A 144,179-nucleotide genomic window follows, 5' to 3' on the forward strand; every position below is an offset into this window, starting at 1 on the left:
AAGTGTTGTTCTACTGTGCTCATATTTATGTGGAAGTTTGGAACAGCTTACACTTGTTCCAATGAATAAAGGGAGTTAGGAAGAGAACAAATCTTCACTGATCATTTTCTCTGTGCTGCATACTTTTCACACATTCTTGTTAATCCCTCCAGCAATCCTGGAGGTAGAAACTAATATCTCCATTTCATAGAGGAGGAAACTACAGCTCAGAAAGGCCAAAACATGTGCCAGCATCACATAGCTAATAAGCAAGAGAGCCAGGATTGGACCCAATCTATCTGCCTTCAGAACCCATGTTTGCTTCTCTACAGGATCTTGCTTTTGTCGAGGAAAGTATCTTGTGTCATAGATTGTATTACCTTAGTCATACCTATTCTGCTCATCCCATTCCACAGATCTGACAAAAGGGGAGGGAATGGCAGGCACAGGCACCAGGAGAAATTGCCTAAGGCATGCAGCCCAGTGGTGGCTAAGCTGGGGATGGCCCATGAATCTATGCTGGTGTTGACTGGATGCACATCCAGAAGCCAGGAAGGTGCTGCATTTTTTTGCACAGCCAAAGGAGAAGAAGCCCACAGAGCAGGTCAGCAAATCCACAAACCACTGGAGTCTGATAGTTAAATAAATGTATTTTTCAATTTCTGTGTTTATCCCACAAATTAAGGAATACAGGAATTTTTAAAGGGATGGTAAAACAAAGTATTATACATACACCCAAGAAGGGGAGGGTGAAAACCATAGCATGTTTTATAAAGTAGTCTAGATTATTATTAAGAACACAATCTTTTACATATTATTATGTGAAATACATACATATATAATCATAATAGATAGAATCATGGTAGAACAAATTCTTGGCTATGATATAAAGGCCTATTTAAGTAGTTTGTCCCTATCTTTCCAATATAAAACCTGCAGGAACTTTATGAAGTGTTTTGTGCGTACCACATGGGGAGGTAGGATTATATTATCAGGCTGAAGCACATCTGAATCTCACATGGAAGGCACCTAGCCATCACTGGAACACACTGTGTTTTTTTAATAATGAAGGACTAGCTTCCTTTATTCAGACTGCTCCTTCAATCATAAAAGCAACACACACACACACACACACACACACAGTCTCTGCTGGAAAACTATGCATTTTTCAAGATGCTTCTCAAGTGTCTGGAAAATCCCTTCCAGACACACGTAGGGAGAATTAATTATTTTTTCTTCTACATGCTCATAGATCTTTGTACATACTTCTGCTGTAGTTCCTACACTGTGCTGTAGTTAATGCCTCAACTGCTGGACCAAGAAATCAGCAAGAGTAAGAACCAGCTCTTAACATCTCACTATTCTCAGAAGCTGTCTCAGCGCTATACAGTAGATGCTCAATAAATGTTAAGACTACCTGAAAGGAAATGTTTACTGTACTTTATACCCTCTTGACACCACTAGAGGGCAATGTAGTCAAGATTACTGAACACCACTGCTATAGTTCCGGATGAATAGCTTGAAAAAAATGTATCCTTTTTCAGATGTTCTTTGGTTTTTGCTTTTTTGTTGTTTTGTTTTGTTTTGTTTTTGCCATACTTTTTGATAAATACTGTACCTCAGTTTAAGCAAACATTCCACAAATGTAAAAAGAACACTTGAAATAGAGGCTAAGTGCCTGAGTGCCAAGGCATCTAGGATTTAAGTCCCTGGCCTAGAGAGAAGAAACCAGTCACTACAAATGCGATTAAATGCTCCTGTTCCTCTCAGACAGGAAACAGGGATCTGAAACATTGGTGCTCCATCTTTTCATATTTAAAAATGCTTGATCCTGGGACGCCTGGGTGGCTCAGGCCAGGGCATGATCCTGGAGACCCGGGATGGAGTCCTGCATCGGGCTCCATGCATGGAGCCTGCTTCTCTCTCTCTGCCTCTCTCTCTGCCTGTGTCTCTGCCTCTCTCTCTCTCTCTCTCTCTCTCTCTCTCTGTATCTCTCATTAATAAAAAATAAATAAAATCTTAAAAAAAAAAAAAGCTTGATCCTCCACATTAATCCCAAGTGAAGTCAAGCATCACTTCACTTAAGGAAAATCTACAGGACATGGAATTACATCTGTGGGGTGTATGTTGAGGGGATAGAGCACAGTTCTCCATCTAAATAGTTTCAGTGTATCTATTTCTGAGGAACAGCAATTCCACAGCTGGTTTTCCTTCTGTTCACATTTCAGGCCCTTGACGGGGCAAGTTTCTAATGAGACATTTCCTCTGTATAATGTAATAAACTTTGGAGGAAACCACTCAGTGACCATCGTCATGGTGCCAGAGGACACCTCCATGAAGCCTTTCCAGCCCTTCCAGCCACAGGGAAGCTCTCCACCCTGTTAGCTCCCATAGTCCTTTATTTATTCCCAACAGCCCCCACAGACATTCTACCCTGTATGCATTTATGTGGGTAAGTGCCTCTTTGCTCCCCTCCTAGCCTGTTACACCTGTGGGGTCAAGGCAGGTTTCTGCATCCTCATAATCCAAAGAGTGTCTGCCGGCCGATACCTTATGTATAGTAGGTGTTCTGTAAATTTTGTTTCATGAAACCGAATGGAAATGAGTGTTTCACTGTGAATCTAAAGCCTGCTTTTTAAATTTTTCTATTTATTATTTTTTTAAAGCCTACTCTTTCTTTCAGTCTATTTCCACTTTCTTTTCACACAACTGACCGAGCAGCAGCACTTACTAGTTTTAAACTTGGATTGATTCTTGTTTAATTAGAAAATTTTCTATCATAAACATTTAGAACTGGTGCCATGGTTTAGCTAACAGTTACACACTAATTTAGCCTAATTAGTTCCCTCATCTGTATCTTTAAGGGTGGGATATGGACAAAAATAATAGTTGTTTTTTAGACAAATTAATAACTAATGTCCCTTTATTACTATCCCCTGCCCAACAAGCCTGTGTTTTGAATGATTTGACCAATCTAACTGCATTTCTACACAAGCACGTTTATTATTATCTTTCTAATGAATTAAAAATATAATTGGCAACAGTTGAATAATTGTGGTTATAATACAGACTTGATATAATTCTAACTGAAATCTTTTATCATTTATTTATTTATCATTTATTTGTCCTAGGTTCTGTTCCTAATATTGAGCATAATGGAAATAACTTCTATTTCAGTAGGGCTGAAAACAGAGAAATTTGGTGGTTACCAAGATCAAGTAAATCTGTGTGGCAGTATTTAATAATAAATGCATGACTTAATGTAGGCTTTTTCAAGTTGGAAACTGCTTGTAGTTGCACACTGTTTCCTGTGTCTAGAGACCCTCTTTGCCTAGGAAACCAGTGGCCTAAAAGCATTCTGAGGTCCCTTCTACCTTAAATATTCTGCTTATATTTTTCTTGAACATATCAGTTTTCTATTACAATGTAAAAAATTGCCACAAACTTAGCTGCTATGATAACACCCATTTATGATCTTACAGTTCTATAGGTCAGAAGTCTAGGAGGCTTGGGTGGGTTCTCTGCTTAGGGTCTCACAAGGCTGGGGTCAAACTGTTGGCCAGCTGGCTCGTGTCATGGAAGCTCTGGGAAGAATCCACTTAGAAGCTCATTCAAGCTGTTGGTAAAATCCAGTTACTTGAGTTATAAGACTGAGGTCCTGCTGCCTGGCTGGCAGTCACTGAGGCCTCTCTCTCGGCTCCTCAAGGCCGTTTACATTCCCTCTTAAGCCTCCCTCATCCTCAAAGCCATTGTGGCACATGAAGTCCCTCTCACACTTTGAATCTTTCTGATTTCCGCTGCCAGCCAGGAAAAGCACACCACTTTTCAAGACCCATGTGATTAGAGGAGATCCACCTGAATAATTGCCTTATCTTTTTTTTTTAATTTATTTATTCATGAGAGACAGAGAGAGAGAGAGAGAGAGGAGAGCAGAGACAAAGGCAGAGGGAGAAGCGGGCTCTATACAGGGAGCCCAATGTGGGACTTGATCCTGGGACTCCAGGATCACATCCTGGGCCGAAGGCAGGCGCCAAACCGCTGAGCCACCCAGGGATCCCCAATAATCACCCTATTGTAAGGTCAGCTGTGTCCCGAAACACACGAGAGAGATGTCATCACATCCATGGGAGCTGGATCGTAGGGCAGGACATCTTTGAGGATCATTTCAGAAATTCTGCTTACCATACTGACCAGCAGAATTTCTGCCTCAAGCAATCAGTCATTTGGAGACCTCTGCTGCCAAACAGGAAGATTTCACCCAAGCCACAGATAAGGTTTTTAGAATCATATAAGATTATCTTATGGGACACCTGAGTGGCTCAGTGGTTGAGCATCTGCCTTTGGCTCAGATTGTGATGCTAGTGTCCTAGGATTGAGTCTCATACCCGGCTCCCTGCATGGAGCCTGCTTCTCCCTCTGCTTGTGTCTCTGCCTCTCTCAGTGTGTCTCTCATGAATAAATAAATAAAATCTTAAAAATAAAAAGATTATCTTATTTAATTGAATGGAGGTCTTTTAAAAGTGCATGTTGCAGGGTGCCTGGGTGGCTCAAAGAGTTAAGCCTCCAACTCTTGATTTTAACTCAGGTCACGATCTCAGGGCTGTGAGATGCTCAGGTTGCGGGGCTTCACACTCATTGCAGAGTCTGAGATTCTCTCTCTGCCTCGCCACCCCCTCCCACCCTGCTCTCATGCACACACTGTCCCTTAATCAGTCAACCAACCGGTGTTTTTAAAAAAGCAGTGCATGTTGCAATTTTATAGAAAACTTTATAAGATTGTTTTGGTCTCTTTTCTTCAGAAAACATTAGGAGGTAGAAAGAAGTTCTCCTTGCCCAGCAATAAGCTCAACCAGTGAGAAACCATCATTAACCTAAACTGTCCATTTCCTCCAATGGACTTCAGTTTAAAGCAGCCGTTCCCAACTTCTTCCTTTTGTCTATAAAGATGCTCTCCTTTGATCTCCAGACTTGCTTGTTTTCCCATAGCTTGCATGTCCTGAGTTGCAATTCCTCTGCTATTTCCAAATAAACTCATCTGGTGTTTTACTTTTTTTTTTTTTTTTTAAAGAAGGCTCCACACCCAACATGGAGCGCAACATGAGGCTTGAACTCATGACCTGAGGTCAAGATCTGAGCTGAAATTAAGAGTCAAGTGATTAACCAACTGAGCCACCCAGGCACTCCTGCTGTTTAACTTTTAAGGTCAACAGTCCCTACTCTATATAACAATATTAAAAGTAAGATTCCTGAGAAGAATACATGAACCAATCCTTGGAAAGTTCTTAGCACAGACTCTAGTACCCAGTAAGTAGTCATCAAATTAGATTTATTAAAATGCATTACAATTCACGGGGTGCCTGGGTGGTTTAGTCAGTTAAATGTCTGACTTCAGCTCAGGTCATGATCTCTGGGTCCTGAGATCAAACCCCACACTGAGCCCCACATTGAGTACTGCATTGAGCCCCATGTCGTGCTCTGTGCTAAGCTGGGAGTCTGTTTCCCCCCTCTCCATCTGCCCCTCCCCTCACTTATGCTGTCTCTCTCTCTTTCTCTAAAATAAATAAATAAAAATATTTTTAAAATGCATCGCAATTCACAAAACATTTTGTATAGTTTTCTCATTTTGCTTCACAATACCCATGCAAGGATAAGGAAACGAACTCAAAGACAGAGTGATTTTGCCAACACCACATAATTAGCTAAAAATTGGAAGAACCAGAACTAAAAGCCAATGCTCTAAAACTCCTAATTTTACTCTCTCCAATACCTTGAGTTGAAACACAGAGGCATCTTTTCTAACTCTGAAGGGAAATGTTCATGCTTGTACAAAGGTTATTGGAATTTCCAAAGTATTATTCTTAAAATTAAGATGACACAGTTTACTTGATTAGGATTGTGTTTTCAGGGACACCTGGGTGGCTCAGTGCTTCAGCATCTGCCTTTGGCTCAGAGCATGATACCAGGATCCTGGGATCAAGTCTCACATCGGGCTCTCTGCAGGGAGCCTGCTTCTCCTCTGTCTATGTCTCTGCCTCTCTGTGTCTCTCAGTAATAAATAAATAATATCTTTAAGAAAAAAACAAAGTAGCAAAAGTTTGCCTAAAATACTCAGCTTACACCTCATTGGCTAGAATTGTCACTTTGCCATGTGTAGCTAGCTACAAGGAAGTCCAGAAAAGCAACCACCTTTAACTGGACATCGTGCCATCTCCATTGAATCAGGGTTCTGTTAGCAAGACAAAGCCGAAGAATGAAGAGCAACGTTTGCCATTTTGACTTGTTTTGATATCTTCAGCAACCTTAGAACATACAATTTTTTTTAATTTTTAATTTACTTTTAAAGTTTTATTTATTTAGGGGCACCTGGGTGGCTCAGTCGGTTAAGCGTCTACCTTAGGCTCAGTCATGATCCCAGAATTCCAGGATCAAGCCTCGTGTTGGGCTACCTGCTCAGCAGGAAATCTACTTCTCCCTCTCTATCTCTCTCTCACACACACTCTTTCTCTCAAGAAAATAAATAAAATATTTTTTAAAGTTTTATTTAAATAATCTCTACACCCTACATGGGGCTCAAACTCATGACTACCAAGATCAAGAGTCGCATGCTCTTCCAACTGAGCCAGCAAGGTGCCCCGACAAAGTTTCTTTTAACTTAGATTCATGAAAGTTTGAAATGAGTGCATCACGCGTGAGATGTTTTTGTTGTGCCATTGTTTTATTGTTGTTTTTGTCTCACATGAGTAGAAAACAAATATAAAATTGGGGTTAAGACTTAAAAGCAACATTTATGTACCTATATTGAGGTATCTAGGCATATACACCCATATATGTGTGTGTGTATTGATACATTGATATTTCTTTGGAAATATTTTAAAAAGACATCCAAAACCAACTTAAAACCACATAGAGACATTTTTATTTTACTGCCATTAATACTTTCTTCTACATTGCACTGGGCTAAGACAAGATGTTTGTTTCACCCATAAGTGTAAACTCCTATGAAAACAGAATAAAAAAAGAACTTAAAAAAGGAAGAAATTATTGAGGCTGTTAAGCTTGTTATCAGAACTCTTTTAGATCTGCCTTCATTATTTGGGGAAGATTTGCTTGCATATCTTTTAAAGAATGAGGTTAAGATGCAATAAAGCTCATTAATAAAGATGCCACTAATTTGGGGGTACTTCAAGAAGACTTCTGAAGAGTTGAGATGTGACTCTAGAGCACTGCTGTGCACTAAGGTCACCACTAGTTACATTGACTACTCAAAAATAACTAGGGCAGCTCAGGTGACTCAGTGGTTTAGCGCCGCCTTCAGCCTAGGGCATGACTCTGGAGACCTGGGATGGAGTCCTAATCGGGATCCCTATGAGGAGCCTGCTTCTGTCTCTGCCTCTCTCTCTCTGTCTCTCATGAATAAATAAATAAAATATTTTTTTAAATAATAAAGTAACTAAAATTAACAAATCAGTTCCTCAGTCACAATAGCCACATGTGGCTAGTGGCTATTGCATAGGACAGTACAGATATAGAACACCTTCACCATTGCAGGAAGTTTTATCAGACGGCACTGCTCTAGAAGATCAAGACTTTTAAGAAGCGATACCAGACCAAATTATCTGAATGAGTGCAGCCCATCACTCAGAGCATTTTTGTAATTCCTCTTTGGAAACTGTCTTCAGAACCTTTACAAGCCATAGTAAGAAAATATCTTATTTCATTTATTCTGAGCATATCAAGTGCCTTCTTAACAGCACACTCCAGAGAGTGTGCTGAATGTAGGGATTCAAGGAGTAATGAGACATGCCCTTTCCTCTTTATGCCATGACCTACTGGGGGAAGAAAAAGCTAAGATGTAAAGTAATAGGTGTAGATGGAAGTGTGTTAGTAGGGCACGTGATGTGATGAGCACTGGGTGTTATACACAACTGATGAATTATTGAACACTACCTCTGAAACTAATGATGTATTATATGTTGGTTAATTGAATTTGAATTAATTTTTAAATTTTTTAATTTAAAAATCAAAAAGTGTGTACAATATGCTCTTGGAGCAGAAAGAAAGAAACAATTGATTCTAATTAAGAAAATGCCTTCTTTATAACAAATTCAGGTAAAAGCTAAATAAGGGGTTTCAAAGTTTTGTCTTGAAAGATCACTGAAGTATTTTTTAAACAAAAAACTGACAAGAAGTTGTGTATTTTTGAAAAGGTTATTCTTATAGGAATTGGAGCAGGTAAAACACTGAAGGCAAGACCAAGTGGCAAGCTAAGGAAATAATTTGGGTTAGAGATGCTGAAGGCCTGAGTAGGTCAATGGCCATGAGAATCCAGAGAGAAAAAACAGATTCAATAGCGATCTGATTCAGAATTCAAAGCTTGGTAATTATTCACTCCATTCTTCAGTTTTGCCTCTACATAACGTTGTGCAATTTTTTAAAAAAAGTCATCCTGGGGGTATTCTAAAGAATAAGTTGCACAGATTCAAAACAGCATTTTAGCATCTTCTGTTTTTATAAAAACAAATCAAGAAACAGTGTGTGTGTGTGTGTGTGTGTGTGTGTGTGTAGATAGAAGATTTTGTGAAGATACAGACGAAGATCTTGGCAATTATCTGAACCTGGGTAGGATCCAGAGTTTATTTTTTTCATTTTGCTAATTTGTATTTTCTATCTTTTTCTGTAATGACAATGTATTGTTTATGTAATAAAGAAAAGCTATTTTTTTGTTTTTATTTGCATTTATTCTATGCAGAATTTACTCCCGGGCCATAAGGTTTTTTTCTTCAGTTTCTTCTGGAATATCTTTTTCTTCTGTGAAACCTCCTCTTCTGGTTTAGGAACAATCTGCTCTTTTTCAGTCAGAATCATCTCAATGTGGCAGGGAGAGTTCATATATGGGTTAATCCGGCCATGAGCTCTGTAAGTTCTATGTCGCATCTTGGGGGCTTTGTTCACATGGATGTGCTCAATGACCAGAGAATCTACATCTAAATCCTTAAGTTCAGTGTTACTCTCTGCATTTTTAAGCATGTGCAGTAAAAATTCGCACTCTTCTTGGGCCACTGACCCTGTGTCCAGCCCCACTGTTTGGCCTGCATACACCTACCAACTCCACCATTGTAGCAACGGAATGGCACACACTGCTTCTGCAAAGTGACATCTTTCAGATACTTGGTGGCTTTTCAGAAATGCATACCCTTGATGGCCTCGGCAGCTTCAAGCGTGTTCTTAAAGTGAACACAAAGATCTGAACCTCTCGATTTGCAGGATTTTGTAGGGTATTCTAGGTCCAGTGAGTAGCAAAGCATTTTCAGAGGTCACCTCAGGCCGCTCGGGGAAAGAGTGGAAAAGCTATTTTTTAAATAGTAATTTTTAAAAGCCATAGTCATTAAACCTAAGGAAGCGTTCTAACAATGTTTTTAACAATGTCAACATGGCTAAAATTGTGTCTTTTTCCAAGTTTACTACTACTTTAGGATAACAGTCAGTTGAAATGTGAAAGGACATTTTCTTTAACAAAACAAGCTTACTATTTCATAGCTATAAGTCACTCGTATATGACCTGCCAAAACTTTGCTATTATTCACTAGATTAGTATTATTCTATGTAATTATAATAGAATGTTGTCTATAATTAGACTTTCCATTACCTTGTAATTTGGTCCTTCCTTTTCTCCCATGGAAATGACCAATTCTCTGACCTATCCCCGCCCCCGCCCCCCCCCCCCCCCCCCCCCCCGCCTCAAACTCCTATTCTACATAGGTATAATTAATGAGCTTGGTTTTCCACCTGGATTCAGGAAGGTGAAATGTTTCTCCAGTTTCACTGTCAGTCTTCCAAAGGCTAATGAGTTTATACTCGGAAGCCATCACTGTTGCACTTCTGACACTTACATAGCTGAAAAGCATCTCCGCACCTTTGCACAGAACTGCTGGAGCTCTCAGCACGTCCTGCTCTACAAGCCTTGTGGGGCCTGGAGGCACATTGGTGGTGGTTGGGAATGTGCCTCTCAAGCCCATTAGTTCCCCACGGGCCATCATTCTGCAGTGTTCTAGCAGCTCCATCTGGACTCCAACCCCCACCCTGGAGTTCATGTGCATTAAAGAAGGATGGAGTGGTGCCTACAGGACAAAGTATTTAGTAGGAAGTAAAAGAAAACATCAGCAAAATATGATTTTTGGAACATAACTCACAGGTGAATTAATCAGTGGACTTGTTTAGAAATGGATTATCCATACTAATGCAGTAGCAGAAATTAAAATTTCTGACTTGCCTTGTTTTGCCAATATTTAGGCATTTTGTTCTATTGAATGTGACTACATGTACAGACACACTTTTATTTAGTCTTACACAGGAAAAGAGAAAGCATAAGGCATGTACTTTAAGTGGTTTCTCATCCAAGCATTTTTATCACAAATTACTCAATCTAGTTGAAAACAGTAAGGAGAATACTTCTGCCCCTCCCCCCACTATTTGTTCTACCAACCTAGCTTGGCAGCCCAGAATATATTGAATTATAGTTAAAATAAAGGCTTCTCTTTCTAAAACAACATTTGAGTTGTTGCCATATCAAAAGATCAGCAAGCTGACCTGCTAAAAGTAGGATGTGATTGCATGTTCCTCTCTATAGGATGAGTATTTCAGAGGTCTAAGAAGGAAAGAAAATCCTGAAAGAGAATTCAAGAAAAATAGAAGAATGTTTCAAAGTAATGTCTGTATACATCATTTCCCTCCAACGCTTTTTGGCACATAAATACTTTTTCCTGACTATATGGCACTCACTCCATATTTTTAACTAATTAATATTTAAACAGGTGACGACAGCAACTATATTAAAACTAGAAAGCCTTTCAATAAATGAGTCAGAATTTATAACTTAGAAATTAACTGAATAGGGACGCCTGGGTGGCTCAGGGGTTGAGCGTCTGTCTTTGGCTCAGGGCGTGATTGATCCTGGAGTTCTGGGATGAGTCCCACATCGGGCTCCCTGCGAGGAGCCTGCTTCTCCCTCTGCTTGAGTCTCTACCTCTCTTTCTGTCTCTCATGAATAAATAAATAAATAATCTTAAAAAAAAAGAAATTAATACTAACTGCTATATTCATTCCATTGGTTGCTTCAGATGCGCTTGCTACAAATTCTGGGTTTGAAAAACATGCAACCTCATCCAACGATGCACTTTAACTAGTACTTAGTTATGCTAATAATTCTGAATTATGTAAAACAACAGGTAATTCAAACATCATCTTTGGCTTTGTCTCAGATATACTTTTGGTTCTTTTTTTTTGGATTTTATCTATTTATTCATGAGAGAGAGAGAGAGAGAGAGAGAGAGAGAGAGAAAGGGGGGGGGCAGAGACAAAGACAGAGGGAGAAGCCGACTCTACGCAGTGAGCCCCACGTGGGACTCGATTCCGGGACTCCAGGATCACACCCCCGGCTGCAGGCGGCGCTAAACCGCTGAGCCACCTGGGCTGCCCCTAGTTCTCACATTTGGATCTGGGTATCCTCGATCTGAAATTCACTCAACCTCAAATAAAATAACAAAGCCTAAAAACCTGAAGACTTGAGTGTCGAGAAATTTCCCATTTTTAATAGGCGATACAGCGCATTCTCACTCTCCCTCCTCTTAGACCTGCAGGTGTCTCCGCGGCTCCAGTAGACAGAGAAAAGGGAAAGGAGGGGGAGACCAGAAAGGAAAGGAAATCGTCTGCGTGGCTCGGCGGGCGGGGAGGGGGGAGGTGTTAATATTATGATTAAAAAGCTTTCCTCTTCAGTTTGAAAGTTCTTCCCCATATTAATGTTCTGACATTAAGGAATAGGAGACTGAGCAGCAGCGGAATTTGAGTCTGTCCATCTGTAACTTATAAAAGGAAAGGAACAAAGCAGGGATAGGAGGCAGGAAAGAGATGCAGGGGGAGAGCGAGATGTAGGCGCGTGGGGACGGGAAGGGAGAGGCGGATTTGGCAGCCGAAGGGGGGACGAAAGGAACAGGAATGGAAAGTGTGGCCTGGCCGTCCAGCCCTGCGGTGGAGAAGGTGGAGCCCACGACGTCTCACTTCCCCCCGCCCCCAGATCTTTCTTCCGTAGGTGGAGGCTCTCAGGGCATCTGGAAAGAACCGGTGGGCTAAGAAAGGAGAGGCTGTCGCCCGAGGATGCGCAGGCTCCGGGGCGCTCACCGGGGGCGGAGGGGGGCGGGGGGGCGGGGCCAGGTCGTGACCCCAAGGCGCACGGCTCTGCGGCCGCTGGGGGGCAAGGCCGCCGGCCCACGCCCGCCCGCCCGCCCGGGGCCCCAGGCCGCGGCCGCCCCGCGCTAGCCCCGCCACCCGCGCGCTCTCGCTCCCGGCGCGACCCTCGGCGGGCCTCGCCTCGTCCCCCGTGCAGACCCCCCAGCGCACGCCCCTGCTGGCCGGGTCGGCGGCAGGCGGCGAACAGCATGGCCGCCGGCGTCGGCCGCAGGGCCTCGGGTCCCAGCCCTCGTGGGCGGCCCGGCGGGCAGCGGCGGGCGGCGGACGGCGGCGGACGGCGGCACCCGCGGTCCGCGAGCCCGGGGCGGCGGCCGCGGCGCGCGGGGGCGACGGCCGGGCGGGGCATCCGGGCTCGCGCGCGGGGCCGAGCGCGGGCGCGGGCGCGGGCGCGGGCGCGGCGCGGGGCGGCGCGGCGGCGGCGGCGGCGGCGGCGGCGGTTGGAAGCGGCGGCCCAGAGCCCTCTCGCGGCCGCGGCGGCAGCAGCGCCAGCCCCACAGCAGCCCGCCCGCCGCCGCCGCCGCCGCCGCCGCCGCCGCCGCCTCGCGCTCCCGCCGCCCGGCCCGACATGAGCGAAGCGGGTCGGGTGCCCTCGCCCGCCGCGCCGCCCGAGCTGGCGGCGGCCGCTCCGGAGGACAGGAAGGGGAAGGAGCCGGAGCGCGAGAAGCTGCCGCCCATCGTGTCGGCGGGCGCCGGAGCGGCTGCGGCGGTAGGTGCGGGCGGGGGCAGCGGGGCGCCGCGACGGCTGGCGTCGGAAGGGGGCGGGGGCGGGGGGGGCGGGGGCGCCCGGCGACCCAGGCCCGACCGCGGAGCTGCTCCCAGCGGTCCTCCGCCGGCTGGCGCGGGGTGTGCCTCGTGGACAGCCGCCAGCGCTTCTCGAGCTGCACCTTCCACGAACACTGGGAAATGCTGGGGGGGGGGGGGGTCGCGTCGGCTGCCTGTTCGCGGTTATTGCCTGGGGGGGGGGGCACTTTCTCTAGGGAAGTGACCAGCGTCCTGGACTCGACATTATCAGATCTGTTGGGTGAGGACAACGTGTCAGGCAGGGGACAGTGGGTTTTCCGCGGAGGTGCCTGCCTGCCCTGCCTGCCTGCCTGCCTTTGGGGCGCGGAGATTTTCCCCCTGGAATCTCTTCGCTTTTCTTCCCCTTCCCCCCCCCCCCCCCCCCCGATTGAACAGGCTGTGCGACGAGTTTCCACTTAATTGCGACCTTTCCGTTGCTGTCAGGATAGTGGGAGGTAGATGCCTCAGTGATGGTTTTATTTTTCATAAGGCACAGACATGTGACGTAAGGTGGGGAGGCTTTTTTAACCTTTTATTTAAACTCAAGTTATCTAAGCTTCACAGGGATGATTTCCCAGCTGGATTTTCTTAAGGATTATTTGGAGAGGGCTCTGAGGCTTCAAACTACATATTGCCAGATGATGTAATGGGACAGCTCCCCCCCCCCCCTTCCCTGTTTTTACTGGTGGTTATGACTCTCGTTACTTTGGAGCACACACACACAAATTAATCTCTGATTTTTGAGATTTTTGTTTGACTTAACATTTAAATACTTTTTGAAAGTTTGCTTTCGTACATTTAAAGGCCATGACTTGTCATGCATCTGTGCTTGACAAAATAGTAAAAGTTTAGAGAACATGATACATTTTTTTTTATTCCTACTTGCAATTCATTTCTTGAAACCTCCCTCTTAAATGACTAAGAAGTTACTAAAATAGCTCACTCTTTAAAGTGTTAGGAATAATGTTTTGATTCTGTAGGTTTTTCAAAAATGTCTAAGGACTGGAAATTGTTAGAACAAGCTCTGCTTATTAAATTAGCAAAGGGTGGACAATAATAAAAGGACATACGTATTAAAATATAGCTGCAATTGAGTGGTCTATTGGAGTTGTGCGCGGTAAAGAATCACTTAGGGAAATGCGTTACAGGAATTTGTCACCCAACTTCTGCAGACTTGGTTCCTGCATTTGTACCCTAGGCTTTCAGAGTTTATTCAGGACATTCCGAACATGCAAAAAAGGCAGTGTTTTAAAAGTTCATTTCTAAATCAGTTGTTTAAAACAATGAACGTATATGCTTATAAGAAACAGTTATATGAAATGGTTTAGGTCCTCAAGTTAGCACCCTTCCCAAAATGTATTTATCTCAGTGTAACTGAAAAATTGAAGGTTTGGAATAAAAACTTGGAGAAATTGACACAATATGGACCCAGGTCTACAGACTGTTTCCTGAAGCCCTTGGAGTTTAGAGTTTTGGAGTCCAGAGTTTTTCAGAGTTTAGAAAGGCAATTTGATGCGTATGTTATATATAACATCCACAGTGAGGTCCTGGCCAACTAATTCTTTGTAGTCAAGCATGTCAGTAGCTCTGGAGTGAAATGTATGTGTGTGTTCACACCAAGTGAGGTAAAGGCAGGCTTAAGTGTTAATAGCTTCATATCAGTTCACATCAGGTTGGATTGTCAGAGTTTAGGTCAGGTATATGTTTTGTCAACATATGAGTTATAAAAACCTTTCAGTTTTAAAAGCTTATAGGATTTCAGAAGTATGAATAAAGGTTTATGGATTTTTACTACTAGCTAAACAAGAGTAGAGTCTTAGGTTTTTAAAACCTTGAATGGAAAATATGTGTTTAGCCCTCCAGAGGGCAGGAGAGTTGGGATGATGTCTGAGTTCAGCAGCAGGTGACTTGGAAGGCCTTGGTGTGGAGGAGCAGGAAAAGACAGTTTGTGGCCTGTTTGGTTGTTTTTCAGCCTCTGGTGCGGATTAGATGAAGCTTCTGGAGGTTTGCTTAGGAACCTGATTACCATCAGTAACTTTGTCTTTGGGCCACTTTAGTGATTCTTTTTTGCCCCAGGTGAACAGTTCTATGTAGACTAAGTTTATGACTCAATTAATGGGACCCTACATTATTGGCTTTTTCCAAAAATCATTCTATTACATTTTTATGGGAGTTTGGAAATAATTTATTTATCTATTTATTTATTTATTTTGGAAATAATTTAGAGTGACAACTGCCTAGCATAAGAAGAAAGCCAGGTTACGATGACCCAAATTAAGCTTGAAGACCTGGGACTATATCCTAGAAGTATAAAGAAATGTGCAAGGGTGGGATTGAGGGTGCTGGAAAAAGCAGCCCTAAAGTGATTGATTCTAAGACCACTTTAGTGTGAGGGAAGTCCATTCTAGCCTGGAAGTGCCTAACAAAATGTTCTCAAACCTGACTGACCAGCGTTTCCCTGGTGGCACATTAAAATCCTGATTCCTGATTCGAAGGTCTCACCTCAGAGCAACTGTTTTCAGCCTTTGATGCACAGTGGAACCACCTGGGGAACTTTTAGAGCCATCATTGCTCAGTTTCTATTGCAAACCAGTTGAATGAATTTCTATGGATGGGCCTTAGACTCTTTTTAATTCTCAGATGTAGCTAAGATTGAAAATTCATGCTTTATGTGCTAAATTAAGTGCTCTATGAAATCTGTATTTTAACTACATTTCTTCAAGTCTACTTAGTTTATGGAGCAACATTTGAAATCGACTGGTGAAAGGTATGGATTAAATGAAAGGCACATCAGAAATCAAGGGGGTGGGGGAATGGAGAGAAATGGTGGTTCTAGCAGTTCTAGTTAAGAGATCCTCAAGAGGCTCAAGATAGAGACCTCAGAAAACCATCAGGGTGCATGGTTTGGCCTTGTTGCTGTGGAGAGGTCCAGAGAGTTGAGGAATTGGAAGCAGGACTTGGCTACAAAGGGATGGTGATATGAACATTGAATCTACTGAGGTTGAGAGAGCGGAGGAGAATATTGTAAATTAGTTACTGATATAATCCAAAAGTTGGGGGGGGGGGAATGGTGAATAAGGAAGAAGAAAATGGTCAAAGGAAGAGTAGAAATAATAGTGGCTGGGTGGCTCAGTCGGTTAAGTGTTCGACTCTTGGTTTTGGCGCTCGAGCCCTGCATGGGGCTCTACATTCAGTGCTGACTCTGCTTAAGATTCTCTGTCACCCTCTCTCTCCCCTGGCATGAGCGAGGGCTCGTGCTCTCTCTCTCAGATAAAATAAATAAAATCTTTTAAAAAGAAAAGAAATAATAGTGGCAAGTGAGGATGAGTTTGTCTACTTCAGCATTTAAACCAGGTGAACAAGAAGAGGGAGGAGGTTCTCCACAGGATAGGTTAGCAAGGAATGAAATGGGTTCAAGCAAGAGCCAGATTTAATTAAGTCAGGAAGGTGAAGGAAAATGGAGAAAATCAATTTAGGATTTCAAAGGGAAGTTTGCCCACAACGAAGGTCAGAAGACTTGTCAAGGAGGTGGAACAGAAGGTGAGGAGGAGGAGGTTTTGAGGGCAAGCATAAAGTTTGTGAAGAGGATTTGATAGGAAGTAGCAGGCATGAGAAGTTCATATATGTTGTGTCAGGTGTGTATACGTGGGCTTCGTGAAGCCACTAGCCAAAACATTATTGAACATCTGTTATGTTTAGCTTTGGACTGGATACTACAGAAAACACAAAAACATGGTTTAAGAGAATTCCAGCCTCAGAGGAAGCAGGGCTAACACATGGAAGCATAACAAAGGAAAGCAAGTCACAATGAGCTGTAGAAACAATTTGCACTCTAGGAGACCAGAGAAAGGAAACCATTGTGTGCAGAACTAAGAAGAAAGGCCTTCAAGTAAAGGTAATTATTTAAGCCAGCTGGCCATTGGAGGATGATAGGATTTGGATGGGCAAAAGAAAGTGGGGTAAGTGATCCAGTGGGGAAAATAACATGAACAAGGCTTAAGGAAAAGCATTAGGGAGTAATACAGTGAGCCCAATGGAAGCGTGCTGGGAACTTGTGGGAGGTAAGTAAGATTGCATGGGGGCTGGAGCCAGATCACTAGGCACAGAAGTATGGACTTTTTTTTTCCCCCCTGTGGTTAGTGGGAAGCCCCTGGAGTTGCTTAAAATAGAGGAACGACAATGAAATCCACAGTAGTGGTTAGCAGTAGTTGGCCTGGAGGGGGAGGAGGAAGGGCACAAAGGAAGGAGCTTTGAGCTTTGAAGTTGGTACCCAAGGTGACGGGTGCATCCACTCAGGTGGTGGCCATGTGATAATGGAAAGAGATGGAAGAACCCATGTGATGTGGAACCTTATTAGAGAACAGAATAGAAAAGAAGGAAGATTGATACGGAAAAAGATTCTATAGTTTCCAGACAAATTCAGAGAAAAATGTTTACATCAAAAGGCAATCCAGCCAACAGCATTCCAAGTACACATATGTGTGTGTGAACTCACATAAACACTGATCATGTAGGCATTTGGAACGATCTTATATATGAAGACTCTTGTGCCCTTTGTCCATTGTGTTTTAAATAAGAGGTGAGACGGGAAAGAGTGAAGGCTGTGATGCCGTAGGTGTTTTAGGCAATTTAATAAACCACAGATGTTATAAAAATACATCATATATGTATATGTTAAATATATATAAGTAGTATACAAGCTAGTATTTGAGTACCTACTGTATGCTAAGCATCTTCCCTGTATCTCTTGCTTAGTCAGATTGCAATCAAAAACAATCACCACAACCACTATGATGGTGTGGAAGCTATTCTCATGTCACAGAAAAGGAATCCAAGAGTCACCGAGATTACCTGTTACTTGCTGAAGGGTAAATGGCTAGTAAGGAGAAAAATTTGGTTTAAAATTGAGATGTTTCTGACTCAGAAACCCATGTTCTTTCTATATACCGTATCTATGGTCAGGGCAATGTGGTTCAAAGAGCCTGCACCTAAAGCAATATTTGTTATTTTTGAGAAGAGGATGTGGTCCAGTGACAAGTTTGTTCAAAATTTTGTTAACAGAGACAGAACTATTATGGAGGAGAAGGTGTGTTCTAGGATATCTGATAGTGTCAGTTTTAATGGTATGAATGAAAGAATTTTCTATGTAAAACAAAGCGATCTCTTTAAAGAAAAATAATCAGTTTTAAGACACAAAAAGGAGGGTGATAGCTATATTAATACATATCCAGGGTGTCTCTAATTTTGAGTGGGTTGTAAAATCTGTCAATTTTTTTTAACTGCATGGCCATTATGTAGTTGCCTGCTTATTCTCTCAACTGTAACTAATTCAGGATGTTAGGACACAAGTAATTTGACTCTATGTAACAATTGGAGAAAAGTGGTCATTGTAACTTATGAACCAGGGAACCTCCAAGAGTACCCTGTAAGATACTGAACCATAGTGAGAAGATTAAATTAATATACATAGGCATTTTTTAGGACATAGTGAGCACTCAATAAATGTTGGATGATGATTTTATTATTGCTATCTTCAAACCAACCTCTGTAGCTGGAAATCTGTTTGTAAGCCAGCCAGCCCTTTCTAATTCTGTCCTGTGGCTTTGGTACTTTCCTTCCTACTGTTCTATATCAAGCCTCCAGTCCTGTACCACCCCCATCTTCCTTTTCCACTGTGGCGCGCACACACATACACACACTGAATGAGAGGACATCATGCATTCTCTGAACTCTTTGGGGCTGGTGTATGCCTGGGGTCAGATACATTTCTTTTTGAAGAGGAAAACAAATAGCTTCAAAAGGGTAGAACTAGTGTTGCGAGAGTAGCACCTTATTTTGGCATAGAGTTTGGAAATTAACTTGCTTATTTTTTGAGTTGAGGAAGACAGAGTAGAGAAAGATCAACAAGACAAATAAGGAAGTGGGTGGAGCTGAGAAAACTCTGGAAAGCTTTGATTTCCCTACTTTTTCTCCTGTTTTTGTTTTGTTTTGTTTCTAATATAAGTTTACTCTGTGGGTGAAGGATTCCTTCTTGCATTGCAAAAAGGTTAGACTAGTAAACCTTATATGAGTAACTAGTTGTTCCTAAGTTGGTATTTGTAACTTAGTAACATTTTGGTAAGCAGTCAAAAAACATGTTTTGGGGAATGATTATAGTAAATGAATATGCCTTTTAAGCATAGAAATTACTGAAATGTTACTAATTCAACTGAATTGAAAAGTCTGTAGGAAGTCTGAGCCTAGTCATTAAAGAAAGCTCTATTTCAAAATCACTTGGTTTTGATCCACATGTTTTTATTAAAGAACAGCAGATTGGTTGAGGAATTGTGATTGCATCAAATCATACATTTTTAAAATAGTATTTTACTATATAATGATAATCTATTGCTGCAATTTTTTTCTTTTCCGAGGTTGTAAAATAAGTGAATAGACTCTCCCCCATGCCACCTTGCCTTCTTGATGAGTGAACACTGAATTTTCTGAGCTTCGGGACTAACATTTCTTTTGTATTAAGTTTTCAGTTCTTTGTAAGATTAATTGCATTGTAACTTTCTTGGTGTCGAAATTTTGTTTCAGAATCCACATCCTTATTTCCTAGTCTCCTTTGAAAGAGGTGGTTTATATCACTTAAAAAGCAATTCCACTTGGACTGGTGCTACTTAGTCTGAGAGGGAAGTTCACACCTTGCAAATAGCTAACTTTTCACATCTTAATAGAAGGCTGTCCAGCAAAGTTAGCACTTCTGATTTTATAACCCAGCACCCTAATAGGGAACTGTGAAAAAAACATACAAAAAAGAAAAAGTATCTTTACCCAGTAACAGGGCCTAAAATAGTCCCCTTTGTAAATATAGTTGAGCCCTCTCATCTGATATGACCCTACTTGGTCAGTTTCTATAAAAAGTTGGTAAAGCAGACTATCTTAAATATTTTTTATTTTAGCTTAAAACATATAAATGTACTTTTTTTTTTCACCTGTCTTTTGACACACTAGCCTTCACTCAGTATCATAGGAAGCTACTTTCTGTACTTTTTCTGTGCATTATAGGTAGTCTCTGGATTCATTGATACTGAATGATACATGCATTATGCATTATATTAGGAGTACTTAACCTGTTGCTGAAATATTTATCTTTAGATTTGAAAAATAAATTTGGTGAGGTATGCTCCAAAGTATAGATTGCTATTGTCCCTATATCCATATCAGAGATTACCAAAGCAAGAAACTCAGTTTTTATTCATTTAGAGATCTCTTATGCTTTGTCTGTGGAGTATTTTATACCATATTTAAATTCATTACCTTTCCAGCAAATCCCTTCTTCCAAAAATTATGTGGGGATATTCTGAATCAGAATAATTCTCTTCTTTTTCCTAAGTTTGTATGCTATATTGGATCTAATGTAGGAAAATATGTTTTCATCTGTCTAGATGAGCTCTGTCCAGGAGAAACACAATGCGAACCACATATGTAATTTAAAATTTTCTAATAGCTACATCAAAAAGAATGAAAAAGGAGGTAAAGTTACTTTTAATATATTTTATTTAGCCCAACATATCTGGAAATTTATCATTTCAGTATTTAATCAATATAGACACTGGTTGCTCTACTTTACCTCTTTTTTTTCATACAAAGCCTTTGAAAATTGTGTATTTTACACTTACTAAATATCTGTTTGGATTAGCACATTACAAGTGCTGCATATCCCCCTCTAGCAAATGGCATATTAGACAGTGTAGATCTAGATGATATCCTCTTGTCCTCCCAAGATATCTTTAATTCATTCGTAATTTTAATTATTGTTTATCCCTATTGTAGCAGTCCTCAAAGTGTTGTCTTCCTCATCCTTACAGAGGTCCATGAGGTCGAAACTACTTTTATGATATGAAGATGTCATTTGTCTTGTCTTATTGCTACTCATTCTCCTGGGTGTAGAGTGTAGTTTACTAAAGGATACCGTGACTTGGTATTGCAACAGATTGAACACAGAAGCAGATAGAAGGATCCAGTTGTCTTCTGTGAAGTCAGTTGTTAAAAAATTGATTTGCAAAATGTAAATGCCATTCTTTTCACTAAGATTTTTTTGTTGTTTGAGAAAATATATTTTCCATAAATGGGTTTATTGTTATCTTAAAAGGAATTAATACATGCAGTAATTTTTAAGAGTGTAAAGGGATCCTGAGACCAGAAAGTTTGAGAGCCACTACCGTAACATATGTTGAATTTTCTTTGTTTGCTTTTTATTGGGCATTATTGATGACCAGTATTCTACATAAGTGTATTTTCCAACCAACCAAGTGTTATTGAACATTTTAGAATGCCTAATCGTTATTTATTGTATGGAGCATTTTCTAAAATACTTTATCTACCTCTCAGAAGATACTAAACACAATTTAACATGTCCTGTTAACTGGATCCCTGTGACAGCTTTGCATCCAGAGCTGACCTCATCACAGAGCTCTATGCAGAGTCCACCTATCTATATATTTGTAGTGTTTGTCTCTTCAGTAAGTAAAACTTCTGCCAATTGACCTTCTAAATAGCTGGAATGTAATATTAATTTTCACTTGATATGGTTTAAAATGCAAACATTTCCCAGCTTGTTCACAAAACTAGTAATTTAAAACATGTTATGAATAATTAATTTTGTAGATATAGGAATTCAATTTAAAATATTTTAATTCAGAAACTCTAAGATAGTGAGATATTATGGTTTTAAAATGTGTTTCATGATGGAACAGAGAGCCAACGTATTCTTTTATCAGTGATTGGTTTAGAATGTGAACAGAAATGTTTTATCTTCTGCAGCAGGTTTTGGGGGATAGAGGATAAGCAAGGTAAATTTTACCAGAATCCTGAATATGATGGAACTTGGTATCCAGTACAAAAGTTATCACGGAAAACCATGAATATCTGTCTTACTAGCACCTGGTGATAAATATGATAAAGGGGCGCCTGGGAGGCTCGGCTTAGTCGAGAAGGCATCTGCCTTCCACTTGGGTCATCATCCCAGGGTCCTGGGATTGAGCCCCCATCAGGCTCCCTGCTCAGTGAGGAGTCTGCTTCTCCCTCCCCCCTCTCCCTCTGCCTTGCTTATACTCTCTCTCTCTAATAAATAAACAAACAAACAATAACAAATAAATAAATAAATAAATAAATAAATAAATAAAATACATATTTTTAAGGTTTTATTTGTTCATGAAAGACACAGAAAGGCAGAGACATAGGCAGAGGGAGAAGCTGGCTCCCTGTAGGGAGCCTGATGTGGGACTCTATCCCAGGACAGTGGGATCACGACCTGAGCCAAAGGCAGATGCTCAACCATTGAGCCACCCCAGTGCCCCAAATAAAGTCTTTTTTAAAAATATGATAAATCAGAAATATAACTCAGGTGTAGTTTGATACTTAGTAAAGGTTGGAAATAGAAGTTTGTATTAAAATTTAAAATAAGATTGGCAATATTATATATTAACAATAGCAGAACATACTCTAAGTATTTGTCTATATTTTTTGAAATTATTTATGACTATGAATAGTCAAAGAGACCACTGAGGTCCATTTTAAGTACTTGTGAAATATGATCTTTGATTAGTTACGTAATTAGTACATGAAATTTTTCTGCTATTTGTTGAACCTTTGCCTAGAGAGTCAAGTCTATTATTTATTATGCCAGGTTTAAATATTTTTGAGGGTTTTTTTTTCTTCAATGAATTCTTGATTTTTTTTTTACCCCCTGTGTTCCCTATTTGTGCTTATCCTCAATCTGTAACAGCTGGTTAGGTATTCTGCTACTCTCTATTCTTCAACACATCCAGCCCACTGCTTGTAGGCTGGCCACATTCCAGGGCTTCATCCTTAGTGTTCTTCTGCTGTAGGACTCATAGATTGCATTTCCAAAACTCCTCAGGAAACCAGATGTAATAAACTGTGGTAGATCCAATTCTTAGAAGACTCAGTAATGTTCTCTAACCTTCAATTTAGTCTGATGTTTGATGTCAGTACCCAATAGCTTCTTGAGTTCATTCTCTATTTTTTAGTTTACCATGGCCAAACAATGCTGCCCTGTTTTTCTCTTGTGAAAGTATTAGGTTATGTGTAAGATTTCTCTTCTATGAGCTAGTCTGAGGCAATGGCAGTTTTGCAAGTTTGCTTTTATTAATCATCTGTAGTGTGCTGTCAGCCTCTGAAATTGTACATGATTGTTTCATGTCATTTCAAGTATAAAGTATCGGGAACATAGCCATCTTAAAAGACTTACTAGACCAAGGATTTTTCCCCATTGTCTTGTAAGGTTTTTGTTTTTTAATACAAGGAACAGAAAGCCAGCCCATATATGCCTCCCTTAGGAAAAGGGGGGTTTATTGGAATGATACACACACATAGATCAGAACCAGAGAGCAAACTGGAACAGAGATTGGCTGCTCTCTGTACCTCTGCTGTTCTCTCACTCTTGGGCGGGCACTCGTTTCCATATTCCTTCATTTAAAATCTGGAAAGACCTCTTTCTGATTACATACTAGAAAGCATCAATGCTCTTTATGCCAGGCCACCTAACATGTGGCCACCCAGGCTACAGATGGCTGCCTTCTGGTTGAGTGCCTATCTCTGCTCCCATCTGTGGCCATTCCTGCACAAAGAATAGCAGTAATGCTGTGGGGACCATAGAAGCAAACATTGGGTTTGGCAGCCATGAAATATGCTCAGTGTTACCTTCCCTCAAACCTTTGTCCCCTTCCAGCCATTTAGCCTTTCTCCTCTTCTGTAAAACTTCTGGACAGAGCAATCCTTGCTCTTTGCCTGCATTTCCTAATTTCCCAGTCATTCACTAGTCCAGTTCATATAGTTTCTGCCACCAGCATTCTACTGAATCTGTTGTCTCCAGTGTCCCCAAGATTTCACAGTTGATCATTCTAGTAGGCACATTTTAGACCTAACCAGTCTCCATTCTTTAACATTATCTACCCATTTCTCTTGAAACTTGATCCTCCCTTCATTTGTAACACATCACCTTTTCTTGGATTGCACATCTCTTTGGCTATTGATTCTTTATCTTCTTTGTCAGCTCATATCATACATGCCTCAGAGATACTCCAAGTTCAATTCCAGACCACTGCGATAAAGCAAGTGTCACAATAAGTGAGTCAAATGAAATTTTTTTCATTTCCCAATACATATAAAATTATGTTGGTACTATACTGTAGCTTATTAAGTATATAAAAGCATAATATCTTGAGAAAAAATGTACATACCTTAATTTAAAAATGCTTTATTGCTTTAAAAAATGCTAACCATCATCGGAGCATTAAGTCATAATTTTTGTTTTGTTTTGTTTTGTTTTTTGCTAGTGGAGGGCTTTGCCTTGATGATTGCTGACTGATCAGGGTGGTGATTGGTGAAGGTTGGGGTGGCTATGGCAGTTTCTTAAAATAAGACAATGAAATTTGCTGTATCAATTGACTCTTCCTTTCACAAATGATTACTCTGTAGCATGTGATGTTGTTTGATAGCATTATATCCACAATAGTACTTCTTTCCAAATTGAAGACAGTTGTTTCAAACCCTGCCTCTGTTTTATCGACTAAGTTTATGTTGACATTTCAATAGTCTTTACCAGGACTAGATTTCATCTCAAGAAACCACTTTCTTTGCTCATCCATAAGAAGCAACTCCTCATCTGTTGAAGTTTTATCCTGAGATTGCAGCAGTTCAGGCACATCTTAGGCTCCACTTCTAAATCTGGTTTTCTTGCTATTCCTACCACATTAGCAGTAACTTCTCCACAGTAATCTTGAACCCCTTAAAAGTCATCCATGAGGGTTGGAATCCACTTCTTCCAAACACCTGTGAATATTGATATTTTGACCTCTTCCCCTGAGTCACAGATTTTCTTAATGTCATGTAGAATGGTGAATCCTTTCCAGAAGGTTTTCATTCCAGAAGGTTTTCATTTGACTTTGCTCAGATCCATCAAAGGAATTCCTATCTAGGGCAGCTACATCCTTATGAAATGTATTTTTTAAATATGACTTAGAAGTCAAAATGACTCCTTGATCCATGAGCTACAGAATGGATGTTGTGTTAGCAGTATGAAAACAGCATTCAGTTCATTGTACATCTCCATCAGCGTTCCTAGGTGACCAGGTGCATTGTCAGTAGCAGTAATATTTAGAAAGACATCTTTTTTCTGAGCAGTAGGTCTCAACAGCAGGCTTACTCAGTAAACCATGTTGTAAACAGATGTGCCGTCACCCAGGCTTTATTATTCCACTATTAAGAGTACAAGCAGAATAGATCTAGCATAATATTTAAGGGCTCTAGAGTTTTTGGAATGGCCAGTGAGCATTGGCTTCAACTTAGAATCACCATCTGCATTAGCCCCTAGTAGAAAGGGAATCAGCTTGTCTTTTGAAACCAGGTATTTATTAACTTCCCCTTTCTATGAAAGTTTTATAGTTTACGTGAATCTTCTTCCAATACGCTATTTTGTCTACACTGAAAAACTTGTTTAGTGCAGCTGGCTTCATGAATTAGCCAAATCTGGATAACTTGTTACAGCTTCTATATCAGCATTTGCTGCTTCCCTTGCACTTTTATGTTATGGAGATGGCTTCTTTCTTTACACCTCATGAAGCACCTTCTGCTGGCTTCCAACTTTTCTGTAGCTTCCGCACTTCTCGCATCCTTCATAGAATTTCAGAGAGTTAGAGTCTTGCTCTGGATTAGGTTTTGTCTTTTTTTTTTTAATTTTTATTTATTCATGATAATCACACACACACAGAGAGGCAGAGACACAGGCAGAAGCAGGCTCCATGCACCGGGAGCCCGACGTGGGACCCGATCCCGGATCTCCAGGATCGCGCCCTGAGCCAAAGACAGGCGCCAAACCGCTGCGCCAGCCACCCAGGGATCCCTGGATTAGGTTTTGTCTTAAGGGAAATGTTGTGGCTGGTTTGATCCTCTATGTGGACCACTAAAACTTTCTCTGTATTAGCAGTAAGGCTATTTTGTTTTCTTATAATTTGTGTGTTCACTGGAGTAGCACTTTTAATTTCCTTCAAGAACTTTTCCTTTGTATGCACAACTTGGCTGTTTGGAGCAAGAGGCCTAATTTTCACACATTTCATACATCATCATATCTTCTTCCCTAAGCTGAATCACTTCTAGCTTTTGATATAAAGTGAGAGTATGCAACTCTTGACTTCATTTGAATACTTTAGAGGCCATGGTAGGGTTTTTAGTTGGTCTAATTTCAATATTGTTGTGACTCAGGGAGTAGGGAAGTGGGAGAGGGAGAGAGATGGGAGAACAGCTGGTCATGAAGCAGTCAGAACACACACACTTAATCAAGTTTGCCATCTTTTATGGGTGTGATTTGTGGAAACAATTACAATAGTAACATCAAAGATCATTAATTACAGAATAATAATAATAATGAAAAAGTTTAAAATATTGCATGAATTATCAAAATGTGACACAGAGACCCAAAGTAAGTAAATGCTGCTGGAAAAGTGGTGCTGATAGATTTCTTGATCCAGGGTTTCCACAAAACTTCAATTTGTAAAAATGCAGTATCTGTGAAAAATAAAGTGTAATAAAAGGAAGTGTGTCCGTATTTCCCACAGTTCTGTCCTTATATTAGTTTTGTATAACAGTTACTATGTGACAGTGGCATGATGATAACCTTGTCAATTAGGAAAAAAATCCATTATTTTGGCACAAGAAACATGATTTTACCTAGTGTGCATTGATTCCTTTTCCGGTCACTCGCAAATCATATTCTTATAAAACCAAGTCTAGAATTTTCGAGTTTTTACATATTCTTAAGTCATACACCCTCTTGTTTATCATGAGGTGTCAAAGAGTGCCTGTTCTCTTGAACTTTGAAATAAAGCATTTTATATTATTTATTTTGTAATTGACAGAAACATTTTGTGATTCTTACTATGCTTCACATTTGGAACTGAAGTAACTGTTATATCATGCCATTTCTTTGGCCCAGCCTTTCATGACTCCTCATTCCTTATTCCTGTTGTCTTGGTTCTTCAGACTTTATGTTCTCTGATAGGCCTGGTTTAGCTTTTAGTATTACTTCCTTCTAGCCTCTTCCTTACACTGCTGACAGAATAATTTTGCTAGGTTACAGATATTATCATGTCACACCCTGCTTAGAAGTCCTCAGTGATTTTTCCCTTTTCTCCTTCTAGCACATCATTTCTACTCCATGGCTTGAGGGCTTCATGATGTGGTTTCTGCCTTTCAGTCTCATCTCACTGGGCCATTCTCCCTATCTGATTCTCTGTTTCAACTACACTGCTCCCTAAATCCTGTTGTTGCTCAGTCCTAGATAGCAGTTAACTGTTTCTGACAGTTATCAATGAAAAACAACACTGCCCTTGGTATATTAAATTATTGCAGATATTTAAAGCTAAGTCGGCAAAGCTACATAACTGAGAGGCTATATTCATTGATCTCATTTCACAAATTGGTTATTTTATTAATTACTATTTATAAATGAAATATAATTCATCAAATTTGGCTTTTGTTCCCACTAGTATTAAGATGTTCTATAGAACAAAACATACAAGTAAGCAAACATGGCCCTAGTAGTTAACAAAATTTTTAAGTATCCTCATATTTATAGTAAGGAATGATTTACTTTTTCAAATGTATAGTTTATTTTGATTTTCTTTTTCTTTTTTAAGATTTATTTATTTATGATAGACATAGAGAGAGAGAGAGAGAGAGGCAGAGACACAGGAGGAGGGAGAAGCAGGCTCCACGCTGGAAGCCTGATGCGGGACTCGATCCCGGGACTCCAGGATCGCACCCTGGGCCAAAGGCAGGCGCTAAACCGCTGAGCCACCCAGGGATCCCCCTGATTTTATTTTTCTAATCAACATACTTGTTCTGTGAATTTGAGTGTATTGCTATAATTTACCAAGAAAAATACTGGATATCACTGTCTTATTATCGCATTCCCCAGTTTTCTCTTTCCTCAGGAATCTGTTAGAGATTAGAATTGATTGTTAAATGGATTTGTTGATTGAATTAGTTATTTTTTATTATTCAGAGAATCCACAAGTGAACTAAGCAATGTTCTTTAGGAACTTCTTTTATTGAGAAGGGGTAGAAGAAGCAGGAGGAAAATAAAGTATTGAGTCTTTCCTAGATTGCTAGGACCTAATTTCCTTAAAATACACTTAAGTTTTTCTCCTTATGTTGATTTCCTCTGCTTACGTGAATTGCTTCTAAAGCTATAGAATTTTCATTCAGCATATATCTGTAAAAATCTAGAGTAGCCACAAAGTGTTGCGTAAACAGGCTGATACGTGTAACATACCTACTGTCACAGGATAAACTCTTAATAGTGATAGCTACTATATGGAGAGATTGATATATGGTTATTTAAGGGTACAGACTTCAGGGTCATTCAGAGCTTGAAATCCCACTTACCAGCTCTGTGAACTTGGGCTTGGTCCTTCAGTTTCCTTATTCGCATAGTGAGGTATAAATACATATCTCAGAGGAATGGTATATTAAGGTACTTAATATAACACCATGCCTATATAGCAAATAGTCAATAAGTGAATTATTTATTATAGGCATTTGTTGAGCCACTCATCACATTGTAGGTTTTGTACAGGACTCTAAATGATACTGTTTATGATTGTGGTACCAGATTCATATATTACATCTATTAGAAGATTATTTTAGTTGGGCAACATGTCTAATAGACTGGCTCATGTAGACTAATCCTAACACGTAAATACTAATGAGTCTTCACTGAACCTAAATCTAGTCAGTAGGCAAGCAAAGTTTATACTTGTGGTCCTATGAAAATGAATCAGATGATCCCACATTATCTATAAGAGAGTCGGGAATGTGGGAGAGTCAATCCTTGGTAATCGTGAATGTTTCTGCTACATGGTATATGAGCTAATTCTGAAAAGGCAAATGGAAATCAGTGAATTAGGAAGGAGGAGAGGAAAAGGAAACTATTCTGAAAGCAAAGAAATTACCTTTAGAGTAAAGGAGTGAATATCAGGGAAGTAGTTATGTTCTATTAAGCATCTGTAAGCTAGAAAGATCTAGAGCTAGGAATAAAACCCTGCGGTAGCTCCATAATTGAATATTGCCCTCATAATATTTTACTTATAAAGTACAGATGAATTACATGTTATGGACTATATAGTTACTGTTTTGTGGAAAGTACGCTAATGGATAGATTCTGTGCTATAGAAAGATTGTGCTGTTATATGCACCTAAGGATCCCTAAGTGCTTTGCCTTATCTTTTTTTTTTTTTTTTATCCCATCTCCTGTTTAACCCAACCCACCCCCCCATCCATCTCCCTTCTGGTAACTGTCAGTTCTCTATAGTTAAGAGTCTGTTTCTTCGTTTGCCCCCCCTTCTCTTTTTGCCCTTTGCTCAGTTATTTTGTTTCTAAAATTCCACATATGAGTGAAATCAGTGGTATTTGTCTTTTTCTAACTTGCTTCACTTAGCATAATGCTCTCCAGCTCTATCTACATTGTTGCAAATGGCAAGATTTCACTCTTTTATGGCTGAGTAATACTCCTGTGTGTGTGTATACCACATTTTCTTTATCCATTCATCAGTCGGTGGACATTCAAGCTCTTTCTATAATGGAATTAGTATTTTTGTATTCTTTGGGTAAATACCTAGTAGTGTGATTGCTGGATCATTGGGTAGTTCTGTTTAACTTTTTGAGGAACATCTATACTGCTTTTCAGAGTGGCTGCACCAATTTGCATTCCCACCAGCAGTGCAAGAGGGTTCCGCTTTTTCCACATCCTCGCCAACACCTTGTTTCTTGTTTCGTAGATTTTAGCCATTCTGACCAGGTGTAAGGGAATAGCTCCATTGTAGTTTTGATTTGCATTTCCCTCATGATAAGTGATGTTGAACATCTTTTCATGTGTCTGTTGGCCATCTGTATTCTCCCTTGGAAAAATGTCTATTCATGTCTTGTGCCCATTTTTAGTTGGATTATTCATTTTGGGGGTGTTGAGTTTTAAGAGTTCTTTATAGATAGATTTGGGTACTAACCCTTTTCAGATATGTCATTTGCAGATATCTTCTCCCATTCTATAGATTGCTTCTTAGTTTTGTTGATTGTTTCCTTGCTGCACAGAAGCTTTTAATCTTGATGAAGTTCCAGTAGTTCAGTTTTGCTTTTGTTTCCCTTGCTTCCAGAGATGTGTGTAGTGATGGGCAGCCCCGGTGGCTCAGCGTTTTAGCGCCGCCTTCAGCCGAGGGCCTGATCCTGGAGACCCGGGATTGAGTCCCACGTCAGGCTCCCTGCATGGAACCTGCTTCTCCCTCTGCCTGTGTCTCTGCCTCTCTCTCTCTCCCTCTCTGTGTCTCTCATGGATAAATAAATAAAATCTTAGAGAGAGAGAGAGAGAGAGAGAGATGTGTGTAGTGAGAAGTTCCTGCTGAGGCCAAATACGTTGCTGCCTGTGTTCTCTAGGATTTTTATGGATTCCTGCCTCACAGTTATATCTTTCATCCATTCAAATTTATTTTTGTGTATAGTGTAAGAAAGTGGTCCAGTTTCATTCATCTGTGTCTAGCTGTCCAATTCTTCTAACACTATTTGTTGAAGAGACTATCTTTTTTCCATTGGATATTCTTTCCTGCTTTGCTGAAAGTTAGTTGACTCTAGAGTTGAGAGTCCATTTCTGGGTTCTCAGTTCTGTTCCATTGATCTATATGCCTGTTTTTGTGCCAGTACCATACTGTCTTGATCATTATAGGTTTGTAATATAACTTGAAGTCCGGAATTGTGATGCCTCTAGCTTTGCTTTTCTTTTTCTCAGGATTGCTCTGGGTATTCAGGGTCTTTTGTGTTTCTGTATGAATTTTAGGATTGTTTGTTCTAGCAGTATTATTGCTATTCCATTGGTATTTTGATAGGGATTGCATTAAATATGTAGGCTGCTTTGTGTAGTATAGACATTTTAATGGTGTTTGTTGTTCCAGTCCATGAGCATAGAATATCTTTCCCTTTCTTTGTGTCATCTTCAGTTTCTTCCATCAGTTTTTTCAGAGCACAGGCTTTCATATCTTTGGTTAGGTTTGTTCCTGGGTAGCTTATTATTTTTGTTATAATTGTAAATGGGATTGATTCCTTAATTTCTCTTTCTGCTGCTTCATTATTGGTGTAGGGAAATGTAACAGATCTCTGTATATTGATCTTGTATCCTATAACTTTACTGAATTTTTCAGTTCTAGCAGTTTTTTCCTGGAGTCTTTCATGTTTTTTATGTATAGTGTCATGTCGTCTACAAAAGGTGAAAGTTTTACTTCTTCTTTGCTGAGTTGGATGCATTTTACTTCTTTTTGTGGTCTGATTGCTGTAGGTAGAACTTCCAGGACTATGTTAAATAACAGTGGTGAGAGTGGACATCGCTGTCTTGTTCTTGACTATAGAAGAAAAGCTCTCCGTTTTTTCCTCATTAGCTATGGGTTTTTCATCTATGGCCTTTATTATGTTAGCATTACCTTTTTAAATCCTGGTACACCCAAAGTATAGTCACAGTGCTTAAAAAGAAATGAACTTTAAAAAGTTTATCTTTTTACCTGAACTGTTAAAGTTGCTTCAAAAGGCAAGAAAACCTTCAATGAATCAATGAAGTATCTATCACATGTGTGTTAACTATAGAAAATAATATTTGTGGTGCTCATAAAAATACTGTTATCTAAATACAAAGTCAAAAGAGCCATTAACACGAATGGAGCATGTACGATGTATGAGGAGCTGTGCCAATGCTTTTATATGCATTATCTCAGTGAAACCTCACAGTAACCCTATAAGGAAGATACCATTAATATTTCTATTTCCAAACTTTATCAATTTGTAGCATGATACAACCATTTTCATTTTATATTTAAAATAATTTGGTCCTAGAAAAGGTAAGTCAGTGTTATATATTTTATTTATATATCATATCTATCATCAAATTAACATCTCTGTTATAAGTGTCTATGATTTCTGCGATAAAATGATTTAAATATAGCTAGTGAGAATTATGCTGCAATGTTAACTTTTCTGTTTTTAGGGTTTGGACAGAGGATCCAAAGGTCAAACTTCCACTTTTAGCAGTTTTATTTCAACTGTTAACCAGAAGAAAGAAGCTGCTGAAAACAGAAGTTCACCTACACATCTCATTTTCCCTAACATCAAGAATGGTAAAATAATAATAATTATTATTATATACACAGTCTGTATATTTTGGCTGAAAATGTATTATCAAACTATTAAAAAGTAGTTTTTTGGTAGGTGAAGTTAATATATAGTATGAAAAAGAAATAAGCTGTATAATATTTACAGAAAGAAGCAAAATTGTTATTTTTAGGTGATTGTTACCTGGGGTAAGGTATGAATGACATACAAAGCTCATGAATAACAGAATTTGGTTAGGCAGCCAGACACAATACAAATATATGAAAATTCAATAGCCTTCTTTTATTTGAGGAATAATCTATTAGAAGACTTGATGGAAAATAATGAAATACTTAGAAATAAACCTAAAAGAAGGTAAGCAAACCTGTATGAGGAAAACTGTAAGAGTTTATCAAAATACTAAAAGGTCATGAGAGGGAAAAACAAGATGTCAAGTATATCCAGTTTACTCTCTGCATTTAATACATTTTTCAACAGTTTTGTGGCGGGGGGTGTGAATCGTAAGAAAGTAATGCCCTTTGTGCTCTATAAGAATTAGTGTCCAAGAAGATGCAAGCAAAAATAATGAAGGAGCCTTTTCCTCCATAGTACGCATATTATAGAGCTATTGCAATTGCAATACTGCCACAAAGACAGCCAAATAGATAGAGATAAATGAGTAAAAAATATAGTACGTAAGTGGTATTCATTTATTCAAAAAAAATAGTTAGGATGACTGAATAATTTATTGCTAATAATAACCTGAGATTTTTTTAAAACTACAAAGTACTAGAAGAAAACACGGGGGATTATTTATATAAAATAAATAATTGGCACAATAACAATGTCAAGAGCCATAAAATAAAAAATTGACAAGTTTAGATACATAAAAAAATGTAAAACTTCCATAGGAATTCCTTAAAGTCATAAAGTATAAACATCTACAAATGTCATAGTCCTTGAAAAACATATCATTGATCATAAAGACTATTAATAAATCAGTAAAATGAACATTCCAATAAAGAAAAGGCAAGGGATCTGAACAGACAAATCAAAAGAGGAAATTTAAGCAATTACTACACATATGAAAGGATGCTCAATCCTTTTAAATACAATCTTGTATAAAGTACAAATAAGAATAAGTTAACATTTTCCTCTGTGGTTGCAGAGAATGAAAGGATTTGCATCTGTAATGTCTAGGGAGTGTGAAAATTGGCACTTTATGAATGAGTAGCTTGGAGTACTCTGCCTGGTTACAAAAAATGTGATACGTGTATAAAGTGTCTAGGAGAAATGCCCACAGTACACTGTAAAATGAAAAACACAAGTTATACATAATAGGTGTAATATGACTCCAGGTTTTTAAGAGTAAGGAAACCTTTTATACTTCTTTGAGCATATAAAGAGGTATGGAAGGATGCCCACTAATCAGTTTTATGGTTTCCTCAGGAAAGTAGAATTTAAATATGCTTTATTTCTTCATACAGCTCTGTATTGTTTTGTCTCAGGAAACATCCATTACTTGCATAATTTTAAGTTCCCCTAGCCTATAACAAAACAAATCTGCAAAGTTTTAAATGTCCCTGCATCCAAATGACACAAAACAAACCTAGAAATGTTTAAGGACATAGGTTTTGGTAAATTGCTTGTGTCCATAAGCTGCATGTGGCATAAATTACTCTCACACAGATTTTCAGGTGACACTCCATGCTAATGCTAGACTTATTCTATGCTTTTGCAAGTTCATCTTTACATTATTTCATTTATCAACCTTTGCCTTTGATAACTTCTTTCTTCCTTTATTTGTACATTCACAGTGTGCACGCACACACACACACACACTCACACACACATTCTATCACTTCAGTCTCCCTCCAAGGAGGCACTAGTGCCCTTTATTTCAGCCCCCAACCCACAACTAAACAAAACAAGCCTGTAATTGTGGTATCTTTAAAGAAATAAAGAAAATGAGCCTGTTTGATGAGGAGTTGAGAGAAATGACATGTTAACTGGAAAACAGCTATAAATTATATTTATGTATATACATTTTTTTGAGTCTCGCAACAATCATGTAAAATAGAGTAGATATTAGAATCCCTGCTGTATTAGTTTTCTATTGCTGTCTAACAAATCACCACAAACCTAATGGTTTAAAAGCAATATCCACTGCTTAGCTGATAGTTCTTTAAGTCAGAGATCTTGGTGAGTGTGGCTGGGTTTTCTACTCAGATCTCACAAAGTGTTGGCTGGGCTGTACTCTGGGAAAGAATCCTCCTCCAAGCATCTTCAGATTGCTGGCAGAACCTCTGCTGGCTATCAGGCAGGGCTGTTCTCCGCTCCTAACAAGACCACTTGGAGTCTGCCTCATCCACTCACAGAGCCTCTTGGAGTATTGTCGCTTCCTGTTTTAAGGCTGGTGGCAGGAGCCCTTGTGTTGAATCCCCTTCATGCTTCTAGTCTCCCTGACTTTGTGTTTTGCAACCAGTGGGAGAAAACTCTGCTTCTCAAGGTCTTGTGTCATTAGGTTTTGCCTTACCTGGATAATCTCCCTGTTTTAAGGTCAACCAATTAATTATTTATATCTGCACAGTCCTTTTGTCATGTAATGTAATGTAATCCTGATGGGACATGAAAAAGTTGAGACTTATGGGGGCCATCTTAGTTTCTGTTTACCACACTATTTTATAAGGAAACAAGTTCAGAGAGGGTAAATGACTTGGCTGAGGTCACTGCTAAATGTCCAATGTCCAAACCAATATTCAATCCACATTTTCTGACAAAACTTTTGTTCCTCTATCTGACAGAGGAAATTCCTGATTGACTTGTTTCTCTTGCCTGATTAATCATATCACATTAATCATACAACTCTAATTACATCATCTTCATACTCCCTAATGCTTCCAAAATTAAATAAAAAATTTTTACCTTGACACTCAAGGACATTCAAAATATGACAGCTTTTCAATGTTATCTCCCACTTTTCTCCTACATATAACTTATATTTCAGCTGTTCTCTTGGATGCCTCATACCTTACCTCAGAGATTTTGCCAGTTTATTCCCACTGCCTGGAATGCACTCTCTCCTCTTTTCTACCTGAGAGATCCTATCCTTCAATGCTACTTCTTTATTGAACCTTTGCTGATTCTCCCCAACCAGATATAGTTCTTCCCTTCTTTGACTTTCCATCTAGATTTTCCTTTGTTATTACTTCTGATCAGTCACCTAGTCTTACATATTATCATTTGAATACTATAATCTCTTAGACTGTATCCCATGAAGGAATAAATACCTTTGTAATCTTTGAAGGCCCTAAGCAGTTTTTACCTTGTCCATTTGAGGTTCTTAGCAAGTACAGTTGACCAGTTGACTCTTGAATGGCACAGATTTGAACTGCATAGGTCCACTTATATGCAGATTTTTTTTCAATAAATACAGTATAGTAAATGTATTTTCCTTGTGATTTTCCTAATGTTTTATTTTCTCTAGCTTATTATAAGAATACAGTATATAATACACATAACATACAAAATATCAACTGTTTATATTATCATTAAGGCTTCCAGTCAATAGTAAGCTATTAGTAGTTAAGTTTTGGTGTCAAAAGCTATACATGGATTATACCTCAACTGCACGAGAGGTTGGTACTCCTGACCCCCATATTGTTAAAGGGTCAACTATGTTTATTGCATAGAGTAAAAAAAAGAGAGAACTCAAGGCAGAGGAAATAGCTGTCAGAGTGTTTGTGCCAAAGCAATAAAGGCAGCAGCCACAACAGCAACTTCATGTAGTTCTTACTATGTGCCATTCGTGTTATGAGCGCTATGCATATGTGAATTCATTTAGTCCTTACAGTAGCCAAAGGTTGGAATTATTTTCTCATTTTAAAGGCAAGGAAACTTAGGCCACAGGGAGTTTTAAGTGACTTGTCCTGCAGGAACTTATATAGCTAATGAATGGCAGACAAAGAAAAAGGAAAAGTGAGCCAAAAGTAGTTTTGGATAATGCCTTCATTAAAAGACTTGGTAAAAGAAAAGAAAGTGAGTCCTTTAAGAGGGTAAAGAACCATGTTGTGCTGTGACTTGGAAATCAAGGGAAAAGCGGGGTGCCTGGGTAGCTTAGTCAGATAAGTATCTGACTCTTGTTTTTAGCTCAGGTGATGATCTCATGGGTCATGAGGTCAGGCACCATGTGGAGCCCTGCGTTAGGCTCTGCACTTGATGGGGAGTGTACTTGAAATTCTCTTCCTCTGTCCCTCCCCCAACTCATGCATCGTGCCTATACCCTTTTCTCTTCCTCTTCATTAAATAAATAAATCTTAAAAAAAAATCGAGAAAATTTACAGAAGAGGATTTTGTCTACAGTGTCATTGCTAAGTGAGAACAAGATGAGTAAGCACCGAGACAAAGCCAAGGATTTGTTGTTTAATGCGTATATTGGTGACTTTTAAGATAACAGTTTTAATAGGATGGTATGAGAAGAATTCAAGTTGTAGAAAGTTAGGGGACAGATTAGTGGCAAGGATATAGGGACAATGTAGACTGCCTTTAGCTTAGCTTGAACTGAAAGAAAAGCGGGATCTTGCAGAGTAGTGTGGTCAAGGGAAAGGATCTAATACAGAGGGAGACTAAAGTTGCAGTGGGAAAATAGAATAATAAAACAAACTAGTAGAATAGAGAAGTGGTATGAGGATAGGATCAAAGAAAAAATGCAAACCACAGTGGTTGTCAGCTCCAGCAAAGAGAGAAGAGCACTTCCTATACTATGGAATGAGAGGGAAGAGAGGAAGTAGGAAACTTACTTCTTGCCTTGAATTCACTAATCTCCTTGGAGGGTGTATTAATTTCCTCCTGTTGCTATAACATAGAACACAAACCTGATAGCTTAAAACAGCAGAATTTTATTCTCTCATGATTCTGGAGGCTAGAGGTCTGAAATCCAGACATTGGTGGAATTGGTTCCTTTTGAAGGTTCCTAGGAAGAATCTGTTCCATGCCTCTGTCCTAGCCTCTGGTGATGACCAGCAATCCTTGGTGTCTCTTGGCTTATAGATGCCTCTCAACAATTGCTATCTCTGTCTTCACGTGGCATTCTCTGTCTGTGTCCAAATTGCCCTCTTCTTGTAAGGACACCAATCATTGAATTAGGGCCCACCTGGAGGAGGGGCAAGATGGCGGAAGAGTAGGGTCCCCAAATCACCTGTCCCCACCAAATTACCTAGATAACCTTCAAATCACCCTGAAAATCTACGAATTCGGCTTGAGATTTAAAGAGAACACAGCTGAAACGCTACAGTGAGTGAAAGAGTTCGGGCTTCTATCAAGGTAGGAAGACGGGGAAAAAGAAATAAACAAAAGGCCTCCGAGGGGGAGGGGCCCCGCGAGGAGCCGGGCTGAGGCCGGGGCGAGTGTCCCCAGGACAGGAGAGCCCCGTCCCGGAGAAGCAGGAGCTGCACCAACCTTCCCGGGCGGAAAGGGGCTCACAGGGAGTGAGAGCAGGACCCAGGAGGGCGGGGATGCCCTCGGGCTCCCGGGGACACTAACAGACACCTGCGCCCCGGGAGAGTGCGCCGAGCTCCCTAAGGGCTGCAGCGCACACGGTGGGACTCGGAGGGGCTCGGGCGGCGGCTCCACGGAGGGGGCTGCGGGGCGGGAGCGCGAATCCACCAGCGCAGGCCCCGGACCACAGGGCGCCGGGACACAGCCCAGGATCCGGCCTCCCCGCGGGACAGGCAGAGGCCAGGAGGGCCCAGGAGAGCGAGGACGCTCCTGCCCCGAGCTGAGCAGATCAGCGGCCCCGCCCCGGAGCCTCCAGCCCCTGCAGACCGAGAGCTCCAGAGTTACTGCGGGGGCTGACTCCAGGGCTCCAGAGCTGGCCCCGCCACTGCGGTTGTTCCTCCTGGGGCCTCACGGGGTAAACAACCCCCACTGAGCCCTGCACCAGGCAGGGGCAGAGCAGCTCCCCCAAGTGCTAACACCTGAAAATCAGCACAGTAGGCCCCTCCCCCAGAAGACCAGCTAGACGGACCAGTTCCAGGGGAAGTCAAGGGACTTAAAGTCTACAGAATCAGAAGATACTCCCCCTTGGTTGTTTGTTTGTTTGTTTGGTTTGTTTTGTTTTTTTTGATTTCTGATTGCTTCTCCCACCCTTTTTTTCCCCTTTCTTTCTTTTTCTTTCTCTTTTTTCCTTTTTTCTTCCTTTTTTCTTTTTTCTTTTTCTCTTTCCTTCTTTTTCTCCTCTCTTTTTCTCCTTTTCCCAATACAACTTGTTTTTGGCCACTCTGCATTGAGCAAAATGACTAGAAGGAAAACCTCACCTCAAAAGAAAGAATCAGAAACAGTCCTTTCTCCCACAGAGTTACAAAATCTGGATTACAATTCAATGTCAGAAAGCCAATTCAGAAGCACTATTATACAGCTACTGGTGGCTCTAGAAAAAAGCATTAAGTACTCAAGAGACTTCATGACTGCAGAATTTAGATCCAATCAGGCAGAAATTAAAAATCAATCGAATGAGATGCAATCCAAACTAGAAGTCCTAACGACGAGGGTTAACGAGGTAGAAGAACGAGTGAGTGACATAGAAGACAAGTTGATGGCAAAGAGGGAAACTGAGGAAAAAAGAGACAATTAAAAGACCATGAAGACAGATTAAGGGAAATAAACGACAGCCTGAGGAAGAAAAACCTATGTTTAATTGGGGTTCCCGAGGGCGCCAAAAGGGACAGAGGGCCAGAATATGTATTTGAACAAATCATAGCTGAAAACTTTCCTAATCTGGGAAAGGAAACAGGCATTCAGATCCAGGAAATAGAGAGATCCCCCCCTAAAATCAATAAAAACCGTTCAACACCTCGACATCTAATAGTTAAGCTTGCGGGATCCCTGGGTGGCGCAGCGGTTTGGCGCCTGCCTTTGGCCCAGGGCGTGATCCTGGAGACCCGGGATTGAATCCCACGTCAGCCTGCTTCTCCCTCTGCCTGTGTCTCTGCCTCTCTCTCTCTCTCTCTGTGTGACTATCATAAATAATAAATAAAAAAAATTTAATAGTTAAGCTTGCAAATTCCAAAGATAAAGATCCTTAAAGCAGCAAGAGACAAGAAATCCCTGACTTTTATGGGGAGGAGTATTAGGGTAACAGCAGACCTCTCCACAGAGACCTGGCAGGCCAGAAAGGGCTGGCAGGATATATTCAGGGTCCTAAATGAGAAGAACATGCAACCAAGAATACTTTATGCACCAAGGCTCTCATTCAAAATGGAAGGAGAGATAAAGAGCTTCCAAGACAGACAGGAACTGAAAGAATATGTGACCTCCAAACCAGCTCTGCAAGAAATTTTAAGGAGGACTCTTAAAATTCCCCTTTAAGAAGAAGTTCAGTGGAACAATCCACAAAAACAAGGACTGAATAGATTTCATGATGACACTAAACTCATATCTGTCAATAGTAACTCTGAACGTGAATGGGCTTAATGACCCCATCAAAAGGCGCAAGGCTTCAGACTGGATAAAAAGCAGGACCCATCTATTTGCTGTCTACAAGAGACTCATTATAGACAGAAGGACACCAACAGCCTGAAAATAAAAGGTTGGAGAACCATTTACCATTCAAATGGTCCTCAAAAGAAAGCTGGGGTAGCCATCCTTATATCAGATAAACTAAAATTTACCCTGAAGACTAGTGAGAGAAGAAGAGGGATACTATCTCATACTTAAAGGATCTATCCAACAAGAGGACTTAACAGTCCTCAATATATATGCCCCGAATGTGGGAGCTGCCAAATATTTAAACCAATTAATAACTAAAGTTAAGAAATACTTAGATAGTAATACACTTGGTGACTTCAATCTAGCTCTTTCTACCCTCGATAGGTCTTCTAAGCACAACATCTCCAAAGAAACGAGAGCTTTAAATGATACACTGGACCAGATGGATTTCACAGATATCTACAGAACTTTACATCCAAACTCAACTGAATACACATTCTTCTCAAGTGCACATGGAACTTTCTCCAGAATAGACCACATACTGGGTCACAAATCGGGTCTGAACCGATACCAAAAGATTGGGATCATCCCCTGCATATTCTCAGACCATAATGCCTTGAAATTAGAACTAAATCACAACAAGAAGTTTGGAAGGACCTCAAGCACGTGGAGGTTAAGGACCATCCTGCTAAAAGAGGAAAGGGTCAACCAGGAAATTAAGGAAGAATTAAAAAGATTCATGGAAACTAATAAGAATGAAGATACAACCGTTCAAAATCTTTGGGATGCAGCAAAAGCAGTCCTGAGGGGGAAATACATCGCAATACAAGCATCCATTCAAAAACTGGAAAGAACTCAAATACAAAAGCTAACCTTACACATAAAGGAGCTAGAGAAAAAACAGCAGATAGATCCCACACCCAGCAGAAGAAGAGAGTTAATTAAAATTCGAGCAGAACTCAACGAAATCGAGACCAGAAGAACTGTGGAACAGATCAACAGAACCAGGAGCTGGTTCTTTGAAAGAATTAATAAGATAGATAAACCATTAGCCAGCCTTATTAAAAAGAAGAGAGAGAAGACTCAAATTAATAAAATCATGAATGAGAAAGGAGAGATCACTACCAACACCAAGGAAATACAAACGATTTTAAAAACATATTATGAACAGCTCTACGCCAATAAATTAGGCAATCTAGAAGAAATGGACACATTCCTGGAAAGCCACAAACTACCAAAACTGGAACAGGAAGGAATAGAAAACCTGAACAGGCCAATAACCAGGGAGGAAATTGAAGCAGTCATCCATAACCTCCCAAGACACAAGAGTCCAGGGCCAGATGGCTTCCCTGGGGAATTCTATCAAACGTTTAAAGAAGAAATCATACCTATTCTACTAAAGCTGTTTGGAAAGATAGAAAGAGATGGAGTACTTCCAAATTCGTTCTATGAGGCCAGTATCACCTTAATTCCAAAACCAGACAAAGACCCCACCAAAAAGAATTACAGACCAATATCCCTGATGAACATGGATGCAAAAATTCTCAACAAGATACTAGCCAATAGGATCCAACAATACATTAAGAAAATTATTCACCATGACCAAGTAGGATTTATCCCCGGGACACAAGGCTGGTTCAACACTCGTAAAACAATCAATGTGATTCATCATATCACCAAGAGAAAAACCAAGAACCATATGATCCTCTCATTAGATGCAGAGAAAGCATTTGACAAAATACAGCATCCATTTCTGATCAAAACTCTTCAGAGTGTAGGCATAGAGGGAACATTCATCGATATCTTAAAAGCCATCTACGAAAAGCCCATAGCAAATATCATTCTCAATGGGGAAGCACTGGGAGCCTTTCCCCTAAGATCAGGAACAAGACAGGGATGTCCACTCTCACCACTGCTATTCAGCGTACTGGAAGTCCTAGCCTCAGCAATCAGACAACAGAAAGACATTAAAGACATTCAAATTGGCAAAGAAGAATTCAAACTCTCCCTCTCGCCGATGACATGATACTCTACATAGAAAACCCAAAAGCCTCCACCCCAAGATTGCTAGAACTCACACAGCAGTTTGGTAGCGTGGCAGGATACAAAATCAATGCCCAGAAATCAATGGCATTTCTATACACTAACAATGACTGAAGAAAGAGAAATTAAGGAGTCAATCCCATTTACAATTGCACCCAAAAGCATAAGATACCTAGGAATAAACCTAACCAAAGAGGTAAAGGATCTATACCCTAAAAACTATAGAACACTTCTGAAAGAAATTGAGGAAGACACAAAGAGATGGAAAAATATTCCATGCTCATGGATTGGCAGAATTAATATTGTGAAAATGTCAATGTTACCCAGGGCAATTTACACGTTCAATGCAATCCCTATCAAAATACCATGGACTTTCTTCAGAGAGTTAGAACAAATTATTTTCAGATTTGTGTGGAATCAGAAAAGACCCCGAATAGCCAGGGGAACTTTAAAAAAGAAAACCATATCTGGGGGCATCACAATGCCAGATTTCAGGTACTACAAAGCTGTGGTCATCAAGACAGTGTGGTACTGGCACAAAAACAGACACATAGATCAATGGAACAGAATAGAGAACCCAGAAGTGGACCCTGAACTTTATGGTCAACTAATATTCGATAAAGGAGGAAAGCCTATCCACTGGAAGAAAGACAGTCTCTTCAATAGATGGTGCTGGGAAAATTGGACATCCACATGCAGAAGAATGAAACTAGACCACTCTCTTTCACCATACACAAAGATAAACTCAAAATGGATGAAAGATCTAAATGTGAGACAAGACTCCATCAAAATCCTAGAGGAGAACACGGGCAACACCCTTTTTGAACTCGGCCACAGTAACTTCTTGCAAGATACATCCACGAAGGCAAAAGAAACAAAAGCAAAAATGAACTATTGGAACTTCATCAAGATAAGAAGCTTTTGCACAGCAAAGGATACAGTCAACAAAACTCAAAGACAACCTACAGAATGGGAGAAGATATTTGCAAATGACATATCAGATAAAGGGCTAGTTTCCAAGATCTATAAAGAACTTATTAAACTCAACAGCAAAGAAACAAACAATCCAATCATGAAGTGGGCAAAAGATATGAAGAGAAATCTCACAGAGGAAGACATAGACATGGCCAACACGCACATGAGAAAATGCTCTGCATCACTTGCCATCAGGGAAATACAAATCAAAACCACAATGAGATACCACCTCACACCAGTGAGAATGGGGAAAATTAACAAGGCAGGAAACCACAAATGTTGGAGAGGATGCAGAGAAAAGGGAACCCTCTTACACTGTTGGTGGGAATGGGAACTGGTGCAGCCACTCTGGAAAACTGTGTGGAGGTTCCTCAAAGAATTAAAAATAGACCTGCCCTATGACCCAGCAATTGCACTGTTGGGGATTTGCCCCAAAGATTCAGATGGAATGAAACGCCGGGACACCTGCACCCCAATGTTTCTAGCAGCAATGTCCACAATAGCCAAACTGTGGAAGGAGCCTCGGTGTCCATCGAAAGATGAATGGATAAAGAAGATGTGGTTTATGTATACAATGGAATATTACTCAGCCATTAGAAATGACAAATACCCACCATTTGCTTCAACGTGGATGGAACTGGAGGGTATTATGCTGAGTGAAATTAGTCAATCGGAGAAGGACAAAGAGTGTATGTTCTCATTCATTTGGGGAATATAAATAATAGTGAAAGGGAATATAAGGGAAGGGAGAAGAAATGTGTGGGAAATATCAGAAAGGGAGACAGAACATAAAGACTCCTAACTCAAAAAAAAAAAAAAAAAAAAGAGTCCTAACTCTGGGAAATGAACTAGGGGTGGTGGAAGGGGAGGAGGGCGGGGGTGGGGGTGAATGGGTGACAGGCACTGAGGGGGGCACTTGACGGGATGAGCACTGGGTGTTATTCTGTATGTTGGTAAATTGTACACCAATAAAAAATTAATTTATTAAAAAAAAAGAATTAGGGCCCACCCTAATCCAGTATGACCTCGTCTTAATCTGTTTGCATCTACAAAGACCCTTTTTCCAAATAAGGTCACATTCACAGGTCATAGAGTTTAGGACTTCAAAATATCTTCAAACTTATTTATTTGACAGACACACAGTTCAGCGCACAACAGTGTTAAGAATCTTAAGAACATTGAAATGTCTGTTATGGATAATGGTAGTCAAAAAGAAAGTCATGAATAGCTATAACCTTCTTTGTTTGGACTGTTGTTCAAATTCATTAGCCTTTGCTTCCACTCTGATTCCTATATTCTATTCTGTCTGTACTAAAATCCTGCTGTCTGAACCAACATATTTGCCCACAATCTACCTGCCTCCTCCTTGGGTGGATGCACTAAGTCTGAATATGGTCCGTCTGTTTGAGCTCCCACCACTTGTCTGTTTCCCTCTCATCTGTGCCAGTCCTGTGGAATCTGGACTCAGCCCCAATCTGAACTTGGAGTATGTGTTTACACCACTCTCGAGGAGCAGACTCTTAGCACACTTCTTTTACTTCATTAGAACTCCTAGTGTTGACTTCTTATAGCTATTTCATCTGGATGCCACCTGGATTCAGGTGTAACTTGGAGTTCATACACTATGGAACTGTCAGGGCTGTTGCAGAAAGAATTCTTTTATTGAATGGGAAATTAGACTCAGTCTTCTAAATGTAAGCATGGTTATATCTCTTTGATCTTTTGGAAAGCCTCTTTTACTTGCCAGTTAGATTGTTTCCTCAAAGATGTACCATTTTTGGCAGTTATTATCATTTCCTCCCTCTTCTCTGGTAGCAGGACCTATGCTGTGTATTCTCTAACAGCTTGTCTCCCCATCTGATCTTCAAGTGGTATTAGAGAAGCTGCAAAAGCCCAGCGTGGGTTTACCTAACAGCTGAGGGATGCCTTTCCTCCCTGTAGATCACATGACTAGGTATGCCTGTCGAGTTGGCTGTCCTTTTGAAGATCAGAGAAGTGTAGGAGTTTTACCTACTACAACAGCTGCTAGGGATGATACATCTTCAGAAAAACAATATAAACTGGTAAGTAATGGTGGAAGGGGATTAGCATTACATTCTCTTATTCTTTTGCATCTTTCTTTCTAAACTGTTATGTATCCTGCATGGCTTAGCAGTTGGGAGCCTGCCTTCAGCTCAGGGCATGATCCTGGGATCCCGGAATCGAGTCCCACATTGGGAACCTGCTTCTCTCTCTGCCTATGTCTCTGCCTTTCTCTCTCAGTCTGTGTCTCTCATGAATAAATAAATATTTTTTTAAATGTCTTTAAATAGCACAGAATATCTCTAAAAGAGGTGAAGCAGTTTCTCCCCATATCCTTTATAATGTCTTTGCAGTCCTGATAATTCAGAAAAGAGTAGACAGGAACTCTGACGTTTACCTCAGGGACACTGTTCCTCTCCCAGCTCAGTGCATTTCATGAGTTTGCTCTAGAGGAGCCCCAATGGGACATAGTGAGCACTGCAGTTTTCTGCCTAACTCTGGAGGAATGCAGATCATGATCTTTACCATTCTGAAATAGCTCAGGGAAAAACAAAGTGGTCTTTAGCTCAAATGGCGGTTGGATCTCTGCGTGGTGGGGTCCTGCAATTCTACACAGGTGAAGTACCCGAGAGTTTTCACAGTTCCTCCAAGAGCAACTTTAGAAGCAGACAGAGAAGCAAGCTGTTAGAAGAAACTCAGCGCAGGACTTGCCATCTGGGAAGATGAAAAGGTCTTGAAATAGCTGCTTTAGGAATCTTACCCTAGAAGAAGTATCTACAAAGCCTCAAGTGACCCCATCTCCAGGTTTTTGTGGAGACAGAACTGATTTTAGACTCAATCTCCAAAATCCTTCCCCTGGGTCAGAGTAAGTACATTGGACTTGACTCTTGCTAACTATGCCTATGGGAGAAATGTATCTATCAAGAACTTAGAGTACCCTGCTGCATTTATTTGTTTACTTACATGTCTCTTTACTAGTCTTTAGACTTCTTAAACCTCTATTTTGGAGAGGGAAAGGCCTATCCTTTTTATTTTTTATATTGAAGTTAGTTTTTTGAATAGGTGACACACTTGTGTGTTTCCAAAGTCAAAACTGTTTTTAAAATATGTTTCAGATGTCTCATCTTTACATTCTTCTCTGCTGTCTTATTATTTCCTGTGTTTCTTTATGCAAATGAAAGCAAATATACATTCTCATTTCCCACCTCTTCTTAAAGAAAAGATAACTGTATATGCCTTGTCCAGCACCTTGCTGTTTTTAGTTAGTACATCTGGGTTTTTTTTCTTTATTGGTATATAAAGAGATCCCTTATTCTTTTTTATAATTTCACTGTATTAGATATACTATAACTTATTTAATAAGATCATATTAAAAGAGGGACGCCAGGGTGGCTCGGCGGTTGGGTGTCTGTCTTTGGCCCAGGACATGATCCTCGAGTCCCAGGACCGAGTCCCGTATCAGGCTCCCTACATAAAGCCTTCTTCTCTCTCTGTCTGTGTCTCTGCCTCTGTCTCTCTGTCTCTCATGAATAAATAAATAAAATCTTTTTTAAAAATCCTATTAAAAGAAATGAGTTGTGTCCATTCTTTTACTAAATGATGCCACAGTGAATGAATCTGTACATACGTCTTTTTGTGTTTCTAAGATATTCCTAAAAGTGGAATTGTTGGGTCTGAGAGTAAATGCATCTACAGTCTCCTTGAGTTTTTAATTCATCTGTGTATCTCCAGGTTCTAGCCTCTATGGTACATAGGGTCTTTACTTGGTAAATAGTTTACTAAACGAGGAAATATATCTGGGTTTCTGGTCAGTTTTCCCTGTTGGAATGTTAGACCTTTCTCTATAATAAATTCTCTAAGATACATCCAGTATAAGGCATCTTTTCCACTAGAGGTAACCTTTTGTAAAAAGGACTTTTGAATATTTTTATAACTAGATCCGTAAAGAACATTTCACCTGTTTTTATTGCAGTTTTACAAACATGAACATCATTAAACAAAGTAAAAAGTACATCTTCAAAAAACTAATGAAAATATTGCAATATATTTGGCTCTGGTGACTAAAGTCCTATGAGTCAGAGGGGTTTTTTTCTCCCTCTTTCTTCCTTTCTCTCTCCCACCTTCAATTTTATTTTTTGCCAAATGTTTAGAAAATCACCCTATAGACAATGATGTAAACACCACCTGTTATGACTAATCACTCTGGCCTCCCTGTTTTCAGTTGCCTGCCTGCCACTACTGACATAGTCAAAAGCAGTAAAAGTACTGAATTGATAGAGGGATCTTTCAGTTTGTAGCTCATTTATTACCTGTCTGATACCCAAACATTGTAAATTATGATATTATAAATAAGAACTGAGTGTTTGAGCTAATTACTACCAGTAACCGTCAGTTGTGATCTTAGACATTACACTTAGCCCTCATAAGCCTCCATTTACTCATTTATAGAATGAGGAATTGGAGTATTATGAGTTGTAAAATATCCTCTACTTCAAAGTTTTGTTACTTAAAGGGTTCATTTTCTAACATAGTGATTTTCTTTGATCCTTGTTGAGCTTTGTTTTGATATTTCATAGTTTACCAAGTCCTACTCCCATGTAAATTTAGGGTTCAGTTTTGCTACTTGTTCTTATACATGGTGGAAGATTTGGCATTATTTGATTGTGGAAAAAACATGGTGGTGTAACTTACCAGACGGGTTTGAATCCTGGCTCTGTAACTGATGATTCTGGAAAAGTTAGATCTCTGTGCTTGTTTTTCTGTCTGTAACATAGCATAACAAAGAAGCTACCTCATAAAGCTGTAAGGATAAATGGGAAAAAAAGCATTTAAAAGTATTCAGTTTCATGCCCTATGAAATTCAGTAAATGTGATAATATTATGGGCAGCTAAGTTGTAGGGAAGGGGCTGTGGTGGCAGGAGTTTTCTTTCTCTTGTTTCAGTTTTCTTTCTCTTATTTCATGAGTAATTGCACAAATGTTTAAAAATTTGAAACATCACACATATAGAAGAATGTAATCAACAGTTGTATACAGTTTTAGTAATAAAAGAAAGCACATGAACTTAGTGCTCGAATTAGGAAAAAGAACACTACAAGCTTCTGTGAACCCACCCAGGTGCATTGCCCTACCTTTTTGTCCAGGGGTAACTACTGTTCCTGTGATTTTTTAAAAAATAGTTTTGCTGTCTTTATACATTGCTATAAGCAATATACTGCTTAAATTATATATGTAATCACATACACACACTGCTTAGTTTTGAATGATAGCATAAACTTTGTGTGTTTAAGGGACAGTATTCCCATTATTAGGTGAAGAGATGATAGTCTGAACAGTCTCTTGAGTCAGATCTAGCTTCAGCTTCCATAAGAATGCATGACTCCTTTCCGGGGAAGTTAGTGAGCAAGGTCATGAGTGAGTCCGAAGGAACAAAGCATGTCTGACAGAGCTGTGATTTGTTGGACTATGTATGTATTAGATGTCAGACAGAAATACAACCCCTCCATCAGTCAGGAGTACCAGGTTAAAGTGCCCTGAGGTGACCGGAGTGCCCTCAGCTGATTCAGATAGCACAGCAAGGAAATGGAGAACAGGGATTTCATCACCCCACTGGCAAGACAAGCCAAAGTACAGATAACAGTCTGGGCTGGGCTCACCTCTTCCTTCTATCTTCAGTTTAAAAAGAAGAGTACAGAAGTAGTCAGGATCTTGGTGTTGGCAGGCATCAAAATTACTCACTCTTGGGTCATTCTGTTTAAGTGTGTGCAGGGTACAGCTCTCACCTTCCAGGTCCTTTGTATAAGGACAACAACAACAACAAAAACAAAAAAACCCTCAAGATTAAAATACATGCATACATACATAGAATGATCTTGTTGCTTTGGGGCTTTCTCTAAAATTGCACAGAGCTGTGACTTGGTGTGGGTCTAGTTTCATCCCTTGTGCAACATGTTTGGTAGGCCTTTTTCATCTAGCAGTTCATGTCCTTGGATTCCAAGAAATTTTCTAGAAACTTTTCATTGATGATTTCCTCTCATCTGTTGCTTCTCTTTTCTTGAGTAATAGGATCTTCTATTACTCAAAAGCCAGACTTTCTAATTTCCTAATTTCCGTATTTTTTTTCACTTTATTTTCCATTTCTTTATCCTTTTGCTATACATTTAAGGGCATTCCCTCAAAACCCTTCTATTAAATATTTTGTTTCTGCTAATATAATTTTAACGAATAGGAATTCTTTTTTCCCCCTCTCTAAATATTTCGTTTTTTATAGAACCCTCTTCTTTCCTGATTGTACTGTGTTTTATCCCTCTAAGTTAGTGATAGGTTTTTATTTTATGTATTTATGCATGTATTTTAGTCTCAAGGGGTTTTTTGGGGGTTTGTTGTTCTTTACATTTATCCTGCCATGAATTCATAGGGAATGGGTTCCAGCAGCGGAGGTTCCTTTCCATTGGTTCTCACAAAATGTGCTTTGCTGGGTGGAGCAGGCTGGTGCTTCAGTTGAACCCAAATGCCTTCTTCTTCAGCTTCCTACTTTCTCTGATCATTTTCCTTCATGAACTTCAAGAAGCTATCTCGGCTCTTCGAGTGCTTAATATGCTCCATATATACATTAATTCTCTTGGCAAGAATCTTGCCTTTAACTTGCTTGTTTACAGCAATACCAACAGCAAGCTGGGTAACGTTGTAGACCCTTCCAGTTTTGCCATGGTAACATCTATGGGGCATTCATTTTTTAACAGTGCCCATTCCTTTGGTGGCGACAATATTACTTTTCTTGTAGATTAGCATCTGTGTGGCCAAAGGAACAACTCCATGTTTTCTAAAAGTCTTGGAGAACACATAGCAGGTGCTTTTCCCCTTTCCCTATGAGTTGATGATTTTGGCAAATTACTAGAAGATGGTAGTTCTGGCCGAAAATCTAGTGATAGGTTTCTACATTTTTTTCCCCTCCCTGCATGATTTCTGACTCTTCAAGGTTGCTCTTGTTTATTTGTTTTGGTTTCTACAATATTGAAATCCCATGAAGTCTGTTCACTCACATGCTGGTGGTTGATACTGGCTATAGGCCTTAAACTTTAAATAGGTTCTAGCTAGAACACCTACAGCTGGCCTTTTCGTGGACTGCATGGCTTCTTCACAGCATGGTGACTGAATTCCAAGGCGGAGCACCCCAAAAAGAGGCAGCCAAGCAGAAATTTTACTACCTTTTATAACCTAGTTATATGTCTTCATATAGTTCACTCTAATAGAGAATTTTAACTTTTTTGATTGGTTTGTAAGCCCTACCCATTTTGTTCTTAAATAGTTGTAAAGATGGAAGTTAGAGATTATTAAACCAGTGGTTTTCAAACCTATTTTTATTTTTTACTTTCATAGCAAAACACTTTTGAAAAGTAAAATTTTTCTTAGAGCATCATTATATTAAACAGAGGAAAGCTGAACTGCTCTAAGTAAACATACCCGCCATTACCAGTCCCATGAGGTAGCCCTTGAAGTTCTTTGGAGTCTTGGGAACAACAGACTTAGGTCACCTCTTTCATTTTATAATGTCAAAATTGAGGTTTAAGGAATTTCAGTGACCTATCTAAGGTTATGAAGGTTAGTGACCTAGCCAACAACAGGACCAAGCCCCTTACTCCCAAGGCTGGTGCTTTTTTTGTTGTTGTTACTACTTATTTATTATTTACTTAATTATAACTTAATTCAGGATGAAACGTAGAGTATAGCATTTTGCAACAATATGTCACCAGCCGCAAACCTTTTAAAACAGTATTTCCTTTCCAGCAATAGAGGGATAAGGAACGAACACCTAACCTCCATAGAGACTCTTGTTTACCTGTGATGCTGTCATTGCCATCTGTGCTAGATGGCCAGGAACAATCTTCAGTGTCCTAATCATGTGGCCAATTTAAAATGTCAGTCTTAATTTTGGTGGCTACAGTTGTGGAAAACCACATATTACTAGTTTTCAACCAGAGTCAGCTTCTGATAGCTTCTTGAAAACAGTGAGTTGGCTGGCAAAATTTGACTGATAATCTCACACTCTTATACACAGTTGTATTATGATCTTCACGGTTTTTTTCTATATACTTTCAGCTTCTACCAGAACCCTTATTCTTCTTGCCCTGGCTTCAAGTGTTTTACTTAATGTTTCTAAGCAACCAACTAAAATTGGCAGCACTATATTAAAAGCAAGGGAAAATGATTACTGCTTATCAATTTAGCACACAGTGTTCCCAAGTATTGGCTGAATGAAACCAAAATGACAGGTTTTCGCTGATAAATATATTTTGGCTTTTTTCAGTGAATTTACGGTGTTCTATGTTGCAGAAAAAAACCTGTATGTGATGGAACAAAGAATTGCCTGTTCCATTTATAATATCAGTTTGAGATTTAATTAATCTTACATCACTACATTTATTGATTTTCTCTTTTGAATTAGATTTTAATAACCATCTGTGAGAACAGACTGAAAGCTTGTCTCTGGAAACAATGCTTTGATATTTAGGGACATGAGAGCAGCTGTGAGCTGTTGTTCTTCCTTTCTTAATAGCTGAGTGTCACATCCTGTAGTTTGGCTTTCATTCACTAATGTGAGCAAATGATCTGCCTTTCTTTCTGACTCAAATTCCATTTACATAGTACATTAGCATTCTGTATTACTTTTCAGTCCAAGTTACCTTCTGACCTAAAAATAAATCCTGTCTGGGCCTCTGGTTCTAATCCCACCCTATAATCCTTTTGGCCTTACCATTACTATTTCTCTTACGTAAGAATCTTCCCACTCTCAGGCATTGCCAAAATCTAGTTCTCTTGCTAAAATTTCACTGTTCTTCCACCTCAGCATGGTATTAATAAAAATGAGTGGGTATAAAAATGTGTATATATGCTCTTGTGAGTGAATAAGTTAATTTATATTTGAATGAGTCTGTGTGTATCTAATAGTGGGTGTTTATAGCCAGGTTGGGAAAGGTGTGTGGGAAGGGATAGGAAAGGGTAAGCCTGGTGAAGAGGAAGAGAAACTGTAGAGGAGCCTCAAGACAATAGTAACAAGACTAGTGTTGGAGAGAAGAGACTATCTGTTTCTTTGCTGCTGAGATGCGCTTTCTTTCTTAATGAAGATTTCCAAACATAATAAATCATTTGTAGAGATATCTAATCTTACTTCCTAATGAATTGAACCTCTGTCCAATATGTACCTAAAGTAAAAATTCCTAGAAATTGGGGATCCCTGGGTGGCGCAGCGGTTTGGCGCCTGCCTTTGGCCCAGGGCGCGATCCTGGAGACTCGGGATCGAATCCCACGTCGGGCTCCCAGTGCATGGAGCCTGCTTCTCCCTCTGCCTGTGTCTCTGCTTCTCTCTCTCATTCTATGTGACTATCATAAATAAATAAAAATTAAAAAAAAATTCCTAGAAATTGGATATTTCCATACTTAATAAAGGATATAAAAATCAGTTATATAGAAGTGAATGAAAGAAATTTAATGTTTTTACTGTCAGCACCATGGTTCTTTCCTGTTACCACTGAACAATGTTTATCAGTGTGACCCTCAGACTAGCAGCATCAACATCATCTGGTAACATGTTAGAAATACAAATTCTCAGGCCCCACCCCAGACCTACTGAATCACAAACTTTGGGGAAGGGCCTAGTAATCTGTGTTTTAACAAGCTCTCTATGTGATTCTGATATATTGTGAAATTTGAAAATCATTGCTTTTAATTATAAGAAATTGGCATCTCTGTAGTATCTTCTAATATGAAAGATATTTTAGTATAAAATATACCCTAACACTAATGAAATTTATCTTAGTTCATTAAAGTTAGTGATAGATCCAGGAGTAGATATTTATTGGGAGAGTGGATAAGGAAATACCTTGTAGCTGTGTTACTACTGTCATGATTGATATAGCTATGTTTGTTTAGTTCGAAAATGTATCTTGATTACATAAGAATAGAATTAAATTCTATATATGTACATTCCACTATTGTAGGATTTAGAATATGTAAAATATTCACCTATTCTATTGGTTTGAAAGTATTAATAATTAAGAAAATACAGTGACCAAAATAAAGTGCTTAGTAGATGGGCTCAGCAGCAGAATGGAGGAGACAGGAATAAATGAACTGGAATATAGAACAATGGAAATTACCCAATCTGAGCAATAGACAGAAAATAGACTAGAAAGCATGAATTATCTCAGGGACCTGCAGGACCATAACAGAAGTTACATTCTTGTCATTGGGTCTTGGAAGGACAGTAGAAAGAGGGTAAGCTGAAAAAGTACTCAGAAATGACTGAAAGCTTCCTATATTTGGCAAGAGACCTAAACCTACAGGTTTGAGAAACTGAGCAAACCACATTCAGGATAAGCCCAAAGAAATCTATGTCAAGACATATGATAGCTTAAATCTCTGAAAACTAAAGACCTTTGAAAAGCAGCCAGGGAGAAACACCCCCTTACTTACAGAATAAGGATAATTAATAATTATAAACTGAGAACTGAAGAAGAAACGTAATAGGTACAGTTTCTACACTGATAAAATGATAACACCAACAGACTATGATAAGTTATGTATATATAATATATTTAGAGCAACAGATGAATCAAAATGGAATTCTAAAAAATGTTCAAGTAATCCACAAGACAATAGGAAAAAGAAAACCAATGGAAAATAAAAAATAAAATGACAAACTTAAGCCCTAATGGATCAATATAGCCAGGTTACATTAAATGTAAGTGGTCTAAAATACATCAACTAAAAGAGATTGGCAGAGTAGATTAAAAAACATGACCTAACTATATGCCGTCTATAAGAAACTCAATTCAAATATAATAATATAGGCAGGTTGAAAGTAAAAGGATGGGAAAATATATATATAGTAATGGCTGTATTAATATCAGATAAGGTAGACTTAGCACAAAGAAATTACTGGAGAGAGAAAGGGATATTATATAGTGATAAAATCAAAATTACAAGGAAACAATTAGAAATATTTTTTAGAATTTAAAAATGAACCAGAAAGAACACAAAAGCAAACAAACACACATACCAGATAATGCCTTGAGAGAACTAGAAGATGAACGAAATGTTTAAAATTTAAAAAGAAATGAAGAAAGCTAAAAATTTGAAAGAAATTAAAATTGAAATAGCCAGAGTCTAACATCTGGATAATTGGAGCAGGGAGGAACTTGGTAAGACTCTATTCCTCAACTGGTTAATGGTTTCAGAGGTGTTTATCTTATAATAACTCATTAAGCCATAGATTCCTTCTGTGAGTTTTTTTGTATTTTCTTTTTTTTTTTTTAAAGATTTTATTTATTTATTCATGATAGACAGAGAGGGAGAGAGAGAGAGAGAGAGAGAGAGAGGCAGAGACACAGGCAGAGGGAGAAGCAGGCTCCATGCCGGGAGCCCGATGTGGGACTTGATCCCAGGACTCCAGGATCGCGCCCTGGACCAAAGGCAGGCGTCAAACCACTGAGCCACCCAGAGAGCCCCTGTATTTATTTTCTTTACAATTAAAAGATTATGAAATGCAACAAAAAGGCAAAGGGTAAACTGGCAAATATTTACCAAAAAATATATTAAAATGTCATACAAATTGATTTTTTTAAAGAGGCAAAAACTACAATAAAGAGTTACAGAGAATGTAAATAAATGGTTTGCTTATATTCAGAAAGGTAATAACACTAAAAACATTGAGTCTCACTAAAGTACTTCCTGGAAGACAACTTTTGGGAAAGGAAAAAGGGAAAGAAACTTTACATTACCTCTGGATAACTTTTAATATAAGATATGGCCTAATATCTGTTGTGGATGAAGTTGGGGTTAGGGAGGACTGATGGCAATAGAGCCTTCAGTAAGTACCCTTCCCTGTGGTAGGTTTTCTGTTATATGATCTCAAGGGGAATGCAATACCAAATAATGCATTTGCTTTCTGTTCATGTTGAGTTAGCCTGACATTTTATGATTTAGAAAAATTTTACTATTAATTACATTGAATGGGGGATCCCTGGGTGGCTCAGCGGTTTAGTGCCTGCCTTCCGCCCAAGGTGTGGTCCTGGAGTCCTGGGATCCAGTCCCACATCAGGCTCCCTGCATGGAGCCTGCTTCTCCCTCTGCCTGTGTCTCTGCCTCTCTCTCTGTGTCTCTCATGAATGAATCAATAAAAAAAATTTTAAAAATTACATTGAATGCTTTTTTTATACTTCCCAGTGAGAGACCTACCATCAATTTGCCTTGATGTTAGACAAAAACAGCGCATTTCTGTAGATCCATTATCATCTGAAATGAAGGCCCCAGTTCTTCCAGAACCTGTCCTTCCTCGCCAGCCCAAAACTATGAAAGACTTTCAGTAAGTTTCAGCTCACTGTTATGTGTAGAAATACAGTCATCTGCATGCCAGTACTTTACATAATTTAATATTTTTGTGTGAGAAATTGATTGAACCTGCGGCTCTTTATAAGGCCTTGGTCAAGAGTGAAGATACAAAAGATTGGATATCTCAAGTTGAAAGTGAAAACAAATATATAAATAACCGGTAAGGGGTAGCTAATGCTGCAGCAAAAGAAACAACACTAAATAAGAATATGAGTTAAAACAGACAAAAGGAGGTAAAGGTGGTGATAAAATAATGTTTCCTTTTTAAAAAATACAATTTCATCTACTATGTGACACATAAACTGTAAAAGCTATGTGACTACCAAAAATAATCCAAGTGGGTACTTGAAGTACTAAGTGATAATAAGAAAGTAGAGACAGAGAATGTAAACAAAATCTCTCAAGAAATTTGGCTATGAAAAGTATTAATTGTAAGGAGCATGTCAAGAATGACCTTTTTAAAGAGCAAGTGAATGGAAAGCTGAATTAATATCATGATCTATTTAAGAATTATAAATTCATAAACTATATTTACATTAACTGGAACATACTGTATTCAGCTTCAGTATTTCAGATTACATATTTGGTGACATTTATTTTTAAAGAAGTAATGCTATTTTATCTGAATAATATTTATCTGTTATAGTTAATGTATGTTTTCATTTTAGGGAAGATGTAGAAAAAGCTAAGTCAACAGGAGATTGGAAAGCAGTACATGATTTTTATCTAACAACATTTGATTCTTTCCCAGAACTAAATGCTGCATTTAAGGTAATAACACATAAAACACATTTTTCAGTTTTAGTTTTAAATTTTCCAAAGAAGATATGATAACTTAGTTCTTTTTCTACCTAATAATGACTTAAGCAGCTATTTAACAAACATGTATATATTAATTTCTGAAATTATACCCATCACAAATAAATACTACTTACGTGTTATCTCAAAGATTGTGTTTGTACTAATGAGGAAGTTTGACTCCATTCTTTTAGTTTTAAAAAACAAACTGATTAAGATAATTCTTATATATTCATTTTTATTTCTAGCTTTTTGCCTAAAAGTTCTTTTTCATCATCCTCGTAAAAAATATTAGAAATTGTGAAGGAATGGTTATGTTTCAAAATTACTAAGAACAGTCTTTAAATGTTATATACACTTAATTTATTAATTGCATTTGCAGAAAGATGCCACCGCCTCATTTAATACCATTGAAGACTCTGGGATTAATGCTAAATTTGTGAATGCTGTGTATGATGCCTTACTTAATACTGTAAGTATTATTTATGAACAGATGCAAATAGTATAGTTCTTTGTCTCTTTTGTATTTCAAAAGCAGCCACACAAATACTGTAATAATCACCTTGTAGCCTAATTATATAATTTTATAGTAAATTTAGTTGGAATTCTGAAAAGTTAGACTTTTTTGTTATTAAATGAGAATTAAGGAGAAAATACTTTTATGTCTAGTCCTTCTTTAGGAAAGCTCGCTGAAATAAAATCATGCTTCATTTAGTCAGCAAAAGGAGATAAATTATTTGATTGTATTGACATTGCACTGAATCTATAGTGGTTCTCAAATTTTAGTATGTATCAGAATACAGGAAGGGCTTCTTAAAATACAGAGTTTCAGATTCATTGGGTCTGGCATATAGCCCAAGCATTTATGTTTCTAACAAGTTCCCAGGGACCACATTTTGAGAACTACAGTGCTGTCAATGAATTTATGAGGAGTTGACATTTTTTTAATCCATGAGCATGGTATATCTCTCCAATTATACTTAGATCTTCTTTAGTTTTTCTTGGTAATGCTTTGTAATTTTTGGGTAAATACCTTATACATATCTTGTTACATTTAGTTCTAATACTTAATTTTTTATGCTATTGTAGTTTCATTTTCTAATTACTAGGATATAGAAATACTTTCATATATTTATTTTTATTTACCATGCCAAATTCACTCATTAATTCTAATAGCTCATCAGTCATTTTATTTGGATTTTCTGTATTGACAGCCTTATCATTTGTGAAAAATAAGACTTTCACCTCTTCAGTCCTTCTGTCTTGCATATATGGATGGATAGATATAAGTATTTGCCTCATTGCACTGGCTAGAATCTCTTGTACCATTTTGCATGAAAGAAGTAATAGTATCTTTGTCTTATTTCTAATCTTTGTACTTATTATTAAATACGTGAAAAGCTATGTAATAATAATTGTCATGACAGAAATGTAAATAACATTACACATCCATTCAAAATGAGTAAAAGGTTTTTTAAGTACCATGAATTGTGGGACAGCTGGAACTTTCATACCGTGATGAAGTAAGTATAAACTAGTACAACCACTTTGGAGAATTGGCGTTATTTACTAACACTAAGCATGTACATATACTGTGACCCAAAATGTTCCATTCCTAGGACATTTGTCTGACTTCTTTTGGCTTGAAATGATATCAGTGTTTTATAGACACTAAAAAATTAAAGCTACAACACAAGGGGAAAACTCTCTAAAATGGAAATAAGATTTTTCTTTTAATATTTGAATTATTAAACTATATAAGAATGTTATTTTATGCCTTTTCCAAGTCCAGTTATGAAAAAAATTGTATTTTTTATTGAACATAATTTTATTGCACTTAATAATGACTTGTGGATTTAACTGCTAATTGTAACTTGTTAATGGTAGTAATAAATTTATTTAAATATATGCAGTTGTGTTCTATTGTTAAACATGCTACTCTTTGACTTGTGTTCATGATTTTATCCTGCCAAGCCAGGGAAAGTGACATTTTTTTCAGTTATATAAAACTGATTGGCCATCAGAGGGCCACCATATACATTTTGCAGGGTTTTTTTGTGCACAGCACATCCCAGGGAGCATTCTCATTGTACTCTTATGACATTGGTGCTCTAGTGCTTAGATGTGAAAATCATACTGCCATAAGTGGTAGTCCTCAGTCATCAAGCCTTATTTTAGTTATTAAAACAACTCTATAAATACAAATAACATATAAAAGTCACCTAAGTACCTAATCCTGATTTTTTATTATTTTCTTTTGTCCACAGCCTCAAGACATTCAGAAGACAGTATTAAAGGGAATCATTAACAGCTTATTACGAGAATGGAAAGGGTAATTTTACCTAATATTTAGTTAATCAATATAGATAATTTCTATGTCCCATACAATATATATATATATGTATTATAAATAAGTATATACTTGTTGGTATATATATAAATATATACCAATTTATATATATAAATATATATTTATACTATATATATATTTTTTTTACTCTCAGATTTTAGTTGATTTAAAAACATAGATCAGAGAGAAACTATAAACCATTTATGACCAAAAAAACCCTACAAAACACTTATGAGAAAACTTTTTAACTTGAGATTTGTGACTTCTCAGAAGGCTCCATAAAGGGTGGGCTTCACAGAATCTGTGAATCCTTTAAAATTGTATATAAAATTTGTTATGTACAGATATATGTGTGGTATAAAAATGGGATGGATAGTTACATCAGTAACCTAGAATTAAATTATATGGACATTAAATTTAGCCTTGGATTTCTTAGTAGCTAGAGCAAAATTTTTCTTTCTAATATAAGGAAATGTAAGTTTGGCTACTGAAATATTTTTTTTCTGGAACTAAATCTTGAATCATTATATAAGGAATGATGAGCAATGTAATTAATATTATTTAAGTAGCGTGTAACTTAAATAATAGCTTCTACCAAAGCCAAAGAAATACCATTAAGTTATAAATCAAATGTTTATATTAAGCCCCATTTAAAAGTAATATTAAGCCCCATTTAAAAATTATTAAATGTTAAGGGGCACTTGGTGGCTCAGTCAATTGAGCATCTGAGTCTTGGTTTCAGCTCAAGTCATGATCTCATGGGTCATGGGATCTAGCCCCACATCAGGCTTCACACTCAGGTGGGGATCTACTTGAGCTTTTCTTCCTCTGCCCATCCTCACTCACATGCATGCACTTTCCCTCTCTTTCTCTCTTTCTCTCAAATAAATTTTTAAAATTATTACTAAATGTTAAATGTACCCTATTTTTTAAGAGCATTGCTCTGATTTTCAAAGAAATTCATGGTTATTACAGAAAATTTAGAGAAGGCACTACTAGTATTATTTTTTTTTAAAGTAAACATGTCAATATTTTGCCATCTTTTTTCTAGTCACCTTTTTAAAACAATTGAAACTATACTATGTAGTTTCATGTGATTTTTTTAACAGTATTTTTCCTAATTTGTCATTATTGTAATAAATTTGCATTTTCCTTAAATTGTATGGTTTTGAGATGAGCCATTTTTAATTCAAGAAGTTACTTCAGAGTATTTATGAAATAAATTCAGTAGATCCTGAGAGGGCAAGAAGAAACACTCGGCAGCTTTGAGGATAACAAAAACTCTTGGTCAAATTTGATAATGTGAAGATCCAGATTAATATGGAAAAAGATTACATATTAGTTACTTCCCAGAGGTATTCAAATACGAATTTAATTTCGAATTTAATTAGAAACATACTAGATGCATTTACAGTGTGTTTGATTTGCAGACTTTTCTATATCATTTCAGAAATAGATGTATAAACACAAGCGTATTTTCTTTCTTCAATGCATCAATATTTTTAAGCTATTAACTATCCTTTATTAAAACAAAAATATAAATATTCTAAAATTGTTGATTATTCTTCAGGCTTTCAACTCTTTCCTGAGTTAGTCTTGATATTTACCTTATAAAATGTTATAGGCCACTTAATTCATTTTTTTCTTTTAAGATTTTGTTTATTTGAGAGAAAGAGCATGTAAGAACATGAGCAGGAGGAGGGGCAGAGAGAGAGAATCTCAAGTAGACCCCATGCTGAGTGTGGAGCCCAACACAGGGCTCCATCTCACAACCCTGAGATCATGACCTGAGCTAAAATCGAGAATAAGATGCTTAACCGACTGGACCACCCAGGCGGCCCTACTTAATTCACTTTTTAGATGTCTTTAGAACCAGCCAAGAATAAGCACAGAAGAATCTATATATTCCTATGTCTCAGTAATTCTACATATTAACTTAAGTCTCATTTTTGGCTTTTACCAACTGAATTCTCACAAAAACATGTGCTGATCATTTTTAGTTAGATGCCATAAGATTAAATACTAATCTGTAAGCAATTATGCTTGTTTCTTTTACAGTCCACGAACAAAAGATGATCTTAGAGCATATTTTATACTTTTACAGGTAAGAAAGCAAGAACTAAAGTTGTCTAATTCAGATCTCAATCTATGCATGTGTTAAGGGAAATGATACCAAGTACTAGGTATTATTTTTTTGCAACATTATTGATATTTTTTAGATTATAGTGTTACTAGAGCATGAAAGTTATAGCAGATAAACAATGAGAAGCTAAATTATATTTGGGATTAAAATTTTAATGTAGTTCTTGCCTTTCTGCTGTGGTATTCAGGAATAAGCAGAATGAAAGCACCTTTTCTTCCTCTAATCACCCTCTTATAACTAGCTTTACTGGGCTCCAGAACTTTCTTTTATTTCCCAACTAGTAGGTTTCTAACTTCTCTAGGTATTTTTAGTAATTGCTTACATTACATTTCAATGGAAAAATCAAGGTGCTTGCTTATGTTTGCTGAAGGAAAGGTGATGAACTTTCTCCTCTTGAACGATACAGATTTGTAGATACAAATAAAAAGGTCCAAACAAATGAAAAGCGATTTTTAGTTTGTATTATTTTTTTGAGAAAGAAGTATGTTATTACATAACTAGCATACTGCTTTTGTATTAGTCTTTACAATTTACAAAAGGTGTTTGCATATATTATTATCTCACTTAAAGGTAAGAAAAATAAGATTCAGAGTTTAGTTAAATATTATGTCCAGTAAAAGGAAATATGCATGGTGAAAATAAAAGAAGGGGGGGAAAGGAGAAAAATAAAAGTGGAGAAAAAGGAGAAAAATAGACAAGAGGTTGTTGAGAGATATAAGAAGGAGAAATAGGAAGGACAAAGGCAACACTAAAAGGACAGACATCTATGTAGACAGTAAAAGCTAGAGAAATGACAGCTGAAGTTTGGATTTTGTGAGCGAGTCTGTGGGTCAGCGGTAAGCTCTGCCCGTGATGCCTTCTCATGAGCACCACTAGGTGAGGCTATCAGCTGGAGGCACTCTGATTTTGAATTTGTCCTTGCCACTAAGTCAGTTTTGAAAAATAGATGGTGCTTAATTCCCACAGCTTATTTTTCAGTAATACTGATTTTTTCCAGGAAATTCTGAAATACACATTGTGATGAGAGTATAGGTTTTAGAGATGTAGCTAGAGACTCCAAGCACTCCTTCAGTGTCCCTTTGACATTTGAAAGCTGCCAGAAGCTGTGATGTGGTTCTCTCCTTATTCTTTGTAAGACATGCACCAAATTCATTTCACAGTGGCAAAAGTTTCACAACCAGCTTTTATTTCATTTTTCTAGCATTCTTTTTTTTTTTTTTTAATCAAGGAAGAACTAGGTTTTTTTGTTTGTTTGCTTAATTGGATCATAGTGACTACCATGGGACAAGGTGCCTTACATACACTTTATTTTTACTACTTAAAAGAAATAAGATAGATATTATCATTCCTATTTTACAGATGAGGACATTGAGAATCAAACTTTAAGGAATATGCCTGCAGTGGTAGAATCAGCCCTTAGACCCAGATCTGTCTTAATTTCAAAGCCCATGCTCTTTCTGCTATACCACAGCCAAAATCAAAGTCTCTGTTAATTAAATAATTAAACAAATAGATTATTGTTTTTTAGGATTTCACCCAGTATTTCATAGTCTCAAATTTAGTTTCCGAATTTACCACTTAGCTCATTAAGCTTAGTGTCTTTCCTTTTACATGTTAACAAAATTTTAACACAATTATCTTTAATATCTTTTTCAGAATCCTCAATTTAATAATACATCTACGTATGTCATCTATGCTCACTTGCTACGGCAGATAGCTACCTTAGTGGAAGCTGATCATCATTTCCTAGTTCACTGGTTTAAAAAGTAAATCATTCTATCATATTAATAAGAACTCTTATAATCGTACAGTATCAAGTTTGATATTAGTTATTTTATAATAAAATATTTTTAAATGTTTTCAGGTCTTTAGAAATGATCTACTTAACCATATTCAAACCCAATTATAAACATATACCTTAGTACCACAGAGAAGATAATTAAACATCTGTTTTGAAAACAAGTAACCATTTTGCTGGTGCAGACTGTTGTTCAAGTTTCTGTCCACAGCACCTTCCTGTCAGTGGTTTTCATATGTCACAAAGGTGGTGACTGGATTTTCTCAGATACTGCTACTTCAATTTGTGTCTTCTTATTTCCTGTTCATCATTACTTCCATAGCACCTTTTCCTTACCTAATGACGGCACCATAAAATATAGGGTAGCCATCAATATCAACTTATAAAAAAAAACAGTCTGTTTTTCCATAGAAGTACACTCCCATACACAATGACTTTTCTCCAAGTTTGATAAAATGTTAGAGGGAATATTTTCAAAATTAATTTTAAAGACAGTTGGTTCTCATTATTCATATTTATGTTCTGTAAAGTCACTGTTAACACTGAATTAAATACTGAATCACTGATCCTATGGGACATAACAGGGTTAGGTTCCAATGAGCTGTTGGTCATAGCATTTCCATCAACCAATAAATACATGATCTTATTTTATCTGCATTGTACATAAAGACATCTTATTTAATAGAAGTTGTTGATTCGTTAACAATGACCTCACAACCAACAGCACTGTGACTAATGTCTGAATGAATTTTATCTAACAGAACTTTATTCTGAAAAAAAAAAAAAAGAACTTTATTCTGCATAAGCTACCTCATGTTCCTCTTGTGCTTGAAACGGTAGACAGAACTTTAGCACTACATGCTGGAGCCATTTTAAAACACCAGAATTACTAACAAAAAGCACAAAAATGTGAAAAACACGACTCTAAACAAACTGTGTAAAAGATACTCATTTACCATCTGAGAGCTAAACCCAGAAGGCAGAGTGTTTCTTTGTTCCACGTCATCTGGGAGCATGCATATCTGGCAACTTCCATTTTTGGCCATTCTGCCCATCTGCAGATGCCTATGACTGAACTCCACTGACCCTGAGTTTGGGGTTACAATTAAATTTTAGCAGGGAGGGAAATTTGCAAATACTGAGTCTAAAGAACAAGGATTGACTGAATATTAAAAGCCTTAAAAATGAAATGCTTAATGCTACCACTATAGTAATTCTGGTGTTTATTTCTTATTTAAGAAACAATACTCCAGGTAAGATTTTGCATCTTTTCAAACATTTGGCAACTTTAAATGAATAGAATTTGGGGGGGATATTCTAAAACTTTATGTGTACAGGATGCATTTTGATATCTAACAAACATATTGCCAAAATAGAAAATGTGAATTTGATTGGAATTATTTCAAAATCTTTACCAGAATATCCCAGAAGAGGTTCAAACAATTGGTAGAGAGATTGCTGCAGTTTATTTCTTTGCGCCTGTTTCCTGCAAAGCCTGAAGAATTTCCACCTATCACAAAGTGTTCCTGGTGGATCCCATCAGCATCTAAAGTGTTGGCTTTACTTAGTAGGTTTTATTATTCTATCTTCTCTTTTGTTAAGTATTAGGGACTTTTCTATAAAGATCTCAAAGTTCTGTAGAGATTCTTAAATTTTAACTTTCTTTAAAGTTAAGAGTTGTAATTTATTTCCTGTTTTGATAATGGATTTCACAATTTATAAGCATAAAAAAGCTTTATGCATTTTATTGGACAGTATTCTGTGTCCATCTGCTGCATGTGACCTGCTAAGTAGAGTCCCCTAAGAAGCAAGAACTTGCATTAATTTATGAGAACTCCTGCAGGGGAACATGCTGACAGGAAAGTGGTGTGAAGAGGTGCTCATCTGTGTACTCCCTTCTCTATACTGTTCTAATCCCCACCATAAGTTGTTTTTTTTTTTTAAGATTTTATTTATTCATGAGACACACACACACACACAGAGAGAGAGAGAGAGAGAGGCAGAGACACAGACAGAGGGAAAAGCAGGCTCCATGCAGGGAGCCTGGTGTGGGACTCGATCCCGGGACTCCAGGATCACGCCCTGGGTGAAGGCGGGTGCCAAACTGCTGAGCCACCCAGGGATCCCCACAAGTTGTTTTATAAAAGCAAGAACTTATTGGCTACATCTGAACCACATTTTTTTTTAGATTTTATTTTATTTGAGAGAGAGAGATGGTGGGGGTAGAGAGAACATGAGCAGGGAGAGAGGCAGAGGGAGAAGCAGACTCCCAGGGCTCTGTCCTAGGACCCTGAGATCATAACTTGAGCCAAAGGCAGACACTTAAGCAATTGATCCACCCAGGCATCCTCTGAATCACAATTTTAAAACTACTTTTTAAATTTGGAGCTTAAAATAGGAATTTTTAGATAAAGACTATCTGGTGAACATTAAAATGTTCTTATTAGAATGAATCATGCACGTGTTGGAAAAGATCATTGTTAGAATTTATCTTTACAGATACTGCAAACAGTTTGATTCATCCTTCCCTTATTCCTTACACTGATTTCTATAATTCTACATTGGATCACATTGATCTTATGGAAGAATACCACACCTGGCAGAGCTTTGGAAACTCTCACAGGTACAATCAGAAGCTCATTTTGATTAGTTACCTAAATGAAATACTATTCAAAATAGTGATTGGATGTTAAATTTGTATAAATAAATTTAAGTATGCACATAACTTTATATATAAACTTACAGTTTAGATATCCAGCCCTGAAATATCATTACATTTCTTAAAACATTTTCTTTTTCTTACATTTTGAATTTATGTACATGTTAATTTGATTTTGGTTTGATTAACAACATCTTTTTAAGAAGGGAAAGGTTCTATCTTAGTATGCAAGTTTCTTATATCTCCTTTTTCTATATGCTATCATCCAGTACAGGGGCACAGACTTTCTCTGTAAAGTACTAAATGGTAAATATTTTTGGAACTCTGGTGTACCATTGTAACACAAAAACAGCATTAGGCAATATGTAAATAAACAGGTGTGTCTGAGTCCCAGAAAACTTTCTGTATACAGGTGGTAGGCCGTATCCCATGGGCCCTAGTTTGCCAATGCCTGTTCTAACACAGTGATCATACACATGTGCACATATACACATACGTTTCACTCCTTTTCTCCTTTATTCTGTAGAAAAAGTGATTGTCCCTTATACATAATATAAAATAAAGAATGGGAGTTACAGCAAAAGGGCTTCACACAAATTATTTATTACAGTAGTAGAATGGGTTTTCAGAACACTTGACCAAATTCTTTAATATACTACATCAATATCCATACTCCTAGTTTGGATTAAAACAGCATGAGTATCCCAAACATAATTTATTCCCAGACCATGTTGATATCTTAGTGTGTCTATTCTAAAGAAGTCTTAAGAGATATAATAGGGATATAAGAAACCTCAAAACCCTAAATTAGTTTATAAATTGGTTCAGTCTGCCAGGGACCCTTTCTATCAGAATCAGCCATAGCCATAGACCTTCCTTCTAGACATATCTCAGTCCACATCTGAACACTCAACTAAATAGGAATTGTTTCTAAGGACCTTCCTTGTTCTGTCAAATGGATATTTTCTTGACAAAGTATATTTATTTTACAAAGACGCTTTTTTCTCCAACTTTAATATAATTGTGTTGTTGTAGACAAAACAACTCCAAGAGCTACTGTGCATATTTCAGTGCCATCTTTTAATACAGAGCTCTTCTAACCACTGTGTCACAGCACTGGTGTACTGAGAATGAGTTACAAAGGAGTTTTGATCCTATGATCCTTTCAGTGTGGGGAAAACCAGCCTGGACTTAGAGGGTTACCTGGGGCCTGAGGGCAAGTCACCTCTGGTGATGAGCAGCCACATCTGTTTATTTCAGTGTGTCACACAGAGTATCACTTTTTCTGTGTGCATAACTAGAGAAAGGCTGAGTCACACCATTTTAAGATACATGATAAGACCAATATATATCCTACTGAGTTCATTGTACTTCTTTCATTTCCAAATTTTTAGTTAGCCCTTATTGATTCAATACTATTACATATTAGTGCTGAACAACTCATTAAGTAACAATTGCATTCCGGAGAAAGCCATTTTATTTGCGATTCACACAAGGGCTCCTGTTTTTTTCCTCATCATGCCTTCTTCACATCCAGTGAAGTTGACTAACTTGGATGGATTCTAGCTGTAACTGATGAATTCATTGAAGCCACTTCTGATGGAAGTTTGGCTTCTGTAGTGTCACTGTCACCTACTAGCTCTCGAAATGTATTTCTCTCTGGGTAGTTGGTGGCTTTTTTACATAACATAGGATCAGCTCTGACCCAGAAAGGAAGTTACTTTCTTGGCCTTCAATCATAATGTTATATTTTACAGATACATACCATTTCATACTACTACACCATTAAACACAATACCAGCAACAACATACTTTTCATCCTTTTATTTTATTGATCTTAAATTTATTACTTTTCTTTTTACTACTGTACTTATTGCTAGATTTCTTCATTTCTGAAGCTTGCACATCAGAAATATCCATGTAATCATGGATATTTATAATAATTTCTGCACATGAACTTTCTCTCCTAATCCTCCTTTGTTAGTACTTCTGTCTCCAGGTTCTGGTGTTGGCCATATTTTCACAGGTAATGATCTACAGGTGACTACATAAACTGAAACTATTTGTATAAACCATCTAAATGGTTAGTACATTTCAGAATGTTAGATGTAGCTTTCTCTAGAGAATGAGCACACAGTGCATCTAGTAATGATACGAACTTCACAAGGCTGTGGGGATTAAAAGAAATGATGCACATAAAATAATTTTGTAGATGGTAAAACACAATACAAAAGTAATGTTTTATATTGTTAGGAGGGGTACCTTAGATATTCCCTTAGTATAATTTTGCTAAAAATACACCATTTTGCTTTTTCTGTTTTCACTTGTTGAGCAGGTTTTCCTTCTGTCAGTACCCATTCGTTATTTCTATAGCTGCAAAAAAAATCATTATTCAAAGAGACTCAGAACAACAGATGATAAGCATCGCAAGGGTAAGCCAGCTACAAAAACATATTTATGCTGACTATAATCAATATAGTAAATAATTTAATAAATAAATCAAATGTCTTGTGAATTGTTCTAGCATAATCAGGAAATGTTAAAAGTTAAATTCATTTCATAACTCCCTCCAAAAGTGCTTGAACCTGTGCAAGATACAGGAAAGACATACATACCGCTCATCAAATTCTCATTATATTATAAATAGCACAGGAAGATTAAATGCCTCTCACAGACCATCAAAGTACTGGGAACTTGTTGGGCATCATGTGAACACCATATTCCAGCTCCACGGTAGCCAACAGAGCACTGGTGAAGACTACCGTAAAGGCAAGGAGTGTCCCTAAGAGCAAAACACTGAAACCACTGAAATCAAATAGAAACAACAAAAAAATTAGAAGATGTACAACCTTGGGAAACTGAGAAATATATCCAAAAGAGGTGAAAGATGTTTTATGGAGTCTTAGGAAACTAAAATGCATTGAGACCATAGAGACTAGGCTAGCAGTCAAGACTGGCTGTAGGCAGACCATGTAGCAGGATGAAATTTCTCTCTGGGCCTAGCCTTACCACCCCCTACCACTTGTTTTTCGGCACAGCAGAGTAAAGTTGCGTATGTTACTAAGAGATACAGACTGAGTGAGCAGTTTTTCTTTTATTGGAGCGCTAGACTATACATTTAAATGCTCCTGTATTTTGAGTATCTGCTTTCATGACACTAAACTACTTTAAAAATTAGAGGAAAGGCTGGCTGTAGTCTTCTTAAGATAAAAAGAGATTCTCAAATTAAAAATGATTTCCATGTCTTGTCCAAGAATATAAAGACAACCCTAAAGTATAAATTATAATGCTTTAAAATGCTTTTAAAAATAAGAAATGTTTATTCTTCAGTAATTCAGTTCCCAGAAGGTGAGTATTTTTTTCTATCACAGAGCAGGACAAAAGATTTAAGTGACTGGTGACATCCCAGAGTCAGCTTACACTGACTATGAGAATATTAGAAGAAACGTTATTGCCTGTGTGTACCAAGAGAGTTCCAAAGCCACTCTACCCCCCTGAAAAGTAAATTTAAACAGGTATATTTGGCATCAGAATTATTATTTAATCTTGGGTAGATACTAGCACAAAGATTAGTCTATACAACTAGTCATTTTGGCAGTTTCTGTTAGCTGCATTTATGCAATTTCACGTGCCTTTTTAGTACGTTTTTACCTTGGGCTATGACTTTTTTATATTTGTAAAACAAAACAAAACTCAAAGAGCTAGAAGTTTACCTCAGTTTCTCTGAGCAGTTTTTTGCCATGTCACTCACACTTAAAACGTCAAATATCTTCTCTTATGGAAGTTTTCTTCTAATAAAAGGAGAGTGGCAGCTGTGGACTCTGTCACAGGCTGTCTTGCACAGAGGATGGACACAGATGAGTAGAGATTGAAGAGTTAGGTGTCATCATCTGTTCTTACGGAGATCTCCCACACCACTTTAACTTGTAAACTGCCACACCACTTGGAATTAATGACTGATGACATGAGGACAGACAGCCTTACAGGTAGTTAGTATAAAAAAGAACTTATATGGTATCTGAAATTGCAACAGAAATTCCCCAACCTAAAAATAACTTCCTCATCAGATTGGGTCTAAATTCTACTTTTGGAGATTATTTCTTTCATTTGAGGCATATTCTATTAAATATTCCAGATGAGAGGAGTGGCTTCTAAGCCTTGTCTACCATTAGCATCTTAGTATGAATTTGTTTGCTGGATATTTCCGGTGTAGTGGCTTTCCACGAGTAGACTATGAACACAACATAGGAAAGGGTAGGACAATAGGTCCATAACATAAGATACTATCCCAGGAATACAGATCCATTTGAGCATCAAAGGGGGAGCCCTGAAAAGAAAAGAAAAAAAACCCCACAATATTAAAAGCCTTTAGAATTGGAAATTGGAGAAATGAAGTGCTCTGAATTAGAGTGTTTTATTATAGCACTCTACAAAATCAAGAGCATGGCCTTCTACAGATTTTATTAAATTAAAATTTTACCTATGAAAGCACTTCTCTGCACTATTTAAAATGTCTGAAATGTTCATCTCTAGTATGTACAATAATTTTTCTTTGTTAGCAAAGAAGATGAAGTAGTCTGATAAAATTATTTAATTAGATTATATAAACTTAAATGAATTATACATGCATGTAGATTTCTTATGATCCTGTATATTTCTAACAGATATTTTAATGTGTTTTTTACATACGCATTACTATACTTTGAAAAACCATGAAAAATAGATTTTTTTTAATTACTCACATTTCCATTACCCAGACATAACAACTGTTAATATTTTAGTAAACTTTCTTTTGATATTTCTTCTCTATATTATCTTTAAAAGGCAATAGGGTTGAAACAATTTTGTATATACAGTTTTGTTCCCTGTTTTTTCATCTGTACCTTTCTTAAATATCTTCCATGTTATTTACATAATTATACCATCCATTTTAATAGTTGTATCATATTCTATTAGATGGATACATATATATTTCTAAAGTTTCACTCTTATAGGTAATGCTGTGATGAACATCTCACTGTATAAAACATTGTTTAGAATTCCCAGAAACAAAATTATTGGGGCAAAGGGTATGAACATTGCTAATGTTTCTGATAAATGTTAACAAATAACTTTCTAAAAGTAGACTAATTGTGCTTTTATGGTAAATTCAGTATCTAAAAAGCTTAAACCAAGTTTATCATCAGTAGTATATACCTCGTTTCAGATGTTCCCACTTTATATTTGTATTTATTGAACAAAACCTTGCTATTTAAGAGATGGGACATATGGAAACTGTAATGCAACATTCTTTACTATAGAAGGTGAATTTTTTTGGTCCTCCATTTTGGACTGCCTTTGGCTACCATTGTTTCAAAATGAAAAGATCTATATAATAAATAACAAAAATTTGCATAATTGAGTTTATGAAAATACAGGAGAGATAGCATAGTGAAGGATTTATGTAATTTTTACTATAGTGCTTAAATGTTTTAAATGAAATTACAGTTTAAGTAAAAGTAAAAATGCTTGCTTTCTTTTTTAATTAGCAAAGTCTGGTGGATAAAGTATCTCGAAGACAGAGACCTGATATGAACATGTTATTTCTAAATATGAAAGTAAGACGGACACATTTGGTTAGTGACTCGCTTGATGAGGTATATAGATCATTTATTCCAAAATGGCACTCATTGATTAAAACTTTAAATAAATTCTACAATATAGTGTATTATGAAAATCTGTTTTTTATTTTTGTATGCTAGTAAGTGTACTTCCTTATATTTTGGTACCATTGTTAAAATCGGTTGTGTATTCACAATTAAGCTGTATGTTCATTATTTATATGTTTATTAATAATTTGCTGTTAACTCCTCAGAAAAGGATTTTATGTAGAACACTTAAGTGAGCAATTTATGTTTCTGAATATGTAACTTAGATACTGGACCCATATTTTTTACTTGTTGGGTATGTAACAAGCCATTTTAAATTCTCTGGGCCTGAGATTATTCATCTATAAAATTAGAGTTCTGTACTCTAGGGTAGACTGAGTGTAGAGTGTACTCAGGCCCCAATGTACTTTGTGTGTATATTACTAACCTACAGTATTGCACGGTGCTTCAGCCAGATCTTCATTACAAGATAATAGCTAATGTCATTATGTGATTTTTAAAATCAAGAAGGAAATTAAATATTTTATGATATAATCTGCTAAATTGAAATCTTGGAGGCAATATGATACCAGGATACAGTAACTTTGAGCAAGATACTTGATATTTGACCTAATTCTCTTGATCTCTACAGCAAACATAATAATGCTTAATTGATACAGTAACTGACAAATTATTGAATGAATGGATGGAGTGAATTTTGTGACATTGTAAATAAAGATAAAGATTGCCTAATACATCTCCCAGAATTGAAAAAGTTAATTTCCCTTTTTACTGCCCTTTGTTCTTCTCTTCGATATAATTTCTTTAAATAGTTAACCCGGAAAAGAGCAGACTTAAAAAAGAAGTTGAAAGTTACATTTGTAGGGGAAGCTGGTTTGGACATGGGTGGCTTGACTAAAGAATGGTTCCTTCTTCTAATTCGCCAAATTTTTCATCCAGATTATGGTGAGTATTCAATTTTTATGAACAGTGTATCTTCATAATTATTAGATTAAGTAGGCACTCTCATTTGCAACCTACCATATGACTTTATGGATTTTTTTGTCCACCATAAATGTTGAATAATTTAAGGATTGTTATTTACCTCTTTAAAAGTGCCCAAATTGATGATCAAAATGTTCATTATCTTACTGTAAATCCTACACTATAAAGACTGAAAGTATATATTTGCAAGGTAGCATCCCCATCTTTCCTGAACAAACCAAATGCAAGAAAATTTGTCATTGAAATAAAGAACATTCAGAATTTAAAAACAAGACTGTAGCTTGCTCCGCACTAATATTTGAAGCCTCTTTCATTAGATTTTGAGCCATTTTGGTAAATAAGAATTTGTTAATTTTTAAGACACGAGTAAACTTTTGAATTTTGTTTTACCTTATTTAGAGAAAACACTTATATAATCCTTAGTATCTGTAAAAGATCTTTCTTCAAAGAGAGTTTTAAGTGTTTTTCTTACTCTTTGTTTTGTATACCTGTATGTATGACCGCTTTCTGGGAATGGAGAATAGCGATGACATAGATAAATTAAAATCTTTAGATAATTCTCAAACTTAATTTTGATCATGTTATAAAACTTATCATTTTTATAAAAGAAAATCAACTCATTGAGTTTTCTATCTTTTTAGCCCATTTATACCATTGGTTCAGGATACCAGTAAAGAGTAAAATGCTCTTACACATCAGTGTGCTTATATTTTATATATTTTAACATGAAAAATGGTTTATAACAACTACTGCTGAAATGTTTTGCTAACAGATGAGATACTATGTACATTTTTAATACTTTAATTTTTTTTAATCAGTCATGTTAATGTTTCTTTTTTTCAGGCATGTTTACATATCACAAGGATTCACACTGCCATTGGTTTAGCAGTTTTAAATGTGATAACTATTCTGAATTCCGATTGGTTGGAATTGTATCCTTTAAACTTTCCACTAGGAGGTGCTAGTACATTAGAGATTTTAAATTTTATCTTAATTTTTGGAAAACTGTTCTCATTAAGCCTTTTATTCAGATTTAACATTCTTGTCAAATTTACTAATAGATTTTCAATTATTTGCAATATCACAGCTATATAATGTCACCAGAGTTAATTAATTAAAAGGAATTGTGAGTTTTCTCTATTTTTCTCTGAAAATGTGATCTCAAAATAAAAATAACTATTGCCTATTTCATATATTATCTGAATTATCAGAAAATTAAGACATTTTTAAAATTAAATTATCTTTTCCCTTCATAAGGAACTATTTTTCTGTTCTTTTACTTTGTGCTTATTTTGCTTAATATAATAAATTGAAATTGTGGAAATTAAATGTAGGTCGTTAATATGTCCCTAAATCTGGAGATATCCGTAAAAATTAAAAATTGAATGGAATGGGAATATTTAAAGTATATATTATTTTATAGTATATTTTAAATTATATAAATCCTTGTGCTATCCTCTGATCCCTATCAGCTGTAGTGGAGAGGACATTCCTGCACTGGGTAGGAGATTGGAAAAGATAACTTCCACAGTATTTTTTTTTAATTCTAAGAGATATAATTGTCTATGGAAGAAAGAAGGGAAGAGTAAATAAATGAGCACACACTGGAGATCCGTAGAGTAAAAGAGGGGGAAATATCCAGCCTTATGAAGGTTATGGTCTAGATCGGCAGAGGACTACCAGTTCAAGGTCATCAGTTCTCAGACTCATGATTTTGTGACATTAAGTACTAAGGAGTTCTGAGATAGAAGAGGATAGGTGTATTCCTCCCAGAGAAGGGAGAGGCTTATAAATGGAACCATTCTAAATGATTAGCACAGGGTTGGAGGTAGTAAGATACAGCCTGGGAGAATGGCTGGAAAGCAGGCTACATTGTCCTACGCCCCTTGGGTGAAGCAGAGGGCCCCCCCGGGAGTCACGGAGGATACCTTAAACAAAGGGATCAGGAGTGATCCTGGAGAGGGCTTGGAATGCTCAGTTGCATTTGATGGAATAAATCCTGAGGAATGTATATTAAACTTGATGGGAAAAAAGTTAGCAGGGAGAAAACTGCACGTTAAGATGGTAAACCTTATTCGAAATGTTATATATGTCATCATGTCCAAAGATCTAAACACCAAGTTCCACAATATGGAGTCCTGTCAGTTCTTAGATGTCTGGTTTTATTGTGTTCTCTACAGTGATCATTTGTTGAATGTTTCCATTTCATTGAAGGCCTGAGTCACCAGTACTTTCACTACATTACGAGCTATTTGAATTCCCTGACATATATGTTTGTCATACTTTACATTCTTAGCACAGTTTAGATTTGTGTGATATTTTGACTTTCAAATATTTATAATGCAGTATTAGATTTTACTTTAGCTATCACATTTTTAGAATGGTGTTATACGTAAAATCATAAGTTCACTAATCGGCTGCTTTTGCAGTGGGCATTGGTTTCTATTCCAATCATTACCCAAAAGAGCAAGGTCATTAAGCATACTTACATATGCTGCATATTTCAAGTTAGTTAATTAAAGCTAAAATTAAATTATTAAGGCCACTGCTATCTCATTATTATGTGTATTTATCTCACATGCACACTCACAAAGAAACTGTAGGACATGAAATAGGTGCCCAAAAAGCACGATTAATATATAGGAAAAATATGAGATGATAATGGATTATGATCATGTAAGTAGGTGATAGATCTATCACCGGTGAGGAGAAGTAAAAATTGAGAACACACATTCTATATTGAGAAAATATCATTGGTTCTGTACATATTTTTACTTTCTAAATTTTAGGACCAAAGATTTCTCGTGCGAGTAGTTCTGACAGCATTGCATTCCTAATACCTCAATTTTAAATAGAATAAGGCTTTGGAGTTTACAAGAAATGTTATAGTAAAACCTGTAATAATTATAAAATGTTTTGAAGATTGCATGAAGAGCTGTAAATATAACAGTTTTGTAAAAACTATAATCACAAAAAATAAAAATAAAAAATAATAAAAATAATAAAACTATAATTACTTTTACCAAATGGGGCATTTGAAACAGGGTTTTCAAACTCTGGTTGTACCACGTGATGCTTCAGTGGCCCAGCAGAATTCCCCCGTCCTCTTCTCGTCCCTGCTTCAGCCAGCATGGATTGACTTAGTATGACATGAAACACTGTAGTCTGCATATGAAAATGCCCTGAGGCAAATCTTATGGGCCTACTCCTCAACTGCTCAAAACCTGCCTTTAGGGTTATAATTTTTTTTTAAATAAAAAAATACGTAGAACTTGGCACTGTGGTGGATGATTATAAGTGGTAACCATCTTAGTATTATGGCCACTATCATTGTTGCTATCATCACAGTATATATATAAGGTATATTAGACCTTATTTTCAATATCTGTCCCTTGAATATACTGCTCAGTCCCTGTTGATATGGTTACCTATAAAGTAATATATCTATTCCTTAAATTACTATTAACTCTCATTCTGCCTTGACAAATTGAAATACTGGTTGTCTTCTAATTTTTAAAAATTATTTTCAGTAATTTATCCAGCCCATATATTTAGGTTTCCTTTGAACCAATAAAATTGATAACTTCTTTAATAACTTTGACAGCTGAAATATGACATTTAAAACCCCTCACAGCAAATGGATAAGTTACATATTACCGTATAAGTAATAAATAAAATATAATTGGGCAAGGTTTATATGTATAATATCTGTAGCTTTTAACTTCAACACTTTGTGTACACTTCAAGTAATAAAGGCCTTTCAGGTATTTCTGTAGGAGAGTAATTGTCTTGTTAGCCTATCAGTAGTATGTGTGTACATCTGTGTGTGTTCCCGTGTCCATATGTTTATTCAGTTCAGCTCTCTTTACATAGTCTGTATTTAGCTTTAAAATAGTTAAAATGATCACCAAAATTAGTAGTGTGTTCTGTGTGGAGTTCTGAATAAATTGCTGCTGCTACCTATAAAGTCACCAACACCTTTTAAATTTAGAAAATGTTTTTATTTTGTGTCAAATAATTTATGAGATGTCTGAAATTGCTGTTATGATCTTAGATAAAATTTTCTAGGGAAATCATCAAATACTATCAACTGACCCCTCCCTTTCACATAACTTTTGGTAATTAAGGAATTACATTATGTAAAATAAAGGGAAAATAAAGAAAAGGAAGTATGTGGGATTAATTAAAGTCAGTGTTAGGTCTGACAGTATGCAAGAAGTAGACTGATGCATAATTCAAAACTCATTTTTTGTCATGGATTTTATGTTAATGCTTAACATTCAGTATGCATAGCTTATGGGACTAGCTGTGTATAACAGCATCACCTTGGATATTCGTTTCCCTCCCTGCTGTTACAAGAAATTATTGAGCCCTCCCATCATTCCTAGTGATCAAAATATACCAGTAGGCATCTGCAGTGTGACCACTGACGACTTATGTCAAATTATGCCTGTAAGTATAAAGTTATTAGCATCTTATTCCTTAATGCTGAATCATCGGTCTTCTACCTGAAAGATTTCTCCTCCTAATGCTCTTCTTATTTTTAAATATAATTTCTGTCTACCTATGTAACCCATCTCCTTTTTTGTCTAGCTTTCTCCTTCCTCATAGAGACTTAGCACCCACTTTGCTGCACTCTTGGGCCTTTACAGCATAGCAGAACAGGCTTTGAAGTGAGAGAGACAGAGATTAGAATTCAAGCTCTGCCACTTACTGGTTCTATAAACTTGGATAAGTTTTTTTAACCTTTCTGACCTCTAGTTTCCTTATGTGATCAGTGGGACAGCAAAACTTATATACTGGGGGGTTAGATGAGATAATAAAGCTCTCCTGTGGATTCTAATTAAGATGATACTGTGCCATATTGGTTAATAGTGTCTGCAAAAACATCTCTAAAATAAATACAACAAATGAATTTCATGGTACTTTTATAACATTCCTCCATTCAGAAATTAGATTTCTCATCATCAAATGTAATCAAAGATTAAAATTTAGCAGAAGAGTGGATACTATACATATACTTCTGACTATCCTCTATAGTATTTTTTACAGCTGAGTTTTGATAACTGTTGGTTAGCAGAAAATTCTTGGTAATATCTTTAGCAAATAGCCTAGATGTGAAGAATCTCTTTTACTAAATATTCCTATCTAAATAGCCCTGTGTTTTAATAATCTAATGAGTTTGATACAAGTTTGGTACCTTCCTGTGAAAGTTGAGACTTAATAGTATTAGAAGACTTAATAGTTAGTGGGGTGCCTGGGTGGCTCAATTGGTTGGGCATCAGACCCTTGATTTTGGCTCCGGACATGGGGGCTCTGTGCTGGGTGTGGAATCATCTTAATATTCTCTCCCTCTGCCTCCATCCCCCTACTCCCCCCGCAACATGTGCATTCTCTCTCAAAAAAAAAAAAAAAGACTTAATAGGAAAATAGTGTGACATGAGAGTGCACAAGTTAATAGAGCAGGTCCTGATTAAGAAACTGAAAGGTCTCCTTTCTGTAATCTTCTCTCTGAAACATACTAGCTTTGACTCTCGATTATTCACTTAATTTCCTTACTGTAAAATGTAGGAAATAAACTAATCTCTGAGTTAACCATCTCATTTTAGATTTTTGTGATTTTTAAAAATTACACATATTCCATTTCTGTCAAATTTTTTACCAACTTTATAATTTTATTATTGGTTTTTGCCAATAAATTGCCTAATTTTATGAGTAAAGCTATTCAATATTGGCTTATTTAGAGCTAGATTTTTTAAAATTTTTATTTATTTATAATAGGCACACAGTGAGAGAGAGAGAGAGAGAGGCAGAGACACAGGCAGAGGGAAAAGCAGGCTCCATGCACCAGGAGCCAGACGTGGGATTCAATCCCAGGTCTCCAGGATCGCGCCCTAGGCCAAAGGCAGGTGCTAAACCGCTGCACCACCCAGGGATCCCCTAGAGCTAGCTTTTTTTTAAGTTAATGGATATTTTATGAACGACTACACTGAAATGTTGTTTTATATTATGGAGCTGAAGATTTCACTGTGCTAATTTCATATTCTTATGTTGGCCCTTTAATAATGAATCAAGATTCCTGCAGTGTGGTGCCAATAAATACAGTAATATTCCACTGTTTCCTTAGAGCACTGGGATTGTCCAGCGGGAACAATAAGAAACCTTCCCAACCACAGCCTTGTAAGATTTTACTCGAGGGTTTTAGATGAGAATAGAGACTCTAGCATATCCTGAAATCAGCAACTTATAATATTTCTTCTGCTTAAATCACTCCCAAATATGTTGTATTAAATAAGATTAAGCAAAAAAATAAAATAAGATTAAGCAGGGTATTCAAATGGTGTGTAAAAGCAGTATTCAGTGTCTTCAGTGTGACACTGAATACTGCCCAGTGGTTAATTAATCATATTTCAGAAATAGCATATTATAGTTAAGAGTCTAAGATTGACAGTGTAGGTAAACAAAAAAAAAATTCTCAACAAAAATAGGGGTTTGAAAATACAAAGTCTGGAAATAAAGTGCCTAATAGTCCTAAATAAAACAGATTTGAATACATAACTTCATAACCTATTGACTTTGTATTTTGTCATTAAAAATTTCATCTCTAAAAGATTATGACGGTAAGTCCTTTTCCATGGGTTCACCTGGTAGTCTGTGGAGTTCTTAAAAAAATGGAAACTCAGGGCAGTCCAGGTGGCTCAGTGGTTGTTTTTTTTTTTTTAAGATTTTATTTTTTTTATTTATTTATAGAGACACGGAGAGGGAATGAGAGGCAGAGACACAGGCAGAGGGAGAAGCAGGCTCCATGCAGAGAACCTGACGTGGGACTCGATCCAGAGTCTCCAGGATCACGCCCCCAGGCTGCAGGCGGCGCCAAACCGCTGCGCCACCGGGGCTACCCTGGCCCAGCGGTTTAGCGCCGCCTTCACCCTGGGCGTGATCCTGAAGACCTGGGATTGAGTCCCACGTCGGGCTCCTTGCATGGAGCCTACTTCTCCCTCTGCCTGTATCTCTGCCTCTGTGTGTGTGTGTGTGTGTGTGTCTCTCATGAATAAATAAAGTCTTAAAAAAAATGGAAACTCAATTTTCAGTGTTCATGATTTTTATTAATAATCGAAGCAAATGATGACAGTCATACCAAATCTATGCCAGCCTAGATTTGTATAAAAATTTCTGATTTTAAGAGATTGGAAAATTTATTACGTGTATAAATATGTAAGATCATTCTAACTATACTGCTTACCTTTTTCCTCTAATAATTTAAAATAAAACTTTAATTTTTTTTCATAAAACCTGAAAAATATCTTTAAATATTGGGTCAGGGGATCCCTGGGTGGCACAGTGGTTTGGCGCCTGCCTTTGGCCCAGGGTGCGATCCTGGAGACCCGGGATCGAATCCCACGTCGGGCTCCCGGTGCATGGAGCCTGCTTCTCCCTCTGCCTGTGTCTCTGCCTCTCTCTCTGTGTGTGCGACTATCATAAATAAATAAAAATTAAAAAAAATAAAAATAAATATTGGGTCAGTTTTTGTTTGTAAATCTTTGTTCATGGATAACATGAATTATAGGAATATATTTCTTCCACTGTTCCCAACTTTTTGGGGGGAGAGAAGAGCACTGTAACTGAAATGTAGAAACTACTTAACATGTATGAACTGTGTTTTTATGCTTAAAAGATCAACCCTAAAACAAGATTTTTAAAGATTATATATGGAGAAATACTACAAATTCATAAATAGTAATGTTGCAGATGGCAGTAAATTATGGTGGAAAGCTGTGTTCTTAGCTTGCTGCATAAGAATAGGTCCTAGAATTATGCCTCTATCATTTGAACTGGATGTTTTCCTCTTACATGACTTTTCCCAGTGAGTTTTTCCAAGCCTTTTATGTGGTAGAAATCATTAACAAACATTGTGTGCCCTGGAAAAATATATCTGAAATACTATCTTTAGTTCAAAATCTGAAAGAGTCTATCTACTCTATCTCACATGTGAGTTCACTCTAAGATCTGCTTAACTAGTTTCAGGTAATATTTTTTTATTAAAAACATAGGTAACAGATTTCTTTTTACAGGAGTTGGCCCATGGGTTAAGTGAACTCCTGTCGTATGAAGGCAATGTTGAAGAAGATTTCTATTCAACATTCCAGGTACTGTTAAGGGCAAATGGCTTTCTGTTAACCATGTATTTCATATATGAAAATTGCCATTTGTTATTCAACACCTATTACTAGAAAAGATGACCAAGAATTGATCAACACACACCATACCATCCCTTATCATAAAGGGTCTTAACCTGATAAAGTAGAGACAGTGCAGCAGATACTTGGAGATGAACAGTCAAGGAAAGTGCCTAAAAAATTCCCCAAGGGTGAAGGCACCCTGCTAGGCACCTAGCATATTCCCTTGCTTCAGTTACTTTCTCAGAGCTCTTCAGCTTCTAAAAATAAGCCTCTCCTATAGCTTAAATACAAGAAGTTAGGAGCAGAAACTAATGGATCAGACCAAAACAGTCTCATTTCCTTTCCCTTAACAGTAATTGGGAAATGGAAGTCAGAGTAATCCACATAGCTGCAAAGACCTGAGTATTATCTCAATGGCTACACAAGTTGATAAACAGCAGTAAGGTATTTAACTGTATTCAACAGAGCGGGCTCAGTCCCTGTAGTTTGTATGTTGACAAGTGGGAGGAAACCCATGCTTAAATTTTACAAACTTGTTCATTGAAGTCTATTATTTTTAACCATACCAGTAAATATCTTGTGTTGGAATCTTCCATTAGGTTTTTCAAGAAGAATTTGGAATAATTAAGTCCTACAATTTAAAGCCAGGTGGTGATAAAATTCCAGTTACCAATCAAAATAGGAAAGGTAAGTAAACACCATTTCTTAATTAAAATGCATTAATGTTTACCATTTACTTTTACTATTTAATGGATATAAAATTGCTTTCCAGAATATGTACAGCTTTATATTGACTTTCTTCTCAACAAATCCATCTATAAGCAGTTTGCTGCATTTTATTATGGATTTCATAGTGTGTGTGCTTCAAATGCCCTGATGGTGAGTTTAAAACTAAATTATGCTTTCAATTAGGTTTTGTAATACTATAATATTGACAAGTCCTTAAATAGATAAGCTTCTAAAGCAGAAAATACGTTTTACTTTTTAAAAGTAGAGCTAGAAATAAAAATAGTTTTCTCGTTTTAGCCTTAATTCTCTAATGGAAAAAAAGACCAGTCAACTCGATTTTTCTTTCCTTGGACTGTGTCTTATTCTGTATCTTTTGGGGCTTACGAATTTTCCTTAAGAGTAGATGAAGAGATCCCATAGGCTCAATGTCTTAATCCTGGGGGACAAAGCACAGAAAACAGAGTTAACACGTAAGCTCCAGGGCCAAAGCCATAAATTCTGATTAAGGAATATATTTATAACTGCTTCCTGAGTCACTTTTTACCCATCGGAAGTAGTATGTCTTCAGAGTCATGATAAACTGTTTGGTTTGACTTGCCTTAGTCATGTGAATACCGTGTCAGAATTACCCTTACCCTAAGGTAAAATTCTTCTAAAGAAGTACTACTCTCCGGCCCAGCTACACAAGGGGCATTCCATCATGCCACTTGTATCTCCCCTCAGTTTTACTATGAGGGTATGGAGTAAGGTCTTCCCTTTGATTTACTATTATAGGAGAGAGCTTGTTTTAAGGTAACTTTTGTCACGTATTTGTTATTAGAAGCACCTTTGAAAAAGGAGCACTTTATTGGGCTCTAACTGGGTTTTTGTCTGTGAAGCACTGGTAGTTGTGGGGGTGGACGAAAAGAAAATAAGTAAATGGCATAGCATGGTCTCTATTCTTAAGTTTTAATCTCTTTAGGTGAGAGACAACTTATGTAGGTGAAAAACCAGTGAATGACATGAGGCAGAGTATAACCAAGTATCCAAACTCTGTAGTGCACCTAAGAGGCGTGTGGGATATTGGAAGGAGGCTGAAATAGCTAGGAGAGTTTCAAGCAGGCTTTGTGGGAAGAGTTGTAATTTGGATTCATGCTTAGTCATCTGCTTGTTTTTCTGGCAAACTGCTAATTACTATTTGCAAAAGGGAGAGCCTAATAGTTTGACAAGATTTATAAATTTTTAGAGGCAAAAATACCTTAGCCTCAGTAGAAAAATAAAAATGGAGATTTTTTCCCCAGTAAAAATGGCTTGATTTACTATAAGAGAAGTCATGTGTTTTATAATTTGATTCAGTGAAGATAGTTCCAATTTCATTTTTTTAATCATCTCTTTTTTATTTTATCATTTTTGGAAAATGATTATTGGCAGCTGCTTCGTCCAGAAGAGGTTGAAATTCTGGTATGTGGAAGCCCTGAACTGGATATGTATGCTCTACAGAGAAGTACTCAGTATGATGGCTATGCCAAAACAGACTTAACTATAAGGTTAGCTCATTCTGCTTCTGAAAGGGAGATTGCCAGACAGGGAATGAAAGAGAATGTGACTTACGTGTATAATTTAGTCTTTAAATCAAGTTAGCTGAAATATTGTAGAGTCCTACCTTGCTTTATCTTTAGAAAGTAATGTGAGAATATTAAATATGAAATCATTTAGCAGTCCCCTTGGGAGAAAGTGATATAAATAAGTTTCTATGAAAGTATAAAAAGTTTTTGTTTTTTATTAGAGTGTGGGGTGGGTAGGGCAGAGAGAGAGAGAGAGAGAGAGAGAGAGAGAATCTTGAGCAGACTCCACATCCAGCACAGAGCCCAACACGGGACTCAATCTCATGATCCTGAGATCATGACCTGAGCCAAAATCAGAGTCAGATGCTTATCCTACTGAGCCACCCACGTACTCCAAGATTTTTTTTTTTAAATGGCCTTGAAAAAAAAAATGGTTTTGGTTCTAGAATTTCAGGGATGCTATACTTATAAATAGCATTTTTAAAATACTGTGCTGAAAAAAAATAAGCCTTGTGAATTATATAGGAGATAAGTGACTTTTGTACTATCCACTGTTGGATTGCTTATGTAATTCTATAAAGTAACATGTTACTTTTGAGATGCTTTGGTGGCTCAGTTCACTAAGTGTCTGACTCTTGATTTCAGCTCAGGTCTTGATCTTAGGGTCTTGAGTTCAGGTCCCATGTTGGGCTCCATGCAAGGCATGGGGTCTACTTTAAAAAAAAAAAGTTACTTTTATAATAATGTTAGTCAAAAATCCAATTCATATGTAGAATCTTATGGTTCCTTAACTTCACATTAAGGGCTATTGTGTATGTTTAAGGGAATTTTTTTTCCTTAAGAGTTTACTTTATGTTACCTTAATCTGTAGGATTTTTAACAAGACATTTTTATATAAATTTCCTTTGGTGTTTTTTAGATATTTTTGGGATGTTGTGCTTGGATTTCCTCTTGATCTTCAAAAGAAGTTGCTACATTTTACTACAGGAAGTGACAGAGTACCTGTAGGAGGAATGGCTGACTTGAACTTTAAAATCTCAAAGAATGAAACTTCTACTAACTGGTAAACTTCCAGATTGTAATTTTATTTTTAATCTGTAAATTTTGCTAATAATAATGTGTTTGGAGGGGATCCCTGGGTGGCTCAACAGTTAAGCGCCTGTCTTCAACCCAGGGTGTGATCCTGGAGACCCTGGATTGAGTCCCACGTCGGGCTCCCTGCAGGGAGCCTGCTTCTCCCTCTGCCTGTCTCTCTGCCTCCTCTCTCTCTCTGTGTCTCTCATGAATAAATAAAATCCTTAAAAAAAAAAATGTGTTTGGAATTAGAGGATTCTTTCAATCAGAAGTCATTTTTGTAGGAGAAATCTTGGGAATAAATAAAGCCTTGAAATGAGACAAAATATGCGTTCAAATTCTCTACTAATTTTGAACACTTATCAATGCCAACTATTAATTCCTTTCTATCAGCTTTTTACTTTGCTAAGTCAACTGTTTCATAGTCTCTTTTAGAATCTAGCTGGCTTTTTGTAGTACACTGTATAATGTTCTTTTTTATTTAAAGGTGTTTTTTATTAAAAATATTAAGGTGAGGTTTTTTGGCTACTGCAGTTAATACAAGTCCTCTAGTAGTAGTTCTCTCTCTCTCTCTCTCTCTCTCTCTCTCTCTAAATCTAGTATGCTTTGCATATGAAAGTAACAATGATGGCTTTATTTTCTAATAGTATTGATGGGTTTAATGCTTATCTACTTGTTTTCTCAAACACCTTATAATTTCCAAAGCTGATTTGAGTAGTCACTATTTTTATCAGAATCATTTTTTTTCTCCCACTCAATATGTTCCCTGAGTTTTGTCAGCTTTTCCTTTCATTTTAGAACTAGACTCTGTTCTTTCCTTTCCTACTGCCACCACCCTGGTGTAGTTACTTTTTGCCTCATTCCTAGCTTATTGAAATGGCCTTCTTCCTGGTCTAGTTGCTCAGATTCTTCCCTTTTTAGTTACTTTATCTTACTAAATTCATTGTCCTTAACACTGCTTTGTTCATGGTTATTTCCTTAGGCCATAATAACTTTACTGCTCTCCTTCAGTTTAAGTTCTAGACTCTGGAGCCTGTCAGATAAATTATGCTCTACAGTCTTCTCCCCAAGATTACATATCAATTTTCCTTTCTTGTCTTGCTTTAGTCAGCAGGCTATTTTGCTATTCCTTAGATACAAAGACACATTTTGTCCTTTCCTTTTTTCATATGTTTAAGTAATCCTCTTAAAACATGGTATTCACTTCCTATCTCTCTACTCATGAAAGTTCTACCCCTCCTTAAAGATCCAGTTTCACATCAACTTCCTTTAATGTGCACCTCAATTATTTTATAGAAGTCTTAACGTCACTTAGCATTTTGCACCTTTATCCTAGTCATTTAGCCCCTCAAGACAGAGGCCATGCCTTATACATCTTTGTAATTTTCAAGTAGCCACACACATATTAGGTGCCCAATAAGTGTTTCTTGAAAGAATATTTAAGTCAACATCATTATATTAAAATACAAAATAAATATTCATACATATGTATATATAATGAAAAAATGTCTAAATAAGATTTACAACTAAAGAGCTAAAATGAAAAAAATTCAAAAGAAGCTTTTTTAAGGTTATATAGGCTTTTTTACTTAACAGAAATTAATTTTTTAGAATATTAACAAAACTATTGTCAATTTAAAAAGAGTAATCTAAAAAAATAAATAATAAATAAATAAAAAGAGTAATCTGAGGGGTTCCTGGGTGGCTCAGTTGCTTAAACACCCAACTCTTGATTTTGGCTTAGGTCTTGATCTCCATGTCGTGAGTTCAGTCCCGCATTGGGTTCCATGCCCAATGTGGAGCCAACTTTCAAAATAAGGAAGGAGGTGAATGAATGAATGAATGAATGAATAAGTAATAAAGGATAATGTGAGTAATGGAATTTAAAACAAAAAGTGACATTACAACCAAACTTTTCTGTTATCATTTCAGGGATTATTTTGTCGGCACACATGGTTTAGGCATAAATCTTTCACAACTCTAGTATTTGCAGTAGGACATTCACATAGATTAAATATAGTTGACTATCAAAGATGGTCATCACCATTGTAGATCCATTAGATTTTTGTTCAATAAGAGTGTTCAATTTTTACATGGCAACAGTACTGGTGTAAGGTCAAACAAATCAGGGTTTGATTATTGGGTCTACAGCTTTACCAGCTCTATAACGTCAGACAGATTGCTTAACCTGTATGTTCCAAAGTTTATTTTTTCTCATCAGTAAAAGTAGGATAACAAAAACCACTTTTTAGGTTGCTTTGAGGCTTAAACACTGCATATAAAAGCACTTAGCACAATACTTGTTGTAGACCAACCACTCAATAAATGCAAACTGATTATAACAATTTTAAGTCTCTTTATACCAAGGGCTGTCGAAGTTTAGTTTCTAATCATACAAACTTCTTTAAAAATGTTCTCCTTTTCTCTGGTACCTTCCCTATTTTTGTTCACTGCCTTCTCTGACTGACAGCTGTTCTGATGCTGCGAAATCCATAAAGTGTGAAGAAAAGGCATAAGAAATCAGTAGCAATCTAAAGTGAAGATGAACAGTATCAGCAGGGAAAGGGACTGGGGGCTGGTCCAGAAGATTCAGAGGATGAATGCTGCACGTGCCCTGAGGGCATCAAATATCCAGGAATGTTCTTTCAATTATTTTTGTATAGTCAAGACTGAAATAATAGTAACAGCTCTATTATCTACTATTCTGCTGGGTGTTTTATACACATAGCTCTTGAAATCTTTTAAACAACCTACTTAGATAGGTTTACCCTGTCATGGTAACAAAGACACTGACATGTGGAGACCTGAAGCCACAGCCAGTAAGTTGGGGAGACAGCATTCAAATTCAGTTCTGACTCCAACAATAATGCCGCCAGGATGCAAGTTTCACAAGAGCATAGGGACATTGACTGGTCTGTAAACCCAGCCCTAGTGTCTAGAACAACAGTGTGCATACATAGGAGGTACCCTGTAAGTATCTGTTCCATGAAGAAATTAATGAGTCACCTCTTGGTACAGCAGAAGAGATCTGAATTGGCCATATTTGACAGTAGCTTAGCTCTTAGCCTATATGTATTTTGAGACTTAGTGTCTTTAACAAAAATTTTTTTTTCCCTAGGTTGCCTGTGGCCCACACCTGCTTCAATCAACTCTGCCTTCCCCCCTACAAGAGCAAAAAGGACCTAAAACAGAAATTGATCATTGGAATTTCAAATTCAGAAGGTTTTGGACTTGAGTAACCTAGAAGACTTGAAATATATTTTATATGTAGCATTCACTTCCCTCTTATTGTGCCTTTAACCTTTTCATGTCTCTGTCTCACAGTACCTTGATAAAGCTCACCAACTTTAAAATACTGATTTTTTAAAAATCAAATATGAAATATGTTCACTGGAGGAGGCATAATTTTCTAAAAACACAGAAATTACTTGAGTGAGGAAAAGACCAGATGGCAGAGACAGGTGTGGGTCCAGCCCCTCTTTTTTATAGCACTTTATGATTCTCCATAAGTAGTTTCTCACAGGTGTTCCACTGGGAAAGCAAAGCACAGTGAAGAATGCATTGACCACACAGTGGAGCCCAGTGGCAGATTGTGTGCTGCTAGCACACGGTAGCAACACACATAGCTACATTCTCATTAATGTAAGGCATGTAGCCATATTTTCATATAGAGGTGAACAAACAATAGTATAAAATGCAGTTTACAGGGTTTTTTTTGATATACTGGCTTTGGTCCTATAAGATTCTTTTCAACTGTTGCTGAAAAGCATGTAAATAACTACATAATAGCCTGAGATTAATGGGATTTTGATAGTGCCATTTATTGCTAAAAGATTTATTTTTACAAAGTAAATTCAGGGTTTTAGATGTGTATACAGCTTTTACAAATCAATAAAGATGATTGTACAAGAGTGTTAACTATTTTCAGACTAATTGGATTTGAGGTTCTGTTCTTTTAAGTAATGTTAGTCTGCATGCACATTGGCAGTAAACTGGTTACTTTGAGTATTCTGTAATATTTGTATAATGATCATTTCTTCTTAAGGGTCAGGACATTAGAAGGGAAATCAGATCTAACTAATTGTTGATAAATTAAGTCAATTACAAGCACAAAAGAACTGTTTTTATATATACTTTGATGTACAAGGCTTATTTCTAATACTTTTTGATCACCAGTTACACTGAAACACTAATTTTTGAGAAAGGCTAGGATAAGATATTTGACAAAAGTGAATATAATGATGACATGTGTCAAAATGATGTAGCTTGGTGTAAAAATAAAGTTCAACATTTTGGCCAAAATGTTTGTATTTCACTGGATTCTGAATGTAGTAAATTCAAAAGTACCCTTCTTGGAGTTTCTAAAAAGTAGCATGTAAAAAGAAACTACATTTTAAGTCAGACTGTAAATGGTTTTCTTTTTATTTACAGCAAATGAAGCAGTTTTATTGGCATGTTACAAATATTTCCGAATCGAGACTTCTCTATTATACTTTGATAGCTTTTCTTCAGAAAACTCTGAAGATATACTTGCAATAATAATGAAGCCAGCATTTGGTACCAGCATACGGTTCACAGGCAAATAATACTGTCCCCCAATTTTTTCTTAGTTACACTGTTTTCTTATTGCTATGCTTCCTGAACCCCACCAGCAGAATTCTTTCAGGTTTGGGGAATGAATCGCTTATTCTCCTGTAGTGCTAAAGCCAATTCAAGAATCTTTGAGGAATAAGAGATAAGAGTTAGATTACCATTTGTTCTCCTTGAGACAGCAGTGACTCTGCTTTCCCACTGACTATACTACGTAAAGGAGTTTTCTCTTAAAAATCTTGGAAAAGCCTAAGAGAGTTAAAGGCATGTTGGTTTTGTTTTGTTTGCTCAGTTTTTTATCCATAAATGCAAATAAAACTGCTTCTCTGTTACACTGCTTGAATTAGAACGTAAGATGTTTAACGTAGGTTACTACTTACTAATAAGCACAAAAGAATCATGTATCAGAAATCAGATTTAAGTATTTTAAATAAAATGTAAACAGTTTTTATTTGGTAGAGATGGAAAAATTGTGTTGGCTTGGTCTGCATGTTTAATGATGTGCTTGTATATCGATAGCTCTGTCACTTTTAGATAAGTACACAAGCAAGCCAAATTTTTAAATGACAAAGTCCATAAGTAACTAGAAAATTATTGTTGTCTGTTGTTATTAAGTTGAAATCTGTAACCGTTTATCACTTAATTACACATTGCCTTTATTTATTTATGTTCTGTTTTTGGTTTACAGTGTATTAATACCTCATTTTCTTAAAAAAAAACAAAAAACAAACCCCACTACTGTTCTATTTCGTAAATTTCAATAGCTAGAAAATTCGTGTAGTTGCTTTTTCTAATATAATCTGTTAGAGAATTCTTAATTTTTATATCTGCCACAGTAAATTAAAGCATTGTGCAGTATTAGTATTTACAAAATGTCCTATCCTTTTTAAATCTTTGCTTAATCATATTTTTGTCTGTATCATCAAAAGTTTTTAACAGTCTGTCTTTTTTGTACAAATCTGTATTAAGTTGTTCATTTCTGGATAAATTTTTTCAAATATTAAAGTTATACAGTCAGGTTTCAGCTCAATTTTTTAACATTAGGCAATTAATTAAAACCATAAGTTTAAAATACCTTATAAAAGCAAACCATTCTCTTCATTATAGTCTTAAACTAGTGCTTAGGACAACTTCTAATACATACAGCTTCAAAAGATATGTGTTGATATTGAAAGCTGATAAAATCAGCTTTCACATTTTCACAGTATGAAACAATGTCTATCCAGTGTCTGGATGGTCCCAGACCATTCTGTCAAATGAACGTTACAACGCCACAGAGGCTACCCAGAAAGGAACCAAGTATGACATTTCATTGGGCAACTTCAGATCTTTAGTATTCCTCCCCAAAACCGTTAGTTTGGCCTTCTTTCCCTTGCCCACATCTCCTATGCTTAAGGAAAGAGAGGATATTATGAGAATGTAGGGAAGAATGTCCTGGTGATTCATGGAAGAAGAGAGGTGACTGATTAATGGAAGATAGGTAGCTTAGTAGGAGGAAGAAAGACCAGGGTAGGTTTTCACAGTGGGAAGTACAAGATCAGTTCACCTAGATGGCCACACAGCCTTTGGTCTGGTGGTCTGGTGTGGTGGTTACGAACCACACTTAGGAGCCAGAATACCTGGGTTTGGGTTTGCTATTCACTAGCTGGTTTCCTTCGGCAAGTTACTCTCCCCATGCTTCAATTACCATACGAAAATAATTTGTAAATGGAAATATACCTATCTATCTCATAGGTAGGCTTGTAGGAGGATTAAATAAGTCAATGTGTGTAAAGCACTCACAGCACCTGGCATATTGTAAATAATATGTGATGCAAGAGGGACCGTGGTGCTAATGTGATAACGTCTTAAAACCACTGCTTTTGAAGCCTTCTGCAGAGTTTTGAATATCAGACACTGGGGACAACCACAAATTAAAGAACACAAAGTGCTTCTGAGGCATTAAAATTGTGTTAGAATATTTCTTATTCTAGAAACAGTGCTTTAGAATTTATCCTAGATATTTCACTAGACAAGGGTTTGGGTTTTTTTGCATCAATTTCTCTTTGTATTTTATTTTCTTTGTTTAAATTTAATTGGTGTATTATTAGCTTCAGAGGTAGAGGTCAGTGATTCATCAGTCTTATATGACACCCAGTGCTCATTATATCACTTGCTCTCCTTACTGTTCATCATCCAGTTACCCCATCTCCCCATCCCCCTTCTCCTCCAGTAACCTTCAGTTTGCTTCCTATGATTAAGAGTCATTTATGGTTTGTCTCTCTCTCTCTCTGGTTTTATCTTGTTTTATTTTACCCTCCTCCTATGATCCTCTGCTTTCTTTCTTAAATTCCACATATGAGTGAAATCATATAATTGTCTTTCTCTGATTCACTTACTTCACTTAGCATAATACCCTTTAATTCTGACCATATCGTTGCAAAGGGCAAGATTTCATTTTTCTCTAATGGCTGAGTAGTATTCTATTGTGTGTGTATATATATATACCACATCTTCCTTACCCATTCAGATGAACATCTGGGCTTTTTCCATAGTTTGGCTATTGTGGACATTACTGCTATAAACATTGGGGTGCAGGTGCCCCTTCTGATCACTATATTTGTATCTTTGGGGGTAAATACCTAGTAGTGCAATTGCTAGATCATAGGGTAGCTCTGTTTCCAACTTTTCAAGGAACATATTGTTTTCCAGAGTGACTGCACCAGCCTGCATTCTCACCAACAGTGTATGAGTGTTCCCCCTTTGTCCACATCCTCTAGACTATTTTACAGATGTGTAAATGGCATAATTTTAAAAGTCATAGATGAGTTTATTTTTAAAGAAATATTTCAAATACAGAGATTTCAGGGATTAATAAAACCATGTCCCTACATTCGGATCTAACAAATGTTAACATTTGGTCAGTTTTATTTAAAAATAAAATATTCGTGTCTAAATAAATACTTATATTTATGCCTGAGCCTTAATCATATGTTTGGTATTATGACTATTATTATCATAGTTTATACATTTAGAGATATTTAGTATGAGGCCTGACTTTCATAATATGAATTTTTTAATTTTAATTTGGTGCATGCAATGAAACATGGTTGATGTTTGTTTAGATTTAACCATATATTTACAATTTCCTTGCACACCATTCCCTCATCTTTTGTTTCTCACATTTACCTCTGGGATCAATTTTCTTCTTAAATTACAATTATTAGAAGCTCCTTTAATGTTTGTTGTTAGTAAATTCTTTTTTTCATTCATCTAAGAATGACTTTCTTTCACTTTTATTCATGAAAGATAGCTTTACTAAGCATACATTTTATGTTGATGGTTATTTTTCTCTTAGGACTTTTAATACATTAATCTATGTTTGGGTTTCATTATTGATATGAAATAAGCTGTCAGCATAATTGCCATTTCTTGGTAGATAATCTCTTTTTCTATTTAATATTTTCTCATGACACTACTGAACATCAAAGATTATATAGTGTGTGTGTATGTATGTATATATATAGTGTATTTCTATCCCATTAGAATTCATTATGGTTCTTAAGTCTATGGATTTGCATCTTTCAATTCTAGAAAATGCTTCAGCCATTTCCTCTTTAAATAATGCTTCTTTCCTGTTCTCTCTAATCTCTCTTATTAAGCATATAGTGGAACATCTCATTCAACCATTCCATCTCTCTATGTGCCTAATCTGTTGTTTAGCCAACCCACTGATTTTTTTTTTTAATTTTCAGTGGCTCTGTTTTTTATTTCTAGAAATTCTTTTAGTTCCTTTTCAAGCTCACCTGCCCTTTCTTCACACTGTTCTTTCCTTCATATGCCACCCAGGCATCCAGTTTTATTTCTTTAATAATTTTCAGCATATTTGTTTGATACTCTCTTTTAGATGGTTCTACTCTTCAGTTCTTGAAGTACCAATTATTTATTTTTATTTTTTTCAATAAAGATTTAATTTTTAAGTAATCTGTACACCCAATGTGGGCCTGAAACCCATGACCCCAAGGCTCAGAGTTACATGCTCCATTGACTGAGCCAGCCAGGTGCTCCTAATTCTTGTACTTCTTCATCTGCTGGCTCTCTTAGTGATTTGTTTCCTTGTGTGATTTGTGATTTTGTGTTTTTGCATTTTCTGTTTACTTTTGGATCCTGAATTGTGCAGGTGCCCTTAGCAGAGTAGTTCCATGTTCTCAGCCAAGGCCCTCCAGGTTTCCCACGCCATAGCAATTATACAACTCAATGTTTTCATGCCATTTAGATATTCTAACTGAACCCATGGGTGTACAGACAACAGGAGTATTAGTCCCCATTGAGTTTACCTGCTGGATTTTCCAGCAACAAAACTTGGCTTTTTCTATATGCACATATACCCCCACACCTATACAAATCACAATAGAAAAATATAGAATCCTTTCAGTAGGATTTCTCAAGGGGCACAATCTCGTGCTGTGTTTCCACATGTATATAGGCCCCTCTCAATATGCCTCCCTTATTTGTCAGTGGCAATCTTACTCTCCTGATTGACCTGGCTTGTAAAGAATGCTCTCATTTCAACTTTTCCTACTCTTCAACCTCTTATCAGCAAGCTTCACCTGCATGATGTTTCTCCCATTTGACCCTTCTTTCTATTCCATTCCTACAGCTTCCTCCTTTGTTTAGACACTCAATCCCTGATAGTTAACTGGCCTCCCTGACTGTAGACTCACTCTTCCCTCAATTATCCGAGGGCTCCTACAGTTAATCTTAAAAAAAAAAAAAAAGATTTTATTTATTTATTCATGAGAGACACAGAGAGAGAAAGAGAGAGGCAGAGACACAGGCAGAGGGAGAAGCAGGCTCCATGCAGGAAGCCTGATGTGGGACTTGATCCTGGGCCAAAGGCAGGCGCTAAACAGCTGAGCCACCCAGGGATCCCTCCTACAGTTAATCTTTATAAAATTCTATTCTTGTCATATGCCTTGCTACCAAGTTGCTTACCTGACCACCTTCCAACTCCACTTCTATTTTCCCCAACACCAGCTTCCAAGAGGATAGATAGCTCCTTTACTGAACAGCCCTGTTCAGTCCCATTCCTGCTCAGCCTAGTGCTTCTGGGTACTCTTCCTTCAACTCTTACCATCCAACTCCTCCCTTGGCCCTACCCCCTAATCAGCTCACGTCTCCTGCCCTCCATAGCCTCCCAGACTTGAATTTTCTCTCCCTTGCCAAACCTTGCCTGAACAATTACTAACCCCCTACCCAAACAAAAAAGCTAGCTGGAAGGTAAACTTCACTCTTTTTTCACACCATCCTACCTATCTTCATTTCTCAGGTGGTGCTCAGTGTTTTAAAACTGGTGTGTGGTTCAGTATATGCATTATCAGCAGCTTGAGAACGGAAGTATTTCCTGTGTCCCCACCTAGCACCTAGCACAGTGCTGGGTCAGTAAACTCAGAAAGAATTCTCCCTGACTTGTTGACTGGGCAGGTGAAAGAGTCATCAAATCAGTGGAGTGAACCAGAGAACTACTTGCCCTGCTTGGGTATATAGTTTCATCGTTAATCATAGTCTACTCTTCTGACTCACACAAACCAGTCCACACCCTGGCTATCAAGACTCCAGTGTGTCAGCCTTGGGGCAAGGCTGGGAAAACCTTCTGAATCCCCACCTACAACCATGTCCCCATCAGCCTAAGCCTACCCTTCCACTACAAACTACACGGAGCCTAAGCTTGCCTACCTCCAATTACCAAGTGGCTCGTTCACCAAATGAAACAAAATCAATGAGCAGTGGCGGTCATTGTACATTAACTGTGAAAGGGGGGAAAATGCCCACAAAATAGTTTCGTGGTATAATCCAAATTTTGGTTATGTGAGTATGTATATGTGTGTGTACATAAATGTATGTATTTGTGTGCATATGTTCTGAAAGATTATATTGCACTTGGTTACTAGTAGTTATCACTGGGATTATCCATGATTTTACTATTGTCTTTTTGCTTGTGTGTTTTTAATTTCTCTGCAATGAACACTTTGTAAGAAGAAAAAAACACTTAATTTTTAAAAACAGTTATCTAGTACTCTAATCATCTACAGAATATTAATTGAAGGAGAAGAGAGATATATATTGATCACCTATGGTATATGAGACATTTTATGTACACCGTTTCACATTTCATTTAATCTTTACAACAGCAGTACAAAATTGATAATTGAAACTCAGATAAGTCTAGACATTTGCCATGCAGGAACCGAGGCAGAATTTGAAGCCATGTCTGTCTGACTCTAAATATGATTTTCCATTTCAAATGCTTCCCCAAACTAGTGAGGCTCTCCAGAAACTCCTAAGTTTAAACTATGCTGCTAGAAGTGTGTAACATTTGATGATTTCTTTATTTGCCTCCATTTTGTCTTCCAAAAAAATGACAGATATTCTTGGAATTTTAAAAGAGAGTACAGAATAATAATTTCCTCTGGGTCAATGAAGAAATTTCATCTATAATAATACCTTAGGGAAACCATGATAGTAAAACACTATACATCTGATCACCTGGAATATAGGCAGAGTATTTGTGGGGAAATTAACAGCTCTAAATATTTTTATTGCTAAAAGATAAAATTCATTAATTCAACAAATAAATTAAAATTTCAGTGAGAGGGGAACAGGAAACAAAGAATAATAAAGAGAAAAAGATAAGAAGCATTAATAAATAGATTGGAAAACATAAAAACAGTATAATTGAGACATTAACCCAAAAGCAGGTCCCTTGAAGGGGCTGATAAAATTGATAAACTTCTATCAAATATTAATCAAGAAAAGGGGAAAACCACCCCAGATTAGAAAGGAGAAGCAGTTGCAAGTGGCAGGATGTGCTGCGGAGCCCATGTTCTCTGGCTAAGGAGGAAGAAACTGTATTGGACTCCTTCCTGTTCTGCTCTGTCCCTCGCCATAACCTCTCTGAATTCTCTCCCAAATCTGCTCCCCTGAGGGTCCTAACAGCTCCTCCAAAATGTGGCCACTTAGATCTCCAATCTCAGATCCTCCCTTTCTCCTCTCATCCTCCCATTGTCCTTAATCTCTCTTCCTCCACCTTTCTTCTCTGGTGCTAAAAACTGATACCATCTACCTGGTAACCCCAGGTCTCCCTTGTCCTTGTCCTTGTCCTTGTCCTTGTCCTTGTCCTTGTCCTTGTCCAAGCAGTTGCTGAGCTCCATCAATTGTCTCCACAGCATTATCTGTTTACTGGTCCAGGCCTTGACCACCTACTTAGGTGGTGAGCTTCAATCTGGTCTTTCTGTGGCCTCTTTCCTCCCAAATCCATCTACGCCCCAGCTACCAGCACCACATCATTCCCAGAAACCCTCAATCGTTCTCTGTTGCCCACAACACAGGGTCAAAACATGGCAGCAGATTGGAGACTTTCCGTTGTTCAACCCAATTTAATCAACCTTAGTGCCTATGCTTCTCCTTCAAATACATCGTAAACCTCCCAGACTTGTTGAAAAGCCATAACAAGAGTTCTGAGGGATACCTGGATGGCTAGTAAGTTAAGCATCTGACTTTGGCTCAGGCCATGATCCCAGGGTCCTGGGATTGAGCCCCATCATTGAGCTCCCCATTCAGTGGGGAGTCTGCTTCTCCCTCTCCCCTGCCCCTCTCCCTGCTTGTGCTCTCTCTCTCTCTCTCTCTCTCTCTCACACACACACACACAAATAAATGAGATCCTTTTTTAAGTATTAAAAAAGTTCTGAGAGAGTGTTACTAAGAAATTGTGTAGACACGCAAGTTATTCTTTGAACAAAAATGCAATAAACATTTTTTTAATAGGCTATATGCCCAGTGTGGAGCCCACTGCAGGGCTTGAAATCACAACTCTGAGATCAAGACTTAAGCTGAGATCTAACTGAGCCACCCAGGAGCCGTACAATAAACATTTTTGACCATGCAAGAATTTAGGGAACACAGCCCATCTTAACCAAACAAACAAAAAACTACCAGATGACAAAACACAAGCTACAAGTAGATTAATCCTAAATGTAAGAAAACACAAGCAAACAAAATGTTTTATGCGCAAGTGAAACCTGTGTATGGGGCAAACAAGACATGTTATGCATCATCCTCAGCAGAGAAAAGTATATGGTGCTTTTAAGTCCCACCTCTGAGTCAGACTAGACCTGGATTTGAATCCTCCTCTGTTCCATACTGGTTATAGGACTATGGAGACATACCTCAACGTCTCTGGGCCTTGATTTCCTACCTATCTACCTACTTACCTGTCCTTATCATCATCTACTCTTATCTATTCATTATCTATCTAATATCTATCTATAGGGATGCCTGGGTGGCTCAGTGGTTGTCTGCCTTTGGCTCAGGGCGTGATCCCGGACTTCCAGGATCGAGTCCCCCATTAGGCTTCCTGCATGGAGCCTGCTTCTTCCTCTGCCTATGTCTCTGCCTCTGTGTGTGTGTGTGTGTGTCTCATGAATAAATAAATAAAATCTTTAAGAAAAAAAATATCTATCTATATACCATCTATCATCTACTTCGTCTATTATCTATCACCTAGCCATCTATGAATTACAGAAACAACTGAATTAGTCCATTGTTGGGGAAATCCTCCTTCTTCTCCTGCATACCAGCCTTGGTGTGCATACACACACACACACACACACACACACACAAGGCCTTTGATTCTCCTGTTCACTCAGTGCATGTTAGAATGAAAATATGCTTTCTCTCCACTCTCTCCACTCTCTGCCCCCAAGGGAGGGCAGCTGCTTTTGGACTGATGAGAGCCCAGGCTCACTGGGCTATGTTTCACTGGAGTATGGATCTATGCACAGAAAAGCTGCCTTAGGGCTTGTGCTTCTCTTTAGTCCTTTAGGAACCTCTGGCCTAGCCACAGTGGTCACCTGAGCTTCCAGCCTCCTCAGTCAATGGCCATGCCTATGAGGCCCATCATTCTTTAGCTCCTCCATCTGTGTCTGGAGAAGTAAGTGCAGAGGGGAGAGAAGTCAGGGATGACCAGCTAGAGAAACAAATAGATGCTCCAAACTCATGGCTTTGTAGAGTAGAAGTTAATTTTTAACTCAACAATTCTGGGAGGAGATTCAGGTCAGCAGGACAGTTGTCTCTATTGTCATGGCCAGGCCATTGCCATCTTGTGGTTCCACCATCCCTTAGGGTGTCATTGATGTTTGCATCCAGTGCGTTGAAGGAGAAAGCATGGCAATCCAGAAGATTTTCATGGGCCCAGGCCTAAAAATAGCATACACTGTGTCTGCTCATATTGCTTTGGAGAGAACTCAGTGACACAGAGTCACAGGCTGGATTCTCAAGAACCAGATGCTGACATTGAAGTTCAGGGGTACACAAAAGTCATTCAAAAGCAATCCCTGTGAAAGGAAAGGGAGAGAAGCAGAACAGGGCAGAGGGAGAAGCCAGGCTATAACAACACAATCATACAACACAATGGCCAACCCAGTTGGGAACTCTGGAGTGAATATTACCTGTCAAAGTTGTCTTTTTTGGGTCAAAATGGCCAGGCCTTTCTGTCATGCCTCAGGCAATCAGGCAGACCTGGGAAGGGTGTGATGTTGGGTGAAGTGGCTCTCTGTAGCTTAAGCCCACACTTACCTGACCATGCTTCCTGTCTGGGGGCAGCAGGCCCTTCCTGGAAGGGGTGTCTGGAGGCACAGCTCTATGTCTGCCATACATGTCCACACCTAACTGCAAAAAAGTCTGAAAAATGTGATCCAGCCCTAGGCCCAAGAAGAGGGGAGAGCAGGGCATGGTGACAGCTAACAGGCAAGATCTCTGCATGTTCCCCAAGCCCAAGAGGAGCCTGTGCTTGGAAGTTCAATGTCACAGCAGATAGATATTCTGATCTCCATTTAGCCACATGTGTTTACTTTACCTGCTATAACCCTGAAGAGAGCAGGGTGATGGGCACAGGAACCTAACCCTGGCACTAATGTCTATAGAGTATCTGTACAAGGAGTGCCTGAACAATGTGGCTTCCATCTGCAGCTTTTCCTGCTGAATTGGACTTCTTTGAGGGTATGAACAGCCTCATTAGGTGCCCAGCTTATCAGTGTTTGGAGTGATTTATTAAGTAAAAGGAAGAGATGAAAATGGCCTCTGAATTACACAACTGCCCTAGATTATGTATGGGCCCATCAGCCTTGACCTCCGAGCTGCTGAAGGCCTGTAATTGCTTTCTAGGTCCAAGAGAAAAATCTAGAAACCTAGAAATAAATCCCCGACTTTATACCAAATGACCTAATTTTCTCTTTTGCTGTCATTTCTGAGGTTCCAGTGGTCAAAGGAGAAGTTGGGAAGTTGTGCTGGTCATAGCTTAGGACACAGCTGCCAAGCTCTTCTCTTTGATCTCTCACATGAGAACATTGGGAAATTCAAGCCAAACACACGTCCTGGCTTGCCAGGGAAGCTACCTGGGTTAACTTCTAGTCATCTGCATTCACAGGCAACCAGCATTGGGTGCTCACTGCCCTGAGCAGGAATCTGGCAGGTTGGTGCCAACGTCAGTGAGAGCAGTAAGGTTGCAAAGGAGGGCCTGGCAGGATGGGCAAATCTGGGCCTACCCTTCCTCCTCCTGTCACCCTTCAGTGGTACCCTAAGCCTTGAGTTCCCTTTAAAGAGAAGAGAAACCATTACAGAACTAAGAGGAAGAGACCATCTCAGCCCTGCTCAGGCCCTTGCCTGCTGTGTGACCTTGAACAAGTGACCTCGCAGGGCATCCATGATATAACCATTAAATGAGGTGATAATATCAAGTTTGTAAACCTTGAGTTTGTAAACCTCCCGGCTCTGTGCACATCTTCCTTGAGGTTAATGGGTTCTCCTTTGTCACTTTTCTTTTTGATTTTGATAACCAAAAATGGTTATCAAAGATGACTCTGGCTTACCTGAGGGCCATGTTATACTGAATCCTGGGTTAGTTCCTGGTCATCCAGAACCACAGACATATCATGGTTTCAGACATGGTGTTTGTGTTTGAATCCAAGGGAACAACTGGCATCTCAGCAGGCAAGACGAATGAATGAAGGTATATTAGTTTCTTATGGTGGCTGTGAGAAATTACCACAAGCTTAGATGCCTAAAACAACATGAATTTACTTTCCTATAGCTCTGGGTCTTAGCAAGTTAAAATCAAGTTGTCAGAAGGGCTGCATTTCTTCTGGAGGCTCTAGGGGAGAATCTGTTTCCTTGCCTTTTCAAGCTTCTAGAGATTGGTCGCATTCCTTGGCTTGTGACCACTTCCTTCATCTTCAAAACCAGCATTGTAGCATCTTGTAATCTCTCACTCTGAGGCTCCCACCTCCCACTTTCACTTATAAAGACCCCTGTGATTACATTGGGCCCACCCAGATTATCCAGCATAATCTGCCCATCTCAAGATCCCTCACTTTGTAACAGCTGCAAAGTCCCACTCCGGCTAAAGCAATATATTCACGAATTCCTGGGCTTAAGACATGGACATCTTTGGGGGCCATCATTCTGTCTGCCACAGAAAGCTTTGCATTGCTCAACCAACGAAGTCCAATTGAAGACAAAATGGACATAAGAATAAGGAATGGTCAGAACAGTAAAGCGGGTCTTTTTCATTTACTCACTGCAGCAATGCAAGCATCATTCTTGTGATGGATTTTTTACTCAACTGTGTCTGAAGTATTTGAAAACTAATTTTAGATATTCTGCTCTTCCTAAATACAGCAGGAATAATATAGAAAATGAAAGAAAACAAGCTTTATATACATCATGGTTTCCTCCTTTTTCTAAAGTCCCCAAAGCATTAAGGAAACCTCTTCTTACACTAACATGGACCAAGGTCCAAAATAGGTGGTTAAGTGTGAAAAGCAACCCTCAGAGCAGCATGTCTTTTGTATTTCCATAAAATAATAGATTTGGGTTTGTTTCTACATAGAAAATACCTACACGCATATACACTGAACTGTGTTAATAGGGACTGGGCGCCACAGGGAGAAAGCAGCTACAGGATTACAGATTTTCTAAGTTATAATTTCAATAATGTTCAATTGTACTTTTATATATATGCAAAATGTTATGTATAATACAGCAATGTATATAATAAACTCACGTTATTTTTTATAAGTAGGAGAAAATAGGACAGTGCTTGTTTGTGTTTAAGAGGCTCTTCTAGGGTTGCCCGGATGGCTCAGTGGTTAAGCATCTGCCTTGGGCCCAGGGCGTGATCCCAGGACCAGGGATCAGGATCGAGTCCCACGTCGGGCTCCCTGCAGGGAGCCTGCTTCTCCCTCTGCCTCTGTCTCTGCCTCTCTCTGTGTCTTTCATAAATAAATAAATAAATAAATAAATAAATAAATAAATAAATAAATAAATAAAATGCAAGCTTAAAAAAAAAAGAGGCTTTTCTAAAATATAGTTTTTGCTGGAGAGCTTGAATCAAAGCTTCAGGATTCTGTCCAGTCAGTGAGAACCTTAAGTCTCACCTCCAGGTGAGACTATTATCTCTTTTCCAATTTCTCTTTAGAAATTTGAGGTCTGTCCCTGGCCATTATAATCACATGGAATGTAGGTCAGGTAATTAGTAACCAGGGTTTGTTTACTTTGGAAAACACTCAGTCCACTCAAACAAAATAGGCCATTCTCTATTTCTCAGGACGGTGGAACCCCAGGGCTTTTGAGAGAAAAGAGATTGTGAAGTCAGGAAGGAAGCCCCTTGCCCCCTGAGGCCCAGATCTCGGTCACAAGCTAGTATAAGGAGCAATGCTGAGATTCAAGCCAGGTCTGTGGGATTCTGGAAGTCTTGTTCTTGCTGCTTCACTGCCCCCCCCACCCCCCGCCGGTCAACTACTGAACATGGGCCTTCCTGGAGGGATTCCAACCTGGGTTCCAGTGAGTTCGCAGGGCCCAGGTGTGCAGTAATGGCTGGCCGCCTATGCCCCCTGTCACCTGGACCTGGGATACCGGTGACCATGGGGAAGGATCAGAAGCATGGGTCACTCAAATAGCCCAGAGATGTACATGTTGCAAATGGATGGAAGGTTGGTTGGCGGGCAGGAGGGACTGGGCTGCTCCTGCTGCAAAGCAGCATCTCTGTTAACGCTACAGTCTTGACAATTTGCTAGGTAGCCCCCTGGCTTCTTAAATGTAGAGCTTTACTAGGCCATTCTCTTGAGTGAACTGAATATGATATGACTCATGGACTCCAGAATGGCTCTGGCCAATGAGAATATCAGTGCCAATAAATGGGAGCAGCTTTTGAAAATTACTGGGGATGTTTACATCACCCACTAAGCATCAGGTGAACTGGAAGATTCACATGCAGAAAAGCCTGAGATTCACCCAGAGGGTCAGGACAGGAGGTCTCAGAATATAGCAGCATTGGCCTCCCACCTCACCAGTAGGTGCGAGCCTATGAAGAAAGGAGGCCCAGTGAGTAGGTGAGTAGCCATCCTGGAGATACTACTTGGTGTTTCCTTACCAGACTCTGCTGGTGTTAATGTGGCCACCATACTCTCCTCCAATCAGGACAAGGCATATAGTAGAGGATGCTGGGGACACATAGCATTAGTGAACGGGTAAGAGCTGCTTCTGTTTGACACCTCCAGTGTGTCACCAACCATGAGCAAAGCCTGATCCCAGAAAGTCACTGGGCTTCATCTCCAAGGAAGTGGGATCCTGGTACCACACATATAGATCCAGCTACTACATAGCTACATTCCCTTGAAAGTTGGAAACATGTGCTTTGTTCTATGGGGATGAGATGAATAAGGACTGGAGCAGCTACTCCAACTCAGAATTCTGAACCTTCCCCTCCAGAGCCTTCTAGAGTTGTTCTCATCATTTCCAATTTTCAAGGATTCACCAGTGGGGAAAGACAACTAACTATTCTCTATTCCAGAGGTGTGGTCCTAGAAATTCTATCCAGAATGGCAGGTTTTGGAATATAGGGTGGATGTGAGACCAGATCTCAGACATCAGGAAGATCTTTCTTCCAATGGAGGCCTTCTGTTCCTTCTGAGATCCTGTGTTCAAATGCCTGGGGACTATGAGGAAGTAACTGTGTACCACTAAGTGTTGATTTGTTGAAGGCCTGCTTCTTTCTTCTTCTTTCATAGTCTGGCTACAAAGGAAGACAAGGCCACAGAAACAGAAATCTTCTAAGCAGGGTCAGAACTCAGAAGCCATCTAGGAACACAGCCCTACCATCAGGAACTTTGAATGCAAGGTTGCAAAGGAAATGGATGATCTTACCGCATATAAGGCCCCAGACTTCTGGGAGTCACTCCGGAGAATGACCATATCATATTTCAGTTTCACTATCCAGGATGTGCCAGAAAGCAAGAAAAGGCAGATGGTTCTGCAGTGCCCTGACCACCTTGACAGTCTTCCCTCCATCCTCCACTCTGAGGAATGAAATGACTCATCACACCTTCCTTCCCTTCTCAAGACCTGATGATTTCCTATCTAAGGGTGGGCTGTGGAAGGTGAAATAGGCCAAGGCTCAGGGTAGGAGCAGAGGAGGATGGTGAGGAGATAAGAGGGGGCCCTAGAGAACTAAGCACAGAAATCAACTAGGAGAGGAGCTGCTTCATTTGACATGGACCCCAAGGGACTCAAGCCTTCCAAAACCCTAGGTAGAGAAAGTCATCCATCTAATCCAGCCTCCTCAGGGCACAGCTGTGGGAGGAGTCGAAGAAAAGGAGAGGACAACCTGCCCCACACCAAACACATTCCTGACTGGGCCTTCCAGGCTCCACCTTGGCTCCCCTGGACCGCTCTTTCTCTTTTCAGGGTTTCTTGGAGCTCTGACAACCACGTCAACTTGCAACAAAGCTTGTGGTTGCATCATTACTGACCCCAGACAGTTTACATTTAGGCTCCTCGATGTGGTATGGCCCAGCACTGAGGCACGTGGTAGGGATGGAGGCTGCCCTTCCTGTCTCCCAGTCACCCTGCCTGTTGCCTGTAACCAAGCCACTGCAGGGCACTGATGAAACACTGTGTGAACAAGGGGGTGATGGGATGGTCTTTCTGGCATCTCTGAAAGAGCAGTTCAAACAAGAACATGGGAATGATGAGTGTCTCTGAATTCCTTCCTAAATCTTTGTCCAGGCATTTAATCTCCAGAGCATGAGGATTGTCATCCCCTATCCCCCACAAAAAGACCTTTGTCTCAATTTACTGGCCTTTGCCCATAAGATCCCAGGATTCTTCTGGCTCATCTCTGCCCCCAAAATTCCACCCAAGGACTCTACAGCTAAGGTTCTGTATAATGCAGCTCCAAACTTCCTTCTCTGCTTTGTTGGCATGAAGGCACAGAAAACACAGAGATGAAATAAGACTCTACTCTTGCTGAGATCACCGTCTGGTAGGGAGATGGGATCTAGGTGCTCTAGTCCCTAGAGGTGGTGCGTGCTGTGGGAGAGAATTCTCAAAGAGCCATGGAATCCCAAGAAGAAAGCCATCAATTCTGAGTAGATCTGGGACAGCTCAGGGAGGATCAGGAGAGTAGAAGGATGAAGAATAAGGACTTGGGCTGGGCAGACCAAGTATAAATCCTCCTGCTGTGTGACTTGGTGCATGTTAACATCTCTAGCCCAGGGTCACATGTAAAGTGGGGATAATAATACTCATCTCACTGGGCCATTGAAAGTTATTGAAGAATGTGTGCTTGATGCTTGCCCGTTGCACTTGCTCACTATACATTATTTCCAAGAAGGAGGAAACCATCTGAGGCCAAAGGCTATTGCAGTTTAGGTCATGGGCTGTGTAATCCGAAGACCTGGGTTCAAATTCTGACAAAGTATGTGGTTTATCTGAACATCAGTTTCTTCATCTATAAAATAGGAATGATAATAGGACCCAACTCAGAGGGCTATTGGGAGACTAAATAGAACACACTTGTAAGATGATTAGTGTAGGACCTGGTATTTATCAAGCACTTAATAAATGTTGGCTACTTTCACAACTGGTAGACTCATGCAGCCTGGGTTGAGTGGTACACATCACTCACTGGCCCAAATCCCAAATGGCCTACAGTGAAGACAGGGCATGAGGGTCTCTCAGGGGCCACAGAGAGAGCAGCCACGATTACATGCTTCAAATGAATGAGTCCTTTCACCAAGAGACCCCAAAGCTTTGTGGAAACACCTGTCTGTTTGCTCAGTGGATTTCAACACCCGGCCTATTGGTCCTAGCTCCATCCATGAATTCCAATCTGTTTGTCTGAAACTTTCTTCCTGATAGATGGTGTACGAGTTCAACTTTAAGTAGTCAGTGGTATTGTCAACAGTCCACTCACTCCTCAGTTTAGTTACTTTAAAGATGAAGCAGGTTGGACTTTGATCTTGCCTCTGAACTGTTATCACCACACAGTAGTAAACAATGCCTGTCCAGCTCATACAACATCTCTGCTACACACTCTCACACTCACTCCTCATGACTGCCTGTGAATCTGATGGGGCAAGGGTATCTCAGCAGGTTAGGAGGAGATGGGCCTCCAGTGGCCACTCTATGTTTTGTAAATTGTCAGCGGTCTGGAGGGGGATTCTCTTCAAACTGCATGTGCATGATAGCACCCTGTTGTGGGTTGATTTGTTGGTGGCTTGAAGAACTGATAGCCTCCCCTGGGGACCACTAGACGTTCAGTATAATCTAATTCAACTTTCTTATTTTGCAAATGGAGGAAGTTGGGGTCCAAACAAGGGAAGTAACTTATCCAAGGTCATGTGACAGGAACAGGAATTCCCATATCCCAGTTCCCACTTTGTGATTTTTCTACTAAACCACCACACTGCCTAGCATATTTTGACTTGGTAATTTTTTCATTAGAAAAAAATCATTTCTGCCTTTGAAGTAGTATAGTGAGAAAACAATCTTTTTAAAAAAGCTTTTATTCGATTTACTTAAACTAAAAAAACCAACAGTTTTTCTCCCAGCCCTGTCCCTGGCCTATTACAACCACTCATCTGTTTTCTATATCAGCTTATTTTTTGCTTTTTAATTTGATTCCACATAAAGCAAAATCATTTGGTATTTATCTTTCTCTGTCTGACTTATCTTACTTAGCATAATGCCCTCAAGGTCCATCCATGTTGTCACAAGTGGTAAGATTTCCTTCTTTTCATGGCTGAGTAATATCCCATTGTGTGTCCATATACCATGATTTGTCCAGTCATCCATCAATGGGCACTTAGGTTGTTTCCATATCTTGGCAATTGTAAATAATGCTGCAACAAACATGGCACAGACACCTTTTCAAATTAGTGTTCTGGTTTTCCTCAAATAAATACCCAGAAGTAGAGTTTCTGGATTATACAGTAGATTTTTAATTTTTTGAAGAATCTCCATACTATTTCTGCAGTGGCTGCACCAATTCACATTCCCACCAATAGTGCTGGAGGGTTCCCTTTTCTCCACATTCTTGCCAATACATTATCTCTTATTTTTTTTATTCTTGTCATTCTAACAGCGTGAGGTGACATTTCATTGTGGTTTTGATTTGCATTTCCCTGATGATTAATGATATTGAGCATCTTTTCATTTACCTGTCGGCCATTTGTGTGTCTTCTTTGGAAAAATGTTTATTCAAATATTCTGCCCATTTTTTAATTGGATTTTTTTTTTTTTTTTGCTAGTGAGTTGTATGATGAGGCATTTGTTTTGTTTTGTTTTGTTTTGTTTGGGGGGTTTAGTTGTATAAGTTCTTCATATATTTTGGATATTAGCCCTTATCAGATATATGATTTACAAATATTTTCTCCCATTCAGTAGGTTACCTTTCATTTTATTGATGATTTCCTTTGTTGTGAAGAAGCTTTTTAGTTCGATGTAGTCCCATTTGTTTATTTTTACTTTTGTTCCTATTGCTTTTTGGTGCCAGATTTTAAAAATCCTCACCCAGGCCTACTATGTCAAGGAGCTTACTATGTTTTATTCTAGGAGTTTTATGGTTTTGGGTCTTATGTTCAAGTCTCCAATTCGCATTGAATAAATACACCATATGTGTACCAGAGTTCCACCCCAGCACTATTTTCATTTGAGCAAAACTGGGGCCCTGAAAGGGCAAGTGACTTGCCCCAGGCCATACAGCCAGGAAGTGGCAAAGTTGAACAGGTTTTCTTGCTCTTTCCCCTGGCCCACTGGCCCAACCCCTCAAACATAAATGTGCATGCCCCAGCCTGAGGCTCCAGGCTAAGCTCCTCTTGTGTGGGAGTGATCTTCTCACACCTCGATCGTTTCTGGCACGTTTCGTAGTCTCCCTGATTGCTGAAGCACAAAACTGAAGCCTACATGGTTTTGGGAATGGATATGCTTTTGTTTCCTGGGAAAGCTAAAGCTCCCTTGAATAGACTGGACATGATAGAATGTGATAGAACATTAGGGCTGTGGCAGCGCCTGCCCTGAAATGCAAAGGAAAAGAAAAGTATTTTGCTGGCTAGGGGATGAAGGGTGGGTATGGTGAAGCAGATGAGATTAGGCATCTTCCACCTCACAATTTCTTATCACTAATATGTCTTCTACATGATGGCTAGTCTTGGAGGCCTTCCCAAAGGTAATTTTTTCTAAGAAAAGTGGCATTTTGCCACTCCCATATAAGGGATGGGCTGGGTTTCTTATGTCTGCATCAGGGGGTACATGAGGGGAGTTGGCAGGGAGGTGGGGGGAAGGGAGGATACTGAGGTGGAAACTGCAGTGTCTGGTTCATGGTGAAGACATAAGAATAAGAGGACAGTTGATTTGCTGAAAAAGGAGGCTTAGAGAAGATTAATAATATTATTAAATAATGATAATTTATTGGACATATTTTACATGCTGGCATTATTGTAAAGGAAATATTCAAATTACCACTTTATAGATGAAGAAATCAAGGCACAGAAAGCTTCAGTCCATCAATGATCACCCAAGATAGAAATTAACATTTTGCTCACCACCTGAAAGTACCCAATTTAAATACAATTTAAAAGGTTTTTGTTGTTGTTGCAGGATTACTCAGTCTTTTTTATAATAATACAGGTTAATTTCTTGTTTTATTAGTTTCAGAGGTAGAATTTAGTGATCCATCAGTTGCATCTAACACCCAGTGGTCATCACTTCAAGTGCTCTCCTTAATGCCCATCACCCAGTTAGCCCATCCCCCAACCCACTTCCCCTCCAGCAACCCTCAGTTTGTTTCCTAGGGTTCAGCCTCTTTTGTGATTTGTCTCTGTCAGTTTTTTCATCTTATTTTATTTTTCCTTCCCTTCCACTATGTTCACCTGTTTTGTTTCTTAAATTCCACGTGTGAGTGAAATCATACGGTATTTCTTTTTCTCTGACCGACTTATTTCACTTAGCATAATACCCTCTAGTTCCAACCACATCATTGCAAATGACAAGATTTCATTTTTTCTAATAGCTGATTCTGTTGTATATCTATCTCACATCTTCTTTATCCATTAAATTTGTAGATAGACATCTAGGCTCTTTCCATATTTTGGCTATCATAGACATTGCTGCTATAAACATTGAGGTGCAGGTGCCCCTTTGAATCACCATGTTTGTATCCTTTGGATAAATACCTAGTAGTGCAACCAGTGAGTCATAGGGCAGTTGTATTTTTAACCTTTTGAGGAACCTCCATACTTCCCAGAGTGGCTGTACTAGCTTGCATTCCCACCAACAGTGTAAGAGGGTTCCCCTTTCTCCACAATGTGGGTTAATTTCTAAAAGAAAAATCATTTGTAAAACTTTTTCCAAGCTTTAAGTCCTTTTTTCCCAGCAAACGCTTCATAGTATCTTCATAACTAACACAGGTGGGAAATGTTGTTCTTATCTTGTCTATTTGCATCTAAAAAAAATCATTTCCTAAGCCAAAAATCAATCATGACTCAGAAGGTAAAGAGAGGGGCCTCTTCTCAAAATGAAAAAAAGAAATCCCAACAAAGATTCATTATGAGCATGGGACTGCCTTGACTGCTGATCCTTCATGAAACACCCAGTAAAGGTGGAGGTGAAGCTGGAGGGAGTATGCCAGACTATATTTTACAATGACAGCTGCAAAAATGCCTGTCCCACTTTCTTTTTTTTTGTTTGACATTTTTTTATGTATGTATATTTTTTATTGGAGTTCGATTTGCCAACATATAGTGTAACACCCAATGTTCATCCTGTCCAGTGCCACTCTCAGTGCCAGTCACCCAGTCACCCCACCCCACCCTCCTTCCACTACCCCTTGTTCATTTCCCAGATTTAGGAGTCTCTCATGTTGTGTCAGCCTCTCTGATTTTTCCCACTCATTTTCTCTTGTTTTCCCTAATCTGTCCCACTTTCTCTTCTAAAGTGCAACCTTGCCAAGCTGCCATTAGGAGGCAGAGCAGATTTCCCTTCTGCGGAAAACTCAGTCACAAAACCTTACGACTGTTTTGACCAATAGAATAGGGCAGGAAGTAACACTGAGTTCTGGGGGCTGAGTCATAAAAAGTGATGCATCTTCTACTTAGGCTCGCTGAAATACTCATGTAAGAATTCCAACTGCCCCAAGGTGGCCATGCTCTGAGGGAGCCCAAGTCACAGGGAAAGGCCAAATGTAGGTGCTCTGATCAGCAGTCCACGTCTTCAAGTCATAGTAGCCAAGGCACCAAACATGAAAGTAAAGGAACCTCCAGGTGACTATGGCCCCCACCTCTGAGGTCACTCCTAGCCTTCTAGTCTTCTCAGCTGAGGTCCCAGATGGCACGGAGCAGAGATAAGCCATCTCCTTTGTGCTCTGTCTAAATCCCTGACTCAAGAAACCTGTGAGCATAATAAAAATGGTTGTTTTAAAGTCAATAAGTTTTGGGGTTGCGTGTTATGCAGCAATAGTAACTGGAAGAGCGAGTGTGTGTGATAGGGCACAGAGAACACATTTAACTGAGGATTTAGGTAGGTTTCAATATTCTCTTTTATGTTGATAAGTGATTCTCCTGTATGCCTTTTTGACTGGCATTCAGCCTTTTGACTGGGGACTCATTTATTCAACAATACCTATTCAGAGATGCCTGGGTGGCTCAGTGGTTGAGTGTCTGCCTTTGGCTCAGGTTGTGATCCTAGGGTCCCAGGATTGAGTCCTGCATTGGACTCTGCCTATGTCTCTGCCTCTCTCTCAGTTTCTCTCATGAATAAGTAAATAAAATCTTTAAGAAAAAATTACTGAAAAAAAATTTAAATATATATTCACATACAGCTATTTGTAGGATCAAAGGGGTACCATCTCCATGGAGCTTCTATTTATGTGGTTATTTAGTCAAATGCTAGTTTCACACAACTGGAAATACTCAACAGGAAGGAGGGACTGGGGGAGGAAAAAGGAAGGAGAAACTCCCTGGTAACCAGGAGATAAATAAAGCTCTGGGTGCTCAAAGCCCCGAAGACAGTAAGTCAAATGGCTTGAAGCCGGAAATGGTTTTCCACCCAGCTGTGAATTTGAAAATCTCGTATGTGGTACAACATTAAGCTGCTATCTTGGAAATTCTTTCATCTTTTTCAGAAGCATCTCAGGAGCCCTTCCTTCCTCTTGAAAGGCAGCCAGTCCTCTGCAGAAATCACTTCATCAGCAGGAGCCGAGGCATTTCGCATGCAACTGTATAATTCTGGAATCATAGCTTTAAAAATATTCTCTCCGGGGTGAAGAAAGAAACATCGAGGAGCAGTGTTTCTGTAAGCACCAGCTGGGCAGCTTCGAATGCACTCTTTTTTCCTTTTCCCTTTGAAATGGCAAAATCCTGGCATCTGCATATGAGCGTAATGCAGCATTGTTGATTTTCTTAAAAGAATGATGATTCCACTTCTGAGTTATTGAAAATTTTCCATTATCACCAGTGTCTATGGCACTGGGAGCATCCTTAAATGTTCAACTGAATTTATACTTATTCATTATTTGTGCCAGACACTGCCAGGAGCTGGAGATGGGGTAATGAACAAGAGAGTCTCCCTCTTAGCCAGGCCACAGGAGGAAAAGCAAGGATGATGTTCCCTGGGGTGGAAGCGGTACTAAAAGCACCCTGCATCAGGGTGAATGGGAACCCATCCTAATGAATACATTTTGGATGCGAGAAGAAAAAGTCATTGAGATTGAGAAATTTTAATGTGAACGGGGTATTAGGAATTATTAACTATGTTTATATGATAATAGTACTGTACGCAGGTGGACTGTTGTTGCTTGGTTTTTATTGTAGTCCTTTTCTGTTACAGGCACATACTGTATTTATAATTGAAATAATATGCTGTCTGGGATGTGCCTTTTGAATGTCCAGGAGCACACACACACACACACACACACACAGAATAAAGCCCCAGATCCAGACTACTTCCCAAGAGTATTCTATCAACCCTTTAGGAACACATCATTACAATGCTATTTAAACTGTTCAGACGACTGAAGACAGATTCACTTATTTAGTCCCCATTCTCTCATTTAGTGACCCTATGAGGAAGAGAGCATCCTCACTTTACATATAAGGTCACTAAATCAGAGATGTGAAGAATCTAGGAGGTGGTGGAAACAGATTTGAAACCAATCGATGCAATTTCAGTGCAATGCCCCTAACCTAGGGCTGCCACATATGGTCCTTTGGGAATAGCACTCTCTGGAGTTGAGCAGAACATAGCACAACCTTTAGAATGTTCATGTGGACCTACCTTTATCACTGTTATTCAACCTCTCATAAGTGAGTAAATGAGAGAATAAATACATAATGAATGAATGAGTCCTCTTTGTTTCTTCTTACTAGTTTCACCCTCAGCAGATGGGTTCCCTAAATCTTTCTTTGTTCTCAAGAAGGCTAAATGAAGAGGTATCCATGCTAAGACTACATTGATTGAATTACAGCAACTTCTTTGCTAACTGTGCTTTACTGCTTGGGAACAAAACAATTGTCAAAATTGCCTTTGAGAAATGAAGTGATGTTGACCTGGCTTCCACAAACTGAGAGGAAGAGCAGTTAGCCCCATGTCAGAAACCCTGCCCTGAGATAAAGGATAAAGTCACCAACACAGTGGGTGCAAAAGAAGCCAAAGGCCCAATGGCCCAAAAGTACTTATCTCCTTGGACAACTTCTATGCTTCAGATTCCTGTCATTGACATTACTTGCTTAGATTAAGGCTCAAACAAAATGTGGATCTATAAGGTGAGGGTAAAAGCACACAGAAACACATTCTTTCATCTACAAGCTAAGAGAAAGTAGGACCAAGAGAAATGAGATCCAAAAGAGTATCATGAGAGAAGAGAGAAATCCCCAAAGTCCCAAGTGCAGAGCTATTTGTTGAGAGGAACTTACCTCTGGTACCATTTTGGAGGGAAGGATGGTCTGGGAAGATGGGTCAGGCAGGGTATGGACATTGGGAGACCAGCCGAAGACCTGGGAGACCAAGAGCTATAAAAAGAGAGAAGACTGAGAAAGGGTTGAAATGAATGTGTTGGTTTTTATTTCTGTGTGTACAGAACCCTTTCCCATACTTTTTCTTTTAGATCCTTTGAGGAATCCCTCTCCATTTCATAAGGTCTCCAGTGACTCTCTTAATCACAGTGTCCAACTCTCATCTCAATGAAATGAGAGTGTGATCCAGGCTAACCAGTTAGACTCTTCCATGAGATTGATACACAGACTTTGAGAGAGAGAAGTCTGCCATCAACACCTTTTTAAAATTTGCTTTAGTTTATATTTTCAAAAAACTCCAAACGTACAGAAAAATAGCAAGAATAGTATAATGAACTGAGTATGTCCTTCACCAAGATTAACACTTTGCTATATTTGTTTATCATTTTTTCTCTTTTCCCTTCTCTACATAATCTTTTCTGTTCTATGTTGTTTTGTTCAATTCTATTCTATTCTGTGGTATTATAGTTTTATTGTGGTTATTTTGTAATTGTTACTGAACTATTTGAGGAAAAGTTACAGACATCATGATCCTTTATCCCTGAATACAATTATCTCTTAAGATCAAGAATATTCTTTTATATAACCATAATACAATGATCAAGTTCAGGAAATGTAAGGTTGAATCAATACTATTACCTTAGGTACAGTAAATTCCTTTATAACAACTTTTCTTCCCAGATCTAATCAAGGATCCAGGATGGTGCATTGCATTTAGTTTTCATGAATACAAATAAGACTCTGTGGTTTCATTTAGTTTGAAGAACTCCTTAGTCTTTCTTTGTTTTTCATGACATTGACATTTTAAAAAATATATAGGCTGGTTGTTTTATAGAATGTTCCTGAATTTGGGTTTTACTGACTGTTTCCTCCTCATGAGTGGATTCACTATTGGCAGGAGTACCAGCCGCCTTATTGACAGATAGGGAGAGCCAGTCAGAGGAATGACGCAGTATGGAGATGAGATGAACAAAGAGGTAGAGAGAGATAAACCAACCCTGATGAGCCTCTTAATCCAGTGTACCTAACATTAACTGCAGCTCTGGACCTTTCAGTTACAAAAGGTTACATAAGCCAATAAATTCCTCTTTTTTGCTTAATTTAATCTGAGTGGGTTGGTGGCTACTCACTCATGTCTTAGCCAATAATTTTGGGCTATGCAGTATGCTCAAAAGGCCTCAAAAGAGTAGGACCAAATGAAGTCTGACCAGAAGAACATATCCCAGGCATCCCAACAAAACTGACCATCTCCTCTAGTAGCAAGCCAGAGCAAGCTACTTTCTCTTGTTTCCCACCGAAAAGCCCTTGTCTCTGGAGAAAGCACATAATGTGCTATGGTCTGAGACCTAGTGACATAGAAAGGAACCTGGCTTATCCATAGTCCAAGGATATGGTCTTTCTCTTCTCTCTGCCTCTACTCCTTCTCTGGGACCTCCCCATGGGGGGGCCTCCATTTTCTTCTCCTATGTCCATCAACCTATAGTCACCAGATGTCCTATCTTCATTTACCATTCATGCCTAATTACCATCTCATTATATGGCACAGGCTCTTGGGCAGCGGCATGCCAGAGGTCCAGCTGAGCGATGCAGGGGGAACAGGAGACAAGGAGAATCACTAGGAGATCCTCAGCCCCCCAGAAAGGGAGGCCCCAGTTTTGGAAGCTAGAGAGGAGAGAGGCATCCAGAAAGAAGATGGGCCGATTGGAAAAGCACAAAGGAAGGCAGAAATGGCAGAGCTCCAGGATTAAGCATGAAGAATAGACACAGAAACCAGGAGATCAAAATCTCCCCTTGTACAGGCTTGAGAACACACACAGCTGCTCTCCATCTGTGTTAAGCCTCATCCTGACACCCCGAGTTGGTTAGAAAATGGCTTGGCAAGGTCCCTCCTGGGTTTTTGGAAATTCCTCTGAGCTACTGGTCATTTCCCCTCCATCCCTCTTCCTTCCCTTTTTCCTCCCATCTTCCTCTTTCTTCCTCCCAACCTCCTTCTCTTTCTCCGTCTCCTCATTCTCTCTCTTTCCTCTTTGCCTCCTTCTCTTCTAACTTCCTGGCTTCTGGGGGAAAAGTTGCCCCCAGCTATGCCTCCAATTCTTGGAGGACAGTCCCCCCTCACTCAGTGGACTTAGAAGAGCAGGACAATGCCAGAACACTTCTACTAATTGTTCCCACCAGCTCCAACTGCCTCACCCCCAGAAACCTGTCCATAGGAGAAGGTCCAGTCCAATGAAACAGGAAGCCCCTTTTTCTCTCAAAACTCTCCAAGCTGTTGATAATCAGCTTGTAGGGAGAAGGGATGCAATGGCATTTAGAGCAGAAAGGCCATCAGCTCCTTAGAAAGGCTGGCTTCCATTGCAAGGGACCTTCCATTGCTCAGAGGTCTGTGGCCAGGTACGGCCAGCACACCCTGGGTCAATCTTGGCATGTGTCCTCAAGGGGGCAGGGCTGCCTCTTCTTAAGTGTGTATGTGTGCACAAGCACACAGGTACACACACACACATACACACAGGCACAGTAATCCACCCCACATTAGGAAAGAGCCATTCTAACCCCTAGTTGGTAGAAATGGACTCTTGCAGCTCTAGATGGGAATTCGAAAGCCCAGGTCAGCAGGAAACCAGCTTTAACTCCTTCCTTGAGCCAGTCATCTCAGCTAATAAATCCTGGTGCCTGGGAAGTCCTGCTGACCTACATAGACTGAGCCTCCTAAGTGTTCCCTGTCCTTTGTGCACCCATCCTCCCACGAAAACTACTTCCTCCATCACACAGCACTCCGTACACTGGGGTTGTCCCACAAACACTGTGCAAGGGGATGTGGATTTTCCCAGGGAAGGCTTTAAACCACCAGTGGTCTTGGCTGCAAGGCTACAGCCTCTCTTCCAGCCTCTTCCATTTGTGATTTATCCAGGGCCCTTCAGTTCAGCAAGGACCCCTGGAACAGGCCACAACTGCAATGCAGGAAATGTTTATGTCAAAAGTTTCAAGTAAGGTGCATATCCTTAAGAGATCTTTCCAAACTGCAAGGTTTGAATGATTTGTACTGAAAGTACTGCTGTCACCTGAGACTTCATCCCCCATATACACACATGTGCACCCACACTCATGTAAACACTTAGACATATACAGACGTGTATACACATTAATCTATTCACTTGCATGCATAATTACAGACTTTTTATTTTTTATTTTTTAAGATTTATGTATTATTTTTAGGGAGAGAGAGAGAGAGAGAGAGCAAGGAGGAGGGGCAGAGGGAGAAAAAGTCAAGCAGGCTCCCTGTTGAGCTTGGAGCCCAATGTGGGGTTTTATCTCACTACCCTTGAGATGGCAACCTAAGCTGAAACCAAGAGTTGGCCACTTAACCAACTGGGCCACCGAGGTGCGCCTCTTTTTTAATTTTATTTAGGAATTTATGGGGCACCTGGGTGGCTCAGTCGGTCAAGTGTCTGCCTTTGGCTCAGGTCATGATCTCAGTATCCTAGGATCTAGCCCGGAGTCAGGATCCCTGTTCAGCAGGGAGGCTCCTCCCTCTCCCTCAGCCTCTCCCCACTGCTCATGCTCTCTCTTTCTCTCTCAAATAAATAAATAAAATCTTTTTAAAAGATTGTATAATTACAAGGCATTTATAATTATAATAGGCCAAATATTACAGAGATTATACTTTAATAATTTCAATACTTCAAGTCATCAGTGTTAGCATTTTGGAATATATGCTCTTGTATCTTTCTCTGACCTGATACAAACACATAGAAACACTCACCAGGGACTTTTAGATCTAAAAACAGGATCATTACTAAACTTGTTTTTCAGGAACCTACATCTTTTAACAGTTTTTGGGCATTCCTTCAACTCAATATGGATCTGATCCTTTATAATAGCTGTACACCCACACTTAATCCACATGCACTTATATTTGCACAAACCTGTGTGTATAACTATACACATACACACACACACACACACACACACACATCCATCCCCAAGGCTAATCATGCTGGTACTGCCCCCAGTCTGCCAAACATGAGGTCACTGCCATGTGGTTTCCCCCTCATAACCACTTTCCAGACCTCACTGGCTTGACTCTAGAAGGTGGTTAAGGACGTTCCACCTGGCCCAGCCTGAGCATCAGAGAACAGGCTGCTCTTGCATCTCACCAGCCCCTACTTTCAGAGGTAAAAACTTTATCCTGAGAACATGGACCATGCTCAGTCCAAGGCAAACACATTCAGAGGCTGCTATGGTGATGGGAACAGAGAGGGGAAATTGGCAGGCACAGCAAGAAGCTAGGAGTGTCCTGGAGCAGCAGCAAGAGACCCCTAAGCTTAGGGATCAGAAACTGGGTTCTAGCGCCAGCCATGACATTAACTCACTGTGTGATCTTAAGCAAACCTTTACCCTTTCTGGGCCTCTGTTTCCTCGGCCATAAAATGAGGGCTTAGCACTGAAGTTCTGAAGGTCCTTCAGCACAAATACTGGGTTTGGTCAGTATTTGTGACCAAAGAAGAGAGTCTTGCTTCTTTCTCTGTGCTGGGAGCTCCCTCTTACACCATCCTCCCCTAAGACCCTGCTTCCTGCACCCCTGGGGCTGAGGGCTCCTGGGAGGGAGCTGGGGAGGCCAGGGCAGAGGTTGGGCCTGCTGAGAAAGGCTGGCAGAAAGGCTGCCTGGAGGCCAGAAGAGACTAGAATTTCCTAGGCCTACGCAAAGCCCCACCACCTCCTCCTTGCCCATTCTGCCTAACAGGTCTCAGCCTTAACTGTTTATCTGGGCTGGTCTCTAAGTAGAATCTGTGGCCACCCTCAAATCAGGCAACTGGCACAGCCTCTGGGTATTGACTGATTCAAAGATTATAGTTGAGCAAACAGGAGCACGTTAATTTTTAATTTCACTTTGTTGATTGGTGATCAGGCTTCCTCTTTGTCCCATAACCGAAGATGACCTGGTCAGAAGAAACATGCGATCCTTGCCCTGAAAGTCCACTCATCTGGCCTTCCTGGTCCTAGCAGGTCTTTTTAAAGCAACTCCCATATTGATTTGGTCTCAGTCAACAGAGAAGTAAGGGACTTCTGAGTTGGGCAACCCTGGATCAATAAGAGGCCCAGGCTGAGCAGCATGATCCTCCAAGAAGTAAAGAGGTGGAGGTCTTTGAGGTTTGGGCTTTTGGGTAGGGACAGGGCCTTTCTTCTAACAAAGGAGAGACCGTGACAGAGCAGGGGTCTCTTTCCGGGGCCCCAGGTCAGGATGAGTCACCACCTACCATAGACAGCCTGCAGCACAGCACAAGGGCAGAGAAGACCGGCGATGTTCAACTCATCCTCACAGGGATGCTGCTGTTTGCCACATTCCTTTTTTTTAAAAAAATAATATGGAAAATTTATTGGCTATATAACTAAAATGTCAAAAGATATAGTGGCCTTCAGGAAAGATTTGATCCAGCATTTTCAGTCTCACCACATTATTGTTTTTTGGGGTTTTTTTTTTTTTGTATATTTTTTTTATTGGAGTTTGATTTGCCAACATAAATTGTAACACCCAGTGCTCATCCTGTCAAATGCTCCCCTCAGTGCCCGTTGCCCAATCACCCCATCCCCCTGCCCACCTCCCCTTCCACTACTCCGTGTTTGTTTCCCAGAGTTAGGAGTCTCTCATGGTCTGTCACCCTCTGATTTTTCCCACTCATTTTCTTTCCTTTCCCTTTTAATCCCTTTTAGTATTTTTTATATTCCCCATATGAATGAAACCATATGACGATTGTCCTTCTCTGACTGACTTACTTCACTCAGCATAATACACTCTAGTTCCATCCACATCGAAGCAATGGTGGGTATTTGTCGTTTCTAATGGTTGAGTAATATTCCATTGTATATATAGACCACATCTTTATCCATTCATCTTTTGAAGGACATCGAGCCTCCTTCCACAATTTGGCGTCAAACTCTCCCTCTTCGCAGATGACATGATACTGTACATAGAAAACCCAAGACTCCACTCCAAGTTTGCTAGAACTCATACAGCAGTTCGGCAGTGTGGCAGGATACAAAATCAATGCCCAGAAATCAGTGGCATTTCTACACACTAACAATGAGACTGAAGAAAGAGAAATTAAGGGATCGATCCCATTTACAATTGCATCCAAAAGCATAAGATACCTAGGAATGGGCAGCCCCAGTGGCCTAGTGGTTTAGTGCCGCCTTCAGCCCAGAGCGTGATTCTGGAGACCTGGCATGAGTCCCATGTCGGGCTCCCTGCATGGAGCCTGCTTCTCCCTCTGCCTGTCTGTCTTTGCATCTCTCTCTCTCTCTCTGTATCTCTCATGAATAAATAAATAAAATCTTTAAAAAAAAAGATACCCAGGAATAAACCTAACCAAAGAGATAAAGGGTCTATACCCTAAAACTACAGAACACCTCTGAAAGAAATTGAGGAAGACACAAAGAGATGGATAAATGTTCCATGCTCAAGGAAGAATTAATATTGTGAAAACGTCTATGCTGCCCAGGGCAATTTACACATTCAATGCAATCCTGATAGGGATTGCAAATACCCATGGACTTTCTTCAGAGAGTTGGAACAAATCAACTTAAGATTTGTGTGGAATCAAAAAAGACCCCGAATAGCCAGGGGAATATTGAAAAAGAAAACCAGTGCAGGGGGCATCACAATGCCAGATTTCAAGTTGTACTACAAAGCCGTGGTCATCAAGACAGTGTGGTACTGGCACAAAAACAGACACATAGATCAATGGAACAGAATAGAGAACCCAGAAATAGGCCCTCATCTCTATGCTCAACTCATCTTCGACAAAGCAAGAAGGACTATCCACTGGTAAAAGGACAGTCTCTTCAATAAATGGTGTTGGGAAAATTGGACAGCTACATGCAGAAGAATGAAACTGGACCATTCTCTTACACCATACACAAAGACACACTCAAAGTGGATGAAAGATCTAATTTTGAGACAAGAATCCATCAAAATCCTAGAGGAGAACACAGGCAACACCATTTTTTAACTTGTCCACAGCAAGTTTTTGCAAGATACATCTATGAAGGCGAAAGAAACAAAAGCAACAAGAACTATTGGGACTTCATCAAGATAAGAAGCTTCTGCACAGCAAAAGAAACAGTCAACAAAACTAAAAGACAACCTACAGAATGGGAGAAGATATTTGCAAATGACGTATCAGATAAAGGGCTAGTTTCCAAGATCTATAAAGAACTTATTAAACTCAACACCAAAGAAACAAACAATCCAATCATGAAATGGGCAAAAGACATGAACAGAAATCTCACAGAGGAAGACATAGACATGGCCAACAAGCACACGAGAAAATGCTCCACATCACTGGCCATCAGGGAAATACAAATCAAAACCACAATGAGATACCACCTCACACCAGTGAGAATGGGGAAAATGAACCAGACAGGAAACAACAAATGTTGGAGAGGATGTGGAAAAAAGGGAGCCCTCTTGACTGTTGGTGGGAATGTGAACCGGTACAGCCACCCTGGAAAACTGTGTGGAGGTTCCTCAAAGAGTTAAAAATAGACCTGCCCTACGACCCAGCAATTGCACTGCTGGGGATTTACCCCCAAAGATACGGATGCAATGAAACGCCAGAACACCTGCACCCCAATGTTTATAGCAGCAATGTCCACAGTAGCCAAACTGTGGAAGGAGCCTTGGTGTCCATCGAAAGATGTTTGCCACACTTCTTAGTTCCCATCGACAGCATGCCGTTCCTGGCAGGTCACCACCAGCACTCCCTGGCATAGAAAGGGAAACTGAGGATAATTAACCTGCCAAAATTCCACAGTTTTTCAGTATCTTACGGGGTACACTCACTTCATGTAGAGTTCTGCCACATGTTCTTCTTCCTATTTTTGCTTTTTTGGGGCCTATTTTTGCTTTTTTGAAAGTGGTTTCAGTTTGAAAACTATGTGGAATTTAGCATAGATCAAGAAAAATTGCAGAAGCAGTTTTTCCCACCTGTGATGGAATAGATGCTTCTATTTTATGCCACTGTGTCTACACTGTCACTCACTGCAGAGATAACATTCTGACATTTCCCTGAGGCTGTTGGACAAAAAACAACCCAGAGAAATAAAATATGTAGTCATAACCTGAGCAAAACTTGGTGTTGGGAACTCCTGAGTGGCTCAGTTGTTGAGCATCTGCCTTTCGGCTCAGGTCCTGACCTGGAGTACTGGGATTGAGTCCCACGTTGGACTCCCTGCATGGAGCCTGCTTCTCCCTCTGCCTGTGTCTGCCTCTCTCTCTCTGTGTCTCTCATGAATAAATAAATATGATCTTTTAAAAAAATTTGAATGTTAGAGACCCACTGAGTAAGGATTCATTTAACTGGTTTTTTAAAACAACTAACTCCAGAAAAAGATGGGTCAAAGACACGTGTATGTGTATATATATCTTGCCAACTTCAACTTCATTCACAGATGTTGGCAAATGACTAAAAAAAGAAGGGAAATTTTGTTCCAAGCTCAGAGATGAACGTATTAAATCCTACAAGCCCCACAGAATTTGAGAACCAGATGGAGGCTAAGAAATGAGTTAGGAGAGTAAGTCAGGGCTTGTAACCTTTTTCTGAAGAGCTACTTCCAAGTTTCCTTAAATGTTATGGTCTTGGGAGACATCATGGTTGGTGTGGCTGGGGAGTTAGGGGCAGGGCTTCCTGAGCACATGATGCTATCATCTGTCTGCTTCATGTACCATGAGTCTTCCCATCACCTGTACCAGTGTTTCTGTCGAAGGTCAGTCTCCTGGGGTCCTTCTCTATGCACATTTGCATGGTCATGCTTGTTTGGGAGATGCTGCACATCACAGGCTATTCTTGGATGTTTATGATATCCATCAAAAATAAAGGCTGTTGCATTCAGAAATCCCAGAACAAAGGAAACCTTATTAACTTTGTTTAAGCCAAGCCCCCAGTCTTATTTCATGATTAACAGGTAGGATACAGCTGCAAGTAACAAAAATTCTGACTCAAAACTATGATGCACAAGAGTGGAAGTTGATACTTCACAAAACAGATGTTCAGCAGGGTAAACAGGCTTTGGAGATTTTTCTAGTCTGGCATTCTCCGTTGCAGCTTTCATGTCAGACCCACCATGAGATGGCAATTCGAGGCATCATGCTCAGGCCTAATACATGGGAGAGAAAGAAGAAAGATGATTCCTTCATGAGAAGAAACTTCTCTACAAGGACTCTGGCATCCACTCAGGTCTCACTGGCCAGAATCAGGTCACATAGCCACTCCTGAATCAATCATTGGGAGAAGAAATAACATTCCCTTCTGATCAATCCCTCTCATGCTAGAAGTGGGTCAGCTTCCCTAAAGCAGGTGGCTGTATGGAGCAGAAATATATTTCTGAACAAAAGTGGAGCTCTAGTAGGAAGGCAGAGGAGAGCCGATTCACAGGCAACTAAAACCACAGACCCCCTTTACACCTAACACACTGTGATGATGGTTAATTTTATGTGTCAACTTGACTGGTTCACAGGGTCCCCAGAAATTTGGTTAAACATTATTCTGGGTGTGTCTGTGAGGGCATTTCTAGAGGAGATTAACATCTGAATTGGTCAGGCAGATTGCCCCACCTGATGTGGGTAAACTCATCCATGGAAGACCTGAATAGCCTGAAAGGCTAACTCAAGAGTGAACTCCTGCCTGACTGCCTGACCTATGACACTGGTCTTCCCCAGCCTTTGCACTTGGACTAAAACATCAACTCTTCTTGGGTCTCCAGCCTGCTGACTTACAGACTGCAATTTATACCCACTCTCCTGGTTCTCTAGCTTGCTGATGGCACATCTCAGGACTTCTCAGCCTCCAATTCCTTATAATAAATATCTCTATACACACACACACACACACACACACACACATATGTTGGTTCTGTTTCTCTGGAGAATCCTAACTAATATACACATTTTTTTTTTTTTAAGATTTTATTTATTGGGACGCCTGGTTGGCTCAATGGTTAAACATCTGCCTTAGGCTCAGGGCATGATCCTGGAGTTCTGGGATGGACTCCTCGGGCTCCCAGCATGGGGCCTGCTTCTCCTTCTACCTGTGTCAGTGCCTCTGTGTCTCTCATGAATAAATAAATAAAATATTTTTTTAAGATTTTATTTATTTATTTGAGAGAGAAAGAGAGCATGAGCAGGGGGAGGGGTGGCAGAGAAAGAGGGAGAATCAGACTCCCCACCCAGTAGGGAGTCAAACTCAGGGCTAGACCCCAGGACCCTGGGATCATCACTTGAGCCAAAGGCAGACGCTTAACCGACTGAGCCACCCAGGTGCCCCTACTAATATACACCTATTATTGTCCTCAGAACTTGGGCTCCTCCATACTTTGGGAAATACTAGAAAACTTTCCTGCACAGAGTCTAAATTCTCTCATATAGCCAATCAGAGCAAACAAGGTGCTCATTCAGACACAGTGTGCTTTTGCAGGTTCCATTCCCACTATTTGCCCCTTTCACATCCATCAAGTGCCCACTTAGTTCTTAAGCATGGTTCAAACATCACATCCTTCAATGAATCCTACTCCATCTTTCCAATCCACTATCAATTTTGTTTAAGAGCAATCAAACTGAGTCCTGGCTCTGCTTCTCACTAACTACTGGAAACTTGGGCAAGTTGCCTAAACTCTGTGCCTCAATTCCCTTTCTAGAAAATGGAGGTCACATCATCAGAATAACTTCCTATGTTTACATGCCATGGCCTCCTAGGAGTAATGTGCACACTCTGGACTTTGTTTCTATTTCCACACCTTTGCTCATTTGGTGCCTCCCATCTAACAAACATCCTCTGCTCTCAACCTGTAACTGGTGTGACCCACTTTATTATTTTTGAGTACAAACATAGTCACTTTTTTTTCCAAATTAATCCCCTGGAGATCCTATTAGACCTCCTATTAGAATTATATTTTCCTCTTTGTGTTCTCCTAAAATTTGTATAAGCATACTAGGGGCTTTTTAAGTACAAATAATACACCAACTAGAAAATCTAATCTGGGGGCACCTGGATGATATGCAGATGGTTAAGCCTTGGACTTTTGGTTTCTGCTCAGGTCGTGATCTCAGGATTGTGAGACCGAGCACTACACTGGGCTCTGTGCTCGTGCAGAGTCTACTCTCACCCTCTGCCTCTCCCCACCTCAAATAAATAAATCTTTAAAAAAAAAAAAAAAGAAAGGAAAAGAAACTCCGTTCACTTTTTGTTACTTCCTGCAGTTGAAGGGTTGCCCTGCACCATCTTGGGATAGTTGTCTACCCAGTGATTATGCTCTGTTCCAGGTCCTAACTCAGGTTGCAAGTTACAGCTCTTATAATCACAGCTATCTGCTGAGCCATGCCCTCAGAGCTTTATTCTAGTGACTTCCACAGCTGTCATTAGGCCATGTAGAGCCCAAGTCACAAAGCCAGATTCCTCTTTTCCTCGGGGTAAGTCCCTCTCTGGAGACTTTGGAGTGATATTCTGCTAGTCAGTTCAAAGTCCTGACCACCCCATTACGCCCCCATCAGATTCCTCTCATTTCCAAACTCTGCTCCTGCCCTTTCCCTTCTCATAAAGGCCATGTGTGCAAATTGACCCAACCTTCTTCAGAGTGCTACAAACCAGAGGGAAAAGCCAATAAACAAGTCTCCATTATACCTTTCTCCGAGGCCATAAGTGTCTGCTTACATTTGCTTAACAAAGAGACACTACAGTGAATAGCTATGTCCATCCTCTCAGAGGTAAGCTGGTGGTTGCCCAGTCTAAGCTGTTTTTCTAGCTTGCTCCCTACCTAGTAACACATTATACAACCATCTCATATCTCATCCTTCAAAGCCCTGAGAAAGGGTAAAATATATTTCTTCTAAAATTCTCATAGGGGATCCCTGGGTGGCGCAGTGGTTTGGCACCTGCCTTTGGCCCAGGGTGCGATCCTGGAGACCCGGGATCGAGTCCCACGTCGGGCTCCCGGTGCATGGAGCCTGCTTCTCCCTCTGCCTGTGTCTCTGCCTCTCTCTCTCTCTCTCTCTCTCTCTCTCTGTGACTATCATGAATAAATAAAAATTTAAAAAATAAAAATAAAATATAAAATAAAATTCTCATAGTACTTATATATAGTCCATATCTTGATTTATTCATTTATTAAACAAATATTTATTGAGTACTAATGATGTACCAGGCCCAGGCACTGGCATTGCAGAATTAAATGGGCCACAGCCTCTGTTTCCAGAGCCTACTAAGCCCATGGATTCTATATTGAGCTGTGTTGGTCATTGCGACAGTTGCCAAAACCATGTGCCCACAGCTGTAATGCCAGAAGGCCCACTTGCTCTGTTACAGTTAATCTGGTGGATAATAGATAAGGTTGCAGCTTCGAATTGCAGCCCAGTTTCTGCCTTCCCATGATCGTGACTATTACCTCTTTCTACCTTCAGCCCATCAGCACCTGCTCCATTTGAAAGGACAGTGAAAAAGGATCCCCTACCCTCCTACAGAAGTATTTGTAAGTGATAAGGCAGAAAGCATCTTAGCTGAGACACACTAAGCATTGGGTTGGGTTTCTGAAAACCATGTGACCTGGTATAGTCATCAAAAACTAATTCAATTCAAGTGAATTGAATATATTTGAAAACAAATATACTAATGCTTATATGGCAACTGCCCAATGGCCTGATGAGTAGTCAGTATCAATCAACATTTTGGACCTTCTTTGTTTTTGTTGAGACTAACAATAATCCTAATGTACGTAGAGTTGTTTTGTAAATACAGATTCTTCTCTGAGTGAAGGGAAGTAAAAGAAAATGGAAGGCCCGAGACTAAGTGCCTACCTGCCTACAAAAAAGATAAACATGTGAAGTTGAATGAGATGATGGACATTAATAAAACTTCTCCAGGCTCAGGATCCCAGGTGGAGGAAACATTACAGGTTCCTAAGTGAGTGTGGAATCCAAGAGAAGGAACCAATAGCACCCCAGTGGCTGCAGAAGAGCTGGGTGTGAGGTCCAGCCAGAAAGGAGTAGATTTCACTAAAAGCTGAGGCTGAACAAACTCACTGAACAGACCAGGTGATCACCAGAATGCATGTAGCCAGGCCACTGTGGATTTGGAGACTTTGGAGCACACCTGTAAATTGCTTTCCTATACATCACATATGCCCTGAAATTCCTAGCAGGGGAATGCAATTTCTGGGAGGGTCAGATGCTTCAGATGATTCACCACAAAACAAGTTTAAGGCAGAAAGAGGAACAAGGAATCAAATTTTAGGTCTTAGTTCACAGGCAAGAGAAGGAAAAGACTCCAGTTTCTTGAGGGGCTTGAAGTGACCAATAATGAAAAAGGTAGCCTCCCCTTTGAGGATGTCATCCAGGAACTGACCACAAGCTAAGATAAGAATCATTCATCTGCAGGAGGAACCACAAAATCTCCTAAAAAGGCCTAGTTGGCAAGGAGAAGCCAATCATATTGCACACTCGGCTCAGGTCCCAGGTACAGCCTCGCTCTCCACGAAGTGATTGATCCCATAGATGCCCATGCGAGTCCCAATTGGCTGGCATCGGTGGGCTGAGAGTCAGATCCTGCGGGGATGAATTTCAAGACGATGCACAGTTCTGAAATCGTAGCTTGTTGTCAAGGTGATCCTCACAAGGCACATTTGGAGCAAGGACTGCCCCAGGACAAGCCAATCCAGCTTCCATGGAGCTCAGATAGTAGGGAGGAACCATTTTGCCCACAAATATCATCTGGGGTATAGGATAGGCCAGTTTTCTGAGGCATTCAAGGAATTAAAAAACAACAACAAACATTTCTTGGGGGGGGGTGATTCAGAGATGCTTCTTTTTTTTTTTTAATTTTTTTATTTATTTATGATAGTCACAGAGAGAGAAAGAGAGAGAGGCAGAGACACAGGCAGAGGGAGAAGCAGGCTCCATGCACCGGGAGCCCGATGTGGGATTCGATCCCGGGTCTCCAGGATCGCGCCCTGGGCCAAAGGCAGGTGCCAAACCGCTGCGCCACCCAGGGATCCCCTTCAGAGATGCTTCTAAGGACAAGAGAACAGAGTATTAGGAGAAGGAGAGGTTAAGAAGTAGGAATTATTGAATATCTAACGTGTACCAGCTGCTTTATTTGCATTCTATTTCTTAATCCTGAAAAAAATTCCATAAAGGAAATGTGACCTCTCTGCATGCGGCAAATGAGAAAACAGATTGAGAGAGTGTGTGAGCTGCCTGTGGATGCTAGGAAGTGGCTGGGTCAGGATGCAAAGCCAGTTCTCATTTTTGGCAGAACCTATGTTTTCCTAATTAGATTGAAAATCTAATTCAATAACAACAAAATATTAAGTGTCTTTTATTTAATAAGGCATTGAGCTGGGGCCTGTGGGCGTACACAAATATGGACAAGAAACACTGTCTCTGCCTCACAGGCTACAAGGAGACACAAGAACTGTAATTATAAAGGCTGGAAACTGATAGCAGGTAAAATAGTCAATATTAACAGCTCCTCAACCTCACCTTGCTCACTCTCCTCTTAGTCACTAGGTCTGACTTAGACTGGCCATCTTCCTGGTCCACATAAGTCTAGCTCATTCCTGCTGCAAAGTCTCTGTATTTGTCCTTCTCATACCTTTCCTGACCTTCCCCAGCTCAATGTCGCTTTCTCAAGAGTCTTTATCCATCTCCCTTGCCCCCTTTTGACACATCCTCACTCTCTTGCCTCCCTCCTGGCTTTATTTTCTTCCTCTTAAGGACAGGCTTTGAAGTCTTATTGTCTGGATTCCAGTCTTAGCTTCACCACTTTCTAGACGTATGATTTTGGGCAAATTAGTAACTCCCTGAGCTTCAGTTTCTTGTTGGTAGATAATAATTGTATGTAGTGCAGAGTGTTTTTGTGAGGACAAAAGAGAATAATTAAAATTCCTAGAGCAATGACTGATATATAGAAACTGCTTAATATGGGACAGCTCTTGCTGTTATTATTAATTTATTTGTTTCTTTTGTTTCTTTCCCAGTACAATGTAAGCTCCGTGAAGGCATACATAGTCTATTCATGTGACATTCTCAGGACACAGTAGCCCCACAATAAATATATATTAAATGAATAACTTTCTATGTACCAGGCATGGTTATCCATGGTTATTACAAAAACTCCATGAGGCAAGAATTATCATCATCCTCATCTTACAGATAAGATTTAAAAAGGCTAAATACATCTCCTAGACCACATAGCCAAAACATGGTGAGCCAGGATTCAGACCAAGTACCTCCACCCTGTTATACCACCTGGCTTGAAAGCCAGGGAGGACATGGAAGTGCAGTGAATGAGGCAGAAGCAAAGGGCAGGAAGAAGGAGAATTGGTTGTTTTGTGACCTTCAGTTTAGGTACCCTGGAAAAGCTGAATAGGTCTGAACAGGGTTTCTGAGTGCGTCTGACGGATGGGCAGGATTTGTGGATAGAGATTGAGGAGAAAACACTTCTGGAAGCAGGAGAAGGAAGAAGTAGAACATAGGCCTGAAAACAGGAAAGTTCTGGGCATGTTTAAAAAGCAAATTGTCTGACTAGGATATGAATGCCCTGGGGTGTGACATACTGAGTCACTGCTGGCCATAGTCATTGCTGGAGTTATTGCATTATTTGAAAAGGGGTGACTGCTGAGGGAAATTATGCAATGCCAGTCTTCTCTGTGTCTAGAGGTGGAGACAGCTAGTCATCTTGAAGCAGACTTTTGTATTAATGGGAAAAATCACTTGAGTGACCTCTTGTCCAGGGAAGGGGAAAAATGGGGACTCTTTCCTGTGGTCTGGCCGTGGCTGCCTCCTCCCCACAGCTCTACATGTAGAAACCCCGAGTAGTGGAGCCAGGAAATGATGAAAAGCAATTGGCAAAGGAGCCCTTCTGGAAGGGAAGAGACCACAACCACACTTCTCTTCCCAGAAAAGAAAGGTAGAAGCAATTAGTCCCGCTCACAGGAAAGGACACAAACAGCCCAGAAGGAACTTGACCCAAGGTAAAAGCCATGGACTGGTGTCTTGAGTTTAACACAAACTTAAGGTAATTGGTGTGGCACAGGGTGAGGACACAGGACACAAGGTCCTTTGGACCCCAACAACCCTGATCAGTATCATTCTTTGGAAGCATCCCTTAAGCACATACGAGAGCTGAAAACCATGACCCTGGGGTCACAGCCCTGCTGTGATCACTCACAGCTCTCTGCATTGTTAGATAAGTGTCCACAGACAGCGAGGGATGGAATGGCATAACCAGAATAGTGACACTATTGGAATGATAGAGCATTCCAGTACTCTAGATCTGGAAATGGTTTTGATGGCCACTTGTGATTTTTGGCTAATTCTGAAGGAGATAAGCTTTAAAAGCAGATATCAGTCTTTTTGCTACTAAGAAAAGAGGAACTAGAGCAACTAACTGGAAAAAAGAGATTGAAATTTGACCATATTGGTATTTTAACCTAATGATGTGGTTATAGTTTTCCAGAAATAAGCAAGATATTTCCCAGCAACACCCTGCAGCAATAAAGCAGGTGACTAGTTAGCCAAGATACGCTAACTAGTAGGAAGAGGGTAGGAAGAGGGAGGAGCCTGAGAGCCCAGGATAAGGAGCAATGTCAGGATAGCAGGAAGGAGTGGGAAAGCAGGCGGACGCCAGGGAAGACACAGCATGTCTATGTCTATGGCTGCTCCTGCCTTCAGCTAGTCCCACTTTCAACTTCAAAGATTATAGAGATGTTTTGAACAGGCTAAAACTGTGACACAAGGACTTAATTTTTATGTAAGGCAGACTCTCCCAACATATTATCTAAAAAGTTGTCAGATTGTATTCATGAAGATAAAATAATAATAATAGACTGATTCTCACTGGTCATCAGGAAAGCTTTTGGGTCTGGCAGTGGCTGTCGAACATTTTTAGTCACAAATCTTTATTTGAATAAAATCTTTACAGAATCTCAATATTTAAACTAGAGAAATATGAGCAGTTTGGAGGGAACCAGTGGCAAGATCCACTGAGCCATGGATACCAAGATCTTCCATGTATCCCCCATCCCTGCTCCAGCAGCCCTGAGGGGTCTATTAGGAGTACCAGGGGCTTTGTAACATACCGTGTAAAAAATGCTATAGTGGGAGATGTGATCTGGTAAAATAGAGTATAAGTCATAGTACCTCGTTTCTCATGAATCTTTACTTATAATACAGCTTCTCAAATCACAGCTGCTTCTAGAACAGAGAGGGTCCCATCCTCAGCCAAGATCACTGGCCCAAAAAAAGTAATGGGTCACAAGTCTACTGCAGGCATATTTCCCTGAGAGTCAGCTGATGGTCAGTGTTCCAAGGCTCAGCCATTTCTTGACATTGATTCCCAGCCTATGCAACACCCTTCAGTGATGGGCAACCTGAAGTGGCACCATTCCTTCATATTAACACCTGCAGCCAAGCCCACTTTGAACCACCCTCAAAGCATCCTCAGAGAGGAGAGCCTCTTCAGAGTCCCACTTTTCTAAGTGCCATTAGTGTCATCTAAAGGGTGACCATAGAGAGCCAGACTACTCCCAGAATAATCAGAGATAAAGGTGACAGACACCAGTTTAGACTTTAGTGACAAGGCCTAGATGAAGGACTGACAATCCCATGTTCACTATGGCTTATTCACCATCAGATCTCAGAAGCCTGGCACAGTACTTGGCACATGTAGATGCTTGCTGAATGAGCAAAAGAATCACTACATCAGGAGATAGGATTTGCTCTGGCTCTGTCACTAATTAATGTGTAACTTAGGACAAGTCATTTCACTTGTTTGGATCTCAGTCATCCAATTATAAAATTATAAACTTGGATCATATAAGTTCCTCAAGAAGTGAAATATTGTTCACTAAAAAAATAAACATTTTAACTCCCTAAGAACCCATTCATTTTCATTATTTGGGTATAATTTTGAATTCTGCATAAATTTAAATTGAAAAACAGTGGAGGAGAGCTTATTTTGGCGGAGGGGAGGGACAGCTTATTTCTAAATGTTTGCAAACTACTAAACCAAATGACCTATAGGATTCCATCAAGTGTTGATATTTTTTGAAACTTTATATTCCAGATTATTCATAACCTATTCCAAAGAGATGATGAGATTGAACTAAAAAAAAGTGAATTCAATTTCCACTTGGGATTGTACACCAGAAACTAATATAATGCTGAATGTTAACTATACTGGAATTAAAATTATTTTAAAAAATTCTACTTGGTTCCACCTCCAGATAAAACTGTGAAAGAGACTAAGGTAGGTTCCCATGTCATCTGTGCATCTTCATCGGACACCACTGACCCTTGGACACACTATCATGCTGGGCCAATAAACACCTGGAGCACAATCCCGGCACATGCTTCCACACCAAATCTATTTTCCATTATATCCCCCTCAGAACCTATTATGTTGATAAATCTATTGGATTAACAGAGTCATGCTAATGCCTTAGGATCACAGGCCTAGAAGGGACATTATAGTCACCTGCTAAGTCATGGGGTAACCAAGGCTGAGAGGAGGAGAGTGATTTACCCAAGGCCAGAATCAATATCCAGGTTTCCCAGTTCTCAGACCAGGGTTCAATTTACTGACCAGCAAGTAGCTTACATCCCTGACTATAAATGAAGATTGCCTGGAGCTTTGGAAAATGCTGTACTCAGTCTCTACCTCCAGAAAGTTAGAATTAGTCTAAAGTGGGTCCAAGCATCACTGTTTTTTTTTTAAAGAGTTTTTAATCCAAGTGTAACATATATAAATAAAAGTGAATAGATTGTAAATATATATGTTAATGAATTTTCACAAACACCCATAAGCCCAGATCAAGAAGAAAGAGAAGATCTCGAGCACCTAAAACTCCCACCAAAGATAATTATTATTCTGATTTCCAAAATATAGGTTGCTTTTGCCTGTCTTTGTATTTTGTATAAATGAAAGGTACAGAATGTCATCTTTGATGTCTCACTTCTTTGGCTCAGAATTATACTTTTAAGATTCATCTGTATTGTTTGCTGTGGTTATAACATGTTCATTCCCATTGTAGAACAGTATTTCATGGTGTGAATATACCACGATTTGTGATCCATTCTACTGTTGATGGACATCTGGGGAATTTCCTATTTAATAATACTATAAATAGTGTATATGCCAGCATATATCTTTTAGTGAACATATGCAAGCATTTCTTTTGAGTGTATACTTGCTGGGTCCTTTGGGTATACCTTATGTTCAGCTTTAGTAGACACTGTGAAACAATTACTTCAAGTGACTGTACCAATTTGCACCTCCTACCTGAACTGTATGAGTGTCAGTTATCCCACATCTTCACCCAAACTTGGTATCATCAGTCTCCTTGGGTTGTCATTCTGGTGTGTATGTCAGGATATTACATTGTTTTTAAGGTCCCCTCATGACCCTAGGGACAGAAAAGGATCAGAACCTCTGCTTTGTCCCTACCCTGATGACCAATTGAAGCTTATGAAAATTATGCTCTTGCTTTTATTGTCTGACTCAATGCTTCTACAATATCCTACAAGCCAGCTCAAAGTGTTAGGCCACTGAAATAAAAATGCTCTTATAGAGATTTTCCTAATTTATACAAAAAATAAGTTGGTAGATAAAAATTTTACTTAATTTTAAGTTCTCTGGTAAATTTTCCTTATACTTTTGGCACCCAGTGTTGCTTTCCACTAGCAAATGCTAGTAGTCAACAAAATAAACAAGAAATGAAACAATAATCTCTTGCAATCCCTCACATGGAATTCTAGAATATGCAATTTGCTTCTATAAATTTGTTGTTCTAACAACAAGCATTTCCTGCTAAGTATACAAATTTCTCTGTGCTAAAAGGGCCCTTACTGTCTTTCATTCTCTTCTCTGGAATTCCATCTTTCTTACAGCTAGGAAAAGGCAGTCCTATGTACCACATGATCCTCTTCTGCCTACAACTGACTGCATCAAGAATAAATACCTGGCTCAGGTTGAGCCAATCAGACCCTTTCTCTTTCAGCAATCAGGAATTAGGACTTAAAGGCTAAGTTATGTAGAGCCACACAGTTATGTGAAATTGGAACAAAAATTGGTACCAAATTACCTGGAAGCCACATAAAAGCTGATGTGACATTGGCACAAGCAGAACTTAGGAGTATATACCTGCAAGAGAGCTTGAGAGCAAAATTAAATACAGATTGCAGGGGCAGCCCTGGTGGTGCAGTGGTTTAGCACCACCTTCAACCCAGGGCCTGATCCTGGAGACCTGGGATCAAGTCCAGCGTCGGGCTCCCTGCATGGAGCCTGTGTCTCTGCCTCTCTCTCTGTCTCTCATGAATAAATAAATAAAATCTTTAAAATAAATAATAAATATGATTGCACAAAATAATTTCAGTCTCAAAAACCCAAATTATTTTAGATATCTAGTACCGTAGCAGGACAAGTGGAGATGGATGGCAACTACTTTTGCCATTAAAAGAGAAAGGCATGGAGCCTGAAATAAAGACCCAGACTTAGAAAAAATTCTCTTAGAGGGCACCTGGGTGGCTCAGTGGTTGACCATCAGTGTTTGGCTCAGGTCGTGATCCGGGGTCCTGGGATCAAGTCCCACATAGGGCTCCCCATAGGGAGCCTGCTTCTGCCTCTGCCTATGTCTCTGCCTCTCTCTGTATCTCTCATGAATAAATAAATAAAATTAAATTAAAAATCTCTTAGCATGTCAAGAAGGGTAATCCTGAAGAAGCCCTCTTGAATAAGGATGATAAATGGAAATTGATGGTTCAGATGCCATTGATACTAATTTAAGGTGCATTGAATATCATTGATTTTAGTATTTGGTATCATTAAATATTATCTATCATGGTTTTTTCATTATTTGATGTGCTGTCTTTGTGGTGTATTTTAATGAAGTACGATAATTCATAAGCCTTCATCAGCTCATGTACTTATTATCCATCTAGCAAAATTTTGCCCATACAGTCCTAAATCTTTCTAATATGAATTCTCCAATCATGTGGCTATTAGGTAGTAGATCTCTCAAGTTAAAGATGAACAAGTGAATTAACAGACAAGTTAGGAGGAAACCAGCAGTACTCCATTTAACAGCTTATTATGTTATTTTTAATGAACATATGTTAGACTTCGCTATGTTTTGCTATGGTAACAAAACTCCAAATTATTAATTAATTATTAAACAGACATAGATGTATTTCTTGTTCATACTACATTTGATGTATGTTGGCAGAGAAGCTCTATTTATCATAGCAACTCTGTGACTTTGTTGAACAAGGGCTCCATCTCAGTGTAGACTTCCACAAAGACTGTACTATTGGGAAAGGAATAAGGGGCACCCTGCTCTGACTTTAGAAGTTTCCATTCACATTTCTTTGGCCAAACCATGTTATATGGCAATGCCCATGAAAGAAAATGGAGAAGTGCAAGCTCACCATGTGCACAGGAGAACCATTAGTCTTAATGACTAATATGGTGTGTGTGATTACAAAGTTATATTGTATGCTTTACCAGCTGGCTTTTCTGCTGGCAAAGTGGCTTCTTATTTGTCTGATGGAATTAAGTAAGTCAATAATTTCTGGTGTCTCACAGGTGCATCGACACCTGAGTTCGTTTGAAAACTGGGGGATCGGGATCCCTGGGTGGCGCAGCGGTTTGGCGCCTGCCTTTGGCCCAGGGCGCGATCCTGGAGACCCGGGATCGAATCCCACGTCGGGCTCCCGGTGCATGGAGCCTGCTTCTCCCTCTGCCTGTGTCTCTGCCTCTCTCTCTCTCTCTCTCTCTCTCTCCCTCTCTGTGACTATCAAAAATAAAAAAAAAGAAAACTGCTGGCCCAACCCATGGTGGGAATTCCAGTTAAATGGATAGGGACACAGACAAACATGTTCACCACAACTTAGGTCAGTCCTATTTCCAGACCATGGTGTACATGAAATATTATAAATCTGGGCACTAGTTTGGGTTTTGGGAACTGGAGAACTGGAAAAAATAAATGGGCCTCTCTGAGAGAAAATAATCCAGCCAGGTATTCTGGGTCCTATGTGATTTAGAGTAATACCGCACCAGCACAGTGAGAGAGTAGGGGTGGTGGTGAACACCACAGTGTCGTGAACTGGCTTTAAGTCTCAGAGAGGTATCTTCCTTTCCTGTCAAGTGAAGAAGTTAAAAAGGAACAATTTTTAAGTACACAACCCTTTAGAGAAATAAATCAGAATCAGAATCCCAGTGTATGGACACAAAAGTGATGCTAAAATGGGGGGAGGAGGAGGAGGACCAACCCCACATTCCATTATACCTCACAGAAATAACTCCAGGGAACTCGACTTTTAAAATCTTCCCTGGGATCCTGTTACTCTAGGTTTTTTTTTTTTTTTTTTTTTTTTTTTTTATGATAGACATAGAGAGGGGGGAGGGGAGAGGCAGAGAACACAGGCAGAGGGAGAAGCAGGCTCCATGCCGGGAGCCTGACGCGGGACTCCTGTTACTCTAGTTTTAATGGCAGCGCTTCCTGGTTCCAAGTCTAAAGAACCAGCGCTCTTCCGGTTGCGTCCCAGGGGCGAGGAAGAGGAGCTCGGCTGGCGGCTCCCATCGCAGCGGCACGAATGTTGGTGACCAGAGTATTTAGCCTAACTGGCAAGCGAGCCATTCCACCTCCGGGTGTATGTGAGCACCTGGAAGTGTCGTGAGGAGTGAAAACTATGCTCTCCGAGTTATGTCGACCAGGACCAGCGCTGACTATCCCTCGCCTGATGCGGGCCACGTCAGGATCCTCTCTGCCAGCCAGAGGGCCTTGAAATAAAAGGAGGAGGCCCCTTTGAGCAGCCTCTCTTTTTGATGAAAATGTTGCATCGTGCCGCGTTAAATTCTGTGAGAGCTTTGCTGACTTGAACAGGAGCACGCACAAGCACAAGACGGTGGGTCGTGGGCGCCGCCATGTTCCTCCGGGGCGTTGGCTACCGCCGCTCTGGGAGAAGCACTGTGTGCGGTCCCTCCCGCACACCTTGAGGAGCCGCGGGTGCTCAGGCCGACCCAGAGGATGCGCGGCATGAAGGTCAGCCGGATCCAAGGCTTCCCGGCCATGCAGGACGACGACAAGAACCCTCCGCTCATGCATCTGAGCCTCCCCTTATTCTGTCACCTTCATGCAGTTCAGTGTATTTACTGGACACTGTTGTGTTGCAGTCCCAATGCTAATAAGTGAGCAGTTTATGTGGAAGAAAAAATAAACAGCCAGCATTCACAGAGACCTCGTTCCCCGGCCCTGTGATTGGCCCAGCCTGGACCCAGCCCCTCACCCTTCCAGGCACCAAAAAGGCCCTCCCTTGCCTATCCCCAATGCTTTGAAAACCGTTATTACTGCAATCCCAAAGCTCCGTGCCCAGGACAGCTAGCTAATAACGCCGACATCTTTTGCCTCTACTTGCGGGAGGGCAAGCTGTGCCTGTAATTTCGAAATCTCACAAGCCAAAGTTCTTGTTTCTGTGCCCAGGCTGTTTCCTCTTCTCAAGTGCAGCTTTTCCATCATCCAGGTGTCATGAGTTTTATTGTAAGGCAGTTGAAGGAGATGCGCATCCCATCCGAGATTTCCTTCAGAAGTTGGTAATTCTCCAGGTAGTTAATGAGAACTCTGGGAGACACTGGGAACGCCTTTGGAATGTTAAACAAAGTGGCTTTTATTCTGCTGGTCTTGCTGCTCCTGCTTCCTCACAACAAAGGGACTTACTGTGCTGCCATTGGGTGTGTCTGAACATCTGTTGGCCACCAGGGCCCCAGGCCTTCCTTTGGCTTGTTGAGTTGGTCTCCTGTCAAAGTGTTTCCGATGGAAAAAGGACAAGACCTTTATTTAAAGACTCATAAATACCAGAAACTCCTTTCCAGTCAATGACATTTAAATGCTATACTATTCATCAATAAGCCCAGTCTTTATCTAGGTCATTTGCTTTGTCTTTATCCGAGCCATTCTCTAGCTGCTTGCTACTCAGAGTGGTCTGGAACCTAGACATCACCTGGGAATTTGGTAGAAATGCAGAACTTTAAGCTCTATCTCAGACTGGGCCAGAATTTGCCTTTTTAAACAAGATCCCCAGGTCAGTGCTCTAGTCTATAAAACTGTAAAAGATTGAGTGGCATTGTCAATGGTGACAGCCCAGCTGTCACAGAGAAGGATATTATGTGTCTCAGAAAGCAGTCATGGGGAGACCTGGCTTCCAGTCCTGACTTGGCCACTAACTCACTGAGTGGCCTTTGCCAAGTCACTTAACCATTCTGGAATCTTGGATTGAGCTGAACTCCTGACTCTCCAAGTGCCTGCTCTGAGGACAGAAAACAGAAAGGTAAGTGCTCTCCTATATGCTGATGACATGGTTTTATGGCCCAACACTTAACAGACAGTTGTCTCCAAGATCTAATTACTTTAAAAAAGAAAAGCTTCAGAACAACTACCATAGTCGTTTTGTTAACTGCTCTTCAGAATTTGTTCTATCAAACACAGATCTCTCTTTAGCAACTCCATTGATTTACCTGAGGGCACTTTTTGGTAACCTCTTTGTCCTTGGGTTCTCTCAGCTTCTAAAATGTGTACAGTCACATCTGCTCTGTCATACAGGCCTGTATGAGGAGCTACCGAGAAAGCACCTTGAAAAGTGTGAGGTGCTGCCACACACACTGTAAACTGACAGCCTTTTGGGGAATGCCATTTGGTGATATGAATTTTTAAAACCTTTAAAATATGCATAGCTCTCCCAGCAGATCTTCCACTAGGCCTTAGACCTTAGGTAGAAGATTAGGAATGAGTGAGACGGCTGTTAATAACTATAGCATTGTTAAGAATAGTGAAAAATTGTAAACAACCTAAATGCCCAACAAGGAATTGGTTAAATCATGAACCAGTAAAAATAGTAAATGATGGTACTCACGTAATTGAATTCAATGGAAGCAAACAGTGCTTAAAACAGGTATTGAAAGATGTAGAAAGCTGTTTATTTCTGATTAATGAAAATATACTGAAGACTATAGTATGGAGTGTGATTAGATTCCAATTTGAAAATAAAGTGTATAAAAATGCACAGGAAAAAGACTAAAAGCCTGCACATTGTTTATGAATGCTGATACGTTCTGGTTATGGGCAGTTGTATGTTCCTTGTTTTGCTTATCTGTACTTTCCATAGTGGAAGTGCATTACAATTTTCAGAAGGAAAAAGGTTTTGTTTTGTTGTTTTGAAAGAAAGAGATAGCATTCCTAACAAAATAGAAGCACTGTTTATATCATCAAGGTGTTCATCAGTGGAGAAAGCTCCCTCTGGCTGGGAGAGAGCAGACTTTCAGTTAATACCCCTGCAGCGTCTACAGGTGGAGGGTTGGAGGGGTGGGGGGTGAGGAGAGCTATCTTTTGCATTCAGGGGCTTAGAGGAGAGGGAATACTGGGGAGTAAATCATAAATTCTTCCTGGAGGACAGAAATGGAAACTCACAGCCCTGTAAACAAAAAGGCAGCAGAGGTAAGTGGCATGCTTCCTGAAAGGCTATCAAAGCACTACTTCAAAGCCAGCAGTTCTCCCCTCTCTTTAACCAAAAGCAGCAAGGACAATTCACCTGCCAGATGGTCCTTCTAAAACCCAAAGGAAGATGATTTGTTTCAACAGGGTAGAGGAATTTGATTCCATGATCTTCCCTCTTCATTCATTGAAAGGTACGTTTGTCTTCTTCACTTAACATACCTCTGTCTAGGGGCGCCTAGGTGGCTTAGTCTGTTAAGTGTCTAACTTTGGCTCAGGTCATGATGCCAGCATCATCGGATCAAGCCCCAGGGCAGGGCCCTGCATCAGACCCTGGGTAGGCTTTTCCCACAAGCATTGAGCCTTGGGCCGGCTCTGCACTCAGTGGGCAGTCTGCTTCTCCCTCTCCCTCTGCCCTTTCCCCTGCTCATGTTCTCTCTCAAATAAATAGAATCCTTAAAAAATAAAATAAAAGCTCCATCTAGAACAGAACTAATACTGATGCAAAACCTGCTTTGTCTTTTCCATAGTAAATATTAGTGATGGTGAAGGTGATGGTAGTTAGTGGTAATACTGGTAGTGATAGTAGAGGAAGTAGTAACAGTAGTAATAATATATGCTAGCTATTTGCCCATTTGATTTTATATAAATCTTCATAAAAACCCTTTGAGGTTGGGAATATTATGAAGGAGGAAATCAAAGCTCAGAGAAAGTAACTGGCCCAGAGTCACAGAGTTAGTAGGAGCTGGAAGCTGGATTTCAATTAAGTTTGTGAACTCCAAAAATCTTTCTTTCTACAGTAACACAGTAGAAAATTAAGATGCTACCAGTCCCAGTTATATTTATCATAAGCCTGATGATTATAGACTAATTCAGCCCTTGTTTTACCCCCATACATGGCCTGAAGTTGGTTCTGGAATTGTCTACAGGAGTCATATTAAATTCAACAGGCTCAAGATGCCTTTTTTTGAAGTTCAGTCTCTTCTTATGTCAAGAGTTATGAGATGCTTAAAATATTTTCCTCTCCACTTTACTAAAGAACCACTTCACTTTCTAGGAGATAGTACTCTTCCTCCTGGATAATGTACCAGCCAACATTCCCTGGTTTGGCTATCACTAGTGGGAGGCTTTCCCTAGTCTCTGCCCTGCTATAACACTATTTGCTGATGAGCAGAATTTCACATAAGACTGGTGCATTCTGACCTTACCCAAGAGTATTTAGTTAGAAAAAGACAAAATTTTATTTCTCAGCTTTTACAGAGTGATTTGATGTCTTACTTTTCCCAGTGACTGATAGTATATAGCAGGGAGACATTTCTGCAGTGGTCTAGGTATCATGAAACCATTTGCCTGTCTGGGGAACCACCAGGCAGCCTTCTGCTAAGCCAGAAAGGTAGGAATTGTCTGGGTATCAGAAAAGATGTGTCTCCGAAAGGCACTGGTGAGTCAATGGAAGCATGTTAGACAGAGTCTTTGTACTTAACAGAGATTAGAGAGAAGCAGGAAATGCATTAGGAATATTTTCAGATGCAAGTAACAGAAAACCAGCAAGGAATACCTTTTAAAAAAAAGTAGAATTATTTTTCTCCATAACAAAAAAGTCTGTGGGTAGGCAATCCAAAGTTGTTTCAGCAGCTCAACAATAACATCAAAATCTCTATATGTTTTCTGTTTTCTACTCCAAATCTTCAGCGTGGTGGCTTTTCGATTTTGCCTATCACATGTCTCAAAATGGCAGCCACAGCTCCGGATATTATATCTATGTTTAAGGCAAAAAGAGAGTGTAGAGTGTTGCTAGCCATGTCTGATGATTTCATTCAAAATGCAAAGTCTTTCTAAGAAGTTCCTCAACCGATTTTTTCTTAGATTCCATTGGCCAAAATGGTTACATGAACCAGCCCTCACTATAAGGGAGGCTGGAAATATAAGTATCTGGTGAATGAAATTACAGTGAATCACTTTGACTAATCAGATTCAATCTCTGAAACTAGGCCATTGCCATCCTAAACATAACCAGGGTAATCAGAAGAGCTAAACAAAATCATGGTATTGTAGGGTGAAGGGAGGGATGGTAGATAACTGGCTAAAATTGTCTGTCACAGTGAGTTAGGTTCAAACCAGTATAAGAAGACACCAGTGGAGTTTAATGTCTAATGGTATGAACACTTGGCCATCTCAGCTGCACATCAGGCTGAAGACATACCTTGTGATTCCAGGCATGCCTCACTTAGGAGGGAAAATAGAACCAACACCAGAGGGCAGCCCAGGTGGCTCAGCGGTTTAGCTCCCCTTTCAGCCCAGGGTGAGATCCTGGAGACCTGGGATTGAGTCCCATGTCAGGCTCCCTGCATGGAGCCTGCTTCTCCCTCTGCCTATGTCTCTGCCTCTTTCTCTCTCTCTGTCTCTCATGAATAAATAAATAAATAAAATCTTAAAAAAAAAAAAAAAGAGTCAACGCCAGAGGCAGCAACAGCTGCTCTGGAATCAGTGGTGACAATGGTGTATGTTAATGTTCTTATGTGAGCCAAATGTTGATATGTGTCCTCAGATTATAATCTGTCGAGTCACTTGGAATCTAGAGGTCTCTTTGCTCCCTCTCCCACTGTTAACTTCTTGGATTAGGTACTTATAAACTTCTCTTGGGTTTTTTTTGTGGGGGGGGTAGGAAGGGTTATTGCAGAGAGAGGAGTATCTTAAGCAGGCTCCATGCACCATACAAAGCCTGAGGCAAGGCTCTGTCTCACAATGTTGAAATCATGATCTGAGCTGAAATCCAGTTGGCCGCTTAACCGACTGAGCCACCCAGGCACCCCTAAACTTCTCTGTGGACTATGGATCTCTAAGAATTTCCCCTTCCATACTTAGGCTCTTGCTTTCTGCAAAGAAAGAAAAATACACCTAAATGCCCACCAAACTGATAATGGTTTGGTATGGTATATATTTACAGTGAAAAGTATGGTACATATTTACAATGAAATACCATTTGGCAATTAGATTGATGTAGTTCTATATGTGCTGATAGGGAAAGATCTATCTCTAAGGTGTTTGTTGAATGATAACAAGCAACTTGCAAGACAGCACATTGAGCATGATACCACCCACATATGTCTAGGATAAGCTTTGTGGTGATTGTAAAACATGTCCATAAATTCTATTAAAATTTCCTTCAATTCCTCTTCCTGGAATGTGGGCCATATGTAGTGATTCACTTCTAATAAATAGAATGAAGCAGAAGTAGTAGTATGCAATTTCAGACAAAGTCATAAAAATGCTTTGATTTCTTTCTCACTCTCTCTTAGATTGCTCACTCTGGTGGTTAGTTGCTGTGTCACAAGGACACTTAAGCAGTCTGTGGCAGTATCCATGTGGCAAGAGATTAAGCCTCCTGCTGACAGCCATATGAGTGAGCCATTTTGGAATAGTGTACCTCTGTTAGCCAGCTCTAACACATCCAGTCAAGTCTTGGATGGTTGCAGCCCCTGCCAACATCCAACCATATGAGAGGCCATTAGAACCACCCAGCTAAGCTGCTCCTGGATTCGTGACCCACAGATAATACATGTTTGGTGTATAAGCCACTACATTTTGGTGTGAGTTGTTAAGCAACAATGAATAACTGATATGACCTCCTTATTTGCATATGTAATAAGACTCAAGCCCTTACTCTGCATTAGTCACTGTTTTAAAAGCACCAACATTTAATCTTCACAACAACCCTATGAAATAGAGAACAATATTATCCTTATTTTATAGAGGGGAAACCAAGGCATAGAGAAGCAAAGTATTTTGCCCAAGGACATATAGCTATTCGAGCCCAATCTTTTTTTTTTAATTTTTTTTATTTATTTATGATAGTCACACAGAGAGAGAGAGAGAGAGAGGCAGAGACACAGGCAGAGGGAGAAGCAGGCTCCATGCACCAGGAGCCCGACGTGGGATTCGATCCAGGGTCTCCAGGATCGTGCCCTGGGCCAAAGGCAAGCGCTAAACCGCTGTGCCACCCAGGGATCCCAAGCCCAGACAATCTTAGAGTGATTAACCTCTTATACTATATTCTGTGTGTATATGTGTGTGCATGCGTGTTGCATGTGTTTTGGTATGATGTGTGATGTGTGCATGGAAAAAGTTTAGAAGATACATATCAAACTGTTGATTACAATTACTTTTGGAGACAGAGAATTGGAAAGAGATAAGGGAAAAGGGAATTTTTCACATTTTTCTCAACCAACTTCTGTATTGTTTAAAGGTTTTTGCAACAGAAGTGTATTAATGCAATATTTGCATAATTAAAAATTTAACTGAGCTGGCTAGCAGATGTACTCTATTCAAAGAAATGAAGTGTTAGGGAAAGAATGGGCACATCTGAGCAAATACACATCACTGATAGATTTGCTGAGGAGAGAATCAGATTGGCACCTTCAATGGATTTGCAGGGGTTAGAGGGAGCGCTCCCAGCCCCCTTCCCCTCCAGCCTTGGGCTTCCTCCCTTTCCTACCACCTATGAGGCAGGTAGAAGATGTGTTCACTCTCTGACCCAAAGAATTCTTACAGGAGTACCCAGGAGTCCTGCCATCTGCTCCACGGCTGCCCACACGCTTGACACGTGGTGTCCTATCTGGAGACCACAAGTAGGACAGTTGGCCAGGACACAGAATCTATTTTTAGTCTGGGCCAGAGACTGGTTCAGGAATAGACTCTGAGAGGAAAGTGACTGGGGTTTCTCCCTTGTGATTGAGAAGGATCATATGGCCAGTGTGCTCCCTGACACTCCTTGTCATTGTGGGGAAGATATATTTAGTGTCTGACCTGTGACAGAACTGTCACTGGAACCTCACTGCCTTGGTAACTTCAGGGCACTTGTCACAACCTAATCCTGCCTATTTTTACAAGCTCACATTGTGGAGTGTTGATAAGAGTTATCTTTCTGATGCAAGATAGGATCAGATGGGCCTGCCCTGGTGGCCAATTGCAGTCTGCATGGGGTGATGGATGGCCTTGAACTTCTGATATGTGAGAAGTCACACACTGCCCACTTTCCTCCCAGGTGGCTACAGTGTGATAGAAGGTTCACCTAGCTTGTAGGAATAGAGCTGTCACATGTGAATGCCATACACTTTATTCATATGTCCATGAAGAAGGCTTTTTCCTCACCCCTAAGGGATAAGAAACCAGGTCTCATAACAAACTTTTGCCCCAAGAGTCTCCTTTTTTTTTTTTTAAAGATTTTATTTATATATTCATGAGACACACACACACACACACACACACACACACAGACAGAGGCAGAGACACAGGCAGAGGGAGAAGTAGGCTACCTGCAAGGAGCCCGATGTGGAACTTGATCCTGGATCCTGGGATCACGCCCTGAGCCAAAGGCAGACGCTTAACTGCTGAGCCACCCGAGCATCCCAAGAGTCTCCATTTCTTGAGCAGCAACCACTATCGCCTCATTAATCCCAGTAATATTTCTCACTGAGCCCTCAAAATCATCCCTGGGAGATTACCTCCGGAAGCCTCTACAAACCAATACTATTCCTCCCTATGATGAAAACTACAAGCCATCCTGGGCTGGAGGAACTGAGAAAGACAGTAGAGGAGACTTGACTAGGAAAGATGGTGAGGTAATACTGAGTTCTGAGAGTGGTGGTAAAGTGAAGAAGCCTGGGTGCATTTCTATGGCAAGGAGAAATCAATGACGGCTGAATACTGGGCTTTGGACATTAATAAGGGTTGGTGGAGACCTTCGGTATAAGACAGTATCAGGACTGCTGCTTTTATCATATGACCCTGGGTGTATTCTTTCCCTAGTTTTGTCCTCAGATATTCTACCTATAAAATGAATGAGTTGTACAAGAACGCTTTATGACCATTTCTAGCTCGGAGATCATATAATACATATAATACATCCTGTAATCCTATAATAAATAATATTTACTGTAGCATAGAATTCAGTGACTATTAATTGCTTTGCCCCTGAAGAGAGTTTTCTCTTCAGTGTTGTGCGGAAGGGACTGCTGGTAACTTCCCAATATCCTTTCCCCTTTCTTCATTGGTAAAGGAACTCTAGTTTTTAATCAAGCAATTTCACTTAGCTATAAGACTTCTTACATTCCCAGCAAGATAACTATGTTCTATCCAATGAGATATATGTGAAAGTGTTATGTGAACTCTCCTTTAAGAGGAAGAAGCTGGTGTGATGGATATAGTCTCTGCCTTAGAGATTATTAGATTCTGTTTTGAGAGAGAAATAAAACTGGAACAATTAACATATACATGGCAAAAGCATGTATGTTAAAAAACTAGATGTTCTATTCAGTCTTTTAGGAAGAAGTAAGTAAGTGGAAAATTTTGAACTTATCTATTCAACAAATATTGAGTTCCCATTATATTCCATATTCTGCTGAATTAATCATCTACAAAATTTGACCTCAAGGTGCTCTCAAACTCAACAAAAACACAATTGACCTAATATTTTAAAATCATATTTAACATTAAAAGAATTTTCCCCCCAGCTCTATTGAATAATGGAAGCATTGGCAACATGAAACTTGTATTCCCACCTGTCAACAATTAGCCAGAACTGGATCACAAAGCCTCCTTTCAAGGGGGTTGTGTTCTCCAGTTTATGACAATTGTTACCATTAATTTTCTTTACATCAAACTACTTTATCCATCCCCATTATTTCTTCCCTGTCCCTGTAGGACATTGGGAGTGGTGACCCTTGCCCTAAAAGCTAAGCAGCAAAGGGAGTCATATATTCCCATTATCATCAAAAACAAACATTTTTTGAGCATTTGTATATCAAAAGACTAAATTTGAAATATAGTCGGGCCTAAAATCTACTTTGAGCCTCTGTATTGGTTGTTTGGAAAGAAAAAGAAAAAAGACAGGAGGAATGATGAGGAGGAGCAGTACAAAAAAACAACAAAATCCTGTTTCATCCTTTAAAGGAAGGAGAATAACACTTCTTCCTGCTCTGTTTGTCTGCCTGAGATTTAGATGTGATGATGGCTCTCTAACATCCATTTTTGACATACGAGTGAGAGCTACACCCTAGTAATGATGGATCAGAGATGTGGAAGGAGTTTGAATCCCTGAGGACTTCATGGAACTGCCACTGTTAACAAGTATTATGGAAAGAATAGCATCTTGGAGGTGGAAACTATCATTTTGTTTCCTGTCATATGAAGCCTTAATCTTACTGATTGCAGGCTTCAAGTCCAAATCTCAGGCCCACCTGTGAGATCTTCCTTGGAGTCCCCAGTTTTGTATAGGAGCTCGATCCAGCTGCTACTACATTGACGATCCCAAACACTTCTTTATTCCCCTATTACTTTCTGGTAGTCACAGGGATCACTCCAGCCATTCCAAGAAGTCATGTAAACACTGCCTTGGGAATCTGATCTTACCTGGCTGTGTGGATGCTTTGGGAGACAGATAACAGAAAACCCAAGTCAACTATTTTAATCAGTAAGGACATTTTGTTACCTCAGTTGATGAAAAGTCCAGAGGTAAAGGAATTTCAGGGCTGGCTAATCCACTGACTCAGCAATGCCATCATGGGCTTGGGCTCTTTACACCGTCCGCTGTGCCATCCATAGTGTATTGGCATTTGTCTTCAACATGACCCTTTTTGGCTGCAATTACTCCAAGCATTCTGCCCTCATTCAACA

The 144,179-nt window shown here is 39.3% G+C and overlaps 1 protein-coding gene across 4 annotated transcripts; it reads left to right on the forward strand.

The window, feature by feature from the left end:
• The first annotated feature begins 12,741 nt into the window (after nt 1–12,741).
• HECTD2 (HECT domain E3 ubiquitin protein ligase 2) lies at nt 12,742–88,055 on the forward strand. Of its 4 annotated transcripts, XM_055334417.1 has the most exons (21): nt 12,742–12,928; nt 32,084–32,213; nt 54,936–55,074; nt 55,769–55,871; nt 56,281–56,370; nt 58,166–58,230; nt 60,307–60,352; nt 62,048–62,157; nt 63,608–63,756; nt 64,689–64,812; nt 67,184–67,280; nt 70,377–70,484; nt 71,309–71,441; nt 72,324–72,412; nt 75,774–75,932; nt 79,553–79,627; nt 80,260–80,347; nt 80,433–80,539; nt 81,800–81,915; nt 82,853–82,996; nt 86,126–88,055. In XM_055334417.1, exons 1-21 carry the CDS (start codon nt 12,788–12,790, stop codon nt 86,244–86,246), a joined length of 2,334 nt encoding a protein of 777 aa, XP_055190392.1. In that variant the 5' UTR covers nt 12,742–12,787; the 3' UTR covers nt 86,247–88,055. The 4 variants fall into 4 exon arrangements, 3 of the variants coding, with proteins under 3 accessions (XP_055190392.1, XP_055190394.1, XP_055190393.1); XM_055334418.1 differs by lacking the exons at nt 12,742–12,928; nt 32,084–32,213 and adding an exon at nt 44,679–44,753; XM_055334419.1 differs by lacking the exons at nt 79,553–79,627; nt 80,260–80,347; nt 80,433–80,539; ... (1 more) ...; nt 82,853–82,996; nt 86,126–88,055 and having other exon boundaries at nt 75,765–75,876.
• The last annotated feature ends 56,124 nt before the right edge of the window (nt 88,056–144,179 follow it).

The sequence above is a fragment of the Nyctereutes procyonoides genome, unplaced genomic scaffold (genome assembly GCF_905146905.1).
Source record: "Nyctereutes procyonoides isolate TBG_1078 unplaced genomic scaffold, NYPRO_anot_genome, whole genome shotgun sequence".
Taxonomy (NCBI): Eukaryota; Metazoa; Chordata; class Mammalia; order Carnivora; family Canidae; genus Nyctereutes; species Nyctereutes procyonoides.

Coding starts and splice junctions, on each gene's coding strand:
- HECTD2 (XM_055334417.1), top strand. CDS start 12,788: ATGAGCGAAGCGGGTCGGGTGCCCTCGCCCGCCGCGCCGCCCGAGCTG. Junction 62,158..63,607: donor CTAGTTCACTGGTTTAAAAA/GTAAATCATTCT, acceptor AATCTTTACCAG/AATATCCCAGAAGAGGTTCA. Junction 81,916..82,852: donor AAAACAGACTTAACTATAAG/GTTAGCTCATTC, acceptor GGTGTTTTTTAG/ATATTTTTGGGATGTTGTGC.